The 144,179-nt window shown below is 41.6% G+C and overlaps 2 protein-coding genes across 3 annotated transcripts; one reads left to right on the top strand and one right to left on the bottom strand.

Moving 5' to 3' along the window:
* Window positions 1–26,744: 26,744 nt before the first annotated feature.
* Window positions 26,745–38,296, top strand: ECRG4 (ECRG4 augurin precursor). Its single transcript, XM_084753190.1, has 4 exons — window positions 26,745–27,044; window positions 33,109–33,156; window positions 34,081–34,238; window positions 37,956–38,296. Exons 1-4 carry the CDS (start codon window positions 26,966–26,968, stop codon window positions 38,115–38,117), a joined length of 447 nt encoding a protein of 148 aa, XP_084609316.1. The 5' UTR covers window positions 26,745–26,965; the 3' UTR covers window positions 38,118–38,296.
* A 20,503-nt stretch (window positions 38,297–58,799) lies between these two features.
* UXS1 (UDP-glucuronate decarboxylase 1) lies at window positions 58,800–138,563 on the bottom strand. 2 transcript variants are annotated; one of them, XM_084754270.1, is made up of 15 exons: window positions 138,374–138,563; window positions 122,883–122,910; window positions 121,130–121,193; window positions 120,829–120,872; window positions 110,475–110,535; window positions 105,565–105,745; window positions 95,813–95,917; window positions 84,568–84,627; window positions 81,558–81,679; window positions 74,449–74,568; window positions 70,581–70,624; window positions 67,075–67,135; window positions 65,802–65,859; window positions 64,259–64,362; window positions 58,800–60,469 (listed from the first exon to the last, which is right to left on the bottom strand). In XM_084754270.1, exons 1-15 carry the CDS (start codon window positions 138,465–138,467, stop codon window positions 60,338–60,340), a joined length of 1,278 nt encoding a protein of 425 aa, XP_084610396.1. In that variant the 5' UTR covers window positions 138,468–138,563; the 3' UTR covers window positions 58,800–60,337. The 2 variants fall into 2 exon arrangements, with proteins under 2 accessions (XP_084610396.1, XP_084610397.1); XM_084754271.1 differs by having other exon boundaries at window positions 121,130–121,178; window positions 138,374–138,562.
* Window positions 138,564–144,179: the final 5,616 nt, after the last annotated feature.

Genomic DNA, 144,179 nt, shown 5'->3' with positions numbered 1-144,179 from the left:
GTTTTCAGGCAGCAGGAAGAGAGAGTGACACTGGGCCTGGCTTGGGCTTCTGAAATCCCAAAGTCCACACTCAGTGACACTCTCTAACAAGGCTACACTTACTCCAGTAATGCCACATCTCCCAATAGGATTACTCCCTATGAGTCTATGGGGGCCATTTTCATTCCAACCACCACATATACTTTTTGAGGAAGCTGAATATGGCCTCAAACAACCTATGAGTATCAGTAATTTCACACTATGAAAGAGATTCTCCAATTCTGTCTCAATAAAATAACCGCAAGGCCTCTCCTTGACGAATGTCTTGGACTTAGGCTTTTTCCCCTCTTCTCAGGTAGCAATTTTACATGACCTTTAAACTGCTACACAAGAAGAAAGAGGAACTGTATTTCCAAGCTTCTGCTCATATATATTTGCCACTCATTTCCCAAGCTTTCCTCTAGTACCAGCTGTCCTGATGAGTCCCAAGTATGGTGAGCTTCCCAGATAAGAGACATTATAGAGGATAAAAGAAAACAGCTTAGGTGCCCACCTGAGACAGTGATAGGAATTTTCTTTGCTTCACAATGGAAAAAAATCCATGAAATGAACAATAGAACTCTAGTAATCAGGGTCCACTTTGGGACAGGGTGAAGATTACATATTGCAGACAAGTTTTCAGTGGGGCCTCTGAAGGAGTTTGGGAAGATGGGTGTCTCATGTTAAATTGATATTTCTTGTCTGTACTGACTTGTTACATGGTATGATTCATCTCTTCCAAATCTACAGTGGGATCTTGTGCAAAACAATCACCACTGTCCTTGAGGCTCCAAGTTGCAAGCAACAGAAGCCAAGTCTGGCTTGTTGAGGAGCAAGTGGCTGCATATAGAATGCCAGTGGGATGAAAGGTTCTGGAGAAGTAGAGAACTGCGTTGGCGCCTGTGTACTGATGAACCTTGACCCATGGATTGTACTTGTGCTTTTAAGCTTTATCATGGCAACATGACAACACTTCATACATTTGTTATAAATAATACTTGAATTATCAAATTTGGTTGCTTCCTGTGCTAGTGAAACTTTGATCTCTCACAATATGGGGTGGCAGTGGAAGCCACAGCACCAGTTGGTCCCAGTCACAGGCAATATAACCAGCTCTACAGTATGTTTTGAGCTAGGATGCCCTGTAGTGTTAGTTGATACAGTTTTGAGAGGACAGTTTTGAGTGGACCAGTTTGATGGGAAATAAATCCATTCTTTGTCAAAGAACATCTGTTGTAAAGGGTCATGCTTAAACCATCCACTGAACCATAGTCACCTCTGATTTAGATGCCACATCATTAGCTCCTCTGAAGTGGCCATAAGATGTTGTCTGGGGACCCTCCAGCATTACTCCCTGAATTTGGATGCTTTCCCCACTGCTTTTGCCATCTTCTGACTCAGGCTCCATGTAAGTTCCTTCTAGGGTCCAGCAGCAAGACCAGCTGGGAAATTGACATTCTGCCCCTGCTTTGATTCACAAGATATGTGTAAGGTCTATATTAAAGGAAGGTTGTACCAGCTATAATGTTGGCTCAGTTAATGGAGAGCAAATTTAGTAATCTATACTATAGGGATCAGAGAAGAAGTGCTGACACCATCCAAATTCTCTTGCAAATGTCTTGGTGTGGGAGTAGAAATGCACAGATTGTGAAATTAAGAGCTGTCATATTCTTACCTAGATGTAATGGACTAGGTGGGCTCCAGATGTGGTAAGATGGCCACCCTCTCCTAATTAGAAAATTCCTTAGTGCTTCTCTTTGAAAATAAAGAAAACTTGAAGCTGGATAGAGAGATCACTAGTTAAGATGAATACTGCTTATTCAGGGGACTTGAGTTTAGTTCCTAGCACCTACACTTACTTGGCAGCTCAAGACCACCTATAACTTCAGCTCCAGGACACTTGATACCTTCTTCTGGACTCTTTAGGTACCTGTACTCACTTGTACATATATACACACACTAAACATTTTTTAAAAAGAAGACTATTACAAGCCACAGATAAACAGATATGTGACCTATGGCTTCAAGACCAGAATCCAATCTTTCCTGACTGGCCACTGACAATCCACATGACCACTTTGGGTTTCTATTATGTTAAGGAATTTTCTCTAGAAAAATCATTCACAGCTTAAGCCACTTATTTTAGGGCATTTTCCTATGGTTTTTTAAAGATAAAATTGTCATAAAATGTAAATATAAAATGTGTAATTGTCAATCAATCTTTATAAATAAACATGTTACTGATGGCTAGTGCCTGTAACAGGTATGTCCAGGTTATTCACACCTTAATCTAGGAATTTAATAAGTACACTCAGACTGCAAAGTAGCAAAGCTTTATTCTAAAGCAAAATCGTAGTATAGATCAAATAAATACTATCAAGAGTTAAGGTGGCCACATGAGTACTCACGAGCTCCAGATTATTGCATGGGGTTTTCTTTGTAGGGTCTAAATCCAAGAGGGGATATTAACTAGGTGCCAAAAGTTAGGTGGTTCTCTATTTTGATTAATAAAGTTGCAATATAACCTTTTAAATAGTGCATATTTTCATCATGTGCATGTCCAGTTATACATAGACATAGCTATTTTGCATGTTAACTAGTTATGCATGGTAAATAGACATAGTAGATAGAGTTTGCCTTCTTGTGCATATAGCTCAAGCTAATCTAGGCTAGAACTGACCATTATTATGGTACATGGATATAATTTGAGAAATTATTTTCATACTTGACGGTTTCTAAGGGAAAAGAAATTTATTATATATTTTGGAATGTGTCATATGTGCAGATTGAAATAGGGAAATAGGTGGGGGTTCTAGGTTGCTATGTGTATTGTTGGAAGAGAAGCATGTACATAGGCCTTCAGATGGGGGTTCTAGGTGCATTGTTAGAAGGGTGGGTATGTATTTTACCTTCAAGTGGGGGTCCTAGGTTTCTAGATGCATTATTAGGATAAGTGTATGTGTACATAGTACCCGTAAGTGGAGGTCTTAGATTGCCAAGTACATTATTAAAAGAAAAGTATGGGTATAACCCAAACCAGATAGAGTCCCAGGTTGCTAAGTGATTTTCTCTGCTTGCTAGTTTCAACCACACACATAATTATGAGTCTGATCATGTTAGGAAATATAAGCATTTCCTACATCTAGAACTCTTCTTTTGTTCAACTACCCCCAAATATTGCACCAAAATTTAGCTTTGCCTGTTCTTCAACTTTGTGTAAAACAGAATCATATGACGTACTTTGTCATACCAGGCTTCTTTCACAGAAGCATCTTGCCATCCATGGCTTAGCTTAATAGTACTCTATCTGTACTTCATGACCTACTACAACACAAAATTATTCAATAGGACTGATCAGAATAAACAAACCATTAGTTTTACTCTAAACACTATTCTGCTGATTTGAGGAAAAAGTTGAGGTCCATCCCTCATGGAAAATGAACCACTCCTTTATGCAGCGTACTCAGATTGCCTATCAGCCACTTAGCATCTTCATTATCAATTCAATGGTTTCATAGGACTCAGCTTCACATAATACCATTCTAAGTATGATGCCAAAGGGCAGGAGTAGTGGTTGTGACTGTTCTGGTTGATACTTCTTATTACTGGTAATCTCCTATTATGCCTGGGGGCTAGAGAGATGGCTCGACAATTAAGAGCACTTTTTTTTCTCCTATAGAAGATCAGGGTTTGGTTCCCAATACAAAATGATAACTGACAACCATTCATAAATGCAGTTCCAAGGATTCTGACACCCTCTTCTTGCTTCTGGGGGTCCTAGGCACATATGCAATGCACATACACGAAGAAAGGGAAAATACTCATACACATAGAAAATAATAAATTGTTTTTAAAAATCTGTTGTGCTTGATTTATCAAATAACCTTATGACAGGTATACATATAATAAAAAGACATTGTCCATATAGAGTTTTGCTATCTATTTTCGGGTATCCACTGAGGGTCCTGTAACAAGATATTTTGAGATTTGTTTACATCATTTCAGGCAAAGTTAAAAAGCTAAAATTCATAACTTTAGAAGAGAAAACTTATTAGCTTTAAAAAATGAATAGATAATGGATATTAGAGAATAGGGTAATATGTGGGTCAGCTTAGAGTCTGTGATCTTGACTTAGGCCGCACAATATGATTGTATAGATCAATAAGACATTATTAACAGTAAGTGGTATGGAAAAAAGAAACGCTAGAGCAAAGAGACATAGAGAAAAGGAGACAGGTAAGCAAGTCAGCAGAAGTGTCCTGCTACATTGATCTGTGTCTCCTCATTTTCTGCTATGTACCATTCTCTCCAAATGTAAGAGAGAGGAGGGAGCCAAGGCAACCAACCACTGATGAAAAACAGGAACAATGTGTGTGCTTGAAATAGAAGGGCATGCCTCCCCTGGGAAATTCTTAGCAATTCCTTGGGCACAGTTTCAACTCTGACACTTGAACTGTGCACATAGGAGCCTGGCCTTGATGCTAGAATGGGAGGTTAAGGAGTACAAATGGTATGGCATTGCACAGTGGGGACTGGAAGACACAGAATTGTCTCAAGTAAATCTAGGATCCCATGGCGCTTAGAAATGATCCCCTATCCTGTCAGGACCACAGCTTGTCTAGTCTTCCATGGATCTGTGAGCACACAATGACTCTGTACAGCCTTTCTGTCACTAGTTTTATAGACCCACTCATTTTCAAGGTGACTTTGGCCAGGACAAGCCTGGAATAAATGAAACACTGCAAGAGGGTGACTAGCTGAGTGACAGGCCAGGCTCCTATGTGCATAGTCCTAGTGTCCGAGTGGTCTCATCAACTGCTTCCAGTGTCTATTGTACTTTACCTTCTGAGTGAAAAGTAAGCGTCCTCCCCAGCATCCTTCTTGTTACTTAGCTTCTTTAGGTGTGTGTATTGTATGAATGTAGCATTTGTCAATAATAAATCTGATGGACTATAGCTTGGCAGAGAATGGAAGGTAGAACATCCAGTAGGCAGAAAGGATTCTGGGAGAGTCAGGCCTGTGAGATCAGATGGCAAGATGTGAAGAGAACAAGATGCATGGTACCTGAGCCCAGATAACCAGCCATGGGGCAGAACGTAGCTTGGTATAACGTGTTATTTTACATTATGAACTAGTCAGAAAAGAGCCTAACTATATGGCCTAGGTATTTGTAAATAATATCTTGAGTTTTATGAGTCATTATTCCAGGAACTCGAGGAAGGGAGGAGAATCTTCCTACAACATATATCATTCTGTAGGTGGAGCTTAGAATCAAAACCAATCTGAGAAAATTCCCAGGAAGAGGCATAAAACCACACCAGAAAGAAAACAGCTTTTTAACTGTGCCTCTTTAAGAAAAGAGGCCAGTCTCATTGTAGGAATCATGAACCCTCTGGGTAAATGGATCTGGATGCAGGGGGTACTGCACAAACTGTTACACCAATCAAGGACAATGCATGCAGTAAACCTGGACTCCCAGTTCAGATCTAACCAGTGGACAGCTCATTCTCCATGCTTGTGGGGAGAGCAGGGACTGCCTCTGACATGAACTCTGGTGTCCCCAGTTTAATCACTTTCCCTTGCGGGGAAGCCTGGGGCACACAGAGGAAGGGCAAGCAGGCTATCCAGATGAGACCTGATAGGCTGTGGTCATATGGTGGGGAAGAAGGTCCTCTTCTGTCAGAGGTCTAGGGGAGGGAAATAAGGCAGAAGAGAGAGGAGATAACATTCCTGATACAATCTGAATAAATTATAATAAATTAAATTTTTTGAAAAACAAAAAGAAAATAGGCCATCCAGGTGTAGGTGGCTCAGACCTGTAATCCTGGCACTCAGGAAGGAAGAGGCAGTCAGATCCCTGTGATTTCAAGGCCAGCCTGGTCTACAAAATGAGTCCAGGACAGCCAGGGTTATACAGGGAAATCCTCTCTCTCTCTCTCTCTCTCTCTCTCTCTCTCTCTCTCTCTCTCTCTCTCTCTCTCTCTCTCTCTGTCTCTCTCTCTCTCTCTCTCTGTCTCTCTGTCTCTCTCTCTCCGTCTCTCTCTCTGTCTCTCTGTCTCTCTCTCTCTCTGTCTCTCTCTCTCTCTTTCTCTCTCTCTCTCTCTCTCTCTCTCTCTCTCTCTCTCTCTCTCTCACACACACACACACACACACACACAAATAAGAAGGAAGAAGGAGGAGGAGAAGGTGGGAAGGAAGGAAGAAAGGAAGGAAGGAAAGAAAAGAAAGAAAGAAAGAAAGAAAGAAAGAAAGTGGGGTTTTGATTTGCATTTCTCTGATGACTAAGGATGTTGAGCATTTCTTTAAGTGTTTCTCAGCCATTTGATATTCCTCTGTTGAGAATTCTCTGTTTAGCTCTGCGCCCCATTTCTCTATTGGGTTATTTGGTTTGGTGGTGTTTAATTTCTTGAGTTCTTTATATATTTTGGATATTAGACCTTTGTCAGATGTAGGGTTGGTGAAGATCTTTTCCCAGTCTGTAGGCTGTCGCTTTGTTCTCTTGACAGTGTCACCTGCCTTACAGAAGCTTCTCAGCCTCATGAGGTCCCATTTATTAATTGTTGATGTTAAGGCCTGGGCTGTTGGTGTTCTGTTCAGGAAATTGTCTCCTGTGCCTATGAGTTCCAGACTCTTCCCCACTTTTTCCTCTAACTGGGTTAATGTCTGTGGTTTTAGGTTGAGGTCTTTAATCCACTTGGAGTTGAGTTTTGTGCATGGTGACAAATAGGGGTCTAATTTCATTTTTCTACATGTAGACATCCAGTTAGACCAGCACCATTTGTTGAAGATGCTGGTTTACTGCCTATTTTTTCCTTGGCTGTTGCCACAGTTTGCAGAGGACCCCAGGGCCCAGACTCGCCTGTAGTTTTCCAGGACCCGCTGGATCCTTCTATTTTCTCTTTCTCCCAGGCTTCTACACCTAAAGTTTCAATAGGATGTCCTCCCCTCTTACCCACTATCCTGGTAGGTACAATTTTTCATGGGGACGTACGCCTTGGACTAGTGTCTCGATATAAGCGAGTATATACCATTTAGCTCTTTTTGCTTCTGTGTGAATTCACTCATTATGACAATTTCTAGTTCAATCCATTTGTCCACAAATTTTGGAAATTCCTTGTTTTTAATAGCTGAGTAGTATTCCATAGTGTAAATGTACCACAGTTTCTTTATCCATTCTTCTATTGAGGGACACGTAGGTTGTTTCCAAGTTCTGGCTATTATGAATAAGGCAGCTATGAACATGGTTGAGCATATGTCCCTGTTGTGTGGTAGTGCATCCTCTGGGTATATTCCAAGGAATGGAATAGCTGGGTCTTGAGGAAGCCCTATTCCCATTTTTCTGAGAAAGCACCAGATAGCTTTCCAAAGTGGTTGTACTAGTTTGCATTCCCACCAGCAATGCAGGAGTGTTCCTCTTTCTCTACACCCTCGCCAGCATGAGACGTCAGTTGAGTTATTGATCTTAGCCATTCTGATGGGTGTAAGATGAACCCCTACCCGGACTAGCCGATGGACATTCTCCACTGTTGAGTGGAGAAGGAGATCTAACTTTCACTCAAACTTTGGTGCCCCATATTTGAACATGTCCCTTGGATGGAGATGCCTGGTGGCACTCAGAAGAAAGATAATAGGTCACCAAGGAGAGACTTGATACCGTATGAGCATATTCAGGGGGAGGAGGTCCCCCTCAGACACAGACTTAGGGGAGGGGAGGGGAGTAGGGGGGAAGTGGGAGGAAGGGAGGAATGGGAGGATACATGGGATGGGCTAACAACTGAGATGTAATATGAATAAATTAATTTAAAAAAAAGAAAGAAAGTGGGGCAGGGGTGGGGCCAGTGCTTTAAAACTGCCACTTTACATTAGCTGCAGCTCTGTCAAGCACTGCATAGTTCCATGGGGTCAAAGCACGAGCTATGATTCAGCTACATCCCCAGAGCAGACCACACACCTGGCCTTGCTGCATCTTCACTCAGAGCCAGGTTGAAAGTAGCCAGAAGGAACCCACTCAAGAGACAAAGTGGCAGTAAAGAGAAGGGAGGAGTCAGGCATCTGCTAAACATGGCCCCAGAACCAGATACAACACAAAGCTGGAAGGGCCCATAGACCCCAAGTCAAAGGCTTGACTTGACTTGGTAAGAAATGGTCCAACCTAAGTTGGCACTTGGACCCAGGCAAACCAGAGAAACATGCTCCAGTATTAGGCCAGGGTCAGATGATGGTGCCTCTCTCTCCCTGTGAGAGAAGGGATGAGGCATCGCCAAGTACAAGGTATATCAGCAAGCTAAGATGCAAGCTGAGAAGCCCCAAGTATCTGAATTGTTAATGCATTAACTTTAAAATTGGTAAAATAAAAGTCCTTAAAGACAAAATTAAATAAATTAAAAAATAAGCCATGTGAAGATGAGATAGACTGGCAAATGCTGCAGCCCACGTTCCCTACTAATGTGTGATCGTGCCTGAATGTGTTGTATCCATGACACATACGAAACTGTCAAAGGACTAACTTAATTTTTAAAATCTGTGTATTTTATCATTTGAAGGTGTTCACAACCTTTAAAATTTTATAAAGGTAATAGCTTATAGTTTTAAGATAATTTAATTAGCTAGCCATGGAATTAATTCTAAGGGCTTTTAATGTTACAATCCTTAAACTACTTGAGTGATTGACTGAATCTACTGATAACAGTTAATGCTTAAGGAAAAGCAGACTATGTAGCTATTCTTAATGTTTTAAAAGAAAGTAGGTCAACATTTTATGAGTGGCTTTGAAGAGTCTGGACATGTAAAGCAGAGGTGTGGGCTCAGAGGACTGTACCACATCAGATGGAATGGAACCAGGTGACAAAAGACAGGCACAGCACTGCTGATCTGTAGCCTATAAAGATTTCTAAACTGAACTTCACTCTCAAATCTTTTTACCCTGAGGACCCAGGTTCCTATTCAGTTACCCTCTGTAATTTGTACTCTTAATTTTTACCAATTTCCCAGAATCTCTTAGTAAACTGCATACCATTTGGTATCAAATAACTCTTCAAGAATAAATAGAGCTCCAGCCAGGGTGCCGCTCAGGCTATTAGAGACATTTGAGATGACTTCAGAGGTGTGTGTCTGCCTCCCAGCCTGCTCAATGTCATGGGAACATGGAAAAGACGATCCACTACAGAGATAGGAGCAGAATGACATTTTCCTCATAGGAGACCAATCTCAGCTTGACCTTTCCAAAGATTGTGGCTGCCTGGGAACTTCCTGGGACTTCACAGAGACTGAAATAAAATGACTACCATTATGAATGGTTATACATTCCTGACAACTATTTATTAACTTCCCCGTCTCCACTCTCATTTCCTAGCACAATGTCCTTACTATGCTTCAGGAAGGTGTCTAAAAGGGTTTGTGCAAGTCAGACCAGGTTCTGAAGTTAAAGTCCAGACTAAATTGTTTAAAAGCACAACAATGGAAGAAGAAGCTGGCAATGGAAGACTTGACTAATTTTACATGTGAACCTACTTTGAGGTTCCGAGCCTCTGATCCTTGCTTGGTTGACAGATAGTTATAATTTCCATATTCACTATAGACAGTACTAAAGAACACACTTTCCAGTGCCTTATACTGCAGCAGGGCACACATCTGGCCTTGCTGCACCTCCACTCAGAGCCAGGTTGTGTTCCTAGATCCCCTGAAACCCCATCTTCTGCCTTTTCTCACTCCCTTGACTGTTTTTCTGTCTCTACTATTTGCTCTTTTTCACTAACACTGACATGAATTATGCAAGTAAACTCAGCTGACTTTTTGTTTAGTCAAACAAGTGGCCTTGCATGTATCGGAGTAACAATACCTAATGTTTATGTCATGTTGTGTGTTCTATCATCCTTTCACATACATCATATATTTTTATGTATTTTTGCTTGAATGCAACAGGCAAATCTCAGCCTCCTCTTGAAAACTCTGCCATGGGCCACAAAGCCAGTCCCCATTTTTTGGATGCAGCCAGGGATGAGAATAGCCCTGATAAGCCCATACATTTGAAAGTTTAGTCAAAAGAAAACAGTACTATTTGAAAGGACTAGAAGGATTTGGAGGTGCTGGCCTTGTTGTAGAAAGTGTGTCACTGAGAGTGGGCTTTGAGGACTCAACAGTTCACGCCAAACCCAGTATCTCTGTCTGTCTCAGAGCAGGATCAGGGTGTAGCTTTTAGCTACTGCTCCAGTGCATTCCTGCATGTCACCATGCTCCCATTAGTGATAATAATAACCGAGACCTCAGAAACAGTACTCAAATCTCAACTAAATGCTGTCTAGTGAGACTTATAGTTTATCATCACAGAGCTTTACTTCTTGGCAGAGCACTAAGTGACCCAACAAAACTGGTGTGGTTATCTTTGTCCCTGTGCCTCTTAGTTTATTCCTTCATTATTCTCCACATTCTATAATTAAAGTATTTATTATTTTCCTGTCAGAAGAAGAAACAAGTGGCAGACACATTTGTTTGTCCCTGCAGGGTAATTGTCTGTCTCTGCTCCTAGTTTCCTGTCTGGGGAATTCAGTCCATAACTAGGAGGCTGTCCTTCATACTTTCTACTTATTGTTTTAAATAATATTTTTATTAATACTTTGAGAATTTCATACAATGTATTTTGATAGCATTTATCTCCTTCCCCTGATTCCTCCATATCCACCCCCTGCTCACCCAAACTCATGTTCTTTCTTTCTTACCCTTGATTTTTCTTGTTGTTCTTTCAAACACAGAGTCTTATTAGTGTTGGCCCATGTGATTGATAAACCAGAAGTCATACCATTAAAGAAAACTGACTTTCTCTTTCCAAGTAGCTATCAAATACCACTATCAGCTCAGCTTGTAGTGGGCTTCATGCCCACCTCCGCTGCTCAAGCAGGGATTTTTGTCTATTCTGAGCTCACAATGGACTAATGTATGCTGTCATAATCACTATGAATTCATATGTTCACCTTCACTGTGATATTAGGAAAACTTTTATGCTTTGTTAGTTTGAAGTCATCCACCACCTCTGGCTCTTTCAACCTTTGCGCCTTTCTTCTGGGAAGATCCCTGAGCCTTGAGCAATATCCCATTTATGGCTGAGCCCTGTGAAGTCTCTTAGTCTCTGCTTGTTGGTCAGCTGTAAGTCTCTGTATTAATTACCATCTATTGCAAAAAAAAAAGAGAAGCATTTCTGATTGAAGATCGAGAGATGTTCTGATCTGGAATTCCTGTTTGGACTCTGGTTTGGACTTTTTATGGTTCTGAATCTGTTTTCTACTTCTTCACCTTTTGTACTACGATCCAAATTCCTCAGCTTGCTCATCTTTGCACAGTTTCCTATTCTGCAAGGCTTTGTTTTTTATAATACAGTGGATTAAGACTTGCTTGAAACCTCTGAAGATATAAACTTCATTTATTTAAAACACTACTCTGTTCTATTATCTCGGCTGCTTTATGTGAGGTTTTTCTGTTAACTTTGTTATCTCTTCTGGTTAACAATGCCTTACAAATATTTGATAGTCCTTGGTTGTAGGACAGAGTTGACCCCCTGAGCAGTCTTGCCAGATTGTTCTCTAGTAGGGAGAAGAGATAGAGAGCATGACCCACACATGTTTAATGGAAGGAGGAGGGCAGGCAGTGGCCCTGAGCTAGGGTAACCTGCTCTAGAAGGCTTTGCCAGATACCAAGTGAGGTGCTTGTCTTTTAGGCCTGATCACTGCAGACAAGGTTAGGGCAGTCTTCTGCTGCCAAGCTACGGCAGGGAACATGATGTCACAAGATGGACCGACTGCCTGTTCTGGCTCCCGATCCCTAATGTGTCTCCTTGGGCCTTCTCTTTGTCTACACTCCAAACCACAGGCTCTTTATGCTTGCCATGCTTGTGTTCTCCTGTTGTCTCCATCCTGTATAACCCATTCTTTACTTCATGTAAATGCCTTTGCTTGGAGTCTTTTCACCATCTTCATGTTTCTACAGAACAGAGAGGTTTTGTTTTAATGAACTCCAATGTACCATCAAATTTTCTTTTATGGTTAATGATTTTTGTCTCTTATCTAAAAAAATCTTCCTTGTGTTCTAAAGTCCTAAGGAATTTTTCACAGTTTATCTAATGTTTTTAAATTTTTATTTTATTTTTGTGTCTGTGTCTGTGTGTATACATACAAATGTGTTTGAATTCTCACAGAGGTCAGAAGATGGCTTCAGGTCCCATGAAGCTGCAGTTGCCTGCACTTCTGAATGTCTCGATATGGATGCTGGAAACTGCACTTAAGTTGTCTGCAAGAGTAACATGGGCTGCTATCCACTGAACTGTGTTTTCAGCCCCTAATAATTTAATTGCTTTACTTATGGCTATAATGCATTTTATGGTAACTGAAGTAGTCACACACTCTTATTCATATGCATACACACTCATTCAAACATACTACCAAGAACCAATTAATTGTTGCAGAATCATTTGGTTTTTTAAAAATACCACTTTTCTGTTGAATTATCTCCACAACCTCCCCTTCCTTTTTTTTTTTTTTACCAATGACCTTATCTTTTTATTTTAATTTATTATAATTTATTCAGATTACATCTTGAATTTTATCCCCTTGTTCTATCTTCCTGTTCTCACCACGCTAAATTATCTCCACACCTTTAACACACCTCTGCTGCCTTATTCCAAGTGTACATTTTGTCCCACTGACATTATGCTTACTTAAACACCAGCAACACAGTCTTGCCTGCTATATTATTGAGACACATCCTAGACTGAACAATTCATGATCTTTGTCCTTTTTTCAGAATTGTGTTGGCCATCTGGGATGCCCATATTGCTTCATCATTTTAAAGTTAGCTTATTAATACCCAAGAAGAAACCTCTGAGATTTGGGTAGTATTGACTCTACAGGTCAAAAAGAGTGTAGGAATCTTTCAATGCTGTAGCTTCATCCTCTTCCACAGTGCATGGGATGATGCTATCAAATATTTTACTTTAACACATAAGCTCAATACTGCTGTTTTCATGTTGAACTGAAAACTTTCTTTTGAGAAAAGCTTAAGAGATAATATATTTACTTACAAGTCCTTTCTGATTCCTGATGTTCCCTTTCATTTATCTGAAATTAGTTTTTGCACTTATCTCAGCACTTATTTATCTTTAGTGTTGAGGGTCTGGATTTTGTTATTTTCTTTTAAAGAGTTTTGGGAAGCAGTGAAGTTACTTGCATATCAATTAGATGGAAGAATCAACAGAAAATCTTGTTTTTAAACATTACTTCTGTAGTCTAGAGTAGCCATTATGCTGGACATCAGCTTAATATACTACCTGACAGGGCTACTCTGTGGTGACCCTGTGGTCAGGTCAGTCTCCTCTTTGGTAGGAATACTCTGGGGTGACTCTTCCGTGTCTCATGTTCAGCGATCTTTCCCCATCTTTTGCTGCTCAGAGGGCAGGTGCTTCTAAGCCTGAATAAGTTTGGGGTTTTCTAGCTTGCATCTTCTTGTATCTCCCTACATAGCCCATGGATATTTACTTTCCATGTACACTTCATGTTCAGAGAGACTCAAAAGGACTTGCTCTCCATGTAGAGTCCTTAGGCTTTCCAGTTTGAGGTTCCCTCCTCTGAATGTATTTCCTCCTGCTAATGAGGGGGCTCTGTAGGAATCAATTTCCCCATTCTGTACTCTGAAATATGCCTCCAAGCAGATAATCAGCAGACTTCCATCACTTACTCTTTCTCATCTGCTTCTGGCTATTGTCCTGTGTCTGGAAAGAATTGCCTGTCCTATTGTGTCCAGTTTTCTGGTTATTTTTGGCCCCGACCCCTATTTCCATTTGAATAAAAAATAACCACAAAAGGAGTTTCTAGGTCTTCCTAGGGAGGAGCACTGACTTTCTTTGGAGTGAGATGTGCATGTAGCTCAAAGCAGATAGGGAGTCCCAGGAGGTCAAGTACGTTGTTAGGAAAGAGATATATGTGTAGCTTAAACCAAATACAGCCTCAGACTGCTAACCTTTCCTTGTGCATAGCTGCCTCACCTTTATATTGATTTCTGTTTGGTATATGTATGGTATGGTATATGGTATGGAATTTTACCATGTGCTGTAGCCTGCCCTCCATCCTCACCAAGTCTGTCCAGTTTCAGTTCATACTGTAGTTGAGATTTGGATGACATACATCTAGTTACTTGATGATCATTTACAGATTCACAGGTTTTGTCCCATGCTTTCCTTCCCTTAAGCTTCTGCTTTGATATATATATATATATATATATATATATATATATATATATATATATATATATTTAATTTTCTTCCCAGACATTTCTTTTGCAGACGTTACCTTTTGCAACATTGCCTGATTTTGTTGATTCTTCTCTAGCTTAAGGCTCACCATATTTGGTGGGTGACTATGTTTATTTATTTACTGACTTCTCTTTGTGTTCCCGGACTCCAGCTCCATGTCACCTGAGCTGGTCATGGAGAAAAGAGATGAGTCAGCACTCTTGCCCTCTACTCAACACATTTGTCTTCCTCAGGCCATCTTCTTTCTAGACTCTTCTGGGACCAGCTTCTAGCTTTTTCTGTTCTATAGAGTTCAGGTCTCTTTTCTCCAGCCCTTCTTCTCTCCTCTCCACTGAAGCTAGACTTTGTGTTCTTGTTGCAAGCTGAAACATCATCAAAAATTAGACAGACTTTGCAGGGGGTAACAGAGAGTGGGTTATCATATACCTCTGGGTATGTTGGTTAAAGACAAAGGGTCAGTGAACAAGAGGACCAAGAAAGTGTATCCCCAGGAGTTAGTGAGAACCCAGAAGTTCTAACTAACAGTGGGGACTGTTATTTCTTAGAGCTTCTCTCATTCCCCTTCATCTTCTTCATCTACATCCTCCCCATCTTAATGTTAAACTCAGCAACCAGCCAAGCCCAGAAGACTTCCAACAAAACAGGTGAGCTCCTGGGATGAATACAGGGATTCTACCAATGAGTTTGAATGCAAAAGACAGTTGTAGAAGTGGGTTAATATTCTCACTGCTCTAAACATTTGGCCATCTTTGCTGATCATGAGGCTATTTACTTCAGTGAACACTCTTTGGATGCACCATTTCTCAAGCCAGAGAGTTTCTCTGTGCAGTGTTATGGTTAATTTATCAGCAGGGCCTAATACTTATTAGGCCTATAATGATTATTGTGGCAGTATTTTCTAACCCACTAGCAATTAAAAAAGGCACAGACACCTGTCTGTCTGTCATATTTTAAAATAGCCTTAGTTAATGTGAGGCAGGAAAATATTAATCCCTTAAACTACCTCCCATATTGGGGCAGTGATCCCATACCCTGCCACAATCCCATGCCATCTGTTTTTAATACTTTCTATTGAGCTACCTCCCACCCACAATCTCACATACTTGCTAATCCTCTTCATCTGTGCCAAATCTCCATCCACACCAGCCATGTGTTTCTCCTCCATTTAACCCATGGTGCAGCCTCCTTCCTTCCTTCCTCTCTTCCTCCTTTGTTCTCTCTTCTTTCCCAAGATCAGGAACCTTAGTCATACCTATCCCATTTGCCCTGCTCAGATGTGATGGCCTTTCATTGGTCAAACAGGTTAGGCCCTTAGGTAAGGTACAATTTGGGGCATAGAGACACCAAGCAGTAATCAGTATCAAAATACATCAGACCAACCTTCAACAGTATAGTGCAGCCTAAACAAGTGTCATAACTGGACTTCAGTCTTCCAATTATTTTCAGTATAATGTCTGGGAGGGAATCATAAAGCTTTGCCTAAGGGGCCATAATAGTGGGACATGTAGTGACAGGAAATAAATGACTAAACATCCTATTGTGGGATTTTGGCATTTTTGCCATCATTGGAAATTTTGAAGACAAAGCAAAGCTTATCCACAAAAGAAGTATTTGCAACAATGCTTTGTATGAATCATTGGTCTCACTCAGATATATCAGGGCTATTTAGTCAGAGCCCCCTTCATCAGTTCATCTTGAGCCAGATAAATACTTAGCTCTAAACATAGGTTGGTCTTCTGTAGAACTAAAGTCAATTCTGTTAAACACAGCAAGTTGCAGGTAGTGTATTTTTCCATGAAATAACGCCAGATGCTTTTTGTCTTAGCTCTCTCTGTCCTTGAACCAGAAGCAAGTGTGACTTAGGGAGCTGCTGGAAAGCTTAAGGAAGCATTTATCATCATCTGGAATTGTCTCTGTACACTTATGCCTTTTTTTTCCTGTGGCATGGAAAATATGACTTGCTCCATCAAACAGGCATCTGTGATACTTGATCATCAGCATGAGATATTCAAAAATGAATCTCGAAGGAGACAAAACTGCTAATTATATTCACTGCATGCCATGACCTTGACTATACAGATATGGATGCTTATAAGGGGTGCTGAGGACAATGCAGGGAAGAGGTCATCTTGTTGGGTGCAGAGTGCATTAATGTTAAAACTGTATGAAGACTCTTGTCATTCAGTGAGAGCCTTGTTGCTCCTTATTAATGGAGATAGATGCTCTGGGTTTTTTTCCTCATCCAGATTCCAGCACTTCTGTCTGAATGCTATTCAAAATATCTGAACTGTCCCAGATGCCAGTCCATGTCAGTGTAAGACAGTAAATGCAAAGTGGTTTTGACCCAAGCACAAAATGTGTGGAACAGAGTCTTCTGTGCGATTCCCTTTATTAACGTTGTGTCATTTCAGTCCAGGAGTTCACCACAAGTGAACAGTTCCTGTGGAAGTTTTGATTAGCCAGTTTGGGAAAATGACAAAATTCTGTTGTGATAATGTAAGCAAGGACATAGATTAATTGGACTTCTGGTTGGTTATTATGGAAATTGAATATATTCTGCAGGTCCATGTGTTTGAACTCCTGGTTCTTAGCTGCTGGTTTTGTTTGGGGAGGCTGTGGACCTTTGGGGATAGCAGGCTTTCCTGGTGGATGCAGGCTAAGGGGCAAGTGTTATGGTGATAGCTGAGCCCTGCTTCCCTTCAATTTATGATTCTCCAAGAGGTAAGAAGCTATGCCACAAGCTGAGAAAATGCTGCCACAAAGCTGTCAGTCATACCTCCTCTGACATGGTGGGCTGGTGCACTCCAAAATTATGAGCCCAAACAAATCCTCCTTCCCTAATGTTTTATATCACAGCAGTGAAAGGAATAAATACTTCAGTGGGCTAGGATACTGCTTGCTGTTTTCTTTGTTTTAACTATAGCTATGATTTCTATGTACCCCCACTACCACCAAGCCATCATTTCAAAGGCTTGACCACTAGCCCATGGTCCTACTTGAAGAAGTTAAAACCTGGTGTACCTGGGGTATTGGGGGAAAGATAGGTCATGGGGAAGCATGCCTATGAAAGGGATAATGGGAACATAGCCTCTTCTCTCTCACTTTGTTTCTTGGTCTTTATGAGGAAAAGAGTTTCCTCTGCCATGTGCTCCCCATCATGATATTGCTCCTTGTCACAGGCAAAAATATCTTATATCAAGCAACCAAGGCACAAACTGATCTGAGTCTTCTAAAGTAGAGACATAGTAAAATACATCTAAAATCTAGAATGCACATTTGCTCAGGTCAGAACAGATGATGCATTCATCTGGATTCCCTAATTATTTCCTGCACATATAGAGACCTTACAAATTCTTACAGAAATAAGTGGGAAAATGCTCCAGTGATATTGAAAACATGAAGCAATGGTGACCACTACAGATGCAGCACTCAGAGTAGAAATGGGAAAAGGTGGTTAAAGATGGCCTAAAGATGTATTGTCACAGTAGGATAATGGCCTGGAGTCACAGTGCCAAGAGATAACAGTGCTCAGCCAAGCCAGAGCTCTTATATGAGGCAATCAGTACAAGGCTTTCTAGAAAAATCTGGAGTTGTGATCACAGACCATACATTAGCAGGAGTAGGGAATGTGTTTGTGGCTTGAATGCTCTGCAGTACTTGGAATTTTATTGAATTTCTTTGGTTTGAAGCTCTCATGGCATTACATTAAATTTATCATTATCACAAAAATAAAACCATACCAAGACCTTCGCCAAGACAAGATAATGCCTCCTTGGAAGGCAATGACACTCAAGGTTGTGCTTTGACCTCCACAATCACATACATGAATGCCCACATATGTGCATACACACACACACACACACACACAGAGAGAGAGAGAGAGAGAGAGAGAGAGAGAGAGAGAGAGAGAGAGAGAGAGAGAGAGGAGAGAGAGAGTTAAATCAAAATTCACCATATCCAGGAAGCTAGTTTCCATGATCACAAATTATATAGTTCCATACATAAAAACTGCTGCTTCCATGGGATTGCTGATGTAGATCAGTTGTTAACAGTATTTTCCTAGTATGCACAAAGCTCTGAGTTCCATTTCCAGCACTACATGAAACAAGAGTGGTAGTACATACCTATAGTTCTGTAACTCAGAAGATAGAGGCTGTAGGGTTCAGGAGTTTAAAGTCATCCTCAGGTACTTTGTGAGTTTGAAGCTAGCCTGAGCTATATATGACACTCTTCAAAAAGGGGAAGAGTGAAAGGAAGTGTTCATTGGATAAAGGCATCTGCTGACAAGCCTGGTGACACAAGGGTGACGCACCAGGACCCAGTAGAAGGAAAGAACAAACTCCTGCAAGTTGTCCTCTGACCTTTACACATTTCATGGCATACAACCTCCCCATGTTCCAAAAATAATAAAATAAATGTAAAGACATTTTTCCTCATAAAACTCTTTATTCTGCTACAAGTTGTCATGGATGTTTGGCTGGATGGACATTCCTGCTTTGTCCACTCCCCTCAAAATACTCGAGCAAGCTCAGGCCATTCATTCATTAACCCTTCAAATTCTAATGTTGATGGGAGGTGTTGTGGAACCTTTAATATGTAAAGCCTAGTGGTGCTATTCAGAGTTATTGGAATTGTGCCCTTGGAAGAATTTCGGGACCATATTTCCTTGGCTTACTGTTCAGCAATGTGACTACTCTCCCCTACACATGCTCTTACCATTTGTTTAAAGTAACTTATTTGCTTGATGTAATTGTCACTGTCTCGGAGGCTCACAACCTCTATTTGCTAATCTAAGCCTAGTCTGGAAGCTTCTAGCTTCCATACAATCTAATCTTTGTCTGGAATGTCTTCAGCCTCTGAGACTTATCATTGAATAAACTTGCCCTCTCTAGAACTTTCTGAACTCTTGCTGGCTGGTTCACCTTAGCTGTTCTGGCTCAAACTCCTCTCCAAAATGACGGATTCAAACTGACTTCTCTCAGCTTCTGACTGAATTGCTCTGCTTAGCCTCAAGCTAACTCTAGCAATTTGTTCTAATCTTCTGTTTCTTTCTCATTCTGTTGCCTATTCTGTCTTCACCTGTATCTAGGGCTCTCTCTCTCTCTCTCTCTCTCTCTCTCTCTCTCTCTCTCTCTCTCTCTCTCTCTCTCTCTCTCTCAGCCTCTGTCTGTATGTAAAACTGTGTTGATAACACTTCCGCTTCTCTTTTCCTCTCTTTCTGCACTGCTTCCTTTTAAGTCAGCTCCCTTTCCTCTCTGGTCTCATCAGAGTTGAACATATTTTATTCTATCAAATCTTTCTCTGATTGGTCACTTTGCCTCTCAACCAGACATCACTTTCAAATGTCAGTGTTTCCTTCTACGAACCAGCATGGTATTTCCTTCTACAAGCTAGCATTATCTTCATTGTCTTGGATTAAAATGTGTACTAAATTCATGTCTGTATTCCATCCAGAGGGATTACATGTGTATGTGGCATGTCTGTATTCCATCCAGAGGGATTACATGTGTTTGTGGCATGTCTGCATTCCAATAGGATCACATAGACGTAGGTCTTCAGATATGATCTCCTGCCACAGTAGCCATGTTTCTGAATTACAATTCCTCTACAACTATTGCTACCTGCCAGGTGCTGACAGTTAACCTCAGTGTAGCCTGCACCCCTTTGTACTTTCAGATTACAATGCTGTATGCTAAGAAATATATTTCCTTTACAAATTTAGCCTGCTTTGGGTATTCTATAATTGTAACAAACCCAGATACTATACTCCCTGTTGCTTTTTCCCCCCCTCCCTGTTACTTTTTCTTCCTCCCACTCTCGCTCATCCTCTGTATTCTAACCCTGTGTTCTTTCTTCCTAGGACTCTGCTTCACAGATGTTCCACAGATGCCCTGAGCCTGCAGCACAGCCTAGTCCCTGGTGGCATTCATCTCAGAAATGGTGCAGTTCAGGCTACCTATGACTGCATAACAAACTACCCTGAGTAGGGACATAAACAATGACAACTCATAATTTTCCACAGCTTCCCTGAATTGGGTAACTCTGCTGGAAAGTTTCCCTGTTGGACTCAACCCAGTAATGTCCACAGCTGAGGCTTGGCTGGGGCAGAAGCATCAGTGAGACCTCTTTTCCTGTCTGGTCCCCTCTGGGAGGACAATGGTATTTCTCAGATGATAGATGCCCTCCACATGAGGAGAGAGTGCCACATTGGTATTCAGAGCCAGGGCTGGGAGGTCTCAGGATGTCATTCTTACTGTGTCCTTTTCTCAGGGATAATAGACTTTTTACGTAAAGCTCAGACAATACTTTAGCTTTGAGAGCTATGTGGCCTTTGTCATGCTACTCATCCTAAGCAAATAGAACTGTGCACAGGTGTAAAGATGGAAATAACTAAATTCACAAACCTGGACATTCCAATAAAGCTTTATTTACAGAAATAGGCAGTGGACTAGGTTAGTGTCCTGGTCCTACTATAGGTCAGTATAGACTGGAGGGCAGCCCAGAGTTGAGGGAGGAATAGTGCAGATATATCATAAGAAGAGGATTTGATCAATGACCACCCAGCACAGGCACAGGGTATTCAGACTAATAAAAGGCAGAAGAGCAGTCAGAGTCCATAAAAATGTTAGGGCTTTATAGTATTTATTGTAGACTCTCAGCTCCTGGAGATGGGGTTGGAAATTAGGAATAGCTATTTTTCAAGCATCTTTGGTATCTTAGCTCCTATAAGAAGAGGCACTGTGCCCAAAAGAAGTATTGCCTGGTTCTGAGGCAGCTATGTCTCCAGCTTCAGGTACATGCTGTGGAGGGAGGGTGAGCCCTGAACCAAGGGGATGTAAAAATGTGGTTTATAGGAGCCTCCCTGCAGCCTCTTTCTTTCTATGTCTGGACATTCTTGTCTCTGAAGTGCTAAGCCATAGGACTCAGGAAGTCAGGGATTCATTGTTTTGCTTGTCCCTTATGGCTTTCCTGGTAACTATTAATACATATCTATGAATGGATAACTACTTCCCATATCTTCATTATCATTAAAGATGTTTAAAATGCAGATTAAAAATAACTACTATGTGATCCAGCCACCACCCTTTTAGTGATTCACTGAAGAAATGTTTCCACACAAAGACATGGATGTACATATCCACAGCAGCTTTATTCATTAAAATCAAATTATATGCACTAACTTGTGACTAAATAGACAAATTGTGCTTGATCATATGACACTGTCACCAATAAAACTCTTTTAAAAAGAAGACATGACTGGCAACATTGAAAAATTTGAAGGTATTATATACAAAGACACTAAATACAAAATACAAAAGCTTTATGTATTTTTTTTTTGTATGAGCAGGATTGACTCAAGAAACCTCCTCCAACACTCCTTCATTGCTGGTGGGAATACAAACTAGTACAGCCACTTTGGAAATCTATCTGGTGCTTTCTCAGAAAACTGGGAATAGGGCTTCCTCAAAACCCAGCTATTCTATTCCTTGGAATATACCCAGAAGATGCTCCAGCACACAACAAAAAAATTTGTTCAACCATGTTCATAGCAGCCTTATTCATAATAGCCAGAACATGGACACAGCCTAAGTGTCCCTCAGTAGAAGAGTAGATAAAGAAACTGTGGTACATTTACACTATGGAATACTACTCAGCTATTAAAAACAAGGAATTCCTGAAATTTGTGGACAAATGGATTGAACTAGAAATGATCATAATGAGTGAGCTAACCCAGAAGCAGAGAGACTCACATGGTATATACCCACTTATAACTGGACACTAGCCCAAGGGGCAGGTACCATGAAAGTCTTCACCTACCAGGAAAGTGGGATAGAGGTGAGGACATCCTATTGAGACTCTAGGTGAGAAAAATATAGGGGATAGGGAAATAGATGGATCCAGAGTGTCCTAGAAACCTACAAGAGGAACATTATGATGGGTGGATCTGAGCCCAGGGGTTCTGATTGATCTAAGGCACGAATGAAGGACCAAACGTGCAGTCATCATCAAACCTCTACCCAGATCTAGCCAAGGGACAAAACATTCTCCATAGTTAAGTGGAGATGGGGGACTGACTTTCACACTATCTCTGATGCCCCATATTTGGCCATGTCCCTTTGTTGGGGAGGCCCAATGGCACTCGGAGGAAGGATAGCAGACTACCAAGAAGAGACTTGATACCCTAGCACCATATTCAGGGGAAGGAGGTCCCCCTCAGTCACAGTCATAGGGAAGGGGGATTGGGGTGAAAGTGGAAGGGAGGGAGGAATGGGAGGATGCATGGGATGGGATAGAAAATGAGAAGTAATATGAATTATTTTATTTTTCAATAAAAATGTGTTAAAAAATAAAAATAAAAAACAAAAGAAAAAAAAAAGAAAGAAAAGAAACCTCCTCCAAGGATTCAGGTTTCCCAGATTCTGTTAGAGAGTGGTACTCAGGCTCCATTACACAAGAGGGAAGAGAGACAACTGTCTGGTTGTATATGGCCTTTATGTGGCTGTGCCGTAAGGCATTTTTCATTTTTGCCTTGTCTCAGAGGCTCCTCTGCTCCTTCAGATAGAGACAAGATAATAGAAAGAATGTTTACAGTCCTTCCTGTGACATACTCCTCAGCTACTGGAGTTGGAGTATCTCCACCAATTGGGGATGTCCATCTCTTCCTTCATCACCAGGCACCTCTCCAAGGATGAGAGACACTGGCTAGGTAGTAAATACTGATTCAGGTAATTCAGTGTGAGTATCAACAGCCAGAAACTTCCATGATTGTAACACAAAAAATGAGCACCTCTCTCAGTGCACACAGGGTAAAGAAACAGAACAAGGGCTAAATCTCCTTCAGGGAGTTCCCACTTTGGGCTGAATGACATTGCAACCGCCAACAGGGGAGAGGGAATTCCTGCATTGATATCCTGACTGAGATGCTTGGCAGAGTCTGAAGATGGACAAACATGTTTCAGTCTCAGCCCAGAACCCTGTTTGAAGTAGGGAAGTCCCTCCAATTTGCTTCATACACTATCTAATGAATGTATTAATCTTTGTTACTCTTGCTTAAAACAAAACTAATCTTGTCTTTTGGAGTCTGTAGCATGCAAGTTCTTAGAAGGCTTTCAAAATGTTTGAAAAAATGTAATTATGTTTCTCTGTGTGTTGATCCTCACTAGAAGGTCAGCCCCCGAAGGACAAAGCCCAATCTGGCAGTCTTCATTGAGTCTGGGTCTGTGGTTAACACAAAAACACAGGCTAGATTGATAAAGGTTCACATAGAAGGTGGAAACACATGGTGAAATTTGGGATCTTCAGATTCTAGGAAAAGTGCTGAGTGACAGTCAAGCTTGGATGCTGGGAGTCCTGTCTATCAATAGGGCTCTATTCTATCAATCCTGAGTGGCCTGGCAGTTAAACTGGAAATCATTAAGTGTTGAATAAATTATCACCTTTAGATTTCAAGGGTAGCCAATGTCTCCTGTAGGCTCCTGCATGGTTATGGATCCACTTGATGTGAGTGATCTTGCCATTCCCCATCCTCCATGGATAGGGGTAATTATACTAATGCATTAGTAAACACATGGACCATTCACTTGCTTATAGCTTTACCTTCGTCATCTCTATCACTCATCATCAACCAAGATGCAAAAACATTATCTGAATACTTCCAGAAATAAACATTGCATAATAAGTATACACTAATCTGATGAACTCTTGAGCCATCCGATCAAATCCAGACCAGAACATGAGTCATATCTAGTGTATCCACGTGATATATAACACACATACCTGTCATTCATTTGGTAGCTGTCTGGGTGATACACTGACTATTGTGACGTCTCAGAGCTTATCATTTTTGTTTTATTTACCACTCCTTTTCTTAATACAAGTGCAAAGTGCAAAATTAGCAATGCTGGCAATCAGAGAATCTAGAAAAGCCCTAAAGTACTTCCTGTAAGTGAAAAGATGGAAGTTAGCCACAGGTACGCACAGGAACCCCTTGAGGTTCCTCCACTTCTTGAAAGGAGGCATCCAGGGCATCCAGGGGAAAGAAGAGGAGGCTTCCTGGTGGAGTCTCATCTGAAAAGCATGTCCATCTGTTTTCAGAGCTCTGCTTCACATGTTGAACATTAAAGTGGAAGAAATTGGAAACTAGCCTCAGTCGTGCCTTCTTATTTCACTCAAGACCCTTGCACAGAAGAAAGCTATTTCTCCTATAGCATAAGGCTGTCTCCAAGGTCTCCTTGTTCTGGATTCTCACTCACAGGCACTGAGAAGCCTGGTCCCCTCGTTAGATCCTGGGTATGGATGCTAATAACAGAGTCTGCTGGTAGATTTTGTGCTCAGACACTCAGGATTGGTTGGTTAGTGAATCCTAGGCTTGGACATTAACAGGGCATATCTGCTCTTGGATCCCAGGCACAGACACTCTGCAGATGTCTGCCTGTGGGGTCCTGACCACAGACATTAAAGAGGCAGGTCTGCTTGGTGGGGGTAGGGGTGGGGTTCTGGGCACCTCTTCATGAGCACCATTCACAGAAACCATCTCTGAGTCTTCTACAATAAGAACTTTGTGTGGCTCAATATTTGTTAGACTGAAATGACTTTCTATCCCACACTTGGCTTCAGTTAGTTATGTTAAATGTCAAAAGTTATTAAAACTCTAGCATAGACATTGTCTTATCCAACAGGAGAGGGGTTTTGAGGTCCCATCACTAAGCAAGAAGTTTAACACCAAAGTGCTTGGATGATTGGCTTATCTAGTTGCTAGGGCAGGTCTGTGACTCTTATCCCCAGTCCAGTGAACTATGATTACAGATCTCATATCTTTTTCTAGTATCAAATGTATAAAAACAAAATTGGATTCATACCAAATAATCTCATTTATACAATACCTGCATAGTCTTGAACTGATGCATTCTTAGATAACACGCATTTACTCTTCAACTATTCATAGTGTGGCTCTGCACAGTGATTTTAAAAAGAGGCATTAGGAGAGCTGTGTCTTTAATAGAAAAAAGAGAAATAAGACACATAAATCTACGGTAGAGCAGGGCAAGGATCGAGTGCACAGAAGGCTTGCAGGAAGAGAAAAGGAAAGGATACTCCAGCCCAATGGGGGGAAGCCGGGAATAGGGAAAGCCTCTCAAGGAAGCAGCACCTGAACTCAGCCTAAGAACATGGTGGGTGTTGCAGACTGAAGGAAGCCTAACCTTGTTGATATTCTCCCACTGATGAAGGAGCTCTCTGACTCTTCACAAGATGCCATTTGTCCTGTGCTCACAGCAAGCCTACGAGGCTCTTCACATTAACTGCTTACCTCAGTGGGTAGATGCTGTATCTTCCACTTTACAGACCTAAAAAGGTAAGTGAGTTGTTTATATATTTTTGCAGAATGCAGAAATCTATTTGAAACTAAACCCTGGTTCCTACCACTATGCTCAGTCTACAGAGGGGAGAAAAAATTATCTTCACTGACCAAGGAAGGACAAGTGGACAGGCAAGCTTCTGTAGCGGAGTTTCTCCCAGTGCTTTCTGAGGCACACCTTCAGCATCCCTGAAAATATTTTACATAAAATTCAGATTGCTATGCCACACCCAACACCTGAGAGATCAGAGGTGACCAGCAGTGTCCACTAGCAAGCTCTAACTCTCCTACACCTGTGCAAACCAAATAAGTATTTACATAACTCCCAGGTTCGCCTTTCTCTTCTTTTCCTTTGCTGGCTAAACTTTGAATTTCTCCTGTTGGCTGGAGAAACTCTCCTACATGCCTCTCCTTCATTTAATACTGACAGTCTCTGGGAAGAAACTGAGCAGTCTGCAGATTCAGGCAAATCTTACTGGAAAAAGCCTCTAAAGCCAAGTTTCCATTCATCAATTGAAAACAGTTTGTCTTTGCTCCCCCAGCCTACTGCTGGGGATGGAACCCAGGTCCCCGAAGTGGTCAGGGTTGTACAACTAAATACACAACAAGCAAGCCAGTCTTCACTTTTGTTGAGCACATTCACTGTTTTGTAACCTCCTTTGGTGGTCAAGCCTGCTACTGAGACAATTAGTGTCGTCTTCCTCCTTTTCCATTGCTCAAATGTCCCAGGGCAAGAGTGTGCACAATGGGTGCAAAGTCTTTGCTAAAACTTTTGGAAAAATACTGGTCCCTCCAAGGCTTCTGAACTGCTGCGGTTTGAGGTGATGTGTTTTCTTGGACTGCAGTTCTGAACCCAGAATCTTTCAAAATATCATAAAGGTTGCCCTGTGGGAGCCAAGCTTAACTACAGCTCAGGAATTAAGAGCATTCCAAAGGCTACTTTAAAAGGCAAGGCCAAGAGCCTGGGATACTAGGGGAGGGTTGTGCTGGAAAGGAAACCCCTTAGGGGTACACAGGGTGGGACCAGGGGAGCCAGCATTCCCTGTTGGCAGCCTGGTTGGGCTGTGCTTGGCATCTGCCTGGCCGTCTCTCCTTTGGTCACGCGGCTTCTCCCAGAGACTGGCAGCAGATCCACAGTGTGCTTGGAATTGTAGCTTGGACTGCAGCCTGGCCTGCTGGCGTACTGCCCACCTGGTGGGTCCCGCCCCAGCAAGGACACCCGAGCTTTAGCGCCTGCCTTACTGAGCCTAGGTCCAGCTCCAGTTGTCCCTCCAGCCACTCTGTTGTTCCCTGGAGCCATGGCCACCTCATCTCTGAGGTCTGGAGTCCTGGCCCTGACTGGGCTGGCGCTGCTCCTTCTTCTGTGCCTGGGTCCAGGTAAGTCGTGGATGCCTGAAGGAGAGTGTTGGGGCTGCTGAGGAAGGAGATTGGAAAGGAGGTGCTGCATGCCTGCATATGATCCCTCTGTTAGCCTGGGCTGAACCAAGAAGGCAAGGCGTGGAACCAGTTCTAGGATTTTGTACTCCTAAGATCCGCAACTTGGGCATCCAGTGAAGGAATCGAATTCAAAGGGAGCATTCTAGACTGAAGGACAACCTTGGGCAAATGGAATAGAGGTCCTAAGGATCCACCAGAAGTGCTTACTCAGGAATTGTGGAGGCTTGAAGGGAGTGGTATTCACAGGCAGGACAAGCTGTTCTTTTCCTCCGTTTCCTTCCAGGTAGCTTGAGGCAACAGAGTTAATGGTATTCAGGCTGCAAAGCTGAGCTGGTGTTTCAGACAGGGCAAGCGCCAACTCTTAAAACTGAATAACTTAACTTTTTCTGCTACATTTATCTGCATTAACTGAATGTTTGAAAATCCCCAGTTCTTTCTACTTTAAAAGCACATTTGCAGCACAGCCGAAAGGAAGATCAGGCTTTTATAAACAGAGCTCCACAGAAGCTCTTTCTGATCCTGGAAAACTTTCCTTTTGTGTGACCCTTTAGAGGTTACAAATGAACTCCTGTACATAGGAGCACCTTTGAGGTTTACAAATCTGGGAGGCAGCAACCTGAGCCCAGATTTACTACCAAGAGAACAGTAGCTGGAAACACTAAGCTGTTTGCCCAGCACCTAAGACTGGTGTGTGTACCAGAACAAAGGGGTTGGGCATCACCAAACAGAAATGGGAGACACACTTGCTTTCTCTCTCGCTTCATTTTTGCTTTCTTGTAGATAGCATGGTAAACCACACTGCAGGGTGAAGGGAGGCAGGTTCACTGCAGAGGGACCAGGAAAACAAAAGGGAGTTTGTTCTAGTTGGAAGGATTACTGTTGCAAATGTCAGCAGTAACCTCATGTAAGCTAGCCTTGTGAATATGGGCTATAGGGCATTCATTTTCAACACTCATATTTTACTGAGTTAATTCCAAGAAGTGAGTGATTGGAATCCATTACAGTATCAGCATCATTGAACTGAAATGTGAACTTTTTACAATGAAAGAAGAAAATACATTAAGTCTAAAGATGACTCTTGCCCCTCACCCTTTTATCTTATGTGCATTGGTGTTTTGATTGCATGTATGCTTTTTTACTTCACGCATGCAGCACCTGCAGAGTCCAGAAAAAGGTGTTGTAGCTCTGGTACTGGAATGACAGAAGATTGCAAGCTGCTTTGTAGGTGTGGAAATCAAACCGGGGTCCTCTGGAAAGAGCAGCCAGTGCTGTTAGCTTAGGCTCCATCTCTTCCTCCCCCAAACATGACTCTATGGAAGCTAAGCACATTTGCTGAAGAGAATGACCACAGCCCTCTCTTGATCTGCTTCATAGGGGTCCTCACCTTCAGAGTACTGCAGCTTGAGATTCTGAATATGCCCAGACCCCTGTGCATTCAATTCCAAGTGAGAAGATTTGATGCACACATGACTGCTTTTCCTCTCAGCCTGGAAATGACAGCCTGTAGTAAAAGAGCCACAGCTCTTCTTTTGTTCTTTCTGCAAGCCGACTTAGCATGGTGTGCAGTTATATATATTAATACATAGCTGAAGGTACAGAGTCATAATTCATGAGTTGGACTTCTTCAAGCCTTTAAGTTGCACAGCTGAGATTTGTTGTGGCAGAGCTTTCGTTCCTGAAGTACTAATGGTTCACAATTGCAAGAAATTGCATGCTTGCTATAACAGCCCAAACCTTGTGTCTCTTTCAGCATCAGACCACATTTCACTCATCAATTGTTAAGCACTTCTACAGAAGGCAAACAGATGGAGGGTGGTGTTTAATTTTGTGTGTACTCTACTGTACCTCATTAAAGATTGGCAAATGTTAAGATATTCATGAATGTTAATATTAGACCCAAGAATAGCTATCCGCTTTGGCAAATATTTTCATATATCTCTGCATTGACTTTTAGGATTTGGAGGGAAGTACAGCATTTAACAGCAGTCCCACCTTAATGGTTAGATAATCATATCTCCAGTAGCCTAGCCAGTTCTCAACTTTGTTGATTTATGCTCTGATGACTCAAGTAATTCTTAATGGGGAATCTCTGGGAGCCACTTGCTCCATCTTCATGTGGGCTCAGACACTGGAGATGTTACTCACTATCTTACTTCTTTTCTATTGCTGTGATAAAACAGTATGATCAAGAATATTTATAAAATAAAACATTCAGAGTTTACAGTTCCAGGGCATTAAAGCCCATGGGAGTTGATTGAAGGTATGGCTGCAGTAATAGCTGAGAACATCTCAAACAAAAGGCAGGAGACAGAGAGGTTCCTTTCTCCAGGTTTCCTGTGTCTTTCTTCAACTACAGAGAAGTGGCCTGATCAGGACAGTGACAAGTCAGAGATCAGAGAGTTATTTCTTGATAGATAACTACCCTGAACTCTGCTGTTGTTTTAAAACAGAAACATTACCACAGGCAACTGTACACAGACTGCAGAAGCCACCATACTCTGATGCCTGCTACTCTAACTCCTTAGCTCACTGGTCAGTATATACTGGCTCACTTGAGCAAGATGCCAGGACAATAGCAACACTCATCCCTTAGCATGGCCCCTATAGATCCTTCCCAAGGTGTTTCTATGCTATCCATTCTCTAAAATTAGAATGGCCATACATTATTCTACAAGCACTTCTGAGAATGAAAGGAGGTGCTGTAAACTACAACTGCCATAGCAGAGCCCAGAAAGGGTTGCCACTGCCATAAGATCACCAGGGAAGCATATGTATGAGTTCTAACATCTTCCCTATTCCATCCAAGAGCACAGAGCAGGCTCTTTAGATGATACTGCTGTCCTGGCACTCAGAATGCAACACTTATATACATGCTATAGTAGACTAGAAGGTGATGCCCTACATGGATTCTGCATAGTGGGAGTGATGTGGACTCAGAAATGTGATGAGCATTAGGTACACACACACACACACACACACACACACACACACACACACACACAAACAAACAAACAACCAGGTGTTGATTCTTGGCTTTGAATATTGACTTTTTTTTTCTCCTCAATAGCATTGTAAACTATTTATGAAATAGTTCTTACTAATTCTTACTAAAAAGGTCTTTGTCCAGCTTTATTGATGTATCATTGGTAGAGTACAGGTCTTTTAGTTGTTTTTCAGTGCTGAGGATTGATCCCCAGGCTCATCATACTGAGTGAGTGTTCACTGAGCTCCAAAGTGGGTATTCTTTGTTGTTTTTTCTTTTTTAGTTTTAAAATTATCATACAGAGTAACAAGTTTCATTATGTCTACTTCTTACATGCTTTGGCCTTCTTCCTCTGCTTTCATCCCCACCCCATCTTTTCCTGGTTGGCCTTTCATCCTTCCTCTCTGTAGTCAACCTTTCATATCACAAGATACATCTTTATTATTGTGGAAGTTTGAATAAAAATGACTCCCATGGACTAATATATTTAAATGTTTTGTCCCCAGTTGGAGGAATTGTTTGGGGAGATTTCAGGGGTGTGGCCTTGTTGGAAGAGGTGTGTCACTGAGAGTGGACTTTGAGTTTTCAAAAGCTCATGCTATTCCCAGTTAGCTTCCTTTCTCTGTCTACCCCCTGATTATGAATTAGATATAAGCTTTCAACTACTGTTCCAGGGTCATGCTTGCCTGTCTGCTGCCATGCTCCCTGCCATGATAGTCACCCAGCCTCTGAAATTGTAAGCTCCCACTAAATGATTTTTTTTTCTTTAAATTGCCATGGCCATAGTATTTTTCACAACAATAGAAAAATAATTAAGACAAATTACCCTCCCACCTTTTGAATTTTTTCCTTTCCTTCTCATGTTCCCCTTTCTAGATTTATGGCCTACACCCAATCTGTATACATACATATGTAAAATCACACATGTATAAATTAAAATTTTGGTTCTGCATGAGAAAATGTGTTATTTTGCTTTTCTGTATCCTGGTTTGCATTAACTGTCAGCATTGCACAGCCTAGAATCACTGAAAAGAAAGAGTCGCAATTGAGTAACTGTCTTTATCAGCTTGCTCTGTGATTATGTCTGTGATGTAATATCTTGACTGTTAATCCATATAGAAGGACCCAGATCATTGTGAGCAGTGACATTTCCTGGGCAAGTTGTTCTGGCCTATATAAGAAAGCTAGCTGAGCATAGTCCTCAGTGAGCAAGTCAGAAAGTGAGCCAGGAAGTAGTGTTCCTCCCTTCAGGCTCTTTCTCTAGGTATCTACACTGATTTCCCATAGTGATGAACTGGAATTTTAATCCAAACAAACTCTTCTCTCCCCTAAGTTTCTTTTGGACATAGTGTTTTATCATAACAAAAGGAATCAAACAATTCCATAGTCAGGAGGTAGACAGAGAAAGAGAGATAACTGAGAATAGCATGGGCTTTTGGAAACTCAAAGCCCACTCTCAGTGACACACCACCTCCAACAAGGCCACACCCCTGAAATATCCTCAAACAATTCCACCAACTGGGGACCAAACATTTAAATATATTAGTCCATGGGAGTAATTTTTATTCAAACTTCCACAATAAAAGTCATTGTGTTTCTGTACCAGTTTCTCTATCCATTTATCTGTGAGTGTACATCTAGGCTGGTTCCACTTCCTAGCTATTGTGAATCTTGTAGCAATAAACACACAAGTGTTCAAATATCTTGGTGCACTTAAAAATACTCAATATCCTTAGCCACCAGGAAACTACCAATTAAAAGTGAAGTAATTCCATCCTGTTCCAATTAGAATGGCTATCATCAAGAAAGCAGATGACAGCATGTGCTGGATAGCATGGAAGGAATCAGGAACATTTATTTACTACTTGTAGGAGTGTAAACTGGTACAACCGCCATGGAAACTAATGTGGATGTTTCTCAGGAAACTTGAAATAAAATTATTATATGACCAGTTATACAATTCATGGACACATACTCAAAGCAAGTTCTTAATCTCATCTGAGATAGATGAAAGCAAAAGTTCATTGTTTTCCCAGAAACCCTGGACTGAAAAATTAAGAATCCTGCTGGCAAGACAGCACCACTACCTTGCTGTGCCCTTCTCCATCTTGGGTCCCCATGGCCGTTCCAGACACCTGTAGATGCTCTGTTTCCTATTTAGGATGCTAGGGATGTTTTCTTCAGGGGCTTTGGGTCCACCTTTCATGAGACCAAGTCTGTGTACAACTCTTAGGGGCCAGCTCACTGAATGGAGCATGTGTTCTTTCAGGTTAGGCATGCTATTATCTATCAAATTATCAGGGTGATTAGTTTTACTCTTTTAAACCTGAGAATACCCAACAGGTAATCCTCCCCTCCACAATAAAGCTGGAGTGGAGGACAATCAGTGCAAGTTGCAAAACTGTGCAGAAATTTTAAAGAGCCAAGAGTCGCTTGTTCTCAAACTTACCTTAGAAGCTTCATCTCTGCCTGGGTCTGCCTCATGGGGCTGTCCAGCCTGTATGTATCAGCATCATGGGTGTAGACCCCACACTGAGTCCAGTAGGAGACTATCTTAATGTCCGTGAAAAGCCACACCTGCATCCAAATAAGCTTACCTCTGAAATTCCCAAGGGGCTATTCCCAGTGGATTATAAAATGGGATGCGGGGCACTATAGACCCTATTACAACATGAAGATAATGTCTGTGGGAGATGCACATGATGAGCGGCTTCCTCACAGTATGACATCGGGACTAAAAATCACAATGCTACTTTAGCAACCAGAAGCTCAAGTAGTAATACCCTTTCCATCTATGGGCTCTGTCATCAGTAATGTCATCATATGCATTATGTCTATGTCACCACCATGCAATATTTTTCTTGTGTGGTAAGTACCCAAAACAAATTAAATACTATAGATCTGTTAAGTCAGGGCAGCGGTCTGTAGTTCTTATTTGCAACTCTGATTTTTGCACTCAACAAAATGCAAAAATTCCAGGGATTATGGCCTCTGAACTGCTTTCTGATTTTGTTTATGTAGGTGGCATAAATGGAAACAAACTCAAGACAATTCTCCAGAAACGAGAAAGTAAGTCTGCCTCAAGTGAGAAAGGGGTGTGTCCACACCTAATTGCAAGTAGTGGAACAGCAATGGCAAATATGTCCATGGAGGTCCTGTGGTTGGAATATGATAAAGTGTTAGCTCTTTAAAAGGCTTGCATATCTGTGGGCTTATTCTGTGGGCATTCCACTAGATAACTATATTACCAGTAAATGTTGGCGTTTTCCTCCAAGAGATGTCAGTGTAAATTCAGAAAGAGTGGAACAATGTTAACTGAAAGTTGGTTGTTTTTGACTGGTTAAACACTCTTGGGCTGAAGACAGTATGGTTCAGGGATAGAATGGCATCTTTGGCACTCTGTCTATCCAGTCAGCAATTAGGAAAAGGCGTCCCATGGGGAAACCTTTTTATTACTAACTTCTGCTGAAAAAAAAAAATCCTGTCTTATGTGGTATCACAGCAGGGTGACTATAACTCAGAGCAATCCATTGCACAGTTTATGAAAAACTAGAAAAGAGTTTAAAGCTTTCCAACATGAAGAAATAATAAGCATGTAAGGGGAGGAAAATACCAATTAATCTAGTTTGATCCTTGCATATGTGTGTTTGTATACAAACACAGAAGTGGTTAAACCATATTAGCATTCTAATAACAGCTTGGGCTAGAGAAAAGTCCAGTAGTAGCTAAGAGCACAGGTTTTATTCCCAGCACCCACATGGTGTTTCACAACTACCTATGACTCTGATTCAGGGAGTTTGACTCCCTCTTCTGGCACTTGCTGGACTGCATGCATATGCAGCCCAGACACACATGCAGACAATACTTCCATACACATAAAACAAATATAAACCTTTTAAGACATAGGAGGAAAAAATTTTTCCAATAGTAAAGAATTTTTTTTTCCAAAAGGAAATGACTCTTTCTTTGGCTTTGGGGAACTGATCTTTTCAGATCCTGTTTCATCCAAGACTAATATGGCTATTGCTGAGAACACGGCGAAGGAATTCCTAGGTGGCCTGAAGCGTGCCAAGAGGCAGCTGTGGGACCGTACACGGCCTGAGGTGCAGCAGTGGTACCAGCAGTTTCTGTACATGGGCTTTGATGAGGCGGTGGGTATACTTTCCTGCTGGGGGCCTTGGACACTACAGGGCATGCTGTGGGGGACAGAGGCCTGATCTGGGGAAGAAAGAAGGCCTGGGAAGTTAGGCTTTGCTTCTTATTTTAGTCTGTTCTCTATTGGTCTATCAAAATACCTGAAGCTGAGCACTTTTAAGAAAGGAGTTCAGTTCTAGCTTTTTAGTATATGGTCTGATGTCACCATGTATTGGCTCTAGTGACAACATTTTGGCAAATGGTGTCATACTAGCAGAAGCATATGTTTAAAAAACAGTCACATATAAATCTAAAAGCAAGCCTAAATTTTCTTTATTCACTTATCTGTTTGTTTAGTCTTGTGTAGCCTAGCCTGGCCTCAAACTCACTATGTAGCCAGAGAAAACCTTGAACTCCCAAGTGCTGTCACCACTGACTTTTATTACTGTCAGTTCTTACAAAAACTAATCCACATGCCACAGAATTAGTACTTTTAGTGGGTAAAGCCATCACGACCTAATTACTTTGAACCATGGCTTTGCTTCTTAAAGGTCCCAGTTCTGTAGCACTGCCATGCTGGGACCAAGCTTCTAGCAGTGAACTCTGGGAGAACACAAACCACAGCTAGCCAAGCCACAGTGCTTTTTATTCCAAATGTATCAGCCCACTCTGCGCTGTATTCTAGCTGTCCAGAGAAAGGAAGGATCCAGTGAATCTGTGAGCCAAATTGCTATATCTCAGTTTCTTGAAGAATATCATTTTCCTAGAAATGCCTTCAGCCCTGCTGTCCAGTTTTGACTGTGTATCCTCAAAACAACTCACTAAGTTTGAACATCTTTGTCCAGAAATGGCTGGAACAAGATGGGCATATGGACTCATCAAGACCATGAAAAGATACTTTTAAAATGAGTGTTAAAGAGAGGTTGTTCTTGCAGGCATTTAGGGTAAATTTCATCATTGCACTTGTGAGTAAAGCTGCTTTGCACCAGCGGGCAAAGTCAGTAAGTAACTGTTTTATGAGGCTGTTTAAAGTCACATATTCCTGCCTTGGCTGCAGGTATAGGCAAGAGGGCAACAGGACAGACACTCTAGATTCCATTCCCTGGAGTCTGTCCAGAGTGGCTGAAGAGTCCAAGTTAGACCATGTAGCCTTTTACCCAGGGAGCATCTGCAGCAGTGTAGCTGAACACATTCCTCTAAATGGACATGTGATTCACAGAGTGTCTGACATATAGTACAGGGTAGAAAAGCTTCCTCTCTATTGTAGCACAGAACAAAGAAGGTGGCTGCATCATCTCTTCCTTCCTATTCCCAGCTTCTGTACGTACACATCTCTCAGTACCTAAATGCCCCTTTGCTACTTAAGTATGTCTTCTTTTGCTGTGCAAGTAACTACATACTTAAACCAAAACCTGTGCCAGGAGTACTTGAAATACTTAAACAGATGACTTTATTTAACATTTTTCACAACTCAAAGGACATTGCTGTGTGTCGGTTACTCCTTTCTTAGGTCCATGTTCTGCCTGGTGAAGCTACTGGGAAACAGGTGGACTCATAATGAAAGGCTCTTACGATAGTCAAGTTGCACATCTTCAGAAGTCCTCAGGAGGGTACCCATGTTCTCAAGTTATCATCAGCATCTCGTGTTTTATAATATTTAAGTATATTCATTTATCTGGTGGATAAGAGTGTTATATCATCATTTAGTAGTAGTTTGTACCTCTTTGATGACCACCATTAAATAGATATTAAATTTTTTGTATGGATAAATGGCAAAAACAAAAGGGAAGGATTGAGAGAGGCTATAATGATTAAGTTTGCATTAAAAGACCACAAGGAACTAAATTCAGATGCCATGGGTGGTGTTCTTTGGCACTGGAATGGCACCACCCCTCTCCATATTTGTCCCTGCTCATATTCAAACTTGAACCTGTCTTATTTCTATATTCATAAATATTCTTAAAGTGCATTTAAAAATACACATTTTAAGCTCTAACCTCAAACCTTATAAAATGAGAAAACCCAGGCAGTAAGATTATTTTACTCTGAGCCCAAAATGTGGCATTGTGAAAATTTCCAGGCTAGAGAGACAGGGAGGTAAAAAAAAGCTCTGTGTCCTCTTCCTTAAGGCAGCAGTAATGGGAGGCTCTGAAGATGAAGATATTAGGCAGCAAACAGATGAGGAATCAGAATCAGTGCCCCAGGGTGAATGCTACATAGGTATCATTGCTTTTGCATAGCACTAAGCAAAAGTGGGCCTCAGAGCCCCAGTTCATGGCCTAGCCTAGGGTTTCAGCTTCACAGAGTCCGTCCTCAGTCTTTGGTAAGTTCGAATCACTACAATCTAAAAATGCCTCCAGCACACCTATCTTACCATCTTCTTAGATCAGACACATGGTCAGGAGCCAACTGGGAGCCCCTGACTCACTGCAGCATCCCTGGAGAGGCTCATCCTACACCGCACTGCAGAATCCTCCCTATGGGATGCACATTGCCTTCTCATTATCCTAACCCAAAGACAAAAAAGTGCAAGCTGGAATTGTATTTAGCATTCCCTGGCTATTCCACTAAAATGAAAATAGATTCTTGAGATCCAACCACTAGAAAATTCAGTGCAAGAGGCTAGTATGGTGCCAGAAAACCTGCATTTTTCCAGTCTCAGTGCAGGATTTCACAGCCATAGCCTGCAGCCCAAACTGCTCAGCCCTCTCCCTTCTCCAGTCTGTCTTTCTATCTCCTAAATATTTCATCCTCGCCCTAGATCAACAAGTGAAAGCTGTCAACAAATTCATCTTGGTCTTTCACCATCACTTCAGAAATATTCTTCTTTTCCTTTTGGAAAGGCAATTCATAGCAAAAAACAGTTGCTGGAGGAGGCCTTACACATTGCTAATCCTTTCTGTGCCTTTTTCATTTTTATTAACAGCAGCTGTGTCCTTTTATAATTATCTCCAATAGACTGCAAGTTTCTTGTAAGCTACGACTCCCTATCTTGCTTTGGACATTCTCTAGTACCTGCTGCACAAGGCCTGACACCCACAGCTCATTTCACAACTTGCACAATGCACACTTGTGCCTGTGCACACACAAACCAAGAACATGTGTGTTTAAGGTGAACCATCTGAGGTGTCCCAGATGCCCTGTTCCAGATCTGTCAGATGCCAATGGTTGACTTAATTCATATGGTGAGCCAAGTACAGGAATAGGCCAGGAGGGTAAGAAGACATCCATCATAGTGACGTGAATGACAGTGAGTGCCAGCCAAGTTGTTACTGCATTTGACATATGCATATTATTTTTTAGAGATAGGGTTTCTCTGTGTAGCCTTAGTCATTCTGGGCTTGCTTTATAGACCAGGATAGCCTTGAATTTACAGAGATTCAACTGCCTCTTTCTCCCTGAGTGCTAGTATTGCAGGAGTGTACCACTGCACCAGGCTGCTAGATGCACATTTTGTTTACCTTATAAAAAGAAAAACCATGCAGAGGTGTAGAGTATATCTTGGGATAGTGGGAATTATCAAAGTATAGGCATGGAGTTCTTTGGTGGGGTGATAGCTCATACTGGTATCCTAAGGCTGGATTGACCTGTGAATAAAATATAACAAGCAGCTGTCATAACACTGATTGTGAATCACTGATAAAAAGCCACTTAGAGAAAAGTCATTATTTCTGTGTGCTTTTAGGGGAGTGTGTATCTTTAAATCTATTCTTTATCATTCTCTTTTCCTCCAGAAATTTGAAGATGATGTCAATTATTGGCTAAACAGAAATCGGAATGGACATGATTACTATGGTGACTACTATCAGCGTCATTATGATGAAGATGCAGCCATTGGACCCCGCAGCCCGGAAAGCTTTAGGCATGGAGCCAGTGTCAACTATGATGACTATTAATCTCCCTTGCCACAGAGGTGCCACAGAGCCTGTGCCTTGCTTCAGTAGACCTTTTCTTTCCATACCATGTAAACATCAAGGGCTAAAGGAAGGAGTATAAGTGCTGTTTGCATTTCATGCATGTGCTTAACAAAAATGTCTCATTTAAAAATAGAAATAAAAACATTTTTTGCAAAGTATCAGAATTCACTTGGGAGAAAATTGAGCCTTAAGAATTCTAATCACCTCCATTTTTGAAGTTAGCATACCATCTGAGGGCCTCTATATTTATTCCAGAAACCCTGTCAGCATCCAGTCACAGCATGCATAAAAGTCAGGGCTCTCTGTTTGTTAAAAGCCAGTCTGTACTAAATGCAAAACATTGATTCAACAGAAAAATCCAGTTGGCAATGAATGTTAGTCTTGGATATGATCTAGAGAGTTCTAATCACTGGACAGGCATTAGGGGGCTTTCTCTGCTCAGGGTTGCAGGCCAGATTTAATAAACTATACAAGAAAGGGAGTGGAAACTGACCAAAAGTTTCATGGATCTCAGAATCACATTTACATATATTTTAAAAATATGCTTCAATTAACCAATAAATATTTTTTGATTACTTGCAATTTCTCATTGAATTTAAATAGCTTGAGTGAAGGAAAAGAGAAGTGATATTGGGATGGGGAGAGAAGAAGAAGGAAGGAGAGGAATGAGGATGGAGCCTGGTAAGGAGGTCCAGGTGGTCCAGCATGGTCCATCCCAAAGGCCTACAGGAGATGGTTGGAAAGGGGCCTTTCAGAATGGGTGTCATAGTTTGGTGGGTCGCAGCACTCTCTGATGGCATAATAAAAGTGTATTACTCTTTTCCTAAAATTATATGCCATTTTTGTATATCATCTCTGAAACACTGAGACTTACAAGATCTAGGTAATAAATTACCTCTACTTAGCAGAGAGTCTTGCCTTCAGGATGCAGAGTTTCTGAGCATTCATACATGAAGGTCCTTCTTAGGACACATAACTTCTGCAAATAAAAAGTGTAATAAACATACAGGACATAAAATTTCCCATTTAAAGGCAAGTGTAGTGGCTCGTGTCTGTAATCCCAACACTCTGGAATCTGAGTAAGAAAGATTTCTAGAGTCCAAACAGTGTGAAAAGTTGCCAGAAACAAACAAACAAACAAAAATAAGCATTTAGCAATTTCTAAGTGTCCATTTCAGTGGGATCAAGTTCATTTTTATTGTTGCACAACCATCACCACTGTGACCTCTAGAACATTTCTATCACTCCAAACCCAGTTCTGTCCTAATTATTCACCACCTCATAGGTCCTGGTAAACCACACCCTTTTCTTATCTTAATGTTTTTCAGTTATTACACACAATGATGGGTTTCTTTATGATTATTTCACAAGCACAATCACTTTACTTTTGTTCACCCTTTCATCTACCTCAGATGCCTTCATATTTCAAATTGCCTTCCTCTGTTTTCATGATATATATATATACACACATATATATACACACACACATATGAGGAGTCTGCAGGAAAGAAAATATGTATTTGTTTTTCCATATTTCCCTCCATCTTCTACACCTTTTAGTCTGTTTTCTCCTCACAGCTTCCTTATATATATTTAACTGGCCCAGAATAGCACTCAAAACCACACATAGATGTTATCAGCCTACACCCTACACCATAAATGTTGCTTTCAACATTTATGGTGGCTGTTTGTTTTGTTTAAGGATTCTTTTAACCTGTTGGCTGTTTTTAGCAAATGATTACCACAACACACACACACATATATTGTTCTGAGTCAGGGGTATGGAAGAGTACATGGTTTAAGATTAAAACTATGCATTTAGCTTAGGTTGTGAAAGTGATTACACAAGAAATCTAGGCAAGTAAGACTGGATACACTGTGCCTTAAAGGCAAGTTAAACTTAAAGCAGGCTGAGTACAAAGCGGGGAAGCAGATTGAGGATACTTTTAAATGGCTTCAAGGAAGTGGCCTAGGTCTGGCAAAGTTCAGCTCTAAAGGCAAGTGCTATTTTCAAAAAAGACTTTATTGTGTATTTATACGGAATTTTCCCTTTTTTTCAAAGCATATTGAAAATCTCATCATGGAATCTGTGTAGGTAACAGTGTGTCTCACAACATATCCCTCTGTGCACACATCTTCACTTGCAAATATTCATTGCAAATGCCATCGGTCTGATTTGAGATCTCTGGTGTCTGTGACACCAGATATTCTGGATGATAATCTGGATTATCATCGGGACTCCTCCCAGTTATCCTGCTGTTGCCCTATCAAAGTACAGCTTTGACAGGTCAGGGGAAAACTGAGGCAAGTGACCTGGAGTCAGCAGAGAGGGCCTGAGTGTTAATAGCTCCTGGCATCTGGGGTTAACAGCAGCCTTTGTTTGAAGCAATAGAAATTTTAACTCTTTTGGCTCCATTACTCTACAACGGGTGAGAAACTCTGAAACTCTCTTTAAATTTCTTCTGTGGGGTCTGAGAGATGGCTCAGAGGTTAAGAGCACTGGCTGTTCTTCCAAAGTCCTGAGTTCAATTCCTAGCAACCACATGGCAGCTCACAACCATCTTTAATGAGATCTGGTGCCCTCTTTTGGCATGCAGGCAGAATACATAATAATAATCAATAAATCATTCTCCACAGTTATGTAGAGAGCATGACTCTGACATGAACTCTGGTGCCTTCCTCTCAGCATGCTGGATGCTGACTTCCTGCATCCTTCATGTTCCAGAACCAAGTGCTTTAGTTGCTGTTCCTCATCAGAACAGGAAAGCTTCCAGGACAGCCTCAAAGAGAGCTTTGGATACCAATTGGCCTAGCATTTCAGACTGTCCTACACAGGACTTCTATTAAGCCTGGAATTTTTCAACACTTAGAAACTAGAACAGAAATACTATTCCTGGGTGTTTAACCATTTTCCCCAATCTTTTTTTTCTCCTTTATTAATTTATTCTTGTTACATCTCAATGGTTATCCCACCCCTTGTATCCTCCCATTCTTCCCTCCCTCCCTTTTTCCCCTTATTCCCCTCCCCTATGACTGTTCCTGAGGGGGATTGCCTCCCCCTGTATATGTTCATAGGGTATCAAGTCTCTTCTTGGTAACCTGCTGTCCTTCCTCTGAGTGCCACCAGGTCTCCCTCTCCAGGGGACATGGTCAAAGGTGAGGCACCAGAGTATGTGAGAAAGTCATATCCCACTCTCCACTTTACTGTGGAGAGTGTTCTGTCCTTTGGCTATATCTGGGTAGGGGTTTAAGGTTTACCGCCTGTATTGTCCTTGGCTGGTGCCTTAGTTTGAGTGGGACCCCTGAGCCCAAATCTGCCTATCATAATGTTCTACTTGTAGGCTTCTAGGATCCTCTGGATCCTTCTACTTTGCCATTCTCCCATGCTTCTCTCATCTAGAGTCCCACTAGAATGTCTTCCCCTCTGTCTCAGTTTCCTGGTAAGTGAAGGCTTTCGTGGGACATGCCCCTTGGGCTAATATGCGGATATAAGTGAGTATATACCATTTGAGTCTTTCTGCTTCTGGGCTAACTCATTATGATTATTTCTAGCTCAATCCATTTATCCACAAATTTCAGGAATTCCTTGTTTTTAATAGCTGAGTAGTATTCCATAGTGTATATGTACCACAGTTTCTTTATCTATTCATCTATTGATGGACACTTAGGCTGTTTCCATGTTCTGGCTATTATGAATAAGGCTGCTATGAACATGGTTGAGCAAATTTTCTTGTTGTGTGCTAGAGCATCTTCTGGGTATATTCCAAGGAGTGGAATAGCTGGGTCTTGAGGAAGCCCTATTCCCATTTTTCTGAGATAGCACCAATACATTTTCAAAGTGGCTGTACTAGTTTGTAAACCCACCAGCAATGAAGGAGTGTTCCTCTCTCCCCACATCCTCGCCAGCATGTGGTGTCGCTTGAATTTTTAATCTTAGCCATCCTGATGGGTGTAAGATGGAATCTCAGGGTTGTTTTGATTTGCATTTTCCTGATGATTAAGGAGGTTCAGCATTTCTTTAAGTGTTTCTCAGCCATTTGATATTCCTCTATTGAGAATTCTCTGTTTAGTTCCAAGCCCCATTTCTCAATTGGGTGATTTGGTTTGGTGGTGTTTAATTTCTTGAGTTCTTTATATATTTTGGATATTAGACCTTTGTCAGATGTAGGGTTGGTGAAGATCTTTTCCCAGTCTGTAGACTGCTGCTTTGTTCTCTTGACAGTGTCTCCGGCCTTACAGAAGCTTCTCAGCCTCATGAGGTCCCATTTATTAACTGTTGACATTAATGCCTGGGCCGTTGGTGTTCTGTTCAGGAAGTTGCCTCCTGTGCCAATATGTTCCAGGCTCTTCCCCACTTTTTCTTCTAAGTGACTTAGTGTCTTTGGTTTTATGTTGAGGTCTTTAATCCACTTGGATTTGATTTTCGTGCAAGGTGACAAATATGGGTCCAGTTGCCTTTTTTTTTACACATAGACATCCAGTTAGACCAGCACCATTTGTTGAAGATGCTATCCTTTTTCCATTGAATTGATTTGGCTTCTTTGTCAAAAATCAAGTGACCATATGTGTGTGGATTCATATCTGGGGCTTCGATTCTATTCCACTGATCAACCAGCCTGTTGCTGTGCCAGTACCATGCTGTTTTAATTACTACTGCTTTATAGTACAGTTTGAGATCAGGTATGGAGATTCCTCCGGAGCACCTTTTATTGTACAAGATTGTTTTAGCTATTTGGGTTTCTTGTTTTTCCATATGAAGTTGAGAATTGACCTTACAATATCTTTTAAAAATTGTGTAGGTATTTTCATAGGGATTGCATTGAATCTGTAAAGTGCTTTTGGTAAGATGGCCATTTTTACTATGTTAATTCTCACAATCCACGAGCAAGGAAGATCATTCCATCTTCTCATGTCATCTTCAATCTCTTTCTTCAGAGTTTTGAAATTTTTTCAAACAAGTCCCTTACTTGCTTGGTTAGAGTAACTCCTAAATATTTTATATTGCTTGTGGCTAATGTGAAAGGTATAGTTTTCCTAATTTCTTCCTCTGTATGATTGTCACTTGTATATAGGAAGGCTACTGACTTTTTTGAGTTAATTTTGTATCAAGTCAATTTGCTGAAGGTGTTTATCAGCTGTAGGAGTTCTCTGGTGGAATTTTGGGGGTCACTTGTGCACAGTATTGTGTCTTCTGCAAATAGGGATAATTTGAATTCCTTCTTTTCCATTTGGATACCCTTGATATCCTTTTGTTGCCTTATTGCTCTGGCTAGAACTTCGAGGACTATATTCAAGAGATATGGAGAGAGTGGGCAGCCTTGCCTTGTTGCCAATTTTAGAGGAATTTCCTTGAGTATCTCACCATTTACTTTGATTTTGGCTATTGGCTTGCTGTATATAGCCTTTATTATGTTGAGGAAAGTGCCTTGTATCCCCGATCTCTCTAAAACTTTAAACATGAATGGGTGTTGGATTTTATCAAACGCTTTCTCTGCATCTAAAGAGATGATCGTGTGGTTTTTTTATTTTCAGTTTGCTTATATGGTGGATTACATTGATGGATTTCCGTATATTAAACCATCCCTGCATGCCTGGAATGAAGCCTACTTGGTCATGATGAATGATATCTTTGATGTGTTCTTGTATTCGTTTTGCAAGTATTTTATTTAATATTTTTTGCATCGATGTTCATAAGAGAAATTGGTCTGAAATTCTCTTTCTTTGTTGAGTCTTTGTGAGGTTTAGGGATCAATGAGACTCTGGCCTCATAGAATGAATTTGGTAATGTTCCATCCATTTCTATCTTTTGGAGTGGCTTGAAGAGCATCGGTATTAGCTCGCCCTTGAAGGTCTGGTAGAATTCTGCACTGAAACCATCTGGCCCTGGGCTTTTTTGGTAGGGAGACTATCAATGATTGCTTCTATTTCTGTAGGGGAAATGGGACTATTTAGCTTGTTTATCTGTTCTTTACTCAACTTTGGCAAGTGAAATTAATCAAGAAAATTGTCCATTTTCTTTAGTTTTTCAATTTTTGTGGCATATATGCCTTCAAAGTAGGAACTTATGATTCTTTGTATTTCTTCAGTGTCTGTTGTTATGTCTCCCTTTTCATTTCTGATTTTGTTGATTTCAATACTGTCTCTCTGCCTTTTAGTTAGTTTGGCTAATGGTCTGTCTATCTTGTTGATTTTCTCAAAGAACCAGCTCTTGGTTTTGTTGATTCTTTGGACTGTTTTCTTAGTTTCTAATTTGTTAATTTCAGCCCTGAGTTTGATTATTTCCAGACGTCTACTCCATTTGGGTGTTTTGCTTCTTTTTTTTCTAGGGCTTCCAGTTGTGTCCTCAAGGTGCTTATGTGCGATGTTTCCACTTTCTTTTTAAAGGCATTTAGTGCTATGAATTTTCCTCTTAGCACTGCTTTCAATGGGTATGTATGTTTCAATTGGGTATGTTGTTTCTTCATTTTCATTGAATTTCAGAAACTCCTTGATTTCTTTCTTTATTTCTTCCCTGACCCAGGTGTCATTTAGCAGAGAGTTGTTTAGTTTCCACGTACGTGTAGGCTTTTTGTTATTTCTCTTGTTGTTGAATTGCAGCCTAAGCCCATGGTGATCTGATAGGATACAAGGTATTATTTCAATCCTCTTGTATCTGTTGAGGCTTGCTTTGTGACCTACGATGTGATCAATTTTGGAGAAGGTTCCATGGGGTGCAGAGAAGAAAGTATATTCCTTCTTGTTTGGGTGAAAGGTTCTATAGGTATCTGTTACATCCATTTGACCCATGGCATTGGTTAATGATGTTATTTCTCAGTTTAGTTTCTGTTTCAATGACTTATCCTTCAGTGAGAGTGGGGTGTTGAAGTGTCCCACTATTATTGTGTGGGGATCGATGTGTGGTTTAAGCCTTTTTAGCAGATCTTTTACAAATGTTGGTGCCCTTGTATTGGGAGCATAGATGTCCAGAAATGTAATGTCATCTTGGTTGACTTTACCTTTGATGAGTATGAAGTGTCCTTCCTCATCACTTTTGATTACTTTTGGTTGAAAGTCTATTTTGTTCGATATTAAAATGGCTATGCCTGCTTGCTTCTTGTGACCATTTGCTTGGAATATTTTTTTCCAACATTTTATCCTGAGGTAATGCCTATTGTTATGGGTGAGATGTGTTTCTTGAATGCAGAAGAATGTTGGATCATCTTTATGCACCCATTCAGTTAGTCTGTGTCTTTTTATTGGAGAATTGAGACCATTGATGTTGAGAGATATTAATGACCAGTGACTGTTAAGAGTCTTAATTTTGATGTTGGTTCCAGTCGAGCGTTTGTGTAGTTGTGATTTTGCCATGGTATAGTTATCTATTTCCTGAGTAGTTTTGGTTGTAGCTTGACCCTTTGGGATGGAGTTATCCTTCTAGTACCTTCTGTAAAGCTGGATTTGTGAATAGGTACTGTTTGAATTTGTTTTTGTCATGGAATATTTTGTTTTCTCCATCAGTGGTTATTGATAGTTGTGCTGGGTAAAGTAGTCTGGCCTGGCATCTGTGGTCTCTTAGGGTTTGCAGGGTCTCTGTCCAGGCCCTTCTGGCTTTGATGGTCTCTGCTGAGAAGTCAGGTGTAATTCTGATAGGTTTGCCATTAAATGGTATTTGGCCCTTTTCCCTTGCAGCTTCTAATATTTTCTCTTTATTCTGTATGTTTTGTGTTTTGATTATTATGTGACAGACAGTTTTTCTTTTCTAGTCAGTCCTATTTGGTGTTCTGTAGGCCTCTTGTATATTTATAGGCTTCTCTTTCTTTAGATTGGGGAAATTTTCTTCTATGATTTTGTTGAGAATAGCTTCTGGGCCTTGGAGTCTGATATCTTCTCTTTCTTCAATGCCTATTATCCTCAGATTTCTTCTTTTCATGGTGTCCTTAATTTCTTGGATGTTTTGTGTCAGGAGTTTTGCAGATTTGGCATTTTCTTTAACGGTTGCTTCAAGATCTGTGATTGTATCTTCTAGATCTGAGATTCGTTCTTCCACCTCTTGGATTCTGTTAGAAAAGCTCTCCTCTGTGTCACTCGCCTTCTTCTCTGAGCTCTCACGTTCTCGTTTTTCTTTGTCTGTGTGTTTATCATTGAATCCATTTTCATCTTCAGATCTTCAACAGTTTTTTTCTTTCATCTGAATTTTTGTTTATTCCTGAGTTTCTTCCATTGTCGCTTTATAGGTTTTCAGAGCCTGAACCATTTTATTTATTTCTTTCATCTGGTTGTTTGCATTTTCCTGAAAATTTTCCAGTTCCACTCTATGTGCTTTTTTTATGTCTCTCACCTGTTTGGCTGTGTCTTCCTGCATTTGATTACAAATTTTATTTGTTTCCTCCATTATCATCCTTATTACCAAGGATTTGAGGTCATTTTCTTGTGTTTCTGTTGTATTTGAGTTCTCTGGGTTGTTTTCTTTGGGATAGCTGGAAACTGGAGATGCCATGTTGTTTTGGGGTTTTTGGCGTATGCTTTTAAGCTGTCCTTTAGACATGTTGCCATCTCTGTTTTTGTTGGGTAACTTCCAGAGTTGTATGGAGGGAGTCTGATGATAGATTCACTTGTTTTCTCATGATTTCCGTAGGCTGGAAGCTCTGATGCTTCACTGGTGTGGATGGCAGGAGGTTAGCCCTGTCGTTTTTGGCTCTCACAGCCAGTGATCCACAGCTCCCCTTTGCTGTGGGTCCTGCAATCGTTCTGGGTCTGAATGAGCATTGGGTCAGGCCAAGGTATCCACAGCCTCCCGGGTCCCCTGCCAAGTCCAGCCAGGGACACTGGGCCCGAATCACGCGTCGAGCTCAGCTAGATTCTCAGGGCCTGAAGGGTCTGCCACAGCAGGAGAACTGCGGCTGTGCTGAGCTCGTGCTTCTGGTGGAACTGAGCGCTCCATCCTTCCTGCGTCACAGCAGAACTGCGGCTGCACTAAGTTAGTGCCTAGGGTGGAACTGAGTGCTCCGCCAAGCCTGCGTCACACCAGGAGAACTGCGGCTGCGCTGAGCTGGTGCCTAGGGTGGAACTGAGCGCTTGGCCCAGCCTGCATCACAGCAGGGGAGCTGTAGCTGCACTGAGGTAGTGCCTCAGGCAGACTTGCTTGCTGAGCTGAGCTAGTGTCTCCACGGCACAGCGCACCAAGGGAACCCGGGACTCTGGGGCTGAACTGTCCGCCGAGTCCAGTTTGGGTCTCAAGGCACCACGCGACCCAAATCCTGTCCAGAGTCCCCTCTCCCACAGCAACTCCCACCGGCCACCATACCAATTGCCTCCATTAGAAGGCTCTGAGCTGCAAACCTCAGCCACCGCCGCTGGTGCCGCTGGTGCGACTGGTGCCGCTGCTGCTGCCTCTGCCGCTGCTGCTCCGATCCGAGAAAACACGCGCTCCTCCCGTGTGCAGGGGCATGCAGGTCCTCCACACTCTGGTCCCTCCGAATCGTGGAGCACTCCTGCTGCCATGGTGTGGGGACCTTGGTGTTCCTTGCTCAGAAATCTGTGCAATTCCATGAATTGTTCACTGGAGCTTCCAAATATGGTCCACACTGCTTGCCGCCATCTTGGATCTCCCCATAGCTGGGTCTTAAAGTAGCACTAATCCCAATTTTCTGAGGAAGTGCCAGATTGACTTCCAAAGTAGTTCCATAAGTTTCCACTCACACCAGCAATGGATGGGAGTAGAAAACATCATCCTGAGTGAGGTAATCCAGACCCAGAAAGACACTAGTGTGTACTCACTTATAAGTGGATATTAGCCCAAATTGATGTCCTCTGAGAGACTCCACCCACTGGGGGATCGGGACAGATACTAGGACTTGAGGCCAGACTCTGAGCAGAGCACTGAGAATTGTGTGGATGAAAGGGGGAATGGAAGGACCCCAAGGGGTCAGGCTAGAGGATCTGGACACAGTGGGGCCAGCACAAACTGATGCACCAACCGAAGACAGAGCATGCAGAGAACCAGCGAACTTAGACCCCATGTTCAGGCGTAATTTTGTTTCAATTAAAAATATTTAAAATAGAAGGCCAGGTGTGGTAGCACATGCCTTTAATCCCAGCACTCGGGAGGCAGAGGCAGGCAGATAGTTGTGAGTACAAGGCCAGCCTGCTCTACAAAGTAAGTCTAGGACAGCCAAGGCTACACAGAGAAACCCTGTCTTGAAAACAAAACAAAAACAAAAACAAAAAACTATCAACCAACCAAACAAAAACCATTTAAAATAGAGAGGAATATGACAAACTTCAATGATACACATGGATAAAATAACATAACAAAGGGAATTATTTTGTAAGCTAATTAAAAAGAAACATTTTTAACAATTAAAAAATAATAATGAGACACATTGTTTCCCTAGTGTTTGATAACATTCACATAAAGCTGTTTGTGTGCAGTTATTTCTTCATGGGAAGAGTTTTGCTATTGTTTGTTTGTTTGTTTGTTTGTTTGTTTTTATACTATTGATTTGACTCATGTTTTACAGTTAAAAAGACCATTCTAATTTTGTGTTTCGTTTTGAGTCTGGTTAAATCCCATCTTTCCCGAAAGCTATCCACAATAGCAGTGTTCTGAAATGTGTCATGACTTCTCAATATTCACTTACCTTACCTGTTTTTCTCTGATTCCCTGGTTATACTCTAGTTCATTGAATTTCATACATGCCTTGGCAAATGACCCATACCCTTTGAGATCCAAAACTTTACCGTGTCATTCTCCTCTTGTTCAGGTGTATTTCATAACTATCTCTGTAAAATTTTTTTATCAACATGACCTTTTGACTTCATTAGATGTCTGCTCAATTCTGAGCTTTGTTGTGTAAACATAAATACTCAATGTTCCAGGTATTGTTTCCTAATTGAATAAAAAATTAGGAAGTGAAATCTTCTAATTTCAATTATGATTTGTTTGGACCTATGCTATGAGTATTAAGTTTCCAAGTGAGTAGATTTTTCTAATTGTTGTTCTGCCTTTGTGTTGAGGCCTCATTGCTCTGTGGTAAGCAGAGTAAGTGGGACAGATATTTTGATATGCACTGTAGCCAGCTGTGTATGTGTGTGGGTCCACTCCTAGCAACTCACCCAGTGTGCTTGGAAGGAAAGTTTCTTTCCAACATGTTAGACACAGTCCTAAATTAAAATTCATGGGTGTACAATTAAATCAATTTACTTACTGAGGTTTTTTGGTTTATTTGTTTGCTTGGGGGTTTTGTTAATTTGTTTTGGGGTCAGTGTTATCTAGAAATTACTAAGAATCATGTTTAAAATCTACTGCTATTATGGCTTGAGTAATGTATGCTTTTAATCCTGTTGGCTTGGCTTTGCATACATTTTGAGATAATAATACATTTAGGTATTAAATGAATGTTTAAATACATATTTTGACAGTGATTGGAATGATTTTTTTCCTTATTTTGAGTAATGTTTCTGCCCAAACTTTCTTTTGGTATAAATATGATTATTCTTGCCTTTAGTTTGGTAATATTTTTCTGTTCTTTAATTTCTATTAGCTGACTTTTATTCTCTGTGTGCTTTCTGTAACAAATCCATTGCTGTTTTATTATATTTTTATTTTTAAATTATAACAAGTCATTAACTGGAAATTTTAATACATTTATACTTGCAGTTATTAGTGATCACTTATTTGTTCTGGAATGGAACCCAAGGCCTTCTGATGCTGTGAATGAATTCTACCTTTGATCTATATAATTCCAGCCTTTCTTCCTTTCACAGGAACTTATGTCCCAATTTACTTGCTTTTTCCCACTTTATTACTTCATTTGGATGGTTTTGTTTTCTTTTCTGAATGATTTTTAAAAGTTCTTTGGAGAGCCATATTGGGTCTAGTCGAGTAGCATTTGTCCTATCTAATTCAGAGTTACAGTTACAGGTAGAGTATGGCTATTGTCTATTCCTGTACAATGCATGGGCTTGCATTCTCTCCACTCCTTACTTATGTCCTAGTGTGATTTGGTAGTTTAATTGTAGCCTGCTTTATGGTTGTTTGCTAGGTTACATGCACTCTCTTTGAATCACAAGCATTAGAATCTGTTAAGTGAGGGCTCCTTGTAGTCTCAAGTTTGGCACATTTCTATATGTTTAGCATAAAATTCTTAAAGAATTATTCAATTGATGCTTTTAAAATACTACTTTACTATTGATGTTAATGAAAAATTTTACCCCTTTGCCATTCTTTAGAAGCTGATACTGCCCTCCCCAACAGTCTTCTACTGACTCTCCTTTCTCATTATGCCAGGTTTGTCTATGTCTGCTAATGTTGCTTGGTTGAACATCCCTATCTGAAGATCTGTGTCTTCAAAAGTTTAGAAAAATTTCTCACCCATTATTTCTTGAAATGTCATTTATTTATGGAGTACTGTCTTCAAATGTGCATTTTAGCATTTTCTTTCTATTCCAGAAATGCTTGGCTTTGTTTCTTGTTCCCTGGCCAATTTTCCAAGCTTCTCTATCTTTTAAAGCATATATACTTTCATGTTTTTGTCATTTCTTACTTTGTCATTTTGTGTTTTTTTCTAGGTTCTTAGATGTCATGTCACATTAACTAGATTTTATATATTTTTTAAAGTATTGAGATTAAAATGTTTAGATTTATTTATTTTATTATTATTATTATTATTTATATGAGCATTTTGCTTCAATGTATGAAAATGTGCATGTGTGCCTGGTGCTTGTGGAACTTATAAGCACTGGAGCTGGGTATTGCGGCACAAGCCTTTAATCTCAGCACTCTAGAGACAGAAACAGAGGATCTCTCTGAATTCCATGTCCGTCTGATCTACATAGTGAATTCCAAGACAGCCAAGGGGGCATTGGATCCCCTGGCAATGGAGTTAGAGATGGTTGTGACTCTCCATGTGGGTACTAGGAATTGAACCCAGGTCCTTTGCAAGAGCAACCACTATTCTTAACTGCTGAGCCAACTTTTCTGCCCAGATTTTACAGTTTTTAAAATCCATTTTTTTTCTTTGAATCCTGAATTAATTCCTCCTGAAGGTGCTTGCATTTTCGTTCACCAGTGGCTCAAGTGCCATAGAGTTCATTACACAGGCACCACTGTAGATTCTGTACTTGAGAATGTAGAGACAGTTCAGGCATCTTGTGCTTCCTCTACGCTTACCCATCAACACCACCTTCAACTGTAAAAATTCTGTGTGATGCAGCTATTTCCTAATTGGCTGCTAAATCAAGACACAGACTCAAAGATTTGTTTTCTGATTTTCTCCACAATAGTCTGCCTTGGGGCTCCAACCCAAGCCGTGAGCAGGCTTCAAAGAGATGTGGCTTTTTTTTGAGTCTTAGACTCCTGCAGGCAATAATTGGCTGGTTTTGGCTGTGCAAATGATGACTTTTCTTCATCATTGGTGGGACGCACAAAGAAAAAAGTGTCATCATCTAAAACTTATGGATTGTTGGAGGAAATGTATTAGGTAGACAGGCTTACTTGAAACTGGAGACCCTTCAGCCTTGGTCCCTTGAGTGTTAGTATATAGCTTTGTTGCTTATAACTGAGAGGACCACTAAGTTTGAGTTAGGAATTTGTAGAAATATGTATGTATTGTCCCTATTCCCCATTGATGAAATCCCTTATTTGAAAGATTTTATGGTTTAATGTATCCTCCTAAGCTCCTGTATTACAAACTGTATGCACTATGTTTAAAGGTGATTCACTCCAATTTTTAAGAGTGTGTTGATGCCATCCTAGAAGTAAGTTTGTCAGAAGAGTGACTCTGTCCCTTTTTTTTTCTTCTGCTCTCCTGCTCCTGTCTTCTGCCATGGGATCCTGTAGTAAGAAGGCCCTTGGCAGAAGCCAGATCCAACTATAACAAATAAATCTTTTCTAATTAGCCCATCTCTGGGTAATAGCAGCAATGGATTGAGATAAGGGACACTTAGTCTATTTCCAGTAATATATTTAGAGTGAATACTTCTAATTAGTCTGAATGCTCTTGCTTGCCTCTTTGGCTCCTTTATTTTCTCTATCCCTTTGTGCTACATCATCTCACTTGTTTAGTCTCTCAATATGTCATGCTATTGTGATCTTCTGGAAGGTGGCAATGTGCCTAGCCAGCTTCCAAACTTGTTTAGCACTCAATGTTGTCAAGTTCTCCTTGTTCATCTAAGCCAGCTCTCTCTCCTTCCCTGAGAAAAATCATGTCATTGATGTTACCAGTCTCTCATCTTGCTTATGTTGAGACTCTTCCAACAGGGTTCACACTCATCTGCTCACTGTTAAATCCCCAGAGTCCAGCTCTCTTTAATATGTGCAGAATGGGCTATGACTACATCTAGGGCTGAAGAATTGCTCTGTTCTTGTTACACATGAAAATCTTTGCCAGAAAGACCTAACAGTAGCCAGTTCCTGGGGGTATCAAGTGAGTTAGGAATAAAACAGCATCTTTTACATATGCTCTCATTTCTTCCCCTCTTTCCAGAATATACACCCAATGTTAACCCATCTATTCTTTTCATTACAGAGCTCTAACCCTCCTCTCAAAGTGTATTAATTACTTTTCTGTTGTGGTTAAGACGGGAGTCCTCAGCTCTCAACTTCTAGGTCCAGTCACCAATCCCACCTGCTGTCACACTTTCCCGCCATGATGATGATGGACTCCTATCTCTTTAGAGCCATAAGCCCAAATAAACCCTCTTTTTTTTGCCAATGGACTGGGAAGAGAACAGTGTATTCCTGCCCTCTTCTGAGACCTCTAGCAGCTCCTGCAAGAAGTAAATGTGGTAGCTTTAAAGACCCCCCCCCCCACTGCTCTAAATGACATGCCCATCAGAATGTGACTCAGGTCTGATACTGCTGTTTTTGAATTAAGCTTGCTAGCTTTACCATTGTGATTTTTAGCTCTTTTTTTTCTGGATGGGAAATTTTTTTTATAAGGTAGAAGCAGGACATTTAATTTCAAGTTTCATCAGAAAGATGGCATAGAACACAGGTAATACATATTGAGTATTCAATATGATTTATTCTCTAGCATGCTATAGGATCATGAGACATTTTTCTTTAGCCTTATAAGATTGGAGATTACATCATTGAAGGCTTTCGGTACTGAACCAGCTTTACAACCCTAGAATAGACCCCATTTGGTGATAACATATAATAATATACATGCATTTTGCATGTGTATGTGCATCTATGTATGTGCACACACACTATGGCCTGAGTGCAGAGCAGGGATAAAATGCAGGAGTTAGTTCTCTCCTCCAATTTTGTTGGTTCTCAGTTCTCTCAGATTTTGTGGGTCTCATGAATCAGACGTAGTGGCAAGCACCTTTTACTTGCTGAACCATCTCACAGTCTATCATATAATTATTTTTTATATATTACTTTATTCAACTTGTTGTCTTAGTCTTCTTTCCTGTTGCTGTGATACAATGCCCTTGGAAAACAACTTAAGAAAGAAAGGGTTTCTTCTGGCTCACCATTCAAGTCCATCATGGCAGGGAAGCCAGGGTGCAGAAAGTAGAAGCACCTGGCCATGTTGCAACCAGTTGGAAAGAGCAATGACTACCCAAGGCCGGCTTGCTTCCTCTGCAATGACTACCCAAGGCCGGCTTGCTTCCTCTGCAATGACTACCCAAGGCCGGCTTGCTTCCTCTGCAATGACTACCCAAGGCCGGCTTGCTTCCTCTGCAATGACGACTACCCAAGGCCGGCTTGCTTCCTCTGCAATGACTACCCAAGGTCGGCTTGCTTCCTCTGCAATGACTACCCAAGGCCGGCTTGCTTCCTCTGCAATGACTACCCAAGGCCGACTTGCTTCCTCTGCAATGACGACTACCCAAGGCCGGCTTGCTTCCTCTGCAATGATGACTACCCAAGGCCGGCTTGCTTCCTCTGCAATGACTACCCAAGGCCGCTTGCTTCCTCTGCAATGACTACCCAAGCCCAGCTTGCTTCCTCTGCAAAGACTACCCAAGGCCGGCTTGCTTCCTCTGCAATGACTACCCAAGGCCGGCTTGCTTCCTCTGCAATGACGACTACCCAAGGCCGGCTTGCTTCCTCTGCAATGACTACCCAAGGTCGGCTTGCTTCCTCTGCAATGACTACCCAAGGCCGGCTTGCTTCCTCTGCAATGACTACCCAAGGCCGACTTGCTTCCTCTGCAATGACGACTACCCAAGGCCGGCTTGCTTCCTCTGCAATGATGACTACCCAAGGCCGGCTTGCTTCCTCTGCAATGACTACCCAAGGCCGCTTGCTTCCTCTGCAATGACTACCCAAGCCCAGCTTGCTTCCTCTGCAAAGACTACCCAAGGCCGGCTTGCTTCCTCTGCAATGACTACCCAAGGCCGGCTTGCTTCCTCTGCAATGACGACTACCCAAGGCCGGCTTGCTTCCTCTGCAATGACTACCCAAGGTCGGCTTGCTTCCTCTGCAATGACTACCCAAGGTCGGCTTGCTTCCTCTGCAATGACTACCCAAGGTTGGCTTGCTTCCTCTGCAATGACTACCCAAGGCCGGCTTGCTTCCTCTGCTTAGTGCAGTCCAGGATCCATGCCCTGGGAATGCTTTTACCCAGTTAAAATGGTTCTTCCCACATCAATGAACAAAATCAAGGCAACCTCTCAATGACATTCTCAGTTGTTGACCTAGATCTAGATAATCTCTCATAGATGTGTCTAGAGGCCTGTCTCCTAAGTGATTCTAGAGTCTTTCAATTTCACAATTAACATCAATTATCACACTAGTATTTTATTAAAATGTTGCATCTGCTTTTCACCGACATGGCCCGGAATGTGAAGAAGGAAGGTCGTGCCCCTCCCAAAGCCAAAGCAAGCCAAAGCGAAGGCCTTGAAAGACAAGAAGGCAGTACTGAAAGGCATCATCCACAGCCACAAAAAGAAGATCCGCATGTCACCCACCTTCCTCCAGTGGTCCAGTTCTGCTCATCTGCAGAACCTAGTAGACACGGTCTCACTTTGTCTTGGTGCCCTGGCTGGCCAAGAGCTCTCTATATTGACCAGGCTGGCTTTGAACTCAGAGATCCTGCAAGACATTTTTTGAACATTACAGACAGAAGTCTAGAATTGAGTTTTTCTTTTTCACATTAAAAACAAATTTGCCCCTGGGGCCATGTACCATTCCTCTGGGATGTTTCAAGGATTGTCTCTGCCCTCTTCTTTGGTTCTAGTCCCAGCTTGACAGTGAAGTGCCAGGTATGGATTTCTCTAGTTTCTCTTGGTGCTTTGCTTAGCATTTTTATTCTGTTGGGTCATTTACCTTTCTCAATGCAGCAACTTGCCAGAACTTCTCTTTTTAATTGTCTTCAGCTCTGTCCTCTTTCTGGAACTCTCAAAACATGGCAGGTCTGTTCCAGTAATTGCAATGTTGAACTCATCACCTGCCTTTAATTTGGTTACTTTTTCAATTTAAAATTTTTCCAACTAAAAATTGTTATTTATTTAAATAATTTATTCAGATTACATGTAAATTATTACCACTTCACTTGTATCTTCCCATTCTCCCCTCCCTCCCTTTCACCCTATTCTCCTTGCCTAGGTCTGTGACCATATGATCACAGCCTACCAGGTCTCATCCTGGTAGCCTGCTTACCCTTCCTCTGAGTACTGTCAGCCCCCACCCCCCCAAAAGGGGACGTGGTCAAATAGGGGACACCAGAGTTCATATCAGAGTCAGTCCCTGCTCTCCACACAACTGTGGAGAATGTGCTGTCCATTGGCTAGATCGGAATAGGGGTTCTAGGTTTACTGCATGCATTGTCCTTGGTTGTTACAGTAGTTTAAGTAGAATCCACTGGGTCCAGATCTGCCGGCCTTGATGGTCTTCTTGTAGGTTTCTAGGACCCTCTGGATTTCCCCATTCTCCCATACCTATCTCACCTGGAGTCCCAATAGGAAGTCCCAGCACCTATCTCAATCTCTTGCTTAGTGAAGACTTTCAAGAGACATTCCTGTTGTGCTAGTGTCCAATTATAAGTGAGTATATACCATGTGTATCTTTCTGGGTCTGAGTTAACTCACTCAGGATGATCATTTTTAGTTCCATTCATTTGCATGCAAATTTCAAGACTTTCCTGTTTTTAATAGCTGAGTAGTATTCCATTGTGTAAATGTACCACAGTGTCTTTATCCATTGTTCAACTGATGGACATTTAGGTTGTTTCCAGGTTCTGGCTATTACAAATAAGGCTGCTATGAACATGGTTGAGCAAATGTCCTTGTTGTGTGGAGAAGCATCTTTTGGGTTTATTACAAGAAGTGGGATAGCTAGGTCTTGAGGTAGTCCTATTCTCACTTTTCTGAGAAAGCGCCAGACATTTCCAAAGTGGTTGTACAAGTTTGCACTCCCACCAGCAATGAAGAAGTGTACTCCTTTCTCCACATCCTCCCTCATCAGCATGTGCTGCCTCTTGAGTTTTTTATCTTAGCCATTCTGATGGGTGTAAGATGGAATCTTAGAGTCATTTTGATTTGCATTTCTCTGATGACTAAAGATGTTGATCATTTCTTTGTTTCTCAGCCATTCGATATTCCTCTGTTAAGAATTCTATTTAATTCTGAGCCTCATTTCTTGTTTGTTTTGAGACAAGGTCTCTCTGTATAGCCTTGGCTGTCCTGGACTCACTTTGTAGACCAGGCTGGCCTCGAACTCACAGTGATCCGCCTGCCTCCTAAGTGCTGGTATTAACGGCGTGAGCTACCGCGCCAAGCTCTGAGGCCCATTTCTTAATTGGGTTATTTAGTTTGTTGATGTTTAACTTCTTGAGCTCTTTATATATTTTGGATATTAGTCTTCTGTCAGATGTAGGGTTGGTGAAGATCTTCTCCCAGTCTGTAGGCTGTCACTTTGTTCTATTGACAGTATTCTGCCTTTCAGAGCCTTTCAGCCTCATGAGGTCCCATTTATTAATTGTTAACCTTAGAGCCTGGGCTGTTGGTGTTCTGTTCAGGAAGTTGTCTCCTGTGCTAATGAGTTCCAGGCTCTCCCCCAATTTTTTCTTCTAACAGATTTAGGGTCTTTGGTATTATGTTGAGGTCTTTAACCCACTTGGACTTGAGTTTTGTGCATGGTGATAAATATGGATCTACTTGCATAAAATTTTCCATTTTTATGCCTGATTTTTGAGCTGTTTTTCATTTCTTTTAAAGTATGCTTTTAAAGTTACTTTCTGCTACTGTGATAAAATACCATGGTCAAGGCAGCTCAATAAAGGGCTTGGCTTACTTTTTCAGAGGTCTCAGTCCATTATGGTGTGGAGGCATGGCAGCAGAAACCCAATAGCTCACATCTTCAAATGCAAGCAGAGGGGACAAATAGGAAATGGGGCAAAGCTGTTAAATCCCTCCTACAATGACATCTACCCCAACCTCCCAAAACAGTGCAACCAACTGGGAACCAAGTGTTCAAATGCCGAAGGCTATGGGGAACATCCAAACCGCCATTGCTTGTAATCCCAGGTTGCTTTTAAACACTAGTTATTTCTGGCACTGCAGTCCTCTCAATACAACATCTGCTTTTCTGTCCTTTAGTGTGCGATCTTCTTGTGTTTTGGTATAGTGAGTAGCTTATGATTAAAACCCGTGTGGTAAGACCCTGGGTCTGGTCTGAACATTGGTTTCAGCAGGTTTCTCTGACAGGGCTCTAGTGTTGGGTAGAAGCATTGACAACTGCACTAGGCCTCAATGGTGACATTCATCTGGGAGGAGTGTATGTTTCTTCACTACTCCCCTGACTTCCATGTTGCCTGTTATGGTCATTGACAGACACCTTTAGACATCACTCTGGTGGTAAGAAGGGGAAGTCTGGCGTCCCATAATATCTGTCTGATAGCATAGTGATGTACTAGTTATTACCAGCAAGCAGATACACAAGTCTATTCTCATGCCTAATCCCTGCTCCAAGAGACACTGGTACATGCATGGTGAGGGGTTGAAGCAGCATGCTGCAGAAGGGATTGCTGGTCCCGCCTGCAGTATAGGAGAAGCGAATAGCATTTTAAGTACTATTCGGTTCTAGTAGAGCCATTACAGTAAAAAAAAAAAAAAAAAAAAAAAAAAAGATCTCCCAGGCTGTGTCCTTTTACCACAGTCGCTAGAGAGAACAGGTCTAGAGAGAATAGGTTTTTGTTGCACCACCACCACCACCACCCCTTTTACCATCCTGGCTTCTGGGCCTCTCCAGTTCCAAATTTGGGATTCCTAAACAGAAAAGGAAACCCAAGGTGCAACCACTAATGCTACCTTATTAGGGTGGCTATAGGGTAGAGGTAGTAGGTGGCTTTAATAACAGGAATTTTCTTGCAATTCTAGAGGATGGGAGCTCAAGATAAGGTACAGGTGGTAACCAGGCATGATAATACATGTCTATAACCCTCCAAATTAAGAGGCTGTTAAAAGAGGATCATGAGTATGAGTGAGATTATGTCTTAAAAAAAATTGTCAGCAGGCTATCTTCACAGATACACACACTGCCATCCAGACAAATGGCTGTGTTTCTGTGTTCTCAAATGTGTGGAGTTTACATTTCTTTTTGTAAGGACACTAATCAAACTGGATTAGGCCCCACTCTGAAGACTTCATCGCAACTTAACTTTATAGAATTAAAGTTCTATAAAGTTCTGGATTCTGGTAAATTTAGCATGGCAGAGTCAGAGCATCTTTGGCTAGATTCTAGAGCCTTTCATTCAAAAAACATATTCTATTTAAAACAACAACAACAGCAACAGCAACAACAACAACAATACCGTTTTGAAGGATAGGCAAAGCTCATATATCACAGGTACTCCTTCATATTTCAGATATTTCTACCACCTGGTCCACACCTTTACCTCTTGGGCATCTGTTTGGGTTGCAGCTGTTACCATACAGGGTCAATATGCTTGGAGATAGGCTGCTTTTGTGCATTATGATTTTCATCCATTAATTTTAAGGAGCAAAATAAAAGCCAGCACAAACATTGAGAGTGTTCTTAATGAAAACGAAAACTAAAGCTTTTCATTTCACTCAACAAAACTTGCTTGAATTCTACACCAGAAAAAAAAAAGTTTTTGTTCCACGTGGTTTGTGCTACTAAAGGACACAAAACCCATCCCAACCCAGGCTGAGCTCTGAGAACTTCACCCCACAGTTAATAGAGCCTGAGTCTCCAAGTCCCAAATTCCCAGTGCTGAAAGGACACTTGGATTTCAGACTCCAGGATAGTACAGGTTTGGGATTCAGGGTGCTTGAACTGTATATATAGCCTAGGAAAATATGCCAAGTTAAAATAAATCCTGAAACTTGAAAGTTGGCTTCAATCATTTCAGATAAAGACACGTATACGTGTATCATATGCAGATTCAGCCTTAAGTAGCACACAGATGATTCTAACAGCCACACACCTAGTTAAGTATATAATGTAAAACTGGATGTTCTCAGAATTTTATCAAACTAAGATCAAGTATCATTCTCAGCAACCCAACACCTGATGCAAAGCAGAAAACCAACCTTCGTAGCTCAAAGTCTACGACCAGCGAATTTCAATATTTTATTAAAATAGCATATTTAACCATGGTTAACCAAGAATATGTTAACGTTGTCCCCAACCCCACCCCCAATATGCAGCACAACACAGTAGTGATTTCAAATATCCTTGATCAAGAACCAACAGGGATGTTTCAAAGTCATGTTTGCAACTGAAAACTAAGCCTTCAGAAAATTCTGAATTAAAAAAGAAACACAAAGCTTTACAACAGAGTTCTTTCATCTGTTCCCAAATAAACATTAGTGCACCACCTGCCTGACAATACCGCTTGGATTTTTATTCTTTATGCATAGTATAACTTCTCATTTATAAGTACCCACTTTTATAAATAAAATTGGCATTCCCACCCCATTTAATGCTTCTTTTCAGCTTCACAAAGAAACCAGTAAATAAAACTGTCAGTGACAGTTACAGCATACACTCTAACAGCAAGATAAAAAACCTGAAAATATCAGAGATGCATCTAAGCTGTTGTACATAAAAAAGACAGATTTAAAAAGTGCAAGGCAAAGTCTGCAGATTTCCAAGGGAGCTTTTAGGCACATCAATGTCTTTAAAGCAAGCTTCAGAGTAAAATTCCAGTTTGTTCTTCATGACACCTGTTTTAAGTCTTTTTTTAAAAAATCCCACAAAAGTCCATCTCGTTAAGTATAAAACAGATCCTAAGGCTAACTCAACTGTGGCGCGTCCGGCCCTTCTTCACTCTGGCAGGCTTAGGTTTGGGGATATACTGGTTATTGGCCTGGTACTCTAGTTCCTTCCGGAAGTAGTGGATGGCTTTGTTCAACCCTTCCTCCAATGGGACCTGTGGGAGAGAGTAAGAAAAAGAAACAAGCTACCAGCAACAGAAAGGCTTCCTTGAAGCAAACAGCAGAGGGCCCTGGAGATGAGTTTGCTTCATGGGGACACTCAAAGCCTAACTATGGCTAGGAACGCATCAAGGGCACTTCAGAGATGCTTTTAGTGCTGCTTTCGTACTCAGCAAGTGACACTTTATCAGTGAGCTCCAGCCCTTAGAGCTCCTGAGTTTCCTCTTGTAGGCAAGCCTACTCTAGGTAGCTGCAAAGAGCATTTCTGAAATATGTGTAGGCCCACAGTTTTGAGGAAATCCTTCCACACTGGAAAGAAGATGCTCTAAGGAGACTATTCTCACCAGCCTCACCAGGCCTCCCTCATGACAATACAGGTGGGGAAGGACCCATGAAACATAACAACTGAAGGGATCTTAACCTGGAACTGGAAGCAGAAAACAAAGCCAATTAGCTGCTGAGTCAAAGGCTAAAGAGAAAGCTGTGGAGGGAGTCACTGCCAAGAAATAGAGTAAATTTGCTGGAGTGTGTGTGTGTGTGTGTGTGTGTGTGTGTGTGTGTGTGTGTGTGTCTGTCTGTCTGTCTGTCTGTCTGTCTGTCTGTCTGTCTGTCTTGATTATGGTGGCAGTTCTACAGGTGTCAAAGCACACCACAGTAGAAGCTTTAAATATGAACATTTTGTTATATACTCACTACATGAGACCCTAAGCAGAGGAGAGACGTAATGTATACAAATTAATCAAACTAAAAAGCTTCTCCCAATAAAATAAAGAATGGAAGAAAATAAATGTCAACTATGTATCTGATAAGGAGTTAAAATTAAGAATATATAAGGACCTTAATTCAGAAATTAAAAAAACAAAAACAAAAACAGGTTTAATTAGGCACTTTTTCAGGAAAAGGCACAGAAATGGCCAACAGCTATATGAAAGTGCTTAGGATCATCAAACATCATAGGAACACACATAAAAACACCTCTTTACCTGGTTAAGATGCCTCCTCTACGTCAGCAAGCTGCCCACAATCACATGCATGCTCAACAACTCTGCTTGATATCTATGTGTTTCTGGATGAAACTCTAATGTATTTCCTATCAATCCAGACGCCTACGACAAAGACTTCAATAGCAACTGCCTCATATTCTGTTTCTCCATGTCTTTCAGATGACGTCTGATAAAATACAAGTTCTAAACACATATCCTGGGTGTGAGTGTGCACGTGTATATGTGTGTGTAAAATTTAATGGATAAGCATTGACCATTTTCCCAAAATATGTTGTTTAAAACATATGCTTTACTGACAAAAGGACAAACAAATTCCTTCAAAAAACTATAGAGAACCTGAGGCTAGAAAACAGAGACAGCTCAACTGTTAAAATCATTTGTTGTTCTTGTAGAGAACCTGAGTTCAGTTCCCAGTACCAACACAGTGGCTCACAACTATGTGTAACTCCAGGTTCACATGATATATGATGCCCTCTTTTGGCTTCTGTGGGCACTGCTTGCAGGTGGCCTACTTGCAGGCAAAATATCCCTTCAGATTCTGACATTCTAGATTCTACCTCCTCACGTTTACTATGCTATACATTTTTAACAGGTAAACTGAGCTCTGGGCAACATTCTGTCTCCTGGTTGGCCCTCTAATGCTCTTCTAGTGAGGCAGCACCACCTGCCCTATATTTATTCTCTACTTATACATCTCTGTTTCTGTAACAGCTGTTGGCATAGCTGCCATGATGAGGTCACATGTTCTGTCCAGGAAAAATCTCTCTCCAGAGGGGCTCAGCAGAGTGAACAGCCAGCCACAGTAGATGAAATAAGGTATCTTGCTTCTGCAAACTGGCTGGCCAGGGTAATTTTCCAAGGAGGTAAGCCTGTAAAGGGCTGACACTTGAGGGGATGTATGCAGCCCTGGGAGATAGGTGTTCTAGGATAGGGGAGGAGCTCTCCACTAACAAGGGAGAGAGAGAGAGGGAGAGGGAGAGAGAGAGCAAGAGAGGGGGCAGAGGGAGGAAGGGGGAGAGAGAGAAAGGGAGAGGGGGAGAGACAGAGACAGAGACAGAAAAGGGAGAGAGAGGAAGAGAGAAAGAGAGCGGGAGAGAGAAAGGGAGAGAGAGAGAGGGACAGAGAGAAGGAGAGAGGGAGAGAAGAAGAGAGAGAAAGAGGGAGAGGGAGAGGGAGAGGGGGAAGGGGAGGGAGAGGGAGAGGGAGAGGGGAAGGGAAGGGAAAGGAAGGGAGAGGGAGAGGGAGAGGGAGAGGGAGAGGGGAGAGGGAGAGGGGAGAGGGAGAGGGAGAGGGGAAGGGGAGGGGAGGGGAGGGGAGGGGAGGGGAGGGGAGGGGAGGGGAGGAAATGGAAGGGAAGGGAAGGGAAGGGAAGGGAAGGGAAGGGAAGGGAAGGGAAGGGAAGGGAAGGGAAGGTACAGAGTGTTCAGAGTATGAATACAGCCTGGCAATGTGGGAGAAAGGTTGGGTAGATTTCAGTGTCTAGTATAGTGACCTAATGCTATGACCCTTTAATACCTTCATGTTATGGTAGTCCACAACTATAAAATTATTTCATTGTTACTTCATAACTGAAATTTTGCTACTGTTTCAATGTAAATATCTGCTATGCAGGATATCCACACCCACAGGTTGAGAACTGCTAATCTATTAGGCCAGACTATGAAGAGCCTGAGAGTCTAGAAGCCCCAGGAAGATGTGGAAGATCAGCTTCCTCCATGTCTGTTAGCCTACACACTTTCCAGCTGGAGCCCCATCAGCATGGGGACATGGAACCTCGCCAGCCAGTCTAGCCCTGGATACCAGGGTCCTGCAATGATGCTGCTTTCATCATCTGATGATCTCAATTTGAAATGTCACCAGTTCAGGATTCTATTTCCAGGGCAGTGGAGCCTACAGATGTGTGACCTCACCTGCAGGAGTGCTATGGCAGGCCTTTGGAGGTTGTATCTGCCTCTGGTTCTTTGCTTCCTGGCCCTGCAATGTAAGAAGCAACTACCACAGACTCTGCAGCTCTGGCTGCCATGCCTTCCCTGCCATGAAGGACTGAAATCCCATGACACTGTGAACTAAAATAAAGCTTTCCTTTATTTTATGTAAGGCATTTTGCTGCAGCAATGGAAAAAAACAACCAAAACACATTAACACTGCCTCTAGAGATTGATATACATCATAGTTAACAGTGACCTTCAACTTGACAGACTGCAATTACCTGTAAGAGTCTCAATACAGTAACTGTCTTTATTAGGTTGATCTGTAGACATGTCTGTGAGATACTGCCTTAGATGTCTTAACTGATGTAGGACAGGCTCTAGTGAGGATGTCGACATTTTTTAGGAAGGTTGTCATAGGTGTATAGGAAACCTAGCTGAGCATGAGCCAGTGAGCAAGTCAGCAGCACTCCTCCACAGTGCCTACTTCCAGATTCCTACCTCTAGGTCCCTTCCCTGACTTCCCTCAGTGACACTATGACTTGAAGTGTAAGCCGAATAACTTTTCTCCCCAAGGTTCTTTTGGCTGGAGTATTTTATCGCAGCAACAGAATGGAAAAAACAAAATGCTTATGCACTATGCTGAAAACAGAGCTCGTTGGAAGCCCAAGCCATTTTCACTAACCGAGGATCAGATACCATTGAAAGGCCTATTGAGAAAACCTTGTACTTGTTTGGACGCTCAAGCCCTCCCTACCTCTCTGAAAACCTAATGAAGGCCAAAGCTTAGGAGAAGGAGGACAAGGAAGGCAAGCACGTTTCTCCTGAGGCAGTGGGTGTCCTTCGTACTTACCACAGGTTCCCATGCCAGCATCAGTTTTGCTTTTTTGATGTCTGGTTTTCTTTTCTGTGGGTCATCCTGGGCTTCAGAGAGAAACTGAATTTCACTTCCACTACCTAAGTTTTTGAAAGAAAAGAAAAAAAGGGAAGGCTAAGTGAATCCTGTATTGCTTGGGGGCACTGTTTTTCTCTGGCAAGAGAAAAGTCTGCCTTGCTAGTTTTAACTGATGTAGGACAGTCCAGCCTATGTAAAGATGACCCTAAAGCTCTAACAAAGGTCCTACTCTGTTAATTGAGTAGGAACTACTGAAGGACCCTTTAGCTCTAACAAAGACACACAGGACTGTCCTCACAAACCTAGGAGTGTGTCTGCATCCTTCTGGTCCCAGAAGAGCCTACTAGGAGAACAAAAGGGCTTGTGTCAAAGACAAAGTTCCACCTCTATGTAACAGATGCAGATGTGCCTATGGAGCATAATCCCATAAACACAAATATATGAATGTGGGTTGGAACCAACATGTGAGATGTCAGCTCTGCTGCTGGATAAATCATGTGGAGGACAGAGAAACCTGACTAGACCCTAGTGACTACAAAAGAGAACTACTGCAGTGACCTGGGGAAGTCACACAGCAGCAAGGTAGAAATCCTAAGTTCTCCTCAGTTTGAAGGCCAGGGTTTTCTAAACTCTGAGATGCACATGGATCACTGGTACACTCTGATCCTGGAGGCCAGAGTTTACATCCATGGTACCAGGATACGAAAGCCTCTGGAGGCATACGGTGAGTGGAACAGACCCTGCCTCAACAGTGGGAATGCACAGCCAGAAAGCTAGTCTGAATGGGACTGCTGGAACCATAGAGCACTGCACTATGAGGCAGAAAGACTTCTGTCTCATGGAACAGGATTCCAGCTGTACAGAGCTACTCACCACAGCCCTGAGCCAGGAATGCCAACAAGAAACAGCCCATTCAGCCAAAGGGACAGCAGGGTTAAATCAGAGTAGCCTGCAGCACATATATCATAAAATGGTCCAGGCAAGATTGGCATGTTCTGAACTCAAATTTCTGGACTGGATATCAGACTTCCTAGAGCTCCAGTAAGCCTAAGAATGAGGTCAGGGGATACTTCCTTGGTATTGTAACCCAAGGGCCAGGTCAGACCCAGGGACATCCTGTTCCCTAATGGGAACACTGCTCCTATGTCACTCAGCCTAATCCAACCTGGCCAGACCTAATGTCACCCTCTCCATGCTCTTGAAATTTGGTCCCGATGGAAACAATGCTCAGAAACCAAGTAATGATCACCAGTGCAGAATGTCTTAACACAACTGTGTCACACCTGGAGGACAAAGCTCTGCCCCACATCCCACCCAGACCTGGGAGTCAAACCCATCTCTTTCTAAACCCCAGCTCAGAAGAACTGAAAATGTTTCTCATAAAAAGTACTGCTCTGATCCAACCAATCAGCTTGCACTAATTACCTGCTTCTAGGGAAGGTGCTACTAACTGACAGGGTAAATGGAGATGAGTTCATTCAGAGTGGTCTAGACTACTTACCAACAAGGTTTTTAATTAACTGAGCAAATTCCAGGATGGTGTGTTCTTCTGGATTCCCCTAAAGGAGGAAATGAATTCTCTTATAAAAGTCATAGCAATGGCAGTACTCTCCTACCTGGGCCACACACGACGACAAAGAAATTTGCTACATGAACATCAGCCCCCATACTAGCTTGCTTCCAAGTAATTTCGCTCCACCTTCTTGTCCCACTGGCGCACTCTGGAAAGATTTTCATCCTGACCAGGTACAAACATATCCTACTTTAGACCTTCATCTATCTGTTCTAAAGAACGGTCTTCGGGTAATACAAGATCATTTAAAGAGCCACATACTAGGTGGGCTTCCAGGGCAAGTAACTTTAATATACCATTTTTGTCACTTTATTGTTACTCTGCACATTTGGTCTCATAATAAAGGCTCTCCTAGGACAACATATTTCATTTAAGAGAACTGTGCCAACACCTTCCACAGTGTATGACTAATTATTTCAGAGAAAGCTGCAGCAGCAATGGATGCTGCCCCAGATCAGTGTTCTGGGCAAGCCACAGGGACAGTCTCCATGAGCTTGATGAAGTCAGCTTACCAGGGTGGGGTGGGTGAGTTGTTAAGAAAACTGTTCTCCCTTTTTTCCATCACACTGTCTAAGAGCTGCTGCCTTTATTTTTGCAATGAGGATGGAACACAGGGCCTTGTCCATGCTAGGCAGGTGCACTACCATTGCTCTGACTTATTATTCTTACTCCATGTGTACTACCCAGCGCAGACCATGAAAGACTGGTAACTGTTCATTTTAAATTTCCCCAGCTCCGAATAGCAGAGGCTATCCTGTATCCAGAGATCAATGTTTCAGGAAGGCCCAGGCTTAACTGTAGGTACAAGAAAGGCCCTGGGTGGTAGAGCAGAGTGATGGAAGGAAAACATGGGAGCTTTGGGCTTTGGGAGGCTCCTGGCAGACACTTCTGATTTGAGGGAAGACACATTTCGAGACAGATACATTTCCTAAATGTTCTTGTACAAAAGCTTCCTAAAAAGAATAAGGGAACACAATGTACAGAGAACGTGTAGGCATAAACAAATGAACTGGGCCTTTTATCATAAGACTCACCCTCCTTACATATGAGATCTTTACACAAAGCCCTTCCAGCAGAGTACTCAGGAATTTAACCTGAGTACCTAGCAAATGGATGTCCTACACAAGCTCATTGTGAGCAAAGAGACCCTTTTACAAAAGACCGTCTAGGTTTTGCAAAGGAGACGCAAAGTGGTACTCACCAAGTTAACAGGGCTGCTGACGTTGCTGTTCATGAGTGCTACTAGGCCATTCACCAGATCACTAGGGGAAAGAAAAAAGAAAGAAAAGTTAAGTCAGGCACTGCCCACCAGAGTGCAGGAGTGCTAAGGGCACATACCAACCCTCCCCAGATAAAAACCAAAACCCAAATGGAAAACTGAATGTTGAAATAAAACCCTGAAAATTAAGATGGTACTTGTAACACCAGCATGTTCATGGATGAAATGAGTCCTGTAACACTGGGATTTGCTTTTGGTGGGTGTGGTGGGGTGGGGAACAGACTGAAGAGATGGTAATGGTATAAATCTACCCTTTCTGTGCATTTCTGAAAACAATCAATGACCAAAAGTAAGTTAAAGTAGGTATATATCCCCAAAGACAGCATTTTCAGAGTCTCTAATGAAACCCCATGTTTGATGTGAACCCACATTAGTTGACCAAAACAAAAGTTGCAATTGTGTTTATAAAGTAAGCTCCACAAAAATGAATGGACTTCAGTATGCAAATTCCATACTGGCAAATCACAGCAAAGGTCAAACAAATTGAGCACTGAAATCAATGAAAGCTGTTGCCCCTCCCCCAGCCTCCAGCCCACCCTTAACTCATCCTATGAAATTGTCAGGGGCATTTGGATGTTTCGGATGGATTGTGATCAGCTGAGCCATGGAGGTGAAGAAAAGTAAGCAAACTTCCGCTTACCAAGGTTTGGTTCTTAGTTTCAGAAGCGTTAAAGTGTAGCTCTGTTAAAGAAAAGTTACTTCGTAAAAATGACACCTCATTGAAATCTAAATGCTTGTTCTACACCCATGGTCAGCAGCTATAGTTCTGAATGAAGTCCACTTGGAAGCCTCTCCCTTTTCCTCCAGCTTCAAGGATCATTTTGCTTTTCTTTTAATTGGAGAAGAAAAAACAAATGGTTTTTTTTTGGGGGGGGGGTCACTTAGTGAGCTTATTTCTGCTTTTCTGTTTTTAGCAATGGCAATTTTATAGGACTATGCATAATGTTCTGTTCTCACAGATCACGTGCAAGTGCAAGTCACCATTGACCTTGAATGATTTTTAAGAGAAACTGGCAAAAAGTCACTTCATTACCACAGCAATAGTCACTCCATCCACAATGCACTCTTATGACATCCATCAGTGTGTATTTAAAGAGACATTAAAAGCTGCCATTCAGTAGCATCCGAAATGGCTGTTACTGTTCAAAGTGTGGGGTCATATGTTGTTGGAAGATAGCGATTTTAAACAGTCATTCTCTTTGGGAGAGGAGGGAGGGAGTGCCATGCACCTTGTACATAGCAAGTTGGCAACTTTTAAAGTCAAAATTGTAAAAGTCATACTCATTCAGCCTGAAGTTCTTTAAAAGTGTCATTTTGACAAAGTGACTTTTAAGAAATATATACCATGCCTTTGTTATGTGAATGAAGACAAAACCCAGCTATGAAAGTATCAGACAAGTCATGCCAGATGTCAATGCAGATGACCATGTAGGCCTTGGGTCCCTGCAGTGCTGCTGAGGCAACTGTGGCTCTGTCAACAGTTAAGCAAGGACAGTAACTACAGATTCAAACACTATACCCTTCACTGTAAAAAAAAAATTTTTTTAAATCAGTTTCTTAAAGAAGTAGGGGAAATACTTCTAAAAATAGCCAAACTCTGTTCAGTTCTCTCCTGAGATTGTATTATTAAACAATGTACATCGGGAAACGACCCACAAAGTGCCCGCATCTTGGTGATCTCACTACAGTGATGATATAATGATGACACCACTACAGTGGCAGCAGTCCAGACAGAGGCTATAGTAAAGGGGTGCATACCTACGAACAGGGAAACTACTCACATCCTCTTTCCAAAGTATCAGGTGGTCTAGAAGGTGACCATACAGATCATACTAACTAGATGTGTAAGCTGTGGCCATGAGAGGTCTGGTGCCATGAGTGTGTTTTGTTCTAGCTGGGGTAGTACACAGCCCAGGCATTGCTAAAATTTAATTTATTAAATTTAATTTATTTTAATAATTTACCCCTTTTCTCCTCACCAAATGTAATCTGAAGTTTTCAGTTTTGTATGAGATGTCACTGAAACCAGGAGGAAAACAGGCTTCTAACTAGTGCCCTTCGTATTACATCAAGAGTTACGATGGTGGAAAATGAGAAAGTCTGGGACCCTGACTATATAGTTCAAGGTTGAATCTGTACTTGAACATACTAAGATCTCCTTGGAAGTGCATGATTCAGGGATGGGTGAAGGGGGATGGGATGAAAACACATTGTTATTATTATTATGAAGAGATGGTTCTATACATGGTAGTCTGGATGGTCCAGTCCAGCTACAGAAATGTGCCCCAATACATTTCTCCAAGCACACAGCCCGAGCTTTACACTTTAAAACAGAAACTGTCCTGCGAGAAGGATGGCCACTTTCCCCTGTGAAACTGTCTCTTGGAGTAAGCTAACCTATTTGGACAACAAATGACCAGCTAAATCTCATTTTCAGGTTTTTGGCCCTGTTTGACAAGATAAAGATGGGTAAGGAGAAACAAGCACTGGCTGTGGTATACATTTATCAACAGGTTGTTTTCCTCATTTTATAGTTTACATACCTTCAGGGGGAAGTCTATACTGGTCATCTTAACTTTTGGAAAATAATTAAAGCAGCATTTCCAATTTTATTTTTCTAAGCGATTTCTACTAAGTTTCTCACCTAATGAGACATGATTGCTCAGGCTAAAGCTAGGGGCTACCCAAACCTGTACCCCATAGGTAACATCTTACCCTACAGTAAGTACCCATGGAAGGCTCTAAGACACCTGGGACAGCATTTCCTGGCCAACAGACATTTGAGGTATTTGCATTTAAAAGCAAAAGTACATGGTGTCAAAATATAGAAGTGGATTTTACAATGATCAATGTTTGAAATTTCCATGAAATTTGTAATAGCTATGTATAGATAGAAGGTATTTCAGTGTGGTAATTGCTTATAATTACCAACTGCATTGACAAGAAAACTTTAGGTAGGATCCTAAGGACTATTAATAAAAGTCACCAAACAAAACTATTCTAAAAAACGTAAGCCTGCCTCAGCTTCAACACAAGAACGCCATTAAGACACTCTTACCTTATATTCTTAAAGACTTTCTCCATGCTAAAAAGGCATGTTTTTTTTTTTTTTAAAAATTGGTCAGACATCTGAGTCTGCAGGTTTGATGGGTGCCTGCAGTATTAATTATTCAAGCTCCTCCACTCACAATGCAAGATCACTTCATCTATGCAACACTAGGTGGCAGTAAAAGATTAGTCAGGATCACAGAGATGGTGATGAAAATCAACTTTAACTTTTAAACAGAGAAAAGCAAGAGGTTCCTGATCAAGTATTAAAATTAACTAAATACATAGTTGAGTTGTGGCAATAGCCAGCATGTACAATATATACCAAACTGTTACTGCTTTCTTCTACTCAGAACCAAGACTAGCGACAGGAGTCTTACCTGACATACTGGAATGCCCGTGTCTGAGACCCAGATCCATATACCTAGAAAGAAGGCAAGAGTTAGACCAGAGAAAAACCACTCTGACGCCCTGTGGGTCAATGGCTCCTTGGAACGCTGTGGGTCTGACTTCAGGACCAATCCTTGAAGAGGTATTGACATAAACTTACAACACCCTGAGGTTCACGAACCCTCTTTGCCTGATACATACTCATTCCTCATCAAAGAAGCTTCTCATTGTAGCAGACAGAGAGCAGCACAAAACACAGAGAACTGACCATGGGGTACTCAGCCTCCACACTTACATCTACAAACCAATTCCTTTACCCACGGCTCAGGGAACATGGAAAAAATTTGAGAGCCAGAGGAAGTCTGCTGTGAGATAAGATTGTGTGTCTGAGAAATGACAAAAAGATACATCCACAGTACTGCAAGAATATAGCTGCTAAACAAGACCCCAAACAATGGCAAACTAACAGATTAACAGTCAGGAGAACACATTACCAAGGCCTCAAAACTAGAAAAGGAACTACAGGCATAGTGTTTTGGCAGTTGTATTCACTACCCTAAAAGTACCAATTCCCAAGTATCAGCTACAGTTGGATTTAGTTGATGTGGGGGCGGGGGGTGGGGGTGGGGAACCAAGCTTAATATTCTTCAAGCTCCTGGAATGACTCTGAGGTGCAACCATGGCTCCGAACTACTTAGCACACAGGCAGAGAGTGCCAAACATCCAGGCTTCTGATATGCAAGATCTTGGTTCAAGACAGAACTCACCTGAGACTTCTGGTGTGATACTGAGAGTTCTGGGTTCATGCTCTGAGAATGTTTGAGCTAGATAATATGAATGTTTACAAAAATTTGACAATGACAGAAATGTGACTACACTACTGTGTCAATATTTGTCTTAATTTTTATATATTGAATAAAGAATATGAGAAATTTCTGTTCCAAGCATCTTAGGGCTACCCATGGGCACTGTAGGATGAGGTGGTGGCTATGGAGATATGGGTTATATAGATCCCGGCAGTCTTCAGGCCAGCCTCAGTTAGAACAGCCATGGAGCTGTATTCTGATCAGATAAGGGGCCTGGTAGAAATCCTTAGAAAAATGAGAATGACACCTAAAAATTGAAAAGTTCTAACAACCAGCATAGATTTTTTTTTCAGAAAGTAAGGGAGCATAGCTAGTGTGGCCAGATTATCACGCTGTAAGGAAGCAGTGCTCTATCTCAACACTGAGCATGCATGCCAAGTTCAAAGATCTATACTTTCAGGTTCTACTGGAGCACGGAAGGCCTACAAGGAAAGGAAGAATAACAACACTGCTTATGGAGATGTCTGCTGACAGGATACAAAGGAGCAATGAGGACAGAGCCTTGAAAAGCACCTAATGCCTTGAGGTGTAGAGCTAATGTGCCTTCGTGGCTCACTGACATGCCTGCCTGCCTGAGGGGCAGAGGCTGCTCCTTGTCCACAGGCCAGCTGAGCGAATGCTCAGGCATACTTATGAGTCCGTACAGCCTTGCACTCTGATGTCAAAGTTGCTCTGTGGGGATTAAGTGTTCAGATCAAAGCAGTATGGTGACCAATTAATTACTCTCTGTGCTCAATGCTGTGCTCGGTTGCTACACAAAACCACCTGACAAGGGGAAGAAACGATATCTTCAACCCAACAGGAAAGCATAAGCAGTTAATCAGGTTCTTGATGGGCAACAGAATTCTTTGAAACAAACAAAAAGCCCCAAAACACTCTAAATGCTTCCAGAGGCCTTCAGCCCTGGGGGCTAGGAAAGAGGGAAGGAAGTCTGGCAGGCTCTGGATTCATGGCATTAGGACGGTACCAGTAATTTCTCCCCCTTCTCAGGCACAGTTATGCTGGAACACATGAAACACGACCTCTGGCAACAATGTGTGCGTTCTTGAGGTTGCTTTCCTCCTTAATATGGGGCTATGGAAGCCACCAAAGAGGAAATAAATTGAAAAGCTGCTTTTTCAAAGGCTGCTAACAATTTTCTCTACAAAGTAGCTCTGACCTTCTGTATGTCACCATGTATGGAGGCTGAAAAGCCATCAGGGATGTCTTCCTTCCATAGAGATCATCTGAACCCTATATACAGTTGTCCCTCAGTTTCCATGGGGATTGGTTCCAAAATATTCCATAGATATTAAAATCCAGACAAAGTCCCTTTTGTGAAATGGTTTAGAATTTGCATATAAGTTATGAACTTTCTCCACATATGAAAATAACATCTGTCCATGTTATCATAAATACCATATTTTCTAACACTTTCTACCCAACATTTGCCTCATATTGCCTATGTGCTGGGACCAGGGACACAGGTGTGAATGGATGGAACAAGGTCCTGGTTTCTAGAGCTAATGCTGTGCTGGGGAGCTAGGAATTAAGTATTTCCACTGGTAGCAAGTATAATGAAAACAAAACCATGACTACTGGAAACCAAATGGTATTATCCTATAGAGAGTGGTCCAGTCAGTGCTGTCTACAGAGAACAATGGAGAGTGTCCAGGAAACACTCCCAGAATAGGCAAGACAGGAGCACTGGGAAAGTCTGTGGCATATGCTGTCCCTGAGATGAGGGATCTTTGGGGTTTCCTGTTCAGTAGGCTGGCTCTAGGCCAGGCCAAGAAAACATGACTGGAGAACAAAGATAGGGCTACTGCAAAAAAAAGGACACTATAATGGCAGGGTGGATCCAGAGCCAGGCCATCAGGAAGACCTGGTGGAGTCCATAGATGGTGTGGAAAGAGAGGCCAGGTATGACCATAGAGCCTCCATCAAAGGGCAGCAAGGTGCCAATTGGAAGAGAGAGAGAGAGAGAAAAAAAACAAAAATAAAAACAACAACAACAACAAACCAACCCAAAAACTTTGGGCCATTAGAATTCCAGAGCTGAGGTCTAGAATTAGCTCTTTCATAAGATTTACTTACGAAAATTCAGTAATATAGTGTGTCTATCTTGAAGGGCCACGCACTCTGGACTGGGTAAGCTCTGTCCTACATTGGTTGAAAAGCTAACACCTATGAAGCATATACCACAAACAACAGGATACAGAGGTGAGCCCTAGCTCCAAACCATGTTGTCACTGGCTATTGAAATTCAGGCACTTTAATCTCTGTACCTCAGTCTCCTCACTTGGAAAAAAAAATCAAGGTAAAAGGCACCTATAGCCTGGCTGTGAGTATTAAATGAGTCAGCAGAGAGATCACACAACAGAGAATTGTGCTCTGACTCAATTGATCAATCCATTGCTGGTGGACACACATGAACACGTAGGTACTGACTTATCAACTTTACAGTGGGGTCACCTGTGTAAAACCCTGACAGGTTGGAAGCAGTACACGTTCTTATTTTTACCAGACATTGAAAATACTAAGCTTAGACCATGGGTGCTCTACTGGGCTCCAAGGAGCATCCTAGGAATGACCTGAGCAGTTTTCATCCTTGCCTGTAAAAGTGCGCAGACCTGACAACGACATGGCTCAACTTCCTTCCCACCCAGGCCGGCACTCTCCTAGCTCTGTGGGAACCACATTCACTCACATCCCTGGCTTTCACTAAGAGGCTGAGGAGCAATGGGGAACATTCAAGCAGGTCAGCTGGCACAGGTGGAGTCCAGGAGTACAGGAAGAATGCAGCAACAGGACTCAAGTCTCACTGTAAGGCCATTCCTGGTCTGTGTTCTACCCATGTGCTTCTATTCCTCTCATGAAAGTAGCAGAGATACACATGAACATGATATGAAAGTCAACTCTGGAAATGTTAAGTCCCTGAAGCCAGTCACCCTTTGTTCACTGCCGTGAGGAAGGTTACAAGCAGCCTCTGGTCCCAGAGGGCAGTACGTACCGTGAGTGGCTCCCCTTGTAGTGCTTGCAGGATGAAGTTGCTGACCACCCGCCCATCATTCATGTGCATCCGTGGCCCAAAGGTGTTGAAGATCCTTGCCACCCGTACCTCCACACCTTCCTGGAACAGAGACAAAGGATGTGAGGCACACCTCTCTGCAGTGTGCAGCCCTCTGCTCTATTTCTAGTGCCTTGCATGGATGGAGAACAGGCCAGTTTTTGCTTCCAAAAGACAAGACTTCTGTTACGATTCTATAAAGTGCTCATCATAAAGCAACTGGGTGATGCAGAACTACATCATTGCCAAAGCTGCCTTAGATTTCACTATAGAAAGGCCAGTAGTATGGGCACTCTGGTGGGGAGGCTATTATTGTGAGAGTAAACTGTTGATATATATAAATTGTTTCCTAACAGATGCCTATTTTCCCATGTGGGGTCATGACCTGAACTTTATTAAGGAATCTTCTATCTGTGAAACTAGTGATAGAACACAGACATATGTTTGTTATGCACTTCAAGTTACAGCCATGGTGCATGTCAAATGTCTGGATAAGGCGAAAATGGCATTAAATTACACAGTGCAGACTGGTCTGTGGTTCCAGGAATCCATCATAGGTTGTACAATCTATCCCCCGAGGATAGCAGGGGATAGTATATTAAAGATGGGAGGAGAAAGATCAGAGATGCTGCTCGCAATTGAAAATAATTCAAAAGATTTTACTTGCAGTTAACTGATGAGGTAATTAAAGAATCAGAAGACAATGAATATGGTTTTATTCTTTGAAAAGACTGGAAAGCCTTGGTGATTCTATAATACTCACACAGGCCCACCCAGCAGAGGGAAGCTCAAACCAGATACTTTTACCCTCTTGCTCTCCCCTTTCTCAGGAACAACATTCCAAAGCATGGCCTTATTATACACTGACCTTTGCAAACATTTACTGCTCAGCACATAAATAAGCAGTTTTGCTGATTTCTCCATTTGCATCTGAAACCATTAAGCAAGCTAAATGGAATGAACTAAAGATTCCTAGGAGCCTCCATGAACTCCAGAAGTAGCTGTAGCCACTGTTGCTACCTCTGCCCACAGCAACCTCATGGCTTTCCAAATGAACACTCTCAAGTCCAGGTCTCTCAGCAAGATTAGCTACACAGAAAGACATAAACCTGAAGCTCCTTTCAGTTGAGATCTGATCTCTTCCTAGACACTGGCATCTTCTGGAATTAGTATGGCCAGCTCTTTTTTCAGTGTTAGCAAATCTTTGCCCTGACATAAGGCAACACAGGTTCAATGTGCAGTTCACCTGATCCTCATCCTCTACCCTCATAGTGGGATATTGAAGGCACAGCCACATATACCGGGGTGTCAGTAGGCTATTTATGGTGGCAGCTGGGCTGATGCCCATACAGAGCTTGGAAAAAGAGGTTGGAAATTGGGGAAGTGCCCACCAGGACAGTATTTCATTGAAGGCAGAACTAATCTCTGAAGGATCTAAGCACATCTATATGTTGCAGATCATGATTTCAATCAATCTGCATAGCCAAGCCCTGCTACCTACGACACTGGTAAGTTTCCATCATGCTATGGTGAAGGGACTCGGCATGCAAAAGGCCAACATTCCCAGAACTAATTACCACTCATTCATTCTTAGCCACAGCTTCGGGCCACTGTGTGCTTTGTCCTTTATGGAAGCCACGAATCATTCACCCAAGACTATGAGCATTAAGCAAGTAAGTGTGAGTTGGGTCAGCATAAAACCAATGGGAAGTTAAAGAGAGACAGACTAGTGTAAAGCCCAGCGCAGAGAGGACAAGTATGGTGGGATATTCCAGGTTCACCCTAGCAGTTTCCAGTTATACTTAATATTTGAAGACATATGATTCTACTGTTTCAAGTGGGGACAAGAATGTTAATTCTGCTACATCTCAAGGATTAAAAAACAGTGATGCCACTTTGAAAACTGACCATGTCTCAGCTCTGAGCCCAAGACAGACAGATGTCCTTTGAATTCCAACATCCCTTGGATAGAAAATCTAACAATACTCAAGACCTGAGTAGGATTTGCATATAACCTTCACAATCAGCATCAGCTCTGGATGACTTTAATATCATACGATGTAATACAATGTTATGTGCCCTGTACAAAGTTGTATACTGCGCCACGCAAGGGAAGAATATATAGAAATTCAGCACATGCACCATTTCTGCTTTGCTTTCAGGGAAGGAGGGATGTCTACACTTGTACCTGGCCTTTGTCTCTGTCTCCTGATCATGCTAACTTACCTTGAATAGGTAACCACCAACCCAACTACAAACTCTGAGATCCACAATGGTGACTCACCGGCGTAATACATTGGTACAATAGTGACACAAATATTGTGGGAACAACCAGCACTGAATTTAAAGCTCCATTCAGAGATGAAACCCATGCCTAACAATGCTCGTGAGGCCAAGACTGGATAGACTAGGGGTTTAGAGGGAACCAAACACTATTGTTCTGCTAAAGGAAGATATCAATGAAATGTTTCCTAATGACATAGTGCTATATTCATAAGTCAGTGTCTTTCTCAATCCTCATCAGTGAAGCTGCTTCTTACAGTGGATGGTATTAATAGAGAGACCCACAATTGGACAGTGTGCAAAGACTGAGACAGACACAGGTTTAACAGGATGTCTTCACCATGCCCCTCTTCTCAGGGATCAGGGAACTATGTGGTGGAGAAGGTGGAAATAAGAACCAGAAGGGCTGGATGACACCAAGAAACAGTGTCCTTCAGATACAACAGGACTGATACACACATGAACTGAACTGCACAGGTTTAAGACAGACAGGGTCTCAGCACTGAGATGGCAAAGTAGCCATGATCCCCCATTTGTAAGCAAGAAGCTATCTCTAATAGACACTTAACTGAAAAGGAAAAAAATACTTTCTTTTAACAAAAAAAAAAACAAAAAACTTACTGGGTATATAAACCATACAATGGTAGGCCCCATGCCCAGCAGTAGACACCCAATAAAAAAAGGAACTTGGTGGTATGTTTTGTAGACTTTTATCTCATATTGCATTGTCTAGGCTTTTTTTCCCCTTCTTTTTGTCTTACTGGTGTTTGCTTGTGTTTGTATCTCCTCTCTCTCTCTCTCTCTCTCTCTCTCTCTCTCTCTCTCTCTCTCTCTCTCTGTCTTCACTTTGTTATTTTTTCTTTTAAAATCCTAAGTTGCTTTTTATGTTTTTATTTTCTAAAGAGAAAAAGAATGCATGGAACCGGGTGGGTGAGGAAGGCCTGGGAAGACTGAGGGGAGGGGAAACTATGATCAGAATATATTATTTAAAAAATTATTTTTAATCTAAAAATAGTGATGGTGTACAATGTTTCTCAGATGCCCCCACCAGAATAACAGGACTACATGGTGGAAGCCACAGCACCGTGGGGAGGATTAGTAACAGCCCTGAGGAAGAGAAACCAAAGGGTAAGGTGGCATCAGACACTCCACTGCTTCATTTATAATGGTCAAGGACTAAGGTGTGGAGTCAAATGGACTCTTCCTCACGACTGCTTGAAGAGTCTTCTGTCAGGCCAGGAATGTTGTAGTATGACCACTGTTCAATGATGGAAAGTCCTCAAAGATCAGAGGAGCACTGCACAGTTTGGGGAATGGGTCTACCCAGAAGTGTCACCCTCCACTACACAAAGACCTGTCCTGCAGTCGAAGCCTGGTGTTCTGACCTGAAAGCTATATACAGAGCTCCCAGAAATGGCAACCCTTACTCTGCCATGCTTCCCTTAGTCTTCCTTGCAATCTGAACATGCGTGAAACAATGGGGACAGGAAGCTAAATCATCTCATTCTCTGCTGCTAATAATCTGAGAGCAAGGTTCTTGGCTACTGTCGAATGAAACTCACTAGGCTATGTGACTCTCAAATCCAGTCTGGAAGCAGGCCACAAAATGCTGGGTGATGGCAGATGTGTTCCTGCAGCAGCCTGACAAGACCCTTCAACAGATCTACTTTAATGCAGTGGTTCCACCATCCACGGTTTCAGTCACCTATGGTTAGCAGTAGTATCAGGGGACAGTGTGGGGGCAGCATATATCCGGGAGTCTTACCACAGCATATTTCTACAAGTGGTCTGTTTCATAACTGAAAATAATCTCTTATTATGCCTAATATAAATTAAATTTTATCATAGTTATGCACGTCCAGAAAAAGCATAACATGCATAGACTCCTGCACTTTCAGCCAGATATGCCCTGGGGTCTTGACATATATCTCCCTCAAAAATAACAGTAACTACTACATTAACAAGCAGACCTTCTTCTGGTCATCAAGTTATGCTCACACCACTGCAAAGCCAAGGAGAGAACAAATACCACACTGCAGATGCCTGTGTGAGGTAGCAGGAGGTTGGCAGCAGGCACTCTGGGAATAAGACCAGAGCCAGAAAACACAGCAGGTCCTCTAGGGTGAGTTTTACCCGTGGAACATTGGGCTTGTATGGCTGCTTAATTTCTTACAATTTAAGTGTAATATACATAACGACTATGTTTTTTTTTAAAGAATGCTAATACTAAAAAATAAATATGCCCTAAAGGATACTGCCCCAGAGACTTCTGACTTGAGTTCTCTTTCTACTCTGTTGGTCTGCGGTTTTATGAATGGTGGCCTGTTATTCACACTTAGCTCAGAAAGTGGGTACACCATGACCTCAGAAGCAGACTCACAGGGGGCTTCGAGTCCAAATGTACCCTGAGCCCTGACCACAGACCCAGGGCGAGCCCCCATATTATAAAATCTCCATGCCCACAGGCACACAGAAGCAGCAACCTAGTTCCTCCCTGACAAGTTCAAACTATTCATGAAGGATATTCTATTCTTCCCTTTGATCTACATAAAAGATGTACAATGAAATAAAACTTTATACTGAATACATTAGGGTATTTCACTAATTATGAAAATCTTGGAAGAAAATCCTTAAAAGGCAACATTTTATTTAATAAAAAGGGTGATTCATATTTCTATCTTATTTACATTTTAATTTTACACCATGTAAATAAAAAAGAATTATTAATAAAAGGCATTCTTGTGTGTAAAAAACTGTAGTTATTAAAATAACCAAATTGCTAATATGCTAACATAACTTGACTCTCACTTTCTAACAGCACAAATCCTAACAACTAAAATGTTTTTCCCTAAAACTACCAGAAATGGCTTTATATTTAGAATTCAAGTTCGATACCACCATGTAGCCACTTGGAATTAAGCTCCAGCTAAGGAGAAACTGGTAACTAGTGTGTCACCACATGGGCTGTTGATCGTCAATGACTGTGCTTACTGCCCTAGCCTTGATGCTCTTAGATTTGGAGCTGTGTCATCTTCTCACTCAATGATACCTCCTTATCTACAGTAGCCTGTCAAGACAGCAGGACAGAGCATGCTGTACAAGTAGCCAGCCACAGCCTCATGCTCCATTTAGAAGTCAGAGATTAGGGAACAACTTGGAGCCCACTCTCTTATTTGAGCCGCAGGCAACATATACTCACCTCGAGAATGCTATGTGGAATGAGGGACGAGCATGCAGACCTCAAGCTGAAGCATACTGCTCTCATTCTAGCCCTAGCTCCTGATCCTTTGGGCACTAGTTTTAAGCATGCAAGGCTTGTCATGTCATCTCTACTCAGACCTAGAGGAATGGGTGCTAGGGTGCATCTTTGAGCTGGCTGGAGTCATAGTCTAGACTCATGGCTCTCCCTGTGTAGGAGCCTATTATTTACAACAGGAATAGGGACAGAAATCTGGATGCTCATAGAATGATTTATGCTAGATCTATAAGAATTCAGGCCTACCTTTGGCAGAGAAATCGACCAGAGAGGTCTACAGCCTGTTATCCATGTAAGTTATTTTAGCATTAAAAAACTAAGGAAGCTAACTGCTCCAGGCCCATCATAAAGAGGCAGCTTTAGCTTCAGGCTGTACTATCATCTGCATAATAGAATGACTAATAGTCTGCAGAGAATAGTCAGGGGACAAGGACTCCTCCAGGGCTTTGCTTCTACATTCTAGTACCAGGTACTCCCGTACTGCCCTCTTCTCTTGTTTACGGGGTAGATGTGGCCTGATAACTCTTTCCAGGCCAGCCGGCATATCTATGCATAGTTGTCCTAAAACTGTATTCCATGCCATGGTTATTTCCCTGCATGTCATGCTTCAATAAAAAACAAGTTCTCAAGGACCGGAGACTGCTGGCCCAAGCACAAACACATTCAGTGAGAAAATATATGGGACAACACAGTGATGCACCTGCATACACTCTGCCTTCTATTGTACTCCCCAAGGCAGCAGCCCCAAACCACAAGCCCACATCAGAGATTAGAGATCAGAGGTGCGAACTGAGTGCCTAGCCATCTCCAACTCATGTTATGGTAGAGGCAGCATGGGAACCCTGGTGTGTGGGTGAGATGATGAGCAACATGAAACACCCATGATGGAAGAACCCAGTGTAACAGTGAATAGTGCAGCATGTAGGAAATGAGGGAAAATATACAAAATACAATATGGACCTCAAGGAGGATGATTTTAAACATCTGTCATGGAGGTGGTTAGGTGCATTCTGTAAAAGGATGAAGGCCAGAGCCCCAAGCCAACATAAAACCAGATGGGCATGGCAGCCCACCTATAATCCTAGCACATAGTAGGAGGAAACAGGATTCTTGGAGCAAGGTGGCTAGCAAATACCAGGTGATCTACAAGCTCCTGATATCTCCATGAAAGTACACCTGTATGTATATGCACACACACATACATGTAATAAATATTAAATGTAAACCACACCAACTTGGAGGCCTTGGAAAAAGAGGCAGATGTTAGCTGACGGACAATATGACAGTAGGGAAGCACGCTGCTCCCAGTCATCTTACAGTACTTAAAATGAATCCATCTTATTTTGAAAACAAGATCTGTAGAGATGGTTTGTAATACCATTCATCTGTAACAATGGATACCAGGCCTTCAGAACACCCACTGGCAGGTGGCATCAGCCCTGGGGTTTGTTCCTATACATCTGCGGGCAATGCTCTGTGTGTCTAAAGCACTAGCATGAGTGTGGGCAAATACCTGCTTCATGTAGGCATAGCACATGGTCTCTGCAACGCGTTTGCCCTCGTCATAGCAGGCTCGGGGTCCTATGGGATTCACGTGGCCCCAGTAGTCCTCACTTTGAGGGTGGACCTCAGGATCTGAGTAAGCAAGAGAAAATGAGACTTAATTTCTCTCCCCCTAACCTGGTTCTCAGTCCATTACTAGAAACAATGTCTCTATGATGGGTCTAGATAAACATTTAAAAACTGAGAAATGCCAGTGAGGGAAACTCAGGATTTTGTGCCCTTTTTTCTGATTTTTCAGGGGACCAGGTGCTGTCCCTACCTGAAGTAATTCATGGCAGCAGTTCACAGGTTAAAAGCAGGACAAGGCCTCTTAATTTTGTCTTCATTCTGTTCCCTAAATTATTCTTAACTTCCAGGTTGGTATACAAACTATGTGAAAGATAGATGGCTCTGTGCTATAAAATATGTAATTATAATAAAGTGGATACTCCTAGAAAAGTTTTAAAACAAGCTTTCTGTGGAACATGATAGTTTTTATGCTGGCCTTCAATCAAACAAATCTGAGGCCCATGATGAAAACAATCCTGGGACCCTGTTCAGGGCAGGTACATGGGCACAGCATCCACAGGCAGACAGAATTCCCAATTTTTGCTTTTCTAATGCATAAATAAATCAATACTTTAAGATGTATGGAAGGAACAAACTACTTAAAATGACCAAACAAACTCTTTATTTAACTAAAATGTATTTATAGAGTATGAATAATTACTTTACTAAGTGTTTCAAGACTTTCATACATATATATATATGTGTCCAACCATGATACAAAATGTACAAATTTCTCCCAAGAAATCTGAAGAAAACCATATAGTAACTCTGTGTTATAAATTCACAGCCAATTTATTTTACACATGGTTTGACACCAGACTTGTCAGGGTAAAGGAGAGAACGTATATGGGTGGACCCTTGGCATATGTACCTGAGTCAGTCAAACCTTCAGGAAGCAGCTACGATTCTGGAGTTCTATACAATGCAGAGTAAGGCCTGATACTATGAGTGAAAATTCTCCCAGTAAGAGGCAATATACACATGAGAGAAGGGTTTAAGGAAAAGACTCCCTAAAAAAAAGACAACTAGTGATTTACATACATAAAGATATGACCCTGATCAGGCTTTTTCCTAGTTTCTGAAAGCCCAGATCGCCGAGAGATAGTCATATATTTCTGGCATGGAAGAAAGCCAAGCACAGCCATTCTTTCTTGGCACTATTCTGGGCTAGAATGCCAGGAAGGCAAGCTTCTCAAAAAAAAACAAAAAACAAAAAACAAAAACATGGGGGCGAGGATAGTGAGGGTGCTACAGAAGTAAAGGGCCAGGGTTAGGAAGGTAACTCAGGAAAGTACTCACTTTGCAAGCACAAGGACCCAAGTTCTATCCTGAGAACTGACTGAAAAAGAAAAAAGACTGGGCATAGTGGTAGCCACTTTGTAACCTGGGCACTGAGGGAGCAGAGCCATATTCCTATGGCTGGTCAGCTGCCCTACCCTTCCTGGAGAGCACTAGATCCAGGTAAACAACACAGAAGAACCAGCCTCCAAAGTTACACTCTGCCCTTTACAAATACATGTACACCTGGAATACCTAGAGGTGCTTGTGCTCTTACTGTGCGCATGTGTATGTGTCCACATACATAAAGGGCTAATAAAAAAGACTCCCAAAGCCAGGTGTGACAGTGAACACCCATAATCTCAGCACTTGGAAAGTTGAGGCAGGGAACCTCAAGTGGAAGCCAACCTAGGCTACATAGCAAACTGGAGTCCAGCCTGGGCTACATTCTGTTTCAAAAGACAAAACAAAACAAAGAAAACCTTTCCAATCCTTGCCCTCCTCATAACCATTTTGTGATACTGCCAGGACAGGCAAATTCTTCACAAAATTCAATTGTTTTAGTAGCACCAGTGGAAAAAGTACCAAACCACAGGAACATACCACCCTTATTACTTAAGACTTCCAAAGACAACAGCTCTTACTAAATATGCAAATAAAGGCTGGTATAGAAAGAAAAGTGTCACTGTGCCTTTTAGACAGAGGATGGGGTTGGGGCTAGGCCACTTTCATGGCAGTTATAACTACTTTCTGTAAAATATCTGTTGCTATGTTGTTTTTCTATTTGGTAAACTTACTTCAAAAATGGACTCTTCCAATTTTACATCTTAACATCCTCATTTCCTTTGTCCAGAAGAATAATGTAAAAAGAGAATAAAATATATCGTCAGGGTCTGGCTCCCCCACTGTATGAGCTAGGAGTTTGGACTGTATAGGAACCAACAGGAATTGAAAATCCAACCCCCTCCTCATACTTGACCCATGTTCCCAGGTGTTGAACAGCTTGAGGGACCATGAAAGTGGTGAGTAGGTACATGTGCCCTGGAGTTTACTGGCATTATCTTCTAAAGGTTTTTTTTTTCTTAGATAGGGTTTCTCTGTGTAGCCTTGGGTGTCCTGGACTCACTTTGTAGACCATGCTGGCCTCAAAATCACATTGATCCACCTGCTTCTACCTTCCAAGTGCTGGGATTAAAGGCGTGCGCCACCAAGCCTGGCCTTTTTAAAGGTTCTTTAGCAAACTTTCTTTAATAGGAGAGGCAATGAGCATATGTCCATCACCAGATAGCTTGCAAGGTCACCCTGCAGGCTGTTGGTGGTCAAGCATGCAGTATTCCCTGCTCTCACTGAAGAATAATGAGCCAGCAAAAGGGACAAAAGCAACTTCATGTTGGCAATCTCTTGAGATGCTTTCAGAGAAAATTGGAAAAAATCCACTTCTATAGAACGACAAATATCTCATCATTATTGGAGAACTGACTTGACCCAGGCCTCACAGACTAGCAGTAAAAGAAAAGCTGTGTCAACTGGTTGAGCCTTCTAAATGGAATCCTGCACTGATTCCTTCTCACCTCCAACAGGATACAAACAGCCTCATGAGTCAGTGGGCATCTTTCAGGGGCCCCACCACTCACCTCCATAAACTTCAGATGTGGAGGCCAGGAGCAGACGGGCACCTACACGCTTTGCCAGTCCTGCAGAAAGCATACATATCATCAGAGAAATTGTCAGTGTACACAGGCAGGGCATTTGTGTATGTGGCCAATTTAAGCAATGTTTTAGTCCTATGGGTCCATTAGTATCCACCAAATTGTCTACTCCTAGTGCATCTGCTGTAGAACATGTAAAAAAAATAGCAACAAGAAAACTACAAATGGGCCCTTTAAAAGAGCAACATTTAGGTAAAAAGTGGGAGCTGCCAGGGGAATTGGCCCGCGGAACTGATATCCAGAAGGTTTCATTCTTGTTCTCCTTAATCTCCTTTCCTTTCTATTTAGGGTAGTCAGGTTGTAAGGGAGGTACATGCCTCTAATAAATCCCTAATAAAGTAGAATCATTAAGGAACTGGAGCCAACAAGTGGCGCTCCATGTGGGGCCTGATGGGTTCTATAATTTCTAATGGTAAGAGGGAAGATTCAAATCTTGAGGATATAGAAATGTTGCGTCGCGGTATCAGCAAAATCACAACTGCTGTTGCAAAACTCTTTCATGCTTTATACTCAGAGGAAATTTTCTGTTTTTTTCTTTTTATTGTATTTTATTCTTAGAAGTATTGGAAGAAAGGGTGATAAGGTAGGAAAACTAAAAATGTCAGTACATTCTATCCTTTTGGAAAGAATTGCAGACTTGACTGAGCAACTGGAGAAAGTGTACAAAGAAGGTGAAGGGCTGGGAAAGTACAAAGCACCTTTGGTAATAGGAGGTGAAGAAAAACAGAAACTAGAGGATAAGGGAAGCAGACAAATGAAAAGGTCTTTGGAGAAAAATGTTCCCATAGAGGAATCTTCCAGAGCCACATGGATACCGTCAGCTTTTCCAGTTACTGTAAGACACGTGCCTGCTCAGAATGGTACTGAGCAGTATGACGAAATGGCACGGCATCCAAGAGACATGCTGGATTTAAAACATTTTCAGCAATCTACAGTCAGGTATAGAATGCATTTGGCTTTCATTAAACAAATGTTAAATAACTAGACTATGCAGCATAGACTTGTTCCCTAAGATTGGAAAACTTTGGTTTCAGCGATATTAGAAACAGTGCAACAATTACAATGGTTATCATCATGAATGGTGAAGAGTGGCAGTAAGAATAAAAGGAGAAAATATGACCAGGGGGATAAATGTTGATAAAGATCAATTGCTTGGTGAGGGGAGAACAAATCCAATGTGAAGATAGAGTAACTGGACAATATCGTGTTATAGCCTTAAGAGCTTGGGACATGGTAGAGGAACCTGGTAAGACAACCATTCCATTTACTAAGATATTTCAAGGGTCTGGGGAAGCTTTCATAGAATTTTTGCAGAGATTGTGTACAGCTCTAGGTAGAGCCATACCAGAATCTAAGACCAAACAGGCACTAAAACTGATCTTGGCATATGAGAATGCAAATACTGAATGTAAGAGGGCAATTATACCATTAAAGAAATAGGAACTCCATTAAATGAATGGGTGAGAGAGACAGTTAATATTAACTCTCAGGAGCATCAAAACAATATTATAGGGCAAGCTACAGTAAGAGGTCTCAGATATCATAAAACCCAGTGCTTTAATTGTGATAAAATTGGTCATGTGCAAAGAAACTGTAGTTCTAGAGCTCAAAGTAACCAGCACAATAACCCAGAAGAAAATATCGCTTGTAGGAGAGAGCAAGGAGCTTCTGGCCATGATGGTAACGAGTTGCCAAGACTTCTGGAGTACTGTAGCCATTATGGGAAAGGAAAACACTGGTCTAGGGATTGCCAATCTAAAAGAGATATGCAAGGTAATATCTTGCAAACAGGAAATGGCAAGAGGGGCCCATGAACTCAGGGTGCCGTCAACAATACAAGCTGGTTTTCCCTGGCCAGTCCAGGAGTAATGGACTTGCAGGAAAACCAGGATTAGGTATCAATAACCTAAAGCATGCTACTGAAGGCAGTGCTGCCTTGGATCCGGCCTCAGATATGCCTCTTACACTATCTCCACAGATTGACTGTTACAAAATAAGCACTGGTGTTTATGGTCCTTTGCCTTCAGGGACAGTGGGAATAATTCTGGGAAGAAGTGGATTGACTTCTCAAGGACTTATTGTGCATCCTGGTATTATAGATGTGGATTGTAAGGAGGAAATCAAAATCATGGTGTGTGTAAACCAGGAGATGCAATTTAATGCAGGTGATAAAATTTCCCAGCTGTTACTGTTTCCTAACAGCAAGGGCAAAGCTGCTCCAGTAGAAAGAACAGGTGCATTTGGGAGTACTGGAAACTGTGTGTTCAGGTAAACAGTGCTAAATTAATGATACAAATGAATGGTGTTGAAATAGAAGGTCTTGTAGACACTGGCTTGGACGTCATGATTTTTTCCAACAGGCACTGAAATCCAGATTGGCCACTGCAGAAGGTTTATACAGAAATTATAGGAATTGGTAAATTACCTCAAATAAAATGAAGCATACAGTGGATTAAGTGTGTGGGACCAGAAGGGCAGACAGAGAAGCTGAGACTCTATGTCACTGACATACCCATAAATCTATGGGGAAGGTCTCTCTTACAACAATGGGGTACTCAAATTAATATTCCTGCAATTATGGAGAAAAGCAATGATGAAGCTAGAGGTGAAATGGTACAAGCTTCTAGGGAAGATATTAATATGAGTAATCAGGGGTAACCACAAACTATGTCCATTGTCCAAACACAGAACTTCTCAGATATTGTGTTTCCAAATTTATAAGAGGGGCCACTGCTGATGTACCAACAGCCTTGCCCCTAATATGGATTTCAAACAGATCTGTATGGCAAGAGCAGTGGCCCATAACAAAAGAAAAATTGCAGGCACTTCATCATTTAGTACAAGAGATGCTGGAGGCTCAGCATATAGAAGAGTCTCAGCCCTTGAAATTCCCATTTAATGTAAAAAAGAAATTCAGAAAATGGAGGATGGTAACGGATTTAAGAGCAGTAAATAGAGTAATTCAACCAATGAGTCTTTTGCAGTCTTTTACCTTCTTTGTTACATAGGTCATGGCCTATAATAGTAATTGATTTAAGCGACTGTTTTTTCACAATGAGAAGGATAAGGAAAGGTTTACTTTCTCTGTACCTAATTTTAACAGTAATGGTTCTATGAAGAGATACCATTGGAAGGTACTTCCACAGGGAATGTTGAATAGCCCAACTTTATGCCAATATTTTGTGCAACAACCATTAGGAATAATTAGTAGGCAGTTCCCGCAATCTAACATTTACCATTACATGGATGATATTTTGTTGGCTGATTCTGATGCTGATACTTTAGAAATAATTTTTAAGGAAACACAAAGAATTCTGCCATTCTGGGGATTACAGATTGCTGTAGAAAAAAATACAAAGAGGAGATTCAAATACTTAGGCTATAAAATAACTAAACAAAAAATCTGACCACAAAAGGTACAGATCCATAGAGATCAGTTGCAAACTCTTAATGACTTTCAAAAATTAATGGGAGATTTTAACTGCCTAAGGCCTACAATTGGATTAGCTACTTATGAGTTAAGTAATTTTTTTCAATTGTTATAGGGGTTTCAGATTTAAACAGTCCTAGGTGTCTAACAGCTGAAGTAGAAAAGGAGCTACTTCTAGTAGAGCAAAAACTACAAAAGGCATGTGTGGATAGAGTTGTTCTTAAACTTGGTTGCATTCTGGTTCTTTTACCTTCAATACATTCTCATACTGGGCTCCTTATGCAAATCAAAGACATAATCATGGATTGGATCTTCTTAGCGAATAAACAGAGTAAAAAATTGAAGACATACGAAGAAAAATTTCTGAACTGATTACAAAGGGTAGAATAAGATTGCATTAACTGTCAGGAATAGACCAGGTGGAAATTGTAGTGTCTCTTATTAATTCTGAAATTATGTCATTATGGGTAATAGACAATGATTGGCAAAGAGCTTGTAGTAACTACCTGGGAGAAATTAATAAGAAAAAGCAAGCGTATACAGTTTATAAAAAGAACTAATTGGATCCTTCCAAGCACTGTAAGGAGGGCACCGATTCCAGGGGTAGCCACCTTCTATATTGATGCAAATAAGTTGGGTATGGCTGGTTATATGTCTGATAACAACTAAAAGGTGATCAAAAGCCCATTTTCTTCAGTTCAAAAATTAGAGTTGTATGCAATCCTTATGATATTGTTAGATTTCCCTGAATCTCTTAATATAATTACTGACTCTCAATATGCAGAAAGAGTTGTTTTGCATATAGAAATTGCTGAATTTACTCCTGATAACTCAGAATTAACTACATTATTTATGGAACTGCAACAGGTCATCAGAAGTAGAAACTATCCCTTGTATATTACTCATATTTGATCCCATACAGACTTACTAGGTACAATGACACAAGGAAATAAGGAAATCGACCAATAATTAATAGGAAATGTGTTCAAAGCCTCAAAATTTGATGAAAAACATCATGTTAATGGTAAAGGTTTGAAGAAAAAAATTCCCTATCACCTGGCAGCATGCCAGAGAAATTAAAAGGTGTCCTATGTGTTCTTCGTATAATCAAATCCCATTACCTGCTGGAATTAACCCTAGGAGTACTAAAAGGAATAAAATCTGGCAGATGGATGTGTTTCATTTTGTAGAATTTGGAAGACTAAGGTACGTACATTGTGGGGAGCCATGCTAAATTCTGCCATGTTAGAAATCCCATGGTTAGGCTACAAGCTGTGAACTTAAAGTTGCTGACCTTTGCCAGAGAAGGTCTTGTGTTCTAGGCTATCCTTGGACTATTTACCTTTGAAAGAAGCAGGGAAGTCCCTACTGGGAACCACACAGAGGATCAAGGAAGTTCTTACAGGGAGCTACTCAGAGAAATAGGAAGTTCTTACATGGAGCTATTCAGGCCATTGTATTCTTGCCTGGGGGCTAGGGAGAGTAGGATTAGAACAGATCCTATTGACCTTGCTCTCTATATATTCTAACTTGTCTGCATTAAAGAGAGTCTTGATCAGAAACTTCCAGACTTGACTCATTATTTTTCACGTCTCTGTACCCTACTTTCAATTCCCACTCCCTGTTTCAGATGAACCCTGATTCGATTTGTCCCACGGGCTGGGACACATCAGTACATCATACCGCTGACACATACTCAGGGTTTCAATGGGCAACTGCCTTAAATTCTGAAAAGGCTGACTGTGAAATTACTCATTTATTGGAAATAATGGCAATTATGGGAATACCTGCACAAATTAAGACTGACAATGCTCCTGCATATGTGTCCCATAAGATGAAGAAATTCTTTACACATTATATAAAGCACATTATTGGTATACCACACAATCCTACAGGACAAGCAGTTGAAGAAAGAACTAATCATACCTTAAAAGAGATGCTTATTAAACAAAAGGGAAGGGTAAAGACCCCCAGGGACAGATTAAATAATGCCTTGTTGACTTTAAAAAATTTTTTCATGTGGGTGATGAAGGGATAATAGCAGCTGAGAGACATTGGATTATAGGAAAAACTGAGGAATTAAGACAACAAATATACTATAAAGATCTGTCTACAATGGACTGGAAAGCTGCAATAGTTTTGAGATGGTGAAGTTGTTGTGCTTATGTTTCTACAGGGAGTGAAAAAATACAGTTACTGACAAAACTTATAATGATTAGATCTGGGCAGGGAAGACCTCTTAAGGGCTACCTGGGCCTTATAACATGACATTCTTTCATACAGCTTGGAAATTACAGCTCAAACAAATGTAAAAAAACTGATGGCTTATACCTTCTCAAAAATAGGGCAGACGTTTATCTTTAGATAGTTTGTACACCTTGCATAGTCCATATGTAGAAATGTACTTATACTAATACTTTCAAAAGTTTGCTTATTTTCAGAGGAAAACACCAGATAGTAATGAAGACAAAGCAGGTGGCCCAGGTGATTTAACCTCAAAGACTACCTCAGCTACTGTTTTCTCAAGAAATTGCATGCATATCAACATTAAAAGGGCTACCCCAAAGGATTTATCCCAAAAAGACTGGACAGAAACAGATACACCTAGCTTTTCCAACGCTTGGCCAGTATCTTGTTTTTTCTAAGAGTACCAAAAAGATGTTTTTACCCCCAGACAGCAAAAAGTAATTGTGAGAACACAACACCCCCATTCCCAAAAGGTGGAGTGGGTGTTTTTGGTGGGTTACCAATGTTTATTATTGTCTAGGGGAGTTAGTTATAAGTTAGTAAAAGTTACTTTTAGGGATTTCTTTCTTATTTGATTCAACATTTACTTAATGTATTATACATGTGCGACTCATTTGAAAAGGTAATGTACAGTTCTAGTCTTATGAAATCTAACTTTTATAACCTGTTCAGGATGGTTGGAGATAAAAGTTGGTAGTTAGTCACCTATAAATCTTACTAGGTACTAAATTAGTTAATTACAGAATAAGCTTTTTCTAGTCTCTCATATATATGTTAAGCAAATAGTAAATAGCTAAAAACAAGTAATGTTTGTTTAGCTAGATACATTTAGATAGTTGAGTTAAGCAAATGATAGATATATAATTAAATAGATATGAATATGAATAATAGTAAATAGAAGGATCATCTTCAAACACTTCAGAGATCTATAGACTATAGCATTTAATAATAAAGGGCTTTTCTGACAGAGAGATACACCTGCTCCTGACAACACCTCCAATCTACTTCAAGACGAAGTAGATTGAAGTAAGTGTGGCAGAATGACCACTAGGCCGAAGTAGTGTCCTTGTCTCTACTGGTGATGGCAGACTGACAGCCCAAACTGTGATCATAGCAGAGCACACGGTAACTGGCTGTGCAGCTTTGCAGAAATTGGCTGGACCAGTTCTTCAAAACTCCTGCTTCACAATTATGTCTGTCAGATATACTGGGCAGAAGGCTGAAGACTGGATACCCCAGTGATAAAGAAAAATCTGTGACTATCCAAACAGTCAACTCTCTCTGTCATGTCTTGCTTTTGGAAGTTGCTTGCCTGTGCTTCCTTCATATTAGATGATATTTCCTTCTTGGACCTCTGATGGGATTGAAGACTAGATAGCCACAGTGTTACTATAAGCTTTAGTTTAAGAATTAAAAACATGTTTATAGGTTGATAAATGTAATTTCTAATAAAGAGGTCTTAGAAAACTTTGGACACTAGGAAAGGACTCACTATGAGAGGATAGTGGAATACTTTCTCCAAGATTGTCAAATACAAAAGGACTGGGTTATGTACACGTAACTTGTACCTGATGATTCTGTATATGTGTATATTTGCATATATAGTTCTTATTTTCTGCCTATTTTTAATATTTTTTTAATAGAAAAGGGAGATGTGTGAAGAGAATGTAACCTTGCCTTAGTCTGCCCAAGGTGAAAAGAGTCTTGGGATGCTTAACCCCTACTGAGACTTTATGTCTCTACAAACTGATAACAATCTTAGACAGACTCAGAGAAAGAGGAAGGATCAGCCCAAGACAAAAGACAGGGGCCAGCGATTCCAGGCAGGGTATTATATTGCCAAAAGTATCATCAATTAGGAGGAGGAAGCTGGGAGAATGAAGCGAGAGAGAGGAGAGTAAGGTTGCACCATCATGGGTTAAGTGGAGGAGAAACACCTGGCCGGCGTGGATGGAGACTAGGCCCAGATGATGATAATTAGCAAGTATTTGGGATTATGGATGGGAGGTAGCTTGATAGAAATTATTAGAAGCAGATGGCATGGGATTGGGACAGGTATTCCATACCTGCCCCACTATGGAAGTAGTTTAGGGGATTAATATCTGCCCTGCACCAGGTTAACTACGGCTATTTTAAAGTATAACAGGTATCTGTTTCTTGATTGATTGCCAGTGGGTTAGACAATAGTGTAGAAATAATAATTATAGGCCTGATAATAAACATTATTAGGACATCCTGGTAAATTCACAGCAACAGGCTAGGGCTCAGTGCTGGGACCCTGTCTGGCTTGAAGCTGTGCAGGCCCTGCCCATGCTGCCACAGACTGTGAGTTCATATGCATACCAGTCCTTTTATGTCTGGAAGACTATTTCCTCTGAATCATCTTTTGTGGCTACCCTATATTTTATCAAGTAACTATACAGGCAGGTTACCTAGCAAAATAAGATCCTTCTCATCCTGCCTTCCCAAATGGCACACCTGCCACCACTTCTGCATACCCTGCCTGGGAAACTACTGGCATCCTTCTCTTTTCTTCCAGGTTCCACATACAGGCACCTTCTAGAATGCAGCCACCATAATTCTCGGTCCTATCCCAAACTGTTTTTCTATACTCAGCACCAACATACAGAACAACTAGACCATTACTAAGTCTGGGGCCAAGCAAATGTGGGAAGTCCTCCAAACTTTTCCTAGACTTCTAACATACAGTGAAGAAGCCCATCATCTTCACTTAACCCTGATATTTCCCACTGTACCCCACTGCTGCGCACCAGGACAGTAAGAGGATGGCTGTGGCATCTGGGCCTGACATGGAACAGAGGCCCACACTGGTGCCCAAGAAGTACAGCCAAGTGAGATAGAACGAGCATGCATCCACGGCCTGTGGCTAGTGCTGGGGAAGTAGGCTAAAGGGCAACAGTGGGAGAAAGCCTGGGGTATGAGTGTCGGAGTATCTAGGGAGGAGGAGGAAAGCAGGAAGCCTTCAAGATGTATGTCAAGAATGAAACAAAGGGGAAGACAAAGGGGTTGTGGGGTGTAGCTCAGTTATAGGTAGCTTGACCAGCATGTGATAGGTACTAGGTCTGATCACAGTAACAAACAGAAAGGGAGGAATAAAAGAGTAAGAGCAGGGGCTGCTCTGAAGGTGAGGACAGAGACTGCCTACTCCCATTGTGGTAGAGAAGAAAATGCTATACGGAGGTTGTATGAGATGGAATTCACAGGTCACCTCCTGAAAACCAATGTCCCCAGACTTTATGGTACACCATTGAAGAGTCTCGTGGATAGCTGCAATAGAAGATCCTGAGGGTTTTGTCTTGTTTTGAATTGTATATGCAAATTCAAATGCTCTCTCCCCTGCACACAGTATCCCAATGGTGCACTTAAACAAGATGTCACAATGGTACTGAGACAATGATCCAATCATTATTCCAGTCAGATTGTCTTACTTAGTGACTGACGGGGTAGGGATCAGTCCATTGAGAGTGGTGCCATCCCGGGGCTTGTGATCCCGGGTTCTAGAAAGCAGGCTGAGTAAGCTATGAGAAGCAAGCTAGTAAGTAGCACCTCTCCATCAAGGTGCTAGGAGTCTCTCTATCAACTCCTGCCTCTAGATTCCTGCTGTTTTGAGTTCCTGCCCTGTCTTCCTTCAACGATCAACTGTGATGTGGAAGCATAAGCCAAATAAACTCTTTCCTTCCCAACTTGCTTTTGGTGTTCCATCACAGAAATAGAAACTCTAATTAAGACAAAGGCCAAAGCTGGAATCGTCAATATTTAGCAGTTCTCAGGGCTTTGCACTACGCTACAGGCTTTCCTGGGTCTCCAAGGTGCCACCAGCAAATGGTGGGAATTTTTGGTGTCTGTAAACACAGACCATACTTTTCACAGACCCTCCTACATGTTTAATTATACCACACTGCTTCTGTTCCTCTACAAACCATAGCTAAGAAATCTTCTAGAACATTTAAGCACACGAGACTTGAAATCAACCTCCAGCCCCTTCAGACCCTTGGCTCGTGCACTGCCTAAATTAAGATTAGAGCTGGGGCTGGAGAGATGTTTCAGTGGTTAAGAGCACTGACTCTTCTTCCAGAGGGCTAGGGTTTAATTCCCAGTCCATATGGCAGCTCACCATTGTCTGCAACTCCAGTTCCAGGGGCTCCACTCTCAAATGGACATTGATGCAGGCAAAACACCAATAATGAAATAAAAATAAATAAAATTAAAAATAAAACAAACAAACAAAAAGATTAGGGCTGTTTCCAGATCTATCTATACAAACTGTTTTAAACATTTCAACTATTAAGTCCTATTTTTCCCACTCAGCATTTTAAATGTGGCTTCTTCTTTCCACTACACAAATAACCAAAACACAAATAAGTCTGAACGAAACTTAAGGACACCAGCCGTTTTAGACATGACTAGCATTCATCACTCAGAGACACATAATCTGCTTCTAGAGCATGCAGAATGTGACTCTGCATGTGGCCACCTTTTCTCACACTTCCCCTTTCACCTTCTAATTCTAATGTGAAACCTTAGGTCAGTTTGAGCAGGAACTCAGTCTTCAAAACTCCCATTAGGTCTTTTACACACCCACCTCCTTCCAGGTGTACCTCCCTGGGTGCAAGGCCACACCACCCACCCCAGGACCAGAGCCACCAGCACTCCTCAACTGGTCTCCCATTAGTCCTAGACACTGGCAATCAGCTTCGGAGACAAAGAAAAGGAATACAACCTGGCCATTGAATTAAATACCTGAACTCTGAGGATTGACAGAGCTACAGAAGACTGGTTACTACAATACAGTCAAACGGCCACACTAAAACAATATTGTAAAAAGAGCTAAATAGCACCCACAGAGAGGTGGAGGAGGGTGCAAACACAATAATCAAACTAGCAGACTATCTCACCACAGAACTGAGCAAATTTCTATTACCAGTGCTCAAACTCAGCATTAATCCAAAAATCTTAAACAAAAATCACCAAAATAGTGGTATCTATGCACTGTTATGAGGCGCATAATTAACTTGTACTATTGTACTACATCCTGCCCATGGGGCTAATTAACTATTTGTCCCTTTTGTCCGGCAGACATACTCTTGCGGTATATACTACCTACCTGTTAGACACTGTCCATATCAAAGACCATATGCTGACATCACAACAATTGTGTTTAAGTTAAGAACTTAATAATATCCCAAAAGCCGAAGAGCAGTGATGATCCATAAAAAGTAGAAAACTAACGATGCACAAGTTGAAAAGATCTATACTAGGATGAATTTTATATTGGAATAGATGTGAAGGAAAAAAAAAAAACCCACATACTAGCTTTACTGGTGTACACGGGATTCAAGTAATAACTCAAGATGGAAAAGACATTAAGTTACAACACTTGGTACAATTTGAGTTTAAGGAATCACAGGGGTTTGGGAATATGCATTATAGATGGAAGGTCCACAAAGAGGGGATGAAAGACAACTTACTGACCCAACATGTTTAGTGTTCCAATTGTATTAGTCTTCAGTGTCTTGATGGGGTTGTACATGTAGTTTGGAGGGGAAGCTGGAGATGCCAAGTGATATATCTGGTCAACTGAGGGAGGCAAAAGAGAAGCAAGTTATTTCCAAGAAAAATGTTTTGTTTCTAAATCACAAACTCTTGGGCACTACAGTGTAAAGCAACAGTGCCAATTTGTCTTATGTTGAAATTCTACTTGCTAATATATTGTTCTATTTAAAATCCAGCCATATTCTTAACAACTTCAAACAAAGCAAGCACTAGTAATAAATCACAAATAAACTTATTTTAGAATAACTCTTTAGTACATGTACAATTACAACATTTATTGGAGATGAAAGCAAATCTACACTAATGAGATAACGTGCTTATCTACTTTTACATAAAGAATTAAATCTTGGTTGAATATTGCTATTGGAGGGCATAAGCACCTTCACTGCTTATCAGAGCTGATGGAGATTCTAACTTCAGACTCATCAATGCTGAGAACATCACTTCATGTAAATGTGTAGTACAAACAGTAGAGTGTGCTTAGGACATTTCAGAGATTTTGGAAACTCTGGCTTTACTCCAAGTCAAAAATGTATTTGCGCGCACGCGCGCACACACACACACACACACACACACACACACACACACACACACACACACACAGCAACCCACATAGCAATTTTTACAATTAAACATCCTAATATAATATAACCTAAAATGTTTGATAATTCTGTACTGGGGATAGACAAATAATATGCCTTTGATTTCTATAAAAGTAGAAAACTGAACAGAAAACAAAAACCCCAAGAACTTTTGCTTGCATTGCAAGAATTGCACTGCACATGCAGTGCAATGTGCATGCTGTGTGTTCAGATCAAGGTCACAGTGAAGCTGCACAATGAAACATGGGCAAACACTGCCAGAAATACCTCATATCCATTACAAATTTGATGTCTCATTTGTTTTTTTGGTTAGTTGGTTTTGGTTTGGGGGAAATTGTTTGTTTTTTGGCAGAGTATCATGTAGTTTGGACCTTGAACTTCTGATCCTCCTTACCTCTAACTCCCAAGGGCCTGGATTACCAACGTGTACCTTAGGGGAAAAAAAGTCAGTCTAGCTGTGTAAGACACTGTCCTAGGAGCGCAGTGCAAGGGGAACTTAGAAGGAGAGTGTATCGTGTGACATCGAACAGAAGCCATGAAGCTGTAAACTGCCCTCCTTCCCATCATCCCAGCCTATCCTTCTTCGAGGCTCACCCTGATGCCAATTTGTATGTAAAACTTCCTGCTGCCCTTAGTCAGAAAGAATGCCTGTTTGGCTGGCCACTCATGCTGCTAGCCAGTGACTCCAACATTCAGTTCATCTGTCCGGCAATCAGCAAGCATAGGGCACTACAGTTTGCTTTCCCATTTGTACACAGTAGTGACTTCAGACAACAAATGTAGAGTTGCAATCCCCACTGCAGGGATCTACACAATCCCCTGGTGGACCTGGAAATAGTCAACAGAAGACAAATGGCCATCAACAGTGCTTCAGCCCAGGACCCTGGGAACAGTGCAGAGCTAAGAAAGTGATATGAGACAGAAACTGAGTCTTCCCCCACCCCCAAGAGCTAGTTTATCTGGTTTGTTTTTCTGCCATATGACCGGTTGGCCCTCCTAATTTTCAGAACGATGAGGGGTGTCCTGTACAGTTACATCAGGACCTCTGCTTAAACACAGCTTGGATGCAGAAGCCCACTTAAGGAGAACCTGAAAACTGATTCTACACAGCCCAGTTCTCTGTGCAAATAATTCTGCCTCTCACACTGTCTGCAGTACCCTGCTAATATCCTAAAAAGAAAAGTTCACAGACTGTTGACTTATTTAATCTGCTGAGGAATTATGAAGAGGAGAGAGAAACTTGAGAGTAAGGCAAATAAATACAAATGTGAGATACCATATGCAATATTAAAAACTGGCTCTGGAAAGTTAATGAAGCTACAAAGTTAACAACACTCAACATCTAGAGAAAAAGCTTGAGAACATGTCAGCAGTGAGTTCAGAGCACAGTAAAAATGAGCATAGCACTTGGCCTGGAGGTGTATAGCAGCCTTCCAAGCCACCAACTCAATCTGCTGCTCCGTGGTACCTCTGGATGTGGGCTGCCAGTGCTGCTGCCCTGACCCTTCTGCACTTACACGGCTATGAGCTGTGACCTTAGCTACGAAGAACCTGGAGAGACCTCCTATCATCAGGTCTGCCACTCGGGTATATGCTGGGAACAATAGAGCACAAGGGCACTGAGGTCTGCCAGAGGATGGCAGAAACAACAGCTACCAGAAAGGAGCTTCTTGTGTGTCCTATAGATGGAAAAAGACACTATGTATCTCAGAGAATTCCTGAGAACACCTGGAGCCATTTTCAGAAGGCAGCCGGGAAATCAGGCATTATCTTCCCCCAGATAGATCCTTAGGGAGCCAACCGCACAATAACATGTTGCTCTTGACTATGCTGAACTTGCAACTGTCGCAGGTGGCATTGCGGTTCCTCTGGGACAGTGGCCATACTGTAGGAACAGCACTGGTACAGACCAGTTAAGGAGTGTGCCATTACACTAAAGATTGATATCACTAGGAGTCTCTCATGAATATGTGCATAAAGAATGCTTCTGTAAAGTTCTCTTTTCAACATTCCAAGTCAAAGACCTGGCAAATGCAGTCAGCCTCATTTCTAAAAGGTCTATATCCACAAATTAGACCAACTATAGATCAAAACTATGCTCAGGGCTGCACCTGTACTGAACACATGAAGCCTTTCCCTGTCATGATTCAACTACAACTGCTTCACAGCAATCGTGGTGCATAGGATACTAAGTGCCAAGTGGGTATACATAACATCTGTGTAGGACCTGAGGCTACAGAACCTGTATCCAATGGGATCTGGGACCATCCTCCATGAGCACTGTCTTAGCTAGGATTTTCATGGCTGAATCAAACACCATGACCAAAAGCAACTTGAGGAGGAAAAGGTATATTTCAGCTTACAGTTCCACATTATAGTCCATCATCAAAGGAAGTCAGGTCAGAAATTCAAGACAAAAACCTGGAGAGAGGAACTGATAGAGAGGCTACAGTGGGCCAGTGCTTAACTGGTTTATTCCTCTTCATGACTTATTCAGCTTGCTTTCTTATAGCATGTAGGCCCACCAGCCCAGGGGTGGTACCTCCCACAATAAGCCAGGCCCTCCACCATTACTCATTAATCAATAATGTCCCCACAGACTTACCCAAAGGCCAATCTGGTGGGGCATTTTCTCAAATGAGGGTCCTTCTCAAACCCTCTAGCTTGTGTCAAGCTGACAGAAAACCAACTAGCAGAGGCACTTAGGGAGGATTGTTCTAGATGTGCTCCTAACATGGAGCTTGTAGCCCAGTGCCATCCTTGACAGCAGCATTTACACAGAGAAGCAGGATTCCAGGAGATGTACAACCTTTCCCATGCCTCTCAGCGTAATGGAAGAATGGGATTGAGCCTTGGTTCCTATCAAACAGAACTTTAATGAAGGATGCACATGTCAGAGGCCTGGCCTAGCCGTAGCCTGGGGCTTTTCAGGGCTCTCTTCCTCATGTGTCCATAATCCTCTGTTGTAAATTAAACAGAAAGGACCTCTGAGACCTACCACCTCCTTCAGTATCAATGTACACATGGGTGTTATATCAAAGTTGAGACATTAATTCATAAATTATAATTAACTAAAATATTCCTAAGAGTACAACGTGCCCCTAATGCTAACATTACCAAAGACTCAAGCCCCTCTGCAAACACACTTTACCAACCCAACTTTTCACCTTTGGTGCCTAGGAGAGGTAGCTCAGGTCTTTTACTTCCCCTTCCCTGGTGTCCTTCCCATGGCCTCTCCCAGCATTTAAGTGTTTGGCAAAGGGATGTTGTGGCTTAGGGTAAATGAGGATAGCTGCCCCTGTCACATGAGCTTGTCAAGTAGCCAGCGTTCTGCCAATCCCTCTTGTCCCTTCTCTTCTGGGCTCTTTCATGAGTGCTGCAGAAGTGCTACCCTCTACATCTTTATGCAGACGCTGGAAAAGCAAAATGGAAGAGCTTCCAGCAAAGTGCAGGCTCTTTGCTTCAGGAGGCTAAACAAGAGTCCTAGGATGACTATTCCAAAGGCATATAGCACAGCTTTCTGAAGCAGGTTTCTGACAGTTTCAATTGTCAACAATCTAACACCAACGAAGAGAATAAGACTGTACTATGTTCATGTGATGAGACTTTGTAATAACACTAAAGTGGAAGAAGTATGTTTTTGTAGAAAGGCTACATAACAAAACAGTAAACACCTCCTTTAAAAAATTAAGTAGCTTTCTATGTATTACACAGAAGAGCTTGTGGAAGAAAATGAGGTGCAGGGGTATGTCACAGGCTGCTTTTTGAAGAAAAGAGAGGCACAAAGTATCTACTTGTATTAGCTGTTCACTAACAGACACTACCAATGAGAGACATTAGCCACAGAAGTTTCCAGCGTCCAGTCCCGACTGGAAATGTAAGAGACTGTTACAGCATTTATTTTGCACAAATGAGAACTATGTAATTTCACCTGCTTTTAGAAAAACAGTTGAATACTAACACCAATAAATTCATTCTGAAATGAGGATTCAGGATAGTTTTCTTTAGATTTTGATAGGTTTCCAAATTTCCTGTAAAACACACACACGTGTGTGCACGCACACACACACACACATACACGTATATTTATGCTTTATTTTTATCACTAGGAAAATAAATTTTTGTAAAGAGAAAAAATATCTCCCATTTAGATGTTTTTTAATATTATTATATTTCTTTTTTAAACATATACATTTATATCATTACACATAAATAAAATCAACTACATACAGCAGGAAGAACCACAAAACAATCAGGAATTAACTGTTACATTCATAGTGATTTGGCTGTTCGTATTTGGCAAACGTTAAGTAAACATCTTTCCTATTTCCCATTTAGTTCTTTATCAATTAAACATAAGCAAGAAACTAAACTTTCATTTAACCCAATAAACCTGTACGTTTGTTGTATGTAGATTCACAAACGTGAGTGTGGAGGTGTGAGAGTTGTGTGTGTGTGCATGTAGAAGCCAGAGCAGGTCCTAGCATGTCTTCACACTGGCTTGAGTCAGGGTCTGTCACTGAACCGAAAGAATGCTATCTAAGCTAAGCTGCCCAGACAGCGAGCTTTGGGGATTCACTTGTCTCTACCCACAATCCTGGGGGCAGAAACATATGAATCACACGCAATCCATTAAGTTTGCAGAAGAAGCACACTTACTCACTGAGCTACCTCACCAGCTCCAGTTAAATACCTATGTTATGAAGATCATCTTGGAGACACAGACTTCCCAAATTATCTTTCTGCCATGGACTCCTGGTTTACTTTCAGTGTAGTCTGACAGCACTACGTCGTATAGTTTTTGGCTCATTGTACAATATTTTATGGAACAGGAAACGACCTATCTTGCAGAATGTTGCAAGTGAGCTTGTAAAGAATCTGTTTTCTGGTGCTGTTATATGAAACAGTTATTATCTGCCAAGAAGAATAAGATGGAAGTGGAGAGAACAAAATTACCAAATCCTGGAAGAACAGTAAGTTTGGCACCCAAGCTTTAAGCTACACAATGGAAAATAGCTTCAGGTGTACCAATCTGAATGCCAATGATGGACTCTTAACTGTAGGCATAACGTTACTGTGTAGTTTAAATGCTGATTTCTGTACCCCCTCCATGTTCTGAGAATTTACTGTCTAAATGTTATATAAACTCTGTTCCCTAACTGTCTCCCCGAAATGTAAATAATGCAGCTCACAGCCAACTGATGAGCAGGGGAGAGAATAGGGCTGGACTTCCTTCCAGCCAGAGTAGGGGGAATTAGGAGAAGTGGGTAGGGAAGGAAGGAATTCAGCCTCATCCTCAGGTAGACTATGGCTGGCCCAAGGAAGATCAAGAGGAAAGAGGTGGTGCTGAGAAAAGCTACAAAGTCCAAGTACCATGGAGATGTTTGCTAGGAGTAAGACAAAATAGCATAGAAGATTAAAAACAGACTTAAACTGCTTAAGATTGTGTTGTGAAGCCTTGTATTATAAAAGAGTCTCAATTATTCATGTGATAGCTGGGTTAAGATATAAATTAAGAGAAACAGTTTCATAAAAACAAAACAAAACAAAACAAAACTTAACAGCCTCAGCAGAGGACTAAGGATGTTGATAATTTCTGTGACTCCTCTCAAGGTTACCAGCAGTGAGTTATGCCCCTGTCCCTGGCTTCTATGGATTTTGCAAGTCTCCTTCAGACAGTTCTTTGCCCAGTCTCCCTACGAAACTATTTGACTTTCCCTTGATCCCTTTTTGAGGAGATGCCTCAACTATTCAACATGAGTCTGCATTTTGCACAGTTGGTTCATAGCCTTTGAGGCAACAGCACAAAGCTTTCTAGAAGTGTCCTATTTCACCTAGAGGTGAATCCAGGTATGGGCAACTTCAGAACTCCTACTGCTAGGATGTAGCAAGCATTTCCTCAGCTGACCCACAGCCATCCACAAGAAAGCCCAGATGGAGAGGAGGTCACCTGACCCACTTTGTAAAAACTATAGTCTAATTCCAAGGTGAGCCAATCCTAGCCCAGTTAAACAAGTAAATGCTTTAAAATAGTACTGTGGAGAAGGTGTATTAGACAACAAAGAACACTATGTTATGTTTTAAAATACTGGGTTAGATCATATGATCCTATCATCTTAAGATGTCACTGCTTTAAAATAAAAAAAAATTAGAACAAAGGGTCAAGAAACCCATAAGACTGAATTAAAATGTAAGATTCTAATAAACTGAAAAAAGGCTAAAGAGATCTTGGGGGAAATGCTAGATCTATACCCACAGTTATTAGTCCTGTTCTTGTGCTAAAAAGCAACCAGGAAACAAAAAGCAAAGCAAAACAAAACAAAACAAAACAAAAAACTATCTGGAGTTTTTTTTTATTCTTCTTTCTCCCCAGACAAGTGTCTTATTATGTATATTCCAAGCTGGCCTCAAACACAATCCTCCTGCCTCAGCTTTCTTTGAGCTGCAATTATGCAATTAAATGAGTGTGCAACCAGGTCCGGCTGGCAGTATGGCTTTCTTTAGTAAATGCCCTGCCTCTCTAGTAACCAAGATATTTACACCAAAACACGGGTTTTGCATGAAATTAGCAAAATACATTTGCTAACATCTTTTTCTAAAGACAGTGCTCAATGTAGAAGTGAGAGATACCAAACCACCACACCATGACATGTCAGGTCCAAAGAAAACTGGTTCAGTCCCTGAAGTCCACAAGGCAAAAAGAACAAATGATTACCTATTAGCATGCCAAAGCACATGCTGACATCCAGGTTCCCTCAGTCCAAGCTAGCACTCTAGCTCCTCATACCCTTCCCCCCACCTTAAACTTCTCTAGTGCACTGGCTGACCCACCCCCACTACTGAGTCTCCTTATAACCCTGCTATTTTGGCTATCCTTCTGTCTCCCTGCTCCCCTAGCCTGTCTCCCTATTCATCCTCCCCATCTCTCCCTCTGGCCCTTCCTCCCCACACCCTGCACCATGTTCTGCTCCTCTTCTCATGGCCAGATCAAATCTGCTGGCCATGTTAAGTCTAACACTTTTTCTGCTTTGAACTTTTCCAGATACTTCTGGATATTATTTCAATAAAAACCCCTTTACCATGCCATGGAGCAGTCATGCTGTCAGTTTACACATGAAGAAGATGCAGTCTCATTTGTATGGCTCACATTTAGACTGTTGTACTGAGATGAAATTCTAACAAAGGTATTATAGAAAACACACAGGAGGACCTTATGTAAGATTATATAAATACTACACAGCCTCAAAACACTTCTTCACAAGCAGCAATGTGAAGTCTTCACTGTACATTCAGTGTGGGTGGATGTGGCTGCAGAAGCCTTGGACTGAAACAGGAATCTATTGACTGTAGCAGGCTCCAGCTAGCCTGGGGCTTCTGTATGGTTAAAGGAGGTAGAGTATGCCAGCACTTAGCTCCTATGCTGCTGTTAGATTGACAAGAGCATAACGCTAGGTTCCCAGGTGGCAGTTCTCACAGCATACCATCGAGGAACTCAGAGGAAGAATTCAATGTTATCTAAGCCCCTGAACTCCTGAACTCATTTCCTTTGATAGGTGTGACTGATATGCCATAACTAAGGGGTAAAACACCAGATGTTTACATTCTCACCATTATAGAAACCAGATGTCTGAGCACAAGGTACTGGCTAGCCATGTGCAAAGGCTCCAATGGCAAGTCCTCCATTTTTCAGTTGGAGGCTGCACAATGGTACTCTGCCTGGATCTTCACAGGCCTTTCTTTCTCTCCAAGTGTCTGGATCCTTCTTGATTTCTACTGTAAGGACAACCTTCACAGAAACTGAGAGCCAGAGTGTGATTCTCAATCACCTATGCAGAGGCCCATTTTTCCATAGAAGGGCTCACTGAACAGCTTCTGCAGGTTATGAGCAAATCTTCTGCTCACATACTATTGTCCCAACATAATCTTGTAAAGTGGCCAGGTTCCCTGAATGCTTTATACGTTTAAAACTGAGATTTTACTATTCAAAAGCTATAATAGAAGCTCTGTCACTGTATCAAAATACCAAAGATAATTAACTTGTAAGAGAAAAGGGTTATTTTGGCTGACAATTCTGGAAGCTATAATCTGGGAAGGGGCCGCATCACAGTACAAGTGTATAGTATAACAAAATATTTTTATTTTAAGTCCTGAGGCAGAGAAAGAGAATGGGCAAGGTCCCACAATCCCCTTTAAGAGTATGCCCCTGACAACCTAAGGTTGTGATTCTCAATCTTCCTAATACTGCTACCTTTTAATACAGTTCATTATGTTGTGGTGACTCCCAACTATAAAATTATTTTCATTTCTACTACAAAAATATAATTTGTTACTGTTATAAGTCGTAATATAAATATCTGGTCTTATGCGACCATTGTAAAAGGGTTATTTGATCCCCAAAGAGGTTGTGACCCACATGTTGAAAACCACTGAACTAAGGACTTTTATATGCCACCCATCCCAAAGGCCCATGGTACTTGGCAATATAAGCACCCTGAAAAACAAAGCTTTATAGGTGTATCTTTGATCCGTTTTACAATACCCAACTTCCTGTAAGATACTAAAAGCAACAACATGCAAGCATCAGGCAACAGCCTTGTCAGACAGCAGGGCTGTTGTCTTAGTTCATTCAGCCCTCTATAATAAAATGTCATACACTGCTGGCTTATAAATAAAAGACATACACTTCTACACTGGAGGCTGGGAAGTCAGAGACAGCGGTGCCTGATGATAGTCTGGGAAGGACTCACTTCTTGGTTTATAAATGATGGATTTCATTGTGTCTCACTGTGTTCAACGGGTGAGGGAGTATTTTGGACTATCAGGGCCCTAATAATGAACTATTTCAAGACTCCTCTTCCCAGTACCATTGCCCTAGAAATTAGAACCTCAACATGCAACATTTAGACCATAATGTTGTGCATTACACAGGTGCTACTTCCACAGACCAATTTCAAGGCTTGAAAGGCCACATGACAATGGAAAGGCATTCACCTGGCATTCTTCTTAAAGAAACTAGGATATGATAAAAAAAAAAAAAACACTCAAAAAATAAAATGTGATACCAATCACCTTCAATGTAGAGAGGCTCCACCACATCATGGTTAATCAGCTCAAAGTTCTCATGGCCAATCCAATGTTCCACGTTTCTCTTCCTGCCTGTGAAGAAGTTGTCCACCACGGTCACCTCATGGCCATCCATCATGAGTTTGTCAGTCAGATGGGAGCCCACAAAGCCCGCACCGCCAGTGATCTGTATTGGGACATCCCCGAAAAACAGTGATGACAGATGACATGGAGACACATCTTTGGCACAGACACAACTAAAATTCTAGCAGCAGGAAAGGCGTAAACAAGAAAGGTAGCATCTTGACATATACACTCCAGAACAAAGAAGCCTTACTACCTGAATACTGCTCACCTATCTTCAATCATGACAATACTCAAGGACTAGCACAAAAACCTACAGCTACTTGGTTCAAAATGTTTCTACTTGCTTTTCAACAGAGGAAATACTGACCATGCCAACAGCTGCCTTTCCTTATCTTCAGGGTCCATATCCATTTATTCAATGGATCTGGAACTGAAAAAGTAGTGTAGTCTGTGATGGCTGTATCTAAACTGAATATACAGTCATTTTTCTTGGCATCTTCACCTGAATGATAATTTAAAGTGCAGAAGAGCGGAGGTGCGGGCACCCTTAGATTCTGTTACCCGTGAACCTTAGAAACCACCCTTACAGGTGTGTAGGGACAATGGTACACATACATAAAACCACTACTGCTAATGTTAGAATCACTCTCTTAAAATGATCAGCAAAATACAGAGGACTTGACTACCAAAAAAAAGTATATGATATTTTAGATACTTTAAAAGGATGTTCTGAAAAACTAGCATCTTCCCAATTATTTCTAAGAACAAGTGAGAACCATAGATGTTTTAATAAAGAGGAAAGCCATAAAGGATGCTTTGCTGCCTGGTTACATCTGAATAAGAGCAGAAACACAAAGGCTGCAGGTCTCTAAGGGCCAATGAGGCACCAAAGGGGCCAATATAGGAAGCCAACAGCAACATGCTTCCTAAATCCTAACCACCACAGATGTGTCATGCTGATTACGTTTGAACATATTCTGAAAATGAAAAGAATTCATTCAAATTGAATGTTACCATAGAGGTGGAGGACGAGCACAGATGACTTCCTTCTGGCCAGAGAACGGGATATAGGAATATAAAGCACCAGTTCAGGAGGAGGATAGTGATGGCAGCCACTATCCTATCCTGTTCTTTCTCCACTTGGACTTCAGTTTACTAATGTTCCCTACAATCTTAGTACTGAATAGGCTGAGACAGGAGAATCAAAAGCTACAAACAAGTCTGGGAAACTTAGTAAAATGAGATAAGGTGAGGTGAAGTGAGATAAGGTGAGGTGACTTAAGATGAAGTAAGATAAAATGAGGTAATATGACATATGAGACTTAAGGTGACTGAGGTGGGTGAGTTGAGGTGATGAAATATGAAGAAGTCCTCCTTCCCTATACCTATTAACAGCAAGAAAACCCAGTTCTCTCTAAAATAAAAGTATACAAATGACTAGATATGTAGTTTTAAAAAGATTTCACTATCCATGAACCTCTTGTTCCACTAACATCTCATGGAGTACATGATGCTGGCCACAAGAGGGCCAAAGGACCTAGGACAGATACGAAGACCAGTCAGAAAATACCAACTAGCCATTTCTCTATGCTCTGGAAATGCAGCAGCTGAGTGCAAGTGCCAAGACCAGCTCAGACCCTCAAATGAAGGACATTTTTTTCGGCCCTTTTGCTTTAGACATAAAGGGACACCAGAGAAGCTGAGATTTTCAAGATAATCTTAGATAATCACTCAGTAGCCTGAAGGAATCTTCCTAATTCCAACCCTGCAGGCACAAGCTCACCCACCACACATCCCTACACCCAGACTGTATTTTCCTTCAGCCCTCCTACTGTTGTGGATCGGATGCTATTTTCAGAAGATATTGTAGCTCAGGGGATCTGTTATTTCTCAAGAGATGTCATCATAAAAAAGCAAGGGCTTCGTGTCATGTACCATCTTTCTGGTCCCCACGTACTACAGCTGTGATGTTCTCTACCGGGTGATCCTCCAGAGCATCATTCGATGCTCCACCTCTCAAGCTAGGAGCTAAATATGCCTTTTTTTTTCCTTATAAAGTGCCCACATTATGGCAATATACTTATATTCTACCTATAGTCCTTATAATATAAGGATTTTTATGGGAAAATATCTGATTAAAATGTAATACATTCTAGCACTTGACTCAGGGTTATGAGATCTCATTTCATTTAATCTTTTTTCTGGGGGTTGAATCTAGGACCTCACACACGATATGAAGTGCTCTTCCCCAGAGCCACATCCAGATCCCTGGCCATGTTTTGTTTGCTCTTTTTCTTTTTACTTTTGAGACAGGTCTTGCTACATTGCCTGAAGCCACTTTGTAGTCCAGAGGTCTTGAATTAGTGGTTTTCCTGCTTCTGCTTTTAGAGCAGCTAGGACTACAGGCCAGAGGTACCACTGTCTACAGGAAATTTTAATCTGCACCACCCAGATACATTTTCCCAAGAGGGCCATGATTAAAACTTTAAAACTCCAGTGTTTTCACTGACATGCCACACATCACTGTGCAAATACTTTTGATGTGAGCTCCTCTGTGGTGTTGTAGTATCTCTGAAGCCAAGAGACCTGGAGATATCCAAGGGAGCAGAAACATAGCAGACTAAACTATAAACATGCACTTCTAACATTCCCATAGCCTCAGCACAGGCAACTCTTGGAGGCATCTTGTGCAGGAGCATTGGTTAACGAGCACTAGATTCCTTTTGTTTCCGTCTTAAGCAATTCCACTCTAGTGAAAAGATTTAAGGTTTTTTTTTTATAATATTCTTATATAGTTATACTTTTCTAATTATAAATTTTATTTCATAAAACAACTGTTTCAAATAGAAATAACACTAGTGGAAATTTAGCCTTTACAAAGCTTCCCCAGGAAGACCAACAGAGAACCAAAATATGGCTTAGCAGCTCATCTCAATGTGCATGGACTTCTTGCTCTTCTGCGTACTAATGGGCAGCTCAAATAGCCTTGTTCAAGGTAAGGATGTTAATTTATTTTTCCCAGCAAATAAACAAAAATAAACTTCTGTATCTAAGGCTTACAACATTATGCAAAGGCCTTAGATTTTGGCAACAATATGCAAGCACTACATGATTCTGAAATGTGTGTAATCTATAAGATGTACCATGAATCAAAATTTCTAAGTGCGTCTGTTGTAGTAAGATATAAAGAAAGAAAATCTGCAAGACCACAGACTCTGTTGTCTGCTTTTGATCACTTCGTCCTAAAGGGGCCTCAGTGAGTGAGGGTGAACACAGTACTGATGCGATTTGATGCGCTTGGGTGGGTTGGTGGAAGGGAGGATGGAGGAAGAGGGTGGGAGGGAGGGACCAGGAGGAAAGGAAGGAGGGGACTACAATCGGGATATAAAATGAATATATAAATTAAAAATAAACAAAGAAATTGTGGAGGGTGCTGGACTTTTCCAAAGCATTGCCTTGAGTCATAGCCCATACAAAAAGAGGAGCTCTCCCATCTCTCCAAGTCCATGGTTGATTCTTCATACCAACATAAAACTTTTGTGCTTCAAACACCAAAATCAATAAAGTGAAAAGACAACTCACACAATGAGAAAACATGAAAAAAATGTGGTAAAGAACCTACAGAAATATACAAAAAACACTCTATGATCTAGTGATAAAGAGAACAATCAACTTTTTAAAAAAAGTATCCAAAGATACAAAAAACAGCCAATGAACCCAAGAATAGTCCTAATACATCCTAAATAAACTTTGGAAACATTATGCTAAGTGGAAGCATCCATCACAAGGGGACAAATGTAGCATTACCCATCCATATGATGAAGCTGACTGGCAGACTAACGCAGACAAAAAGGTAAGCAGCTGCCTAGGGTTGCATTATGGTGGTTCTGGGGCATTGTGACCATGGTAAACTGGACTGGCTGTGTTATTCTGGGATTACAATAGACCAATGAATGATACTTTAAACAAACAGTGAATTATATGGTTTGTGACTGGTGCCCCAATAAAGATGTGACTTTAAGAAAATACAACAGTAAAATCTCTGTGTAGCTACCTACAAAACAATAAGATACTGCTTTTCTCCTGGAGAGCTTGAGTTAATATTTAAACAGGGAGACTCTTAGTCAGGGAAGGCCCCAGGATATTAACCAATGTGGCCCAAGAACCAGAAAAGGCTAAAAACTGCAGGTGTTAAGTTTCGAGTATTTCCATAAAAAACTCATCCTTCAACCTTGAACTCTTTGGTTATTTCTAGATATTCTATTTACGGGGATTCCTTCTGAACTTTATAAATGCAAGATCATGTCACCGTTGACTACAGTTTAATTTTTTTTCGATGTGAATTAATTTTATCCATGAGTACATAAGAAAAAGCCAAATGCCTACACAACAACACGTATGTTCGCAACAAGATTCACAAGAGCTTCATAGTAGACACAGCTCCAGTGCTCATCAACTAAGAAATGGACAAACAAGATATGGCACATCCATACAACAGATATTGTTCAGCCATGAAAAGGAAGGCAGTGGAATAACACTGGAAACACTCCTCTAAGTGAAAGAAGCCAGACACAAGAAAGCATAGTGCATTATCATTTCACACACATGAAAGATTCAAAGGAGGTAAGTCCCTGGTGCAAGGTTTCTTGTCAGTATGAGATGCCCTTAAAACAATGCAAATAAATTTAAAACACTGAATTGGGTACCTGAGGAGGTAGACTTTGATAACACAGAAATCTGCACTTAAAGCAGATTTCTAAATATTATAAATAGTAAAATTATTATATTAATAATAATATTATAAATGTACATCTCATATGCAAACTTACCAAAATCCTTTTCCGGTCCTTTTCTGATAAAAACTTTACTGGTGGGTATTTCTGGGTGAAACTATAGTATAAAAAGATTAAAAGGAAAAGTCAGTCCAATGTGGCTCCCAAGTCACTCCCCAAGCTCTGTATAGATGGCACAGGAAAACACTCCCCAGAATCCTACAGACAAAGCCTGGCTTGACAAACCATGCAGGAAAATGGTATCATCAATCCACCAAGGTGAATGTTATCCCTACATGTTTTGTGACAAACAGCTTTGATCTTTTTTGCTATATTGATAAAAGGACACCTTTTTACAAATATATATACATACATATCTTTTTGCAAAGAAAATATCTCAGGTGACTATATTTTCCATCTGTTCTCAGATAAGAGCACAGCTGCCACTTCTCTCTCCTCCATAGAGGAATAGAGAGAGAGGACACTGGATAATTCTAGTTCAAGACATTCCTTACCTATGCCTGTTTGAACTAAAATTCTAACTGGAGACTCAGGCTGAAGGTAAAAGGAGCTGCTGGCTGGCAGTAGCAGGAGGCAAGCACTACCAGTACTCACCCAGGTCAAACATGGAATGCACTAAACATGATGGTGCTACAAACATTAATCTTCAGCCTGGGGAGGCAAGGCAGGAAGATCAAGAGTTCCAGGCCAGCCTGACAGTGAGATACTGCTTTCTTCCCCCCCCCCCCCAAAAAAAGAAATAAAAAGAGCTAAGAATGTAAGAGTAATAAAGCATGGAAAAAGAGAGTTAAACCATCAGTATCAATCACAGACATACACAGACACACAGACACTGGATACAGGAAGCATTATGAAGTCACAAGTCCATGTGAAAGATGTCTCTCAAGATAATGACGAAACAGAACACAACTGTCTTCTACTCTAAATGTTTCTGCAGTCCCTTTCTCACCAGATCTGGTGGCATAGTGACTGATCTATAATTTTTATCTGCTATTTGTTTTTCCAGTGCCCTCCTGACCTTCAGACTCCATGGGTCTTCAGTGCACACTGATGTCTCAGGAGCAAAAGAATATAATTAGCATAGGAAGCAGCCAAAGGAAATGAATGCAGACTTAAATGCATATTCTTATAAATGCAGTTAATCTGTGTGCAGCTTTGTAGTTACTGTTGTAACAGAAGAGATGTGAAAATGTTTGTAATGTCTTTGTCCCCAGCATGCACATGGCTATGGTCACTGAACATAACATGACAAGGATTACACAGAAGCCTGTTCCCTGGGAGCAGGTAGGCAAGGAGGCTAAAATGGACCACTTTCTTTTACAGTGCAGAATTTCCTTAGGAAGAGCTTCCATGTTCTCAAAAAGTAAGCTCCCTTGTACACTATAACACAAGCAAACTGAAAGGTTTATGAAGACAAGGGTGTCAACGTTCGGCTCTCAGCTCTGTAGCCTCCAAAGAAGCTGCCAGGCAGCTCAGTGCAGCTCAGCACCTTCTGCTTCACCCAGGGCCCACAGTGGCCATCTCAGCTACAGACTGTCTTTGGCATGTCCTGCTAAGAGCCAAGACACGTGGGATATTCTCAGTGCTGTGGGGAGCAAAGGCCTTGGGGCAGGGGAGGCTAAGTTGGAAGATCTGGAAAAGCTGGACAGGTGACCTACTTGACAAGTGATTCTTTTCTATACTATGTCCTTCATTTAGGTACATGAAGGTTGGAAATATGAAAGTCAGGAGGTATACACACACCTCTTCCATTCCTCTCCAGCTTCTCAGAGTTAGGTCACAAGTCACTTTCTTTTCCCACTCTCCAGGAAAGTGGTGATAATGAAAGAAGCTACCTGCTGGCAACAACAGAGAGCAGAGACACAGCCTCTAGAAGGCAATCCAGAAAGAACTCAACATGGCAGTTCCTTTCCTCCCTGTGGCTTCTTCAAGAACCATGGTACTTTGATATTATTTTTTAAACAGTGCTGGGGATCAAAGTGAAGGCTGCTAGCATCTTAGCCAAGCTCTCTTTACTGCTAAACTACAGACCCAAGCCAGGAGTTTCACTCTTATCTCTCGGGGGAGTGAGTTGGCAGGTACACACCGGAAAGATAAAGTGGAAGGAGAAACACATGGTTCTGAGAGGACCAAAGGCACGACACTGTCAAGTAAGTGCCAGGAGTGAGCATATCCATCAGCCACGAACAAACCTCTGGACTCAGCATTCACAGGGGTTAACCAGAAGACCCCAGAAGTTCCTAAGGAGAGAGTAGCACTTACACAGACCCCTCATAGTCCACCAGTGTGCTTCTGAGAGCCTATCTAGATAGGTAGACACAGAAGAGGGGCCACAGATGGATAGCAAAGATGTCAAACTTCTGGCTTCTTCCTCATACTCCTGACCTGAGATAAAGGCCTAAGGGCTTGGTAGGATTTTCCCCCTTTTACCAGAGTTTCTCTGCAGTAGACTTATTTGGTAAGTTCAATTGTAAGGTGGGGATCAGGCAATGTTGACCCCGAAGTTGTGGGCATATTAATTAAGCTGACCAATCCTACATTAGGAGAGGGGATTCCCTCAAAACTGTTTAATACGCCAACTCTGGAGGACAGGCTGGATTTCAGGTACCTGAGCCCCCTGACGTGGTCTGGTAAAACATGGGAAAGGCCAGGGTTCAAAATCTTCCCACAGAGGGTCTTCTTACATGTATGGTTGATGTGCACATATTTCCTCACCCCTAATAAAAGCTACCTGATCTGCCCATAATGTCTGAGATTTTCCCTGTGGATATTTGTTGGACTCAAGATGTTCCCTGTCTTTAAATCCTTTAATGGGTAAAGAGAACAAATCTGATCCAAACTCTTAGACGATAATGCTTTGAATCCTCTCAGTGGAGTCTGGTATTGACACAGGGTGCACCTTATGTCAAGAGTCACTACACCAGGTTGTTTGAGGAATAACAACAAAAGCTCTGTTCATATTCACTATAGCTACTACTCCTTTCCAAGTATCTTCAAACTATAGTTGGTGGAAAGTAATATGGAACCCAAGGATATGGAAAGCCCCTTGAAAGGAAACTTGGTGTTATTTATCCCAGGAAGAAAATGGCACGTAGTTTTCTTGGGAGTATACTTTAAAATAAAGCCAATCTGAACAGTGTGCATCCCTGCTATCAAAGCAGCACACAGCACCTCACCAGAAAGCAACAATGACCCAATTATCACTTTATCAATTATTTAAAGTTGTTTTAGACTTTCACCTTAGGTTTTAGGACACACCTGTAAGAATAGTAAGCATTCTCATTAAGAGTCTAAGTTACCACTGGGTTAAGAATGAAGCTTGGCAGCAGACTGCTTGCAGTGAGTACATGCAGAAGGCCTTGGGTTCCAACCCCCATATCATGATAAAATAATCATCTTTATTTTATTCAAAGATCATTTTTTTAAATGGAAATGAGTTTAGCAACAGCATGCAACAGGCTCTCTAAGTTCCACTGTATGCAGACCAAAAATGTTTTTAGTGAGTGGAGTAAGTGAAAACTTTTTCTTTTGTCGTTACTTCCTACTTGCCCAGAAGGTCACTAAAGGCGGCTTAAGTGCTCAGATTTTATGCAATACTATCTTACCTTATATATAGAATCTGTGATGATTTCATTTCTATGGAAGGTACTAGAACCACACCAAACACCAAGAATGACTGCAAAATCAGTATGAATAAATGAGAACCAGTGTATAGGCTCAGGAGCGCATGAGCTACACTGTGAAACTGTGTGTAGAGAGAAGGTTCTTCCCTCAGGCCTCACACACCAAGGAAAGCAGAACTATTTTAGCAAGAAATCAATATGCAGACTATTCCTACCTTCTAAGGTAGTGGTCCTCAACCTTCCTAACGCTGCAACACATTAACAGAGTGCATGTTGTGGTGACCCCTAACTATAAAATTATTTTCATTGCTACTTCATAACTGTACTTTAGATAGATAGATAGATAGATAGATAGATAGATAGATAGACAGATAGATATCTGACAGTTCTGAAGGTCTTAAGAGACCCCTTGAAAGGAGTCATTTGATGGCCCCCACCAGTGGGGGGGGGGGTTGGGAACCATTGCTCTACAGTCACTGCTTATGCCACTCTCACCCTCTGCAGACTTGTTTCTCAGCACACTGTTCTCAGGGTTATACATCACTTTTCTACGGCCTCCAAGCTGGTGTCTCCAGATCCAGAGGTCAAGTTGTAATGGTCACTAAGGGATCATGCTACCATCCACGGCTTCAATTTCTATTTTCCTTTCTTTGCTGACCCTTTATTATCTGCCCACTGTATTCTTGGAGGGAGGAAAAGACAACAACTCCTCATGATACAAACTAAATTAAAAAACAGATCATTCACCCTAGTCTCAAGTCAGGATTATTCCAGAGATACAGGGAATAGTCAATACACAAAGCAATGTAATGTAAATATTAATGTAAAATGTAAACTGAATAAATGGACTCAAGGACAGAGATCACATGATATTAGATGAAAAAAAAAGGCCTTGGGTTCCAACTGCCACATCATAATAAAATAATCATTATTTTATTCAAAAAACATTTAAAGAAATGGAGATGAATTTAGCAAGAACATGCAGCAGGCTCTCTGAGCTGACACTATCCAACATCTATCCCTTTGTGTTAAAAGTCCTGAAGAAACTCAGACTAGAAGGAACACATTTCACCATAGTAAAGACTGAACACGAATCATAGCTAACAGTGAGTGGGGAAGCCCACAGCACTCCCCTCAATCCAGAAAGTGTCCACTTTCTCTACACTACTTCAATATAAGATTGGAAATCTTAGCTAGAGCAGTAAGACAAGAGAAATAGAAAAAAGTAAAACAAATAGGAAAGAAGAGATCAAAGTATCTTTATTGGCAGATGATATGGCTAGATCAGAGACCCTAAAGACTGCCAAAAAATCTTAAAACTGATAAATACTTTCAAAGGCAGGATACAAAATCAACAATCAAAAACTGAGTGGCATTTCTACATACCATTGACAAATATACTGAGAAAGAAATCAGGTAAACCAAGCAAAAAACCTTGGAATAAACCTAACTAGGGATGTGGGAAAACCTTGATGACAAGAACTTTAAAATACTGAAGAAATTGAGGAAGCCACTAAAAGACAGAAAGACCTCCCATGTACAGGATTAATACTGTGACCATAGCTATTCTACCAAAAGCAATCTATAGATTTCATGTAATCCATATCAAAATTCCAATGACATACTTCACAGAACTGGGAAGGAGGGTTTCTTAAAATTAATATGGAAGAAAAGACTCAGATAGCCAAAGAAATCCTGAGCACAATGAGTACCATGGGGGCATTCACCATACCTGATTTTAAGTTATACTGCAGAGCTGCAGGAATAAAAATACCATGGTACTGGCACAAAAACAGACACATCGACCAATGGAATAGAACCAAGAACTCTGATACAAGGCCACAAAAGTGCAGCCTCCTCATTTTTCATGCAGGTGCATATTTAACAAACAGACCTAGGAAAGCTGGATGTCTACATGAAGAAGGATGAAACTAGATCCTTAACTCACTCTACACATAAAGGAACTCAAGGCCATCATAGTACTTGGGAGACGGTAGTACTTAGAGTCATGCAGACTATGGAGGCCTAATTCAAGAGGCTTCAGAAGAACAGTATTGGCGACTGGGTTAAAGACCATTTTTGTGATATTGTGGCAAAGAATGTGACAGCTTTCTGTCCTTGTCCTAAGAACTTCATGGTAACTTTAAGAGATGGACTTATTTATTTGGCAGTAGGCATGTTGGTTTTGTGATAGAGGAGGTGGAATTATTGCCTTGTCGCCATTTTCAAAACCTCCTGCCACTGGCCGCTCAGGAGACAGAGCTACTACCCTTTGCCCCATCTTTGCTAAGGACAGTCATGTGACTAACCACCATCTATGTTTTGGGTATTGTATATACTCTTGCTATCCTTACTAAATGCTTCCAGCCCTGTTCAAATCCTTTCTAAACTCCAAATACAGCTTCTGTGTTTTAGAATGTTTACCTAATTTTGATTTTTATAGTTTTAAGGTTGTTTTACCCTGATTCAAAATGTTTTTACTTCTAACTGATGTCTTTACTAATTCTTAGACAAATAAATAAATGCTATTCCTTCTGTCACCAGCTACACTGGCTTCACCTGGAGGGTTCCTGATCAATGGATTTGGTGTAATGTTCTGCTATATCAACATTTATTTGGTTACGATGTTAAAACTTAAATCACTACCATACAAATATATTTAGACTTGTTCTTATTAATCTATAGCATAGCTTTAAAATTTTAAAAGCTATAGGCTTTTATAAACTAAAACATAAATTGTTCTGTTCTCTTTTTATGGACTATGCTTATTTTTTACAAAGTTCCAATTTAACAGGGATAAAACCTAAAGTCCCAGTCTTTAATTATTAAGGTCTTTAACATATTAAAAAATGAATTTTAATCATGTTAATAACCAATGTAATTAATTATATTTTAAAGGTTAAACATAGAATAAGGTCATAACATTCAATTTTATGTTTGCGCTGTAAAGTTTAGAGCAGATAACTAGACACAGACAAGATCACTTAACTCAAATATGCTAACCCTTAAGCTTTTCAGAGATCTGCTGAATATGACATTTAACACGTGTAAGTTTATAATAAAAAACAGAGACCCCAGATCATAACAGTTGATTCCCTAGGGTCTCAGAATACTTGGGCACAATGGCAGGTGACTCCAACCCTGGACTGTGGTATGACGACTTCTGGGCAAGACTGCCCCCAACATTTTGCCCTTTGCTAGGGCCCAGCCTGAACTGTGGACAAACTGGACACCCGGAGAGTGACTGTCTCATGTTGCTGAAAACAAAGTGAGGTCAGTTTCTTCCATGTCCTCCTTCCACAGAAACAGCCTCTCACCTTCTGTGTCTGATGCCAGACTGTCATACTGCCACATGAGACAACTGGGTCAACTGTCTATTTACTGGGATATGGCTAACTAGTCATCTCTGTCATCTTTATTAGTATCTAGATTCATTTAGGTTACAATTTATCCTTCTTCAGCCTCTGATCGCACTGACAGCAAAGCTGATATTAGCTTGACAGCTAAAAAATAGACAATTAAGCCCCTTAGCACAAAGTAATCTGCCTTATAAGTTCATTGGTCAATTCATTACCTAGTTAAAGATATTAACTAGATACTAGAATCTCTTATTTAGAAAGGCAAACAGGTTTGTCTTACTCACAGACCTAAGATTAAAGACAAACAGGCTTCAGATACCTTTCCTGTCTTCTTCATATGCTGGAGACCAGACTTTAAGCCTCACTCCTAGAGCTACTGTCAGGTCTAGATACAGTCTACCTTGTTACAAGATTTCCTTTTACCATTCTTTTAGCTAAAGGACAATGACTGCTCACAAGAATTTCACCTAGGTCATAAAGCTTCCGAGAAGATGTTTTATGAATGCTAGAAGGTCTAGGGTGTTGTTTTAAGTTGGTAAATCCAACTTATGAAAGTCAACGTGTCTAAAAGGATGTTTTATTTCTTCCTGTTGCTATGCTATTGCATATGCTATGCTATTATATATATGTATATATGCTATGCTAATATATATATATATACATATATATATATATAAAATATTCAGAGCGTTGACACTGATCAATGGAGCTCTGATTTATTAATCTATTATAAAATGTTCTGCTACATGACCCACTATAATATTTCCAAATTCAAGATTTTAAATTTCCCTTTGTTTGTCTTTTACTTAAAATGTTTCTCATTATGCTTAAATTGTATACATCCAGTCTTCTGGGCAGATCTTTTTCCTGATTGTACTGATGCTGAAAATCAAGGTCAAGTGAGTCTTTCTCCTTCTGCTCTACAGATTTCTGTCCTCCCCATGTTCCTGTTCCACAGAGGCCAGAACAATCGATAAGGCTTCTGCCTTTCCCAAGCGCACCTCAAAGAGAATGCATGCTTTTCAAGTTTTTCCCCAAGTCTCTGCTATGTTATATGTCTACTGCCTTTTCCTACAATGTGTGTTTCACTAAAGATTGCAAACAATGATGATGTTAACATGTCTAAACTTTACCTTTTTTTGTGAACTTAAAAGGATTCTTGTAAGATACAGAAATCCACCTCTCAGGTCAAATGGATCCCAGACAAGTACTGTCAACCAACAGCCTAAGTTTCTCAGCTACTGCCTATCCTTGAGGGTGGGATTCTTCCCCCTTTTTACTGGTTTTGGTACTCCCATCCCGAACTACCTGATTGCCAACTTTCTGCACCCAACACTTGCTGATTAAATGAATTACCCCTTCCTAGTCAGTGTAAACACTTCCCTTTGTCCAAGAGACTGTCAACACCTCTCTGCTTTACTCAGAGCTGACCAGAGGGACCCAACCGTGATCTGCATGACTGGCTGGTCCTTCTCTCTGACCTACAACTAGGACTCTTCCTACAGCAGAACATTGATTTTTTTACCCACCACCACCTGCTCAAAAAATCCTAGTGCACTAGTTGGCTGTGTCCCCAGGCCAGCTCATCCAGAGAGCTGCACTCTTTTGGTCACTGACCAGAGCTGACTGACAAGTTGCTGGAACAGTCTGTACTTGTTCTTTTTGAGTTACAATCCGTTTCTGGGGACACCCTAACAGACTACTGACTTCACCTCCCTGTGCAAAACAGTCCATTCACCACCTCTCCGGTCGCCTCTGGGATGCCTTTGGAGAATTTCAAATCCCCATTCCCACACTAAGGGCCACTAAGTTTACACCCTTGTGCAACTAAACTTGGACAGATCCAAAGATCCAACACTAAACTTTTAAATACCACCAGCAATTGGGAAAAATGGAAGGAAGCTCCTAATGTTCAAACCTTTTCTTTGCTCTCCCCATATTTTTAAGCATTGTCTCTTTCCTTATTTTCAAGCCTTTGCTCTTTGCTCCCCCAAAAGTTTCAAATGTACACCTACAGGGAATTTTCTCCCTAACCTACTAACTTTGCCTTCTGCCAACATATATGTTCCAGTATCCTGTCAGAGTTTCTACATACAGGACAGTGCCAAAGCAGCTACCCACAGGTGCTCTTGTCTGAACTCACAGATTGTGTCAGTGTTACCTGTGTTGCCTCTCCTAGCTACAGATGTTCTCAGACCCTGGACACCAAAAGCAACAGCCTGCTGCTCTTCTGGGACCTGGCCAACATGCCAGCCTTTTAACTCCCTGTTGCCACCCTACTGTCAGCAGGAAGTATTCAAAGACATTGATATTTTCACCCCTTATCCATTTACAAAAGTCTGAAATGCTGTGCTACAGACCAGGGACAAACAGCTCTAGGTTCTCCCAGCACTCCTGGGTCCCTGTGTGCTGTAGGACATGGCTGACATACTCTGCCCTCTACCCTGAACTTTCAGGACAGAGCTTTTTCTTCCCCTTCACCATATCATCTGGACATTTCATTGCTCTTGCTTGTGTTCCTCTCACTCTTCCTCACCTCTTACCTATATTTATATACTTCAACTGACTTTATATGAACAAACAATCCAGTGTCCTAATATTTTAATATTGGAAAAGGGAGGAATGTTAGGATTGTGCCCCAGTCTGCCTAGCATCCTGTGATATCATTACATACCTGCCAACTCCTGGCCCTGCTCAGGAGTATATAAAAGGATAAACCCACCTATGTACCTCTCTTTCTCTTGCTCCCTACCTCCCTGTTTCTCTCTAGGGTACCCCTCTCACTTCTTTTTCTCTCCATGCTCATATAATAAACCTCTCAATATCATATCTGTTGTATTGCACGTATTTTATATTTCTCATCGTATTTAAAATTATGCACTTTATCCACTGAAGTATCTTCCCACCCCTGATTTTAGAAGGGTTTTTTAAACTTAAGATCTCTTGTTAGACCTCAGCAAAATCACAGTCAAAATTAATGTCAAACAAGTAGCTAAAAAACAAATTTCCCCTTTTTACTTTCCCTAAAGGAAATCTGTTGGTTTCATAGAAATAGTCTTTAATGACAAAGGATTTTTAAATGTTTTAAAACTCCACACCCAAGGCCTGGTATGGTAGGTAGTACACACTTGGAACTCCAGTATTCAGAAGAGTAAGTCAGGAGGACTGCAGTAAGCTCCAGGAGAATTTGAACAACACAGACCCTGTCTCTACACAACCACCACTACATTTAAATTTTAAAAACTTAGCTTCTTACAGAGGGAGAAGATCTCTCTTGAGAATTTTTTATATCATATGTAACTTTCCTACATAATGAATTCAACTGAGATGAATATTCTATATACTAATATTTCTTGTCATACATCTTAAGACATTTTTTTTAAGGTCAAAAAAAAAATATATGCATACCTTTTCTCCAAATCTCTGATTTTCTCTCTTAATGGCTCAACAATCTGGAACAAGAACAAAAATCAATTTTAAAGCTAACAGGCTTTCCATTACTTTTGCTCTAACCCCAGTGGGTCACATGGCATAAGCGAAACAGATTTTAATAGAGTAAATGGTCTACAGACTGACAAGCAAGCAGAAAGTCCCCTAATAGAACAGAACGATGTTCAAGTTTCAGAAGCACTGAATAGCATCACAAAGCAAGGAAGACTGACAAATAAACACACAAATGAAACAGGAGCAAAGCAAAGGATAGACTAACCTCTTCAATCTTGCTTTCAATCTTTAGTTCACCATTTTCCTGGATAGACCTGTTGAGCAGAAAGCTATAGAACTGAGATCACTTGAAAGACTTCATGACTTCAAGATGTTACCCCAAAGCAAATCCTACTTACAGTCTCTCTGCCACCTTGCTCAAGTACTAAGGCTTGGCACTAAGACAGTATGAAACAATCTCCCCAGGTCTATGAATAAGTGGTTTTACCCAACAGATTGCTTCTATTAAACTAAATAATCTCACTTCCATGTTATACCTAACAAGAAAATTTAAGATGTAGGGTGTAGAGTGTCTACAGGAGTCTGTGCTTGTCTACTGGGCTTTCTAAGGTATTTAACACAAACTGGAGTTATTCCAAATAAAATCAGAATACCTTTAAATGAGACCTGAGCACCTCACCTATCCACACACAGCTGCCTTTGTTAGGGGTCATACTCTATCAATGGGGATCCAATCAACATAGCCCCACCCACCTTACAAAACCAATTTCACAAGAGGGTGAGGGCTGGGGAAGCCAGCTTGTTTCTTATGCACAGCTTGAAGATCCCATCACAAACAGCAGTGCTTCTTCCTTATCCTGACACTAGGAGCAAATGTTTCATTAAATATAAAACTGCTCTATAGTAGCAAATCTCTTTGCACAATGAATGCTTGTTACTCTTCAGATCATCTTTTGTGTTATTTTTTTTTAACTTGGTACACAAGAATTCTTACTTGTATCTTGTATCTTTACAAGTATCCTTCCTGCTTATTATTATTATTTTTTAAACCAGTTTGGTTATGAATGGCTATACTCCTGGCACTTAGGAAGCTGAGACAAGATGATCATGGGCTTGACACATCCTCGGCTATACTGTTAAGTTCAAAGGTAGTCTGTACTACACTGTAATACTGTGTCTCCAAAATAAAAAAATAAGAACAAGAAGACATGCACACTCAATCTAGAGAGTCTTGCAAGCTTTAACGCCAGACATGGAGGTCTAGACAACCACATCTAGTACAGATCAAATATTTCTAATGTGAAAATCCAAACTTTTGGACCCTAGTATACCCTGGAATCTGAAACAGGATAAGCACCAATAATTCCAACAACAAAAAATGCCACAGTAACAGGTCAGAGTCAAAACACAGGTTCACCAAAAGAAACTATAAAGTCACCTTCAGGCTATATATGTGTATGAAGTACAAGTAATTCTGTGTTTAAATATGGGTCCCATCAAAAAAAATTTGGGTCCCATCCCACAAAATTTCATTATACCTGCGCAAATATCCCAAAATATGAAAAGTAAAATAAACAAAACCCCTTTAATATGTAAACACTTCTGGTTCCAAGCATTTTGTACCTAAGGAAGACTCAAACTGTAGCTGGCTCCCTGAGGCAGAAAGGCAACCATATTTTTTCTAAGATATCCTTCTCGAAGATTTGTGCCCTACGTTCCAACTCAAACCATCCAGAATGCTCTTTACACAGGAGTAATAAATTGTGTCAACTGTGTGCATCTATGGGAGGAGGAGGATAGAGGTATGCAACACAGAGTGACCATCTGAGCTTAACCAGGATAAACTCTATAATCAATTGCATCCTTTAAGAACACCCATGGAAGAAAGGAAAACCCAAACGCATGAACAGCACAATAGATAGCTTCACCAAAAATCTTCAATTAACCCATGATCCAACTGAGTTACAACTGAGTCTATAAAACCCAACCATAATGCCCAAGTAATTAAAAACAATTACCTCATGTTAACAAAGTTGCCCCAAACAGCTGCAAGAGAAAGGAGAAGAAAAAGAAAATCAGTATTTAAATCTACAATATTCAGGCATTCCTACTGATCAAATTTTCATTCTTAAATGCTATTTTGAGTTCACTAAAAAAATTAGAGTTCATGAAGTCAATGAAACATATACTCTGTTTTCAGAAAAATCAAGACTATAAAAAGTAGAAAATAAGATCCCTGTGTTCTTATAGCTCTGACATTTGGAACTCAAGGATGTACTTTGAAGAAAGATTCATTCCTCCTCCTTAAATTAACAAAGTAAAAAAAAAAAAAAAAGTACACCTTAAAGACCCAGGGTTCAATCCAAGCTCTCCCTATGCATGCTATAAGCTGAGGCAGCCAGAGCCCAGAGAAGCTCACTAGAGCCTGAAACAGTGATCCACCAGGCAGGAATCCATCCTTTTAGCACGTACCCACCTCCTTCTACAATAGGTTCCAGGCAGATTATCTGCCAGGTGCCTGAGCACAGATGTCTCTAGTAACTACACAGAATTAGTCCTGACCCAACAATGACATCTTACCATACATGATTTAAACACATAAAAATGTTGAGAATGTCTGACTCAAAATCCAGTATCTGAAATGTGCCCAAATCTGAAACTTTGAACCTTGGCATGATGCTACTTTAATCAGGAAATTCTATAGCATGAAATTCAGTTTTGTGCTGAAAACTATTTAGAATACTGTATAAAATTATCTTTAGGCTACAAGTGTAAGAAACAAATGAACTTTGTATTTAGAGTCAGTTCCCTTCCGAAGACAACTCAAGGACATGCAAATATTCCTGGCAAAGCTCTATGGTGTCACTGTGTTTTTATACAAAGAGGCTGTCTTAATCACTGTTCTATGCTGTGAAGACACATCATGACCAAGACAACTCTTAAAAAAGAAAGCATTTAACTGGGGACTTGCTTAGTTTTAGTGGTTTAGTCCATTATCATCATGGTGGGGAGCACAAAACCATGCATGGTGCTGGAGCAGTAGCTGAGTTTCATCCTGATCTGCAAGCCAGAGAGGAGGGGCACAAACGGATTTGGCAAGGGCTTTAGAAACCTTAAACCTCACCCTCAGTGACACACTTCTTCCAACAAGGCCACACCTTCCTAATCCTTCTAATCCTTTCAAAGAGTTCTACTCCCTGGTAAATAAACATTACAAATATATGAGCCTATGGGGGTCCATTCTGAGTCAAGACAACACAGCAACTTACAAAAGAAAGCATTTAATGGGGAGGTTTACAGCTTTAGAGGGTAAAGTCTATGACCTTGGCAGGGAGCATGGCAGCAGGCAGACAGTCACAGTGCTGCAACAGTGACTAGGAGTTTACATCTGATCTGTAAGTAGAGTGAGAAAGAATAACTGGGAATAGTGTGAGCTCTTAAACCTCAAAGCCTACCCTCAGTGACAAACAGGCCCAACAAAGCAACACCTCTTAATCCTTCCCAAACAGTTCCATCAACTGGGGACTAAGTATTCAAATACATGAGCCAATGGGGGGCTATGCTCATTCCAATCGCCACAGAGACTCCAAGACTGCATGTATAATACCTGTCCCAAGGGTGGATGGCTCTGTGTCCTCTCTCTGAACTCCCCTGGGCTTTGTGCTGCTTTGGCTACAAGGACAACTGAAGTGACTTCTGAATCTGGGCACAGGCAGCCTGGTGCTGCTTTACCTGCTTTACAGTCTGTTTGGGGGCCCTAAGTCGCCATGGAAGAAGGCTGGATAGGGAGTATGTGGACACACTGACAGCCAGTGCTAAGTGTGTTGCTCCAGAGCTGCCAAGAAGCTTTGTGCTGGTGAGTCTTCCCAGTGGCAGCCTGATTTAATCTGACCAAAGCCCCAGACATGATCACCCCCATGTGAATTCCCAACTCAAAGAGGCCACGATTACAATGTAATGATAGTTAACTGGTGAAACAGCCTGAATCAGTAGTGCTGGGCCTATCACCTCCTTTAACCTACAGATGTTTAGACATCAGTTCCTGCCCTGAGACAGAAGCAGGTATGAGCTGTATTCATTCCAACCAGCCCACCTGTACCATCTCCTTCATCAAAATCAACAGTGGCTCATACATACCCCCCGGGTTTACATCATGAAGTCCTACTGGTATGGTTCGATTGTCCCTTCAAAAACCATGCTATAATTTAACTACCACTGTAAAAGCAGTCTCCTTACCCAGAGTACTTTCTGATTTCATTCTTCACACTTGTACATCCCATCCTCAAACTATCTGTGTCTCAATACAAATTGGTCTCTTTAATGGAAAGCAGGGAGCTGTTGAGGCAGCTCGCTCTGTACCATGCCCAAGTGCTAGATTGTTCGGAATCTAGGGCAGCTATTATGTGAAACCACTACTAAGCACAACAAAGTCCTGCATAACCAATGCAGCCCAATGTTCCCTCCAAATTCAGGTTACTTTTCAGTTGCTATGACAAAGCACCATGGCCAAAACAACTTATAAAACAAAGGGTTTATTTGGGATTACAAGTCCAGAAGAATAAGAGTCCATAAAGGTGGGGGAAGAAGCAAGCGTATTATCAGGAACATCCTTTACCATAAGCACCATAAGAGAAAGCAAACTACAAGCAGCTTAAGTCTTTACAGGGACACACTTCCTCTAACAAGGTTACACCACCTAAATTCCCCAAACAGCATCTCCAACTGAGGATGACATGTCCAAATGCCCCAGACTATGGGAGACATTTCTTGCCCTGCAGGTAAACCCCAGAACTACCATGGCCCCTATTCCTAAGCAGGCTGTTGGAAGAACCCTCTCTAATGAGGCTCTACCACCACTTCTCTGGCCTCATCTCCAGGGTATCACACAACACTGAATACTCCCTTCACAAAGTCCCACCAATCCTTTCTTCCTCTGCTTCTGGTGTTGCCCCATTCTGACTGACTGACCCCTCCGATGTTTTGGGGTCCTTCCTCTGTTCCACTGCAGAGCCCTCTACTGCACAGGGTAGACAGGACCCTGTCTGAACCACCTGCATATAAACAATGTAGATTACACAATGAAAATTACATTAGCAAAGAATGAACTTGGTGTGATGACTGCTTTTAAATATCAACTTCCCACAAGTTTGAATCACCCTCACATCAGCAGCCTAGGTAAAGGAAAACTAAATCATTTGCCTTTTACTCAGTTGGCCTTGCCTCTTGCTATCCAAGTAATTCACCTTGTTATACCCGTTGCTGATTCCTTCTCAGACATTAGAACCAGCATTTCCTGCCTGCCAATGTTGGCTGAGGACCAGTGGTTCTCCAGGAATCCTCCAAGTCTTTGGCATCAGAATGGGACTGTTGAGGCACCAGGTTCTTGGTCTTCTATGGTGTGATGCAGCTGTTGCTACTATTTCCAGAGTATTGATGGAGTAAGCTGATCTAATACATTCTTTTTATAATTACAGTGGACGAGATTGTTCCTCTAGAAAACCCAAACTATTACAGATAGTAACAAAAACTTTAAAACAGCTGATCTTGGAACCCCTAAGGCAAGCTTTAAGCTACAGTTCCATTATTCCTGGATGCTGTAAGAACTAATTTGCAGGAGCAGAACTCTCATGCTGAAGCTCAACTCGTGCAAAGGCTGTTTTCCATTTAAATGAAGATACAGTAGAATATACGTCTACCTGAATTCTGGGCAACCAACAGATAGGATGAGATGTAATGGAAAGCTCTGCTCCCTACAGAAAGATGGCAAATCACAGAACTAAAGCCATCTAAAGCACATTACGAGTACCTAAAACTTATTTAGAGACACAGAATGCAAAGAAAGCTACCTGGGTGACTCATGCAGATGCCTACAGGGAGGGCACTGGATTAGCTAGAAGGGGAAGAGATTCTCCAAGTGCCCTGGGTTACTTCATTGTTGACATTGTGAACTAAAACTAAATCTCAGAAGTGTATGTAAAATTTCCATAAGCCCAGAACCTTTCTATCCCAGCTGCAAACTGCTCTTAACCCTAGGAGTCTGGCTCCCAAACTGTCCAAGTTAACTTTGTGCTCAGCAGTAACAGGCTTGCTGGGAATGAGCCTTAGCAACCATTATGTGGCTAATCCTTAGAACTGTAACTCTTATTTACAAATCTCTGCCATAGCGCCACATCATTCCTGACATCTGCAGCAGGACACATGTGGGTCTCAGGCATATTTCTCTCCTGTGTGACACTGAAAATTCTAGTCTGTGAAATCTCCTCTTAACACATACATATCCCAAGTCTTTACATTTGAAAGTTTAGAGAACATCATCGAATTTGGTGAAGACAGTAAGAAGAAACAGGAAGAAGCATATCTAACAACTTTTCATCTCCAAAAAGCAAAATTACTTTGAAGAGCCAGGTATGGTGGTTCATACCTATGATCACAGCACTTTGGAGGCTAGGGCAGGAGGACCATAAGTCTGTGGCCAGCCAGGATATATAGCAAGCTTCTGGGCTACCTGGTGAGACTCATTCTAAAACAAACAACAAATAGCTGATTTTTGCAAATGTCAAGAGACAAGTACTAAGTGATAAAGAGTATACACTCTCCTTATACCAAGAGAAACCTACGTGGTTCAGGAACTACAACCACACTTTTCTTTGGCTTTTACTAGTTAAAAGGATGTAGGGATGGCAATACTTTCTCTCAAAGAATGGAAATATACCTCCCCTGATGCTACTAAAGGAGTAGTAGTAGCTCTTTAGATTTTTTTATGAAACTGAGATTGGTAAAAGGAGGAGGAGGAGGAGGAGGAAGAAAAATAGGAAGAAGGAAGAAGAGGAAGAAGAAGAGGAAGAGGAAGAAAGAAAAAAGAATGAAAGGAAGAGAACTCCCTCCACTCCCCCAGCATCAGACAAGTTATTAAAGCAACACTCTCCCCACTGCTCTGGTACCCACAAAGCTCAAGTGCACCACCAGGCCTCATCATTCTAAGGTACAAACTAAAGAGACAGAAGTGGAAGGCATTTGGTAGGGGGTTGGGGGGTGAGAGGGTTGGGGGACAGCACAGAGCAAGCCAGTCCAACCTGTCTGTCAGGTTGCTGATACAGAAAATGGCCACAAACACCAGTGTGCTGAACAAAACACTGTTTCCCACCTGTATCACCATCTCACCACAGACAGGGCTTATGAACAAATTTAAAGATCCAGTATTAGAATTACAGAGGCAAAGAAACAAACAGTGAGGGTGGGGGCACTACTCATGAGAAAAAATAAATTCAGCTTTCTATTCCGGATCTAAAGAGGCTCTGCCACACAATCAGACTCAGAACACTCAGATCATCATCAACACTGCTATTTATGAATAACATGGGGGATGAAAACATATCAAGAATAAGTGCAGAAGAAAAGTCCAACACTTTTTAATGAATTAGGTCTGCTTGCTGTTGAAGATATATAAGAATTGCTACTGGATCTTTTAGGGCGAAAGCGAGAGACAATGGGGGGAGCGGTGGGGGAAACAGAGACCTGTCTAGATGCAGAACTGAACTATGATATTTAAGGGCAAGAAGGCATTTCTCTATACATAAATTATGACCATGTGACCTTCATCCTCTTTGTACTTTCCACTCTACCTTTCACACAGTTAGTACTTACTTTCCTTTTTGCGGATAGTCTTGTAAATTTAGAATAGAGTCTTACGTTTTTAAATGGTTAAAGCAGTCTTTTCATTTTGAATCCACGGGGCAAAGAGGGCTAGAATGTAGGAAAGGGGGTCTAGGATGACCACAAGTACCCAGGGGCACAATTTGTACATGTCCCTCATTTTGCCAGTATGACCCTCAGTGGGTTGTATCCTAACAGAGGAGCATTCTAGGCTCATTTTCCACAGAGGTGGCCATCAATATGGACAAACTCTATGTGACACAGTAGTCCCTGGAGATCAAGCTAACAATGTGTCCTGGCAATCATTAAGTCATAGGGGTAGGGTGAGAGAGTCAAGTATGTGTGGAAATAGTGTTGCAAGAGAGAGGTGGTGAGACCAAGAGTAAGGAACAGAGGGGTGGGGAGGGGAGGGATGTGGGTAGTAAAAGCAGTAGGCTGCAGGTCAGGGAGTTGAGAGGACTGAAATCATGAGGCAGGTCAAAGGTGGTCAGAATGGAACAGCGGGCCCTGGAGAAGCCAGCTGTGGTAGAACACAGCAGGTGCATGTGTACAGTATGGCAATCATATATAGTACATTTATTGTATCTCTTTAAAAAGCAGATTCATTGCCACCATGCTCAGAATAAGTGAGGATCCTGCAGACATGGTGGATAGTAGCCAAGCAGATCACTATTGTTCGGGTAAAAGAATGTGCCATCCTATTATCTAAGCTCGGAGATCTGAAGCTATGGAGGATTTGATCTAGACAAACTGACAATACACCACCTCGGACCACAATAGTGTGCGGCCACCTTCTCTTCAGCCACGTCAAAGGTCCAGTGAAGGAAGACAGGAGGCTGCCAGATTACCCACCAATAAGAAAAGAGCAGGCAGGAAGGAAAATACCTCCAAATTCAATCTAACTAAATCTAGTTCTCCCCTGGTATCTGTAGTACTAAGGTTCCAAGACTCTTCTCGGGCATGAAAATTTTACAAATGCTCAAGTCCCCATTCTCTTGCATTTGCATATAATCTAACATACACTTTAAAACACATCTAGATTACTTAATACAATGCAAATACTAAATATATGTTTATGCTTTTTGTTTAGGGACTAATAAGAAAATACTGTATGTTCAGTACCATTTTTTTGGTATCTTCAATCCATGGTTGGTTTGTTCTCAATAATAATCCACCTGTACCCTCCTATCCTGCCTGCATCCCATTAGAAATGTCCCAAAGTAACATTTCTTTCAGGACTTATTTCATGAAAAGCTTACACACCTACCTCAGGACCACTAGGATGGCAGACATAACAAAAGAATAAGCTATGGTTTGGGTCTCTACCTCAATGGTGGGAAGCTGCTATGGGAAAAAAACTGGCAGTTCCTTAAAAACATAAAATTACAATATAACCTACCTATTCTAGTTCTGAGAATAGAGCCCAAAGATCGCGTGCGCGTGCGCACACACACACACACACAGAGAGGGAGGGAGGGAGGGAGGGAGGGGGAGGAGAGAGAGAGAGAGAGAGAGAGAGAGAGAGAGAGAGAGAGAGAGAGAGAGCGCTAAAATGATATGTGTATTTTATTATAATTTTAAGACAAAGATTAAACTTACCTAAAAGCTAAAAAACGTCATAGGAACTTTTTGATCCCTATATGATACAACACAGATTCAATGCCAGACTAGACCAGGGTAAACTATATAAGTACTGTATGCCACAATTTGCCCATCTATAAAATGAATAACATCCCTAATTTAACTCCTCACTAAGAGATACCCAGGTGACCCAGTGGGCCAACACTCCTACTCCAGAACCCATTACTGAAACTATACTAGTGGGTGGGGCTAAGGTTAAGAACACAATCAGGGTGGTGAGGGCATAGAAACAGAATGCTTCACACTGTGTGGGTGGTGGTGGTGGTGGTGGTGGTGGTGGTGGAGTTCCTGCACCGTATTAAGACCCTGGAAGAGCCACTGTGGCCTTTTAAGTAATTAAGGTGCACTGTAGTAAACAGAGCAGAGAATAACACCATCATAAAGGAAACTAAGAGGAAGAAAAAGATCTGAACTTGGCACTCTCCTTTAGAGGACCCGTTACATTCCACAACACCTGCCTATCAATAGGTTCCATGGACATCCCAGGTAAAGGATTCTGTCTCTTGATTAGAGTTGAGGCACTCCATCACCTCTGATCTGCTGCTGCTGACATAACCTAGCTGTCCATTTGCTTCTTTAAAACAAAGACATAAATGAAACCCAGGCACCTACAGTATTTATATCAATGATAATTGTATACTCTGTTTCCAGTTTCTGAAAATGCTATAAAAATGCTCAATGATAGTAAGAATTCCACTGCAAATTCTCAGCATCTTGACAACACTGTTTCTTTTCTAGCACACTCAGACTCCCTCTGGGGGGAAGCTGTTTGAAGAAGGCTGAATGTTTTCTGTTGTTGCTCTACTTCACTTATTTATTTTGGTTAAAGAAAATCAAAATAACTAATCCAGGAAGAAACTGGTCAATAAATCTGAAAGTCATTTTGAGCAGGCCCTTCTGGCCTGCAAGTCCCTTCCTGTGAAACCGACCCCAGCAGTGCCTTTATTTCCCTGTTCATCAATTAAAGCCTTCAGTGCTTTATATATACTGGCCTTTCTGCTTAGTAGATTTTAAGTATTTATTTATCCCTGAAAAGCATAGAGCATAAGCCTTTCATTGTCTAAGGGAAGTAGCAAGGCTTGCCTCACGTTAGAATTTCCTAAAGGACAAATGAATCCATTTCCAAAACGAGAGACAGCTCTAAATGACTTCCTTCTTTGCCTTGACGTTCAATTCTACTCTCTCAGGTGTTCTTAAAACCATTACACTTGCAGAATATAAAGATTTTTTAAAAGGCAAAGGTGGCGTGAATGTGGGTCTGGTGCACACAGAGACTCTGGTGATCTGTCTCAGTATGTAGAAGCTTATTCATGAGAGCCCTGCAACTTCATTTAAAAAACACTCCTGGACTTGTTTGAGTCAGCTCAAGCAGCTGTGACCAAGTTCCACAGACTCCATGACTTATAAAAACCTAATAGTGTTTCATACAGTTCAAATGCTAAGAACCATGAGGATAAACAGGACTTTTGTTAGAGCTCAGGGGTTCATGGATGACATGTTCTTAACATGGAGTTACACGGTGGACTTGCAAACCAGCTCTTTGGGGCCTTCATAATCTTGAGAGCTCCAATGCTATGACCCAATCATTCCCAGGACTTTACTTTCGGATCATTTGAATTCCAGACCATGGTCAGCCCACAGCTATGGCCTGTAGAGAATGCGCCAGGGTTAAAACCCACCAGTAGGTCTAAACCTGCCAGGCAGCCCTGACAAGAGGCAACATTCAGGACAGTGAGGCCAATGTGAGATTCTTCACCAAGTCCACCGATCTCCCATGTGCTGGCCCCAGAACTCAGATTCCTCATGCCTTGCCTCCTGTAGCTCTTGCTCAGGTTCCCCTTCAGCTTCATCGCCAATACCCAAATGCTGTCCCTCAGCTAAATGCTGCCTGTACTGAGAATGCCCTATGCCTTCAGATTCTAGTGGCCTGTTTCTCTGAGGCACTTGGCTCTCTATCTTGACCAAGTTCTAAAGCATGACATAAACACAGGAAACTGGAAAGCCCCAGATCCTAAGCCCTGCTTCTGACATCAAATGTGTGGCTTTTTTTCCATACCAGGCTCCCACTCACCAACTCTCTAAATACCAGCCAATGCATTTATTCCCAGCAAATGCATTTATTTTGTCACCAAGATCTCACAGGCCATGGAGCTCTTCCCACCTGAAAGACCATCTGTGACCTGAGACTTCCTGTACATGTGACCAATACAAACCAGGAGTTCCTGTGATTCTTCGCCTGGTGTAAAGGTAGCTATAGAACTCAAGGGGGGCACTCTTCTTATAATGACTAGGTTTCCTGCTTGTTTATAAAGATATAACCAGAAACAATCAAATGAAGCAACAGCATAAAACCACATGTTATGAGAACTAGGTAATGTCCATGTTCTCTCCAATGTCCTCCAAGCAACTTCACCAACCCAACCAGGAAACTCAAATCTCACTGTATCAAGCTCATGTCCAGCGAGTGGGGCTGAAACTTCCAGATCAACGGCAGTCTTCCTGTGACCAGCCTGTTTGGGGGTACTTCGGTCTTAGGGTAAATCAACTCACTGGCATGAACTTGAGTATGTTAGGAAGGGGCAGAAAACAGTCCTGTCATTCAGAATATTCCAAGGGTTTAAGACACCTGTGCCAAGAACCCAGAACAAAAACAAATATAACATTGTATTCTATCAAACCAGGCTTGAGACACTGTCATTTACAACATAAAGGGTGGCTAACACCCCAATACACACTCCCAACAAATGAGAGTAAAGTGTACTAAAAACTCAACAGAAAAGACATATCAATAGCTTTCAAACACCTGAAAAGATGCTCAGCTCACTCAACGAAAGAAGTACAGATTTAAACTATGAGGAATAATGTTCGGTGGTGTCTTAGTTACTGCTCTATTGCTGTGAAGAGACACCAAGACCAAGCCAACTTATAAAAGGAATCATTTAACTGAAAACTTATAGGTTCAAAGGGTAAACCCACAGTCATGGTGGGGAGCATGGCAGCTTACAGGCAGATTGAAGCTGAGGCAGTAGCTGCTGAGAGCTTAATTTTATCCACAAGTTAGAGGCAGAGAGAGCAAGAGGCTGGGAATGGCTTGGGCTTTTGAAACCTAAAACACTTTCTCCAACAAATCCTCAAGGCCACACCTTCTACTCCTTCCCCCAAACAGTTTCACCATCTAGAGACCAAGCATTCAAATATATGAGCCTATGAGGGCCACTGTCATTCAAACCACCAAAGATGGCTTGATAGAATTGCCAGAAAATTCTTGGAGGCCAAAAGAAGGATGTTTGAGCCCCAACTCTGGCTCCAAATTATACATTACAAAGACACTGCTGCTTGCTTGCTTGCTTGCTTTCTCAAGAGTTAATTCAAATGGGCCTGTCAATCACCTGGCTAGAAGAGCACCTCTTCATCAAAGTTGACAACAATTAACCTTTTAATGAGATATATGTACACATACATCCCAGAGTCCTTCCCTCCATGCAAGTTCTTAGCCAGCCTCACTGCTAAACCCTCTAAGCCAGTCAGCTTGTTAAGAGTTCTAACTCAAGTGTAATCTGCTTTCCTTCTCTGATTTCTGGATACTGACCAAAAACGCTAAGCTTGCCAGCCAGACACTCTGGGTATTCTTACTTACTGTTTATGAAGAACCTGCCCTGTCCCCTCACTCTCCCTTATGTTGCTTCTCTACTAAGCCTGCCTGCTTTCTGCAGTCTAACTCATGAACTATAACTTCTTTCTCCCCCTTTCTATTTCCAGATACTGGACCAAATCCTAAGCAACTATGAGTACTGTTGACTCTTTCTCTAAAGAAACCGCACCACTGCAGTGCAGTTGTGTACAGCCCTCCACTGCTGAGCCAACCTGCTTTCTTGACTTTCTTCTTTTCTATCTCCCTCTTCCCAGCAACTGTGGGTTTACAGCTTGCCTTCCCTGTTGTTTTTCTCTCTGTAATAAAATGGTCCTCGAGCTTCTTTTTGAGTCCATTTTTAAGTACTTTTATCAATGAATCTAAGAACCCACAAAAAGAAACCCAATTTCCTGTTTTCACACTTCCGTTTTAAGAAAATACAAATACATCCTTGAGGTGAGGGCACTTCTCACAAAGCTGGTGGAAGCCTGTACAGCAATCTATCAAATACAGCAGTATTTGGAACCCTCTCCGGCATAGGATACTGGTCCAGAAAAATATAGCACTATTCAGAGGATTAGTACACATCAATAAAAGGAGGTGTCCTCCACAAATCCGTACACATCTTAGCAAAATGGCAGAATACATTTCTCTTGTTCTAAAGCCAACAAATTGGGCAATAGCAGTCATCCACTGTAAACTAATACAGAGAATGAAAAAAAAAAAAAGGAAGAACAGAAACTTCAGTAGGACAACATTAAGTGCAGATAGAGTAACTAAATTAGAAAATCACCACCTGCAAACTCCCCATATAGACCCTGAACCAGGCAGGAGAACTAGATACCTACAGAATCACCCTATAGGTACGTTTGGGACATGTACTTGTAGGTGAAGCAATGTAACAGCTATCCTGCCAGTTCATCAGGTTTAGCATCACCAACAGAAGAAACAACCCAACATTACTTTGTCCCCTGATGTAATATCAATTAGCAACCATTAATTAGGAAAATTGTTCTTGGTGCTAGACAACCACTACGCCACTGAGCATAATAACAATAATATTATCCCCAGTTCATAATAATATGTGCGGCCAAATTTAATAAAAGTCAAGGCACCAGATAAATCCAAAATGGAAGTGTTGTACAGGACAGCTGATTTGGGTAGGATTATTAATAAGGAGAAACAGACTAGAAACCACAGGCATACCAGAACTAGATGATAAAACCTTACTTCTAAAGACAACATGCTTTGGCTGCAAGACATAGAGAAATCAAGCTGGAAAGGATATGAAATCGTCCTCCCTGCTAACCACATTTCATATAGCAAAAGGTGTTACACAGGCCACTGGGGGATTTGGGGATAAGGTATCACTGATGGTATCCTTGCAGGCAACTCTCATGCTATAATACCAACCTTCCACACAAGATGTGCCCAGTGTTGCGATGTCACAAAAGTTATAGAGGGTAACCAACTACTCTGGATTGGTTTGAAGTCTGGCCCACAAGAACAAATTCATACATAGTGCTATAAGCCTGGTTAAAAGCCCAAGGCTCCACTGTGGTGGTGGCACATGTCTTTAATCCCAGAATTTGGGAAGCAAAGAGTTCCAGACCAGCCTGTTCTGCAAAGCAATACAGGGCAGCCAAGACTACATACCTAAAATGCTGTCTCTAGGGGTTAAGAAAAAAAGTCCATGGCTCAGAAGCAGGCTCCAGAGCCAAACCTTATACTGTTGTTCTGTTCTGTTAAGAGGACATATTGTCAAACTGCTTTAAGTATTTATGCTCAGACCCACAGGTTAGTGTTGCCCTCAACCTTGGCCAGAGAAGCTTCTCTCTACAGTTAATGAAGAGATCTGGACACAGTGATAACAATTAGTATCAAGTGCTCAGCCCTAAACAACTCATCTCTATCATCGCTCCCCCAAGCAGAGAACATCTTAGAAAGGAGGACAGAACAAACCAATGGGATGAAGCATCCTTTGTCCTGACAAATGCTGTCTTTAGAACATGACACAACCACTGTCCCCATGAACTCAGCTGCAGTTACCTATGCAAGATCAAGTCAACAAGATGGGTCAACACTGAACAGGCAGCACAAACTCGAACAGTGGGTTACTAACAACAAAAAAGAAGACATAAAGTGGTTCGGGGTACCTAAGAGAGAGGGAAAGGCGATATATTATCCCATTGTTTACATGTGAAATTGTTAAAGAATAAAAGATATTCTGTTTTAAAAGAAATCACAGGTGCCACCAGACTACATTTTCAGCATGCTCTGCTACAACCAAGCAGAAACTCTAACATATTCATGGCAAAGCACCTCAGACTTACCATTATCACTCATTATTAATATTGACTCCAAGCTAGCCTTTAAATCCTCATAGATATATTCAGCACCCATTCTCTGAAATGGACCAAGACCTCCCTAGCCTGCCTGCTCCAGGCCTTGCTTGCCTAGGTAGCATCATTGCTGTGCTGCAATTCCACACTCCTATAACACTCCTCTTCCTTGCCACAGCACCTCTGCAAGTGCTGCTCCTCCCGGAAACATCCTCTCCTATAACTCCTACATATCCTTCCTTCTCAGTTCACGTCCTTGTTTCTCAGGGAAACCCACATTCTTGATGGTTCTCACTTGGGAGTCCATGCCATAAACTTAGGAGTATTCCCTACCATCACAACTGTTTGTAAATGTAACAGTGTTCACATGAGTACTGGATTCATGGCCTTCTCTTCCCTAGCAAATAGTTCTCAAAGCAGTATCTCCCTCAAAAGGACTTCTGGGCTGCTGAGAATCTGAGGCCACCCTGGACTACAAGGTGAAACAAAACAAAATAAAAAACAAGCAATCAATCAAACAAACAAACAAAAAACTATTTGCTAAACCACAACAATAGCATCTGAGGAGACGCTATTAGAAATGGAAAAACCTCAGGCCAAAGTGTTGTAAAAGCCCACTGGGTCTCTGACATACACTCAAGTGTGAGACCCACGTGCTGAATTACTAGGCCTAGGTTCTGTAACATCAAGGCAAAAGTCTGATATTTCTGTACTCCATGCTGCGCCTTGCTGCCACCACCAACTGACAGTGTTAAAGACTGAATGAGATGTGCTACTCAGATGGATGACCGGTAAAAATCCTTGCGATAGCTTCATAAATCCCCTACATATTAATTCTCACCACCTATGTCTCACCTTGGAAGCCATCCCTAAGTAAATCAGCACTGAATCTGTTGTCCAGGGACCTGAGTTCTAGCCCCAAATCACAGCCTTTCTGGGTAGAATGAACCTTGGCTCTCGAAGACTAATAAAGGTGCCAGTCTCTTATGTTCCTTAATTTTCTCACCCATAAAATAGTAATAATAATCATAATACCCGTACTGCCCATGGCAGGATAAGAATTATACCTAGACATACAGTTAAACCCTAAGCTAACTTAGACATTACTGCTATCACAGTAATAATTACTCAACTGTAAAGGGTTGCCTACTTGAATATCATCTCTTTTCAGTACACAGAATACCTGACGCTAGTTCTTCCATCCTTGCAGAAAATAATCAGATCTACAAAGAAACCCATACCTAAACTTCTAGCACCCAAAGCCCTTCTAGAGCTTCCTGGCTCCTCCTCCTGGTAACAGCTGAGATGTAGCAGGAAGGTTTCACCCTACCAACCCCTTCCTTCCATCAGCTGAACTCACTCTCCTAAGTACCTACTAACCTGGGAACCAAACCCTGGAAACTCAGCCACATAGTAGTTTTCATTTGAGTGTGCTTCCCTAGGTGGCCAGGATTCAGAAGGAGCTCACAGAGGGCTATTTTTAGCCCAATTTTGGTACTTGGTAAAGTATTAATAGCAGCTATTATATCCCTGCTGCACAGCTCAAAAACAACAAGAAAAAAAGAGGACGTCGCCTCCTCTGAGAAGCTGAGGGTCCCCCTCCAGATAGCCAGGCTGTGAGGACCCAAATGACACCCGCCCTGTGTGGTCACTGATGCTGTGCCTTCCTGTGCTTGGCCCTAGTCCCCACAAGGCCAGAGGAGTACCGCGCGGTAGGGCGGTGGCAAGGGAGGGCGCTCGGTGAGCCTGGGCACTGAAGCACGGCAACACAAGGTATCCACGGGGGATGGCAACATTCGGCTACAGAGTAATCTTTCTGCGGAGAAAACAGTCAGGGCGAGGAACCTGCCAATGGCTACTGTATTTTTATCCTACTTAACCAGCACTGTCCCCAAGGGTGTCCCCGCGCGGTATTCTCCAAGATCACTAGCCGGGGCCAGAGCCGGTTTCCCGGATGCCATGGACGGCATAGCCGCTCAGGTCACCGGCGTAGGCAGCTAGGTCTGCCGAGTTTCGGGGAACCTGACCACCGCGTCCTGGGCAAAGGCCCCTCCACCGGCCACCGAGTGCGACACCAGGCCTATGCGGAAGCGGGCTGCAAGGTGGCCAGCCGCTACCCAAGTGCAGCCTCGTGGAAGCGGGGACCCGGTTCCTGGCCCTGCGCAGCCTACGGCTCGGCCTCAGCGCCCGCTCCCTGCCGCGCGGGAATGAATGGGCTCCCGCCCACCGCGCTCGCACTCACAGGCGGCGTAGGCGAGCAACGCGATGCCCAGCAGCAGCTTCATCCTCCTGCGGTTGACTGAAGAGACCAGGCGCAGCAGACCCTTGCTCAGCATGCCCGGGAACCGCACCGGCCCAGGGCCTGCCGCGCCGGCCAGCCGCTGCACAAAGCGCGGCGGCCTGAGCCCCGCCCCCGCGCGCCGGGCTTCCTGCCTGCCGGGCCACTGCGCTCGCGCGGCCCCGTCACGGCCTCCGACCCCGCCCACAGCCGCGCCCCGCCCTCCTCCTCCTCCTCCTTAGCCTCTCCTACTCAGGGCAGTGCCTGAGTTTTCCAGAATGATGTCAATCAACCCGGGAAGGGCGGGCACAACGGGCAGCGCGCAGCGCGCTTGCGCAGGCCGAAGTGCTTTTCTGCTTTCGCGGGCGGGGCAGTATTTAGATGGTTGACAAGGGTTGAGGAGGTGCGACAGCATCCCATCCCCTAAGACACTTGCGCTTTTCGTACCCTTAAGCCGGCAACACTGTTGACCTGAGCTGTTGGAGCTGAACAAACTGGCTTACTGTAGTTAGTACATCTTGTCAACGGAACAGTTGGGTTTCTGTGAGTGAGGTGCTCAAGAAGTTGCCTGGCCTTCCAAGCTGTTCTTTTTACTTAAATTCAAACAAGGCAGGAAACTGATAAATCCCAAACACTGCTAGTGAATCGACAACACTTCTTTACCATCCACAGCAGTTTCTTTTCTTTTGTTTTCTTTTTTTTTTTCTTGGTTTCTTTTTTCTTTTCTTTTTCTTTCTTTTTTTTATTTTTTATTTTTATTTTGAGACAGGGTTTCTCTGTGTAGCCTTGGCTGTCCTGGACTCTCTTTGTAGACCAGGCTGGCCTCAAACTCACAGGGATCCACCTGCCTCTGCTTCCCAGTACTGCCATTAAAGGCCTGCGCCACCACCACCTGGCTTCACAGCAGTGTCTTTTAAAGACAGCACATATTACCATGAAGGCATTGCTGCTCATCTTAGGAAATTGGGAAAAACCATGGTCAAGGGTGACATGAGGCAAAAGAGGAACCATGAGTTTGGAGGAAGTTGATACCGGGCTGACTATGATCAAAGTATGCCATATGCATATATTATTATGCCGTGATGAAGCCCATTGCAATTATTATATGCCAATAAAATTCCACGATAAAGGAAGAAAGAGGTAGATAAAATTAAGTGGCTTTCCGGAAAACAACAACAAAATCTTTACTGTGTGAATTGTGATGCTGTGTTCTCTGTCTGACATACCTGAATTCATGTCTTTGCATTGTTTATGTGAGGTAGTGTCTCATTGTAGCCCAGACTGGCCCCAAGTTCAGAATTGTCCTGCCTCAGACTCCCAAGTATTGCGGTTATAGATGTGCATCTCAGCCTTCTAGTCTGAATTAATTCCTTAGATATTTACTGAATGCCTACTATGACCAAATGGGTCAAAGTGTCCACAGGATCCAGCTCTTCACCGGATCCAAAGAGCAGTTTGGTTGTGTTAGGTCCCATCTTCCAAAGGGATTTGCGGCTGCTGATTCAGCCGTCCGTGAGTCTCAGGCAGAAGGCATCAGTGCTTCTGACCTCTTGCAACTCAAATTGCTTCACTAAACTCAGTCATCAAATACTCTACTTTGGTTGTAGTAAAATTCCCCAAGACAAAAAAAAAAAAAAAAGTACAACAGCCATCATTTAAACTAGTTAATTTAAATATCTTTCTCTAATGGACCCTCCCTGTAACTCACTGACAATCTCTAAGAGACCTACAGATTGGTACCTCTAAGAAGAGTCATGTAGTGTTATCCTTACCTGCTTCTTGCAAGCCTAACAACCTGCCTCTGAGGTAAGCAAGGAGGAAGTCTGATGACAAAAGGCCTGACATGGGAGCCTACTCCTGGCTTCCCAGAGAGAAGCCATTCCCCAGAACAGACATATTTGCAGCAAAATCAGCTGTCTGCAAGTAGAACTTTTCTCATAATTGACAGTTACAGTTTTGATTAAATCTGCAGATTAAAAAAAATAATCAGTGGGGAGTCATGTGTGTGCATGGGCCAATAGAAAATAGAAGAGGGCATCAGATGTGAAAATTAAACTCTAGTCCTCTGCAACAGCAGCATATGAATTTAGCCAGTAAACTATCTCTTCAGCATCAAATTCATAGATTTTTCAGAAAGCAGTGGGGTGTCAGAGATCCTTCCATTTTTGTTAGGGTCCTATGGTTTTATATTAGAGGTGAATAGAAAATATTTTGTTGATATGTGTACGAGGCAGATTTCAAGTTTATTCTGTTGTGGGGGGGGGTTTACATGATTGACATATATCAATTTGAATTGACCAGAAACTTTTGTTCAAAAGTCCTTAAGCCTAGCCTTCCTCTGAGTAGTTTTCTTCCTGCTAGGCATGATTGCCAACTTCTGGCTACTCGCGTGAAGTGTATAGAAATATTGCTAACATCACCACCACTAAAGTTGATATTGTTATCCTTATTGCCACCGAGAGGATGTTGGAGTCTCAAGATCATGTGTGCCCAGGGCATATAAGAAGGCCGGAGGGAAGGAAGATGCAAAGAGGTCACTGGGCTTCTCCTGACCCTGGCAGGTCCTTCTATACACTCCCACCTTCCTTTTCTTGCCTGTCGCATCCCGCCTCCCCGCCTCCCCGCCTCCCCTGCAGATTCAGGTCTCTTGCCCCACCCCACCTTGCCCTCACAATCAACCCCTTCATTCTTCCAATGGATGTGTTCACAATATTTTTAGGCAAATTAGTAGTTATAAGACACTCTTCTTCACACTTAGGCTAATTAAAAAGTGAATCATAATATGGCTCCTTTCCCAAGGGGGAAAAAGCCTGAGGGGGCTTTTTAAAAGGCCATTTATTAAACTTTAACAATGAGCTAAGAACTGTAAGTTTTCACGTGTTACCACATTTCATTTGGTTATTTTCAATTTTTAAATACAAATGAGATATGCGCTATGAGATTTTAAATATGTGCCACACAACAGAGTTAGTACTGAGAGGTTTATTATATGAGCATGGGGAGGGAAGGAACGAGAGGGCCGGAGCGAGAGAGGAGGGGAAGAGGTAAGAGAGAGAGGTGGGTGGGTTTCTCCTTTTATAATCCTCCTGGGCAGGGACATGCCTGGTGACAGATAGGCAATGATATCACAGGCAGACTAGGGACGAATCTTAACATTCCTCCCTTTTCCTATAATTAAAAAATGAGGACATTGGATTGCTTTTTCATATAAGGTCAGTTAAAATATATAAATATAGGTTCATTGGAAGCAGGTCTTTTTTGCCATGTAAGTGGGGAAGAGAGGGAGAAAATAAAGCAAGAGCAACAAAATGTCCAGATGATATGGTGAAGGGGAAGAAAATGCTCTCTCCTGAAAGTTCAGGATAGAGGGCAGAGTATGTCAGCCATGTCCTACAGCACACAGGGACCCAGGAGTGCTGGGAGAACCTGGAGCTGTTTGTCCCTGGTCTGTAGCACAGCATTTCAGACTTTTGTAAATGGATAAAGTGTGAAAATATCAATGTCTTTGACTGCTTCCTGCTGACAGTAGGCAAAAGCCTGACATGTTGGCCAGGTCCCAGAAGAGCAGCAGGCGGTTACATTTGCTGTCCGGGGTCTGAGAACATCTGTAGCTAGGAGAGGCAACACAGGTACACTGATACAATCTGTGAGTTTGGACTAGAACACCTGTGGGTAGCTGCTTTGGCACTGTCCTGCATGTAGAAACTCTGACAGGATACTGGAACATACATGTGAGCAGAAGGCAAAATTAGTAGATTGGGGAGAAAATTCCCTGTAAGTGTACATTTGAAACTTTTGGGGGAGCAAAGAGCAAAGGCTTGAAAATAAGGAAAGAGACAATGCTTAAAAATATGGGGAGAGCAAAGAAAAGTTTTAAGCATTAGGAACTTCCTTCCATTTTACCCAATTGCTGGCAGTAATTAAAAGATTAGTTTTGGATCTCTTGATCTGTGCAAGTTTGGATGCACAAGGGTGTAAGCTTAGCGGCCCTTAGTGTGGGAATGGGGATTTGATATTCTCCAAAGACATCCCAGAGGAGCCTAGAAAGGTGGTAAATGGACTGTTTTGCACAGGGAGGTGAAGTCAGTAATCCATTTAGGCATCCTCAGAAATGGATTGTGACTCAAAAGACAGGTTCAGTAGCTCATCATCACTAACCAGTGACTAAAAGAGTGCAGCTCATCAGATAAACTGGCCCAGGACACAGACACCTAGTGCACTAGGATTTTTTTAGGTGACCAGACAGTGGGGAAGGAACTGTGTTGTCAGTCTCGCACAGTGGGACAAATCCTAGTTGTAGATCAGAGAGAAGCCACAGTCATGTAGATCACGGTTGGGTACCTCTGCTCCCAGTGAACTAGGGAGGTGTTGACAGTCTCTTGGACAAAGGAAAGCTTTTATGATGACTAAGAAGGGGGAATATATTTAACCAGCCAGTGTTAGGTGCAGAAAGGTGGCAATCAGGTAGTTACAGATGGCAATCCCAAAACCAGTGAAAATGGAAAGGAATCCCATCCTCTGAGATAGGCAATAGGTGAGAAACTTAGGCTGTTGATTAACAGTACTTATCTGGATTGCATTTTACCTGAAAGGTGGATTTCTGTAGCTTACAAGAATCATTTTAAGTTCATAAAGTGAGATAAATTTTAGACATGTTAGCATGATCATTTTTTGAAATCTGCAGTGAAATACACATCATTAGACATGTGCACACTGTAGGAGAAGGTGGTAGACATATAGCATAGCAGAGGCTTGGGGAAATCTTTGTGGTAAAATCATGAATATTTTTGAGGTCAGCTTAGGCAAGACAGAAACCTTATGGATCTTTTCTGACATCTGTTGAACAGTAACATGGGGAGGACAGAAATCTCATGTAGAGCAGAATGGCAAAAGCTAATTTTAGCATCAGTACACATCATGAAAGAGTGGCTTTTTCCCTATGTTCAGAAGATAGGAGGTATATAATACTAGTACAATGAAAGACGGTTTAAGGGGGGAAAAGGCAATTTAAAATCTTGTTTTTGGAAATATAATAGTGTATCATGATCTACATGTTTTATCATAGTTAGACTAATAAATCAATAGCTCCATTGATTAGTGTCAAAGCTCTGGATGGTTAATACAACAATATCATACCACAACTACAGGAAGAAATAAAACATCCTTTTAGATATTTTGACCTTCATCACTTGCATTTACCAACTTAAAACACCATCTTAGATATTCTAGCATTCATAAATCATCTTCTTGGAAGCTTTAAAACATTGGTGAAATTGCTGTGAACAGTCACTGTCCTTTAGTTAAAAGAATGGTGAAAGGAAGTCTGGTAACAAGTTAGACTGTATCTAGACCTGACAGTAGCTCTAGGAGTGAGGCTCAAAATCTGGTTTTCTGCATGTGAAAAGGACTGGAAACGTATCCGAAGCCATTTATCTTTAACCTGAGGTCCTTGAGCAAGGCAAATCTGTTTGCCTTTCTAAATAAGAGATTAGGTTTTATAGTAGTTTTAACTAGTTGATGAATTGACCAATGAACTAACATGCCAGATTACTTTAGGCTAAGGAACTAATTGTCTGTTTTTTAGCTATCAAGCTAATATCAGCCGTCAATGTGATCAGAGATCTGAGAAGGACAAATTGTAACCTAAATGAATCTACATATAATAAAAATGACAGAGATGACTAATTACTCATATCTCAGTAAATAGTGTCTCGATTATCTCCTGTGGCAGCATGAAACCATGGGCATGGAGAGTTGGGCATCAGACACA

Source organism: Acomys minous (genome assembly GCF_964271855.1).
Source record: "Acomys minous genome assembly, chromosome: 13".
In the NCBI taxonomy this organism is placed as follows: Eukaryota; Metazoa; Chordata; class Mammalia; order Rodentia; family Muridae; genus Acomys; species Acomys minous.
Note: the sequence above shows the minus strand (reverse complement) of the source record. Positions and strands in the feature narration are given on the sequence as shown.

Excerpts from the sequence above, each read along its gene's own strand:
- ECRG4 (XM_084753190.1), top strand. The coding sequence starts at position 26,966 with ATGGCCACCTCATCTCTGAGGTCTGGAGTCCTGGCCCTGACTGGGCTG. Across the intron at positions 33,157-34,080 it reads AATTCTCCAGAAACGAGAAA|ATCCTGTTTCATCCAAGACT; the intron begins GTAAGTCTGCCT and ends TGATCTTTTCAG. Across the intron at positions 34,239-37,955 it reads ACATGGGCTTTGATGAGGCG|AAATTTGAAGATGATGTCAA; the intron begins GTGGGTATACTT and ends CTTTTCCTCCAG.
- UXS1 (XM_084754270.1), bottom strand. The coding sequence starts at position 138,467 with ATGCTGAGCAAGGGTCTGCTGCGCCTGGTCTCTTCAGTCAACCGCAGG. Across the intron at positions 74,569-81,557 it reads GCTATGCCTACATGAAGCAG|GAAGGTGTGGAGGTACGGGT; the intron begins GTATTTGCCCAC and ends TCTCTGTTCCAG. Across the intron at positions 67,136-70,580 it reads CGGGCATTCCAGTATGTCAG|TGATCTGGTGAATGGCCTAG; the intron begins GTAAGACTCCTG and ends TCTTTCCCCTAG.